Source organism: Corvus kubaryi, unplaced genomic scaffold, assembly GCF_017639235.1.
Source record: "Corvus kubaryi isolate FWS band 111438036 unplaced genomic scaffold, C.kubaryi_AGA036_p1.0 37397, whole genome shotgun sequence".
Taxonomy (NCBI): Eukaryota; Metazoa; Chordata; class Aves; order Passeriformes; family Corvidae; genus Corvus; species Corvus kubaryi.
Genome location: NW_024581136.1, coordinates 7,847,215 through 7,991,393, shown reverse-complemented (window position 1 = coordinate 7,991,393; position 144,179 = coordinate 7,847,215). Strand labels below are relative to the sequence as shown.

Below are 144,179 nucleotides of genomic sequence, written 5' to 3'. Positions count from 1 at the left end.
AAGAAGCTAGACAAATATGATTTGTGTCTGTTTCTGCTCACTTCTAGGTGTGGACTTTCGGATCTAAATTCAATAAAGAGAAAATAGCAATGAGAAGAGAACAAAGTTGTCTGTCAACATGACTTCTATGACAGATTTTTCTTGCTGTTCAGCAACGATTCTAATTCAATTGCTGGCTGCTGTGAAGGAGATGAGATGCCAGAAGCAGAAGCGCTGCAAACCAGAACAAAAAATAATTACTAGTAGAAATGTGCTGCAAATAATTCCCTTGAAAATACAGTTGCATTGTTCTAGTTTCCTATCCCCCAAATATTTTTGTTTTCTAATCACTGAATTGAAACACTTTCCAAGGGTATGAAACCTTGCACCTGACAATACAAGAAATGTCTGAGCAGTTATGCACGACCTGATACCATTATATTCAGGAGATTTGCAAACCTAATTTTCTTGAAAAAACTTCTTCAGACAGGCTTTCTAGAGACAGAGGGGGAGGAGGAAAGCAGGGAAAAGTCTGTCTGCTTTGGCAGGGAGAAGTGTTTGTTTTGTTTCGGCTGTTTAGTTTGTGCTCTAAAATCAACTGACATCTAAGCATGTTCTGAAGGTGTTTGGTTTTTTTTTTCTTTAATCGGTGCCCATCTATTGCAAACTGGAACCTGGATATAGTTTAGACCAACAAAACCAGATGAAACAGGAGTGCCCTGGTTGTATCCCAGTGCTCAGAGAAAGACTGGCTGTGGCTTTGGCTAAGGACTCTGACCAGAGCTTGTCATTAAGGCAGCTGTAGGGACAGAAATGTGCCAAGTTTACATCCAGAAAAACCTTCTGTTGAACACAAAGAACTGTACATCACTCACATCCTGGAGTATGCCCACTGAGAGAAAGATTAATGCTTGAACCTTTGCATAGTTGGAAAATGGAGACATAAGGTGGGGAGGATTGGGTGTTTTCCCATCTTCATGGCCCAATAAGGTTGACTGAGTAGACTGCCAGACAGGAACCAAAATGCACCAATATAAGGGGTAGATTTTATTCTCACCATTTTCCTGATTGGACCAGCAGATGGAAATGGAGATGTGATCATTTATCTTCAAAATTGCCCTAGTAATCTGCAGTGTTAGCACAGATTACGTTATAATTGCTAGAACTGGAATAAAAGAGATTGCAGCATCTGTAAAGCTTGTGGTAAATTTAAAGGATATAAAAATCAGCTCCATGTCAGGGGACATTCTCACTAGTATATTACATTTCATGTACACAAATGTAGCGATGCAAGAGCAGAAGCTTATGACAAACATCATTTGAATTTTATTGCTGATTTTTTCTCTGCAGCTGGTCTAGAGAAGTTACTATAAAATACAGCCCTCACAGCCCACGCTACTGCAGCATGACATTGTGCAGAACCCAGCCCCAGACAACAGGCTCAGGGGCACACTCCTATCAAAACTGCCATGGGACAGGATGTTTTTAAGTGTCCCTCCTTATATTAATTTGGAAATAAAAATTTGTAACTTCAGTCTCTAAATGCTTTAATTTCACAGTAACAGATTTTACTCTCTAACCTAGAGGCAGAAAAAAGAAGACAAGCTGAGACAAAAATGAAAATAAATTTATAGATTTAACATTAATTAAGGGCAGGATTTTAGTATTATGCCTACTGCAGAACCAGGATAAGGTTTTGTCAGACACCTGAATGAAAGAAATACAAGGTTCCTGATTAACTGCGTTTAAAGCCAGAGAGAAATTTTAGTGCAGTGTCAAACTCTTTCGTAACTCCATGTAAACTCTTTGGCCTTTCTATGTATCATGACCTTGCAAAGTTGTCAGGTGTGTTCTCGTATGGGTGAATCACACGGAAACTTCAGAGTATAGATTCAAGTGATAAGGGTTTCCTTTAAACTGCTAATGATAAGCTAGAGCTGTCATGGTTGCTCAGCCTAAGCTACAATATTATAGGTATACAAAGAAACCTTCAATTTTTAAGGTTCACATTGTTTTGTCTGCTAAGAAATCAATCATTCACAGTGGAAAGTAGTAGAGTACGTTATCTTTTTATCTTGCCTTTCACATCTTTGGTATTTTTTAGGAACAGTTAAAAATTTTGGAGAAAAATGGAGGCTAAATTTTGTTCTCTGCTCCACTAGAGACTTCCACAGAAGTTTTCCAGTTTCACTTTGGTTTTGGCAAGGAAAAAAACATTACCTTTATAATAGTAGCAACTGCAGTGTTAAGAATATAAAAGGTCATAGACTACTAAAACTGCAAAAGATATAATAGACTGTAATATAGGTGAATACAAAATCAGCACTGTTGATTACATTCTCAGCTATTTCACCACACATTTATCATCATCAGAAAACAACAAAGGGAGCTGTTGAAAATAATGCAAGCCAATGTTTTTATTTTGTGTGCTGTTCTCAGAGCCATACAGCTCTGGAAGAAATCCAAATAGTAACTGAATTGAATAACATTCTGCAATTCAAAGAGATTGTGATGGGAAATGGCAGGAGTTAATGAAATATGGTGCAAGTTTAACAAACACCATTTCAAGATGGGATGTTATTGCACAAACAGCAGTAAAAACTCTTCATAGAGATGATGAGCAGACTCTGACTGCAGTAATACTCTATTGCATGAGGATGACATTTTAATTTAGCTGACTTGGCAGTCTGGTGGGTTAGATTTCGCCTGTTGCTGAACAGCACTTCTCCGTGGCAGGAGACCTTGTCTGCTGCTTCATCTGAAGAGAGTGGCTCTGAGCTCCACCTTCATGAGTGGTGAGTCTGAGCTGGCACATTGGCTGTAATGGCAGTATTCCCTCTAATTTCCTGCTCTTCTTAGGCAGTTGGATTACAAACTGGCTACAGGCCCTTTCCATTATAACATAACTAGCTGCAGGACTCTGCTGGAGCACATTTCAGCAAAACTGGTTGTTAAAATCACAAGATGATTTCTGAGCTGGCTGTTAGAAACCATCTTTGGCAAGCTCTGCTCCTGGAGGATCCCGTCTCCTCCCTGGAAGCTCTATTTCCATGCTTAAGTAGCAGGAGGCTCTTATTTCCCCTAATCTACTTGGGCATGGACCCAAAAGTATTCACTCTGTCATCTGTCCCCAAGTCCCCACATTCTCTGGCATTCTGGGCTTGCTGCTGTCCAGAATGATTGGCAGGAGCTTTGCAGCTCATCTGGATCATAGATGCCTTTAGCTGGACCTTTAGCTTTACACTCCTAGAGTGAAAAATATAACTTGATGCTTCAGTCTCTGGAGGCTCATGTTGAAACACCTGAAAGGCTCCTAATTTTCAAAGAATGCTATGTGCAGCCAGCTGCAGAAAATTGTTTCTTAAAAGTGTGTGAAGCTGGCAACCGAGAAGAGTGATTTCACTAGTCAGCTGTGAATGCCATATGAAGAACTTTCATACAACAGAAATAAAATCCTCTTGTAGCTCTTAGCAATCTGCTGATATTTTGCTTTATATTATGAAAAGCTCACTTGTGATAACTTGAAAATCATGTGTTTAGAAAGGATAAACTTCAACAGTTTGCTTCCTGTGCGTAAATGGGCAGATCTTGCCATCACCATTTTTGGCAAGATTAGATGGTATAAAATATGGGTGGTCTGTGCTTTGAAGAAAGGGGGAGGACTATTGTTTCATTTTTAGAAGTGTCACAATGAAGTTCACTGCTCAGAGAATTAAACTGGGTTGGTTTTTTTTTTCAACCTTGGAAAATACCTAAAATATATGGGGTGAAACCAGATTGTGCTGCTTGCTGTTGTCTCTGTTGTGCATATGTCTGGTACTCTGATGCACGCTAGAACATCAAAGTAGCATTTCTCTCTTTTTGACACAGAACAAACAGAACCACTTTTACTCTGAGTCATCAGACAGATGTTGCTTTGGTGACAACATGCTACACACACGCTAGCTACAGCACATGTGGGTCGTCTTCTCTGACATCGACACAAAGGCAAAGTACATGCTCCAGTAGTACAGTGAAGGAAGCAGTCACCAGCAGGGAAGACCAGACAAAGCGTGGAGGAAGAATAATGATTTATTCATTATCCTCCCTGTTCACTGTGACCTAAATTGGACACCAATTCAAAGATTGGAAAACTCAGCTTGAAAGAAAAATGGATTTATCTCTGCTTTAGGTGACTAATGGATGGGTGACTACAGGTGGAGGATGATGATCAGATCAAGATTAAAGAAATTAACTGAACAGGAATATATTAGGCATGTAAGTTGGAATTGCAAGTCCAAACATTTTCTTTTTATTTTGGACTGCGTTAAGCAGGTGACCTGATCAGTCATGAAATCTGTGGCTGCAGGAGGGAGAGCTGAAGCACACTTGAGACCTCACTGTCCAAAATCAGTGCAACAGCAGGTCCGAGGGTGGAACTCCGCAATTTCCTTTGTAACTCTCATGGAGAGCTGACATGGAGCTGACACAGAGCTGTTAACAATTATGTATATACAAGGGACTAAAGAGAAAGCTCTGAGACTGCTGTAGGCTCAGTTATCACTGCAACCTCATTTTCAGAAATAGAAAGAAGAAAACAGGTGAGATTGTAAATTCTCTGTGAGTTGTCTATTCCTTTGGGCTCAATCTCATTTACATCAGAGCAAAGTTGTCTCTTACATTAGTTTCAGATGATATTGGCAGTATTTTATTTTTGCTTTGAATTCCTTTTCAGTGTTGTGAAGGGGAGGGAAATTCAAGCTTCAAGGCTTCCTCTCTACAACTGCTAAGCATAAGAATACTGTCTAGCCAGTTTTGTTGGTCTCTATAATTACTTAAAGGAGTACAGCATAAATATGAAGCAGGTGTAAATCTCTAACATTTCACACTCACCATTCACACAGATTATATTTATTTTATACACAATATAAATGAGTCTAAATACTTCCTGAAGCTGGGAACTGGCTTCTGCTACAGTGGCTGACAATGACTGCCTTAACCTCTGCCTGAATTTCTGAACTGTCCTTTGTCCAATAAATAATGCTTTACTGTGCTGTGTCAGTGGGAACCTATTAGTTGCTCAAATACGATTATTTCCCTGCAATTTTATTTTAGATAAGAAAGTAACAAATATACAAAATGGAAAGCCTGTCTAGAATAAATGATGTCATGTCCTAGGACATAGAAACAGAGATGAATTACCAACACTTATTTGTAATTATACATTGGACACCCTAAAGTACTCTGAAACCCCTTGGTATGTTTAGCATTAGCAAAACCTCAGCCTCATTTTTGCACGTAGTTTCTTTTGAGTGTTAGCAAGTATTAGGACAACTATCAGACTGTGTAGACTGGAAGCAGTTGGGGCTGCTTAACCAGTGCTGTCAAATCCCACATCATAAAAATATGGTCAAATCTAAACCAATGAGAGAGAAATGGTGGGTATAACACAAGGTCTTTGCAGAACAGTGGGCACAAGTACAGTCTGGAAGTCTTCTTTGCATGGTGCTCAGCTGCTTTGCTGGTGCTATTTGATAACTTGCCAGTGCCTTGTAGATGTGAAAGCTGCTGGGATGAGCTTCTCTTAGCCCAGTAATCCGGGAGCATGCTAGCTTCCTAATCATTGTATTTTCATATGTGATTTTCTGATGGATGAAATGTTACAGGGAAACACAGTTGGGCTTTCATTTGTTTACCACTGCAGAGCTGTGTGTTGGGCTGCTCTGTCCCCTGTGGATATAGCAATGGTTGAAACACAAGCGTTTGGGCATTTTCCCCCAAATGCTTATACTGTAAAATAGCATTGAAAAGATCATAAATCTATCCCATGCTACATAAATAAAAATAGAGCTGTCAAAGCATTTTGAACATTTATAATCAAAAATAACCTTAATACAATTTTTTTTTCAAATTTTTCTTTCCCCAAACAAAGAAAAACAGTTACTGTTCAGGATTTATTTCCTTTCTAAACTTCTTCAGAAGCAAAGAATATTGGGAGGAGAGGGTGGAGTGAAGAAAAAGTGGGGAAAGTTACCACACAAGAAAAGCAAAAATTCTCATTTAAAAGGATTAGGAAAAAGTCAGCTATTCAAACTCTTTAGAAAATAAAGAGAGCAGAAGCTTTCTTACTATTATTCATGGAATTTTCCTGTTTTTCTAAAGAAGCTGAATAAAACTCTTACACATTACCTTAGCATAGTTTTTCATTGCATATAATGTGATTGCACATTGCACATAAGGTGGTTACTGTTAGTTATACTTTTAACAATATTAATTTTTTTTAATGAGGGGCTTTATCTAAATATATCAAAGACCTTTAAGGCTTTCCCCAGGTCTTTTTCTGAGCCTGCCCTTTAGGAACAACCTGCCCAAAAAGCAAATAGTTTCCTATTAAGCAAGGAGGGCTTGAGATCTGGTGAATGGAGCGCAGAACGGGGCTCAGGGGAGGGCTTTCCTCACGCCCATCAATTGCTCTGCTTCCCTGCCTCAGGAATCTGAAGTCCCCTAATGAAAGAGTGAAGGTCTGAGGTGCCTTGAGTGCTTAGCCTGGTAAAGTGCTCAGCCACCTCCATGCATGGGGAAGGACCAGTAAACCACGTCACTGAGGATTTACTCTTCATGTACATGGCTGGGAAGGTCCAATACTTGTAAAACATCTGTTGCATCTCTCTGGAGATATATGGCACAGTCATTCTGGGTATTAAATTTAGTTTAGCTTAATAATGTATGTCTTACACTGGTGGACAGTGCCTATGTGAAGAAACATGCATGCCTATGCGTATAATCCTTATTTTTCCCAGCAATAGGAATAGATTTCTTTCACTTTTGGTTATGGAGTTGTTGATCAGCTGTTGTATAGGCTACTCATAAATAATGTGAGGAGAAAGAAGCACTCTAAGGGTTGCATCAGCAGCCTCCTATGGAACAGCCTACAGAGCTTTAAAAGAAAGATGCCAACAGAGGACTTTAAGCCTTATTAAGTAGACCTGTAGAATAAAATAGGGAAAAAAAACCCCTGGCATGAATGCAAGATATCCTCTCTCTGAGGGATAAGGATTTATATATTTCTCTACTTCCTCCAGGGGAAAGAGAAGGCTACAAGTTAAATTTGCGTGGAATTTCTTGTGCTCTGGGAAGGTGAGGAAGGAATTGCAGAGCTCAGGGACCCCAGGAATGCCCAAGACTTGCAGTCTTGTAACTGATAAAGCAGCTGCTCCAGTCTATGACCATATTTATGTATGTCTGTTACTAATAAGGACAAAATATAGCAGGAAAAGAAAGGATAATTTCATCAGTGAATATTTTTCTATCTGTTGCTGTCTGAAGCAAATAAAGCAGCGCTGAAATTTAGAGGTCTGTTATACAGATTGGCCGTATAACATTTCTTCTCCTTTTCCCCATATGTGACTCATATATTTTTCTTCTTGCTGGTAATGTGGCATATAATGTAACAAGAAGGTGTGCTACAGAATTTGTTTGTTGGCCACCTCCAGTAGAATATAATAAGCATAACAAAGACAATAGAACATGACACACAGCTTTCAGCATGCCGTTGTGTTGATCCAGCATCTGTCAGTTTCTGAGAAATTAAAGCCAAGCACCAGAACTTGAATTGGGGCTCAGGACTATTGCAAAAGACATGATTTTGGGTCTCATTGTGTTCAGCAGGGGTCACGCTCCATAGCAGATGTACCAGAGGGAAAAGAAAACAGATGTAGGTATGGAGAGACTCAAATCTCTGCAGAGAGAAGCTGCTCCACATTGCTCATGTTATATGGTGTTATATATGGTATTAGAACAACATTATGGTGGGGTGCTGTAGTTCAGTTGTTATTAGTAAGTGTCATTGTGTGTTGATTGCAAGCACTCAAGTGTTCAGAAGGGGGAATCAAGGATACCAAATGGGGAAAAACAATACACAGGAGTCTAATATCCTTAAGAGGATAAATTATCTTTTCCTTGAGAAAGCAGAAAATGTTAATGGCTAAGTCTGCCAAGACATTTTCTAATAGAATTAAATAAAGATGCAAAAGATCATTCCAGTCCTTTTATGTGCAATTATAAAATATCACTTCTTACTGATCTTGGCATGACAAACTGATTGACGCACTGTAGAACATTCCAGTGGGTTTATGGCTGGTGAATCAGGGGAAAAGTTATTTTTGGTTTTTAAAAGAGTAGAAATGAAACAGAAATGAGCTGATAAGCATGTGCCTTTTGGGAGTCTTCTTGGGAGTTGTCATAGGTTAGCAAGCATAGTCCCGGAAGGGACGTCCTTGCTAAGGGGTGCTTACAGTTTCCTCTGGGAACTGATAGAACCTATCAGCTGGCCAGTTTGAATATGGACAATTCTCTTAGCCACTTAAAGTTGTGATCACCTCTGTGATCCACATTTAAGAATAGGCAAACTCCCCCTCCAAGCTCTCTCTCGTTTCCGGCGCTGGGACAGGTGGCTGCAGGCCCCGTGTGGGGGCCAGCGGGCCCGGCCAGGCCCTGCTTGGGCCAGGCCGGGCCGGGCCACGGCCATCCTGAAGCCATGGACCTGTTCCAGCCATGGAACCCCCCCCACTGCCTTGCCGTGGGCAGCCGGAGCGGCTCGGCTCTCCCCCCTCTCCACTGCGATAAGAAAAATTCAACATTCCAGCTGCAAAGCTGCAAGGCCGAGGTGAGATTAACCCTTTTATTGCTGTGAAGAGCTGAAAACCTGAGGGAAGAGAGAGAGGAGATGCTTAAAGCTGAAATTCTGTTGTGAAGCTATGATATATCAGAGTATCCTGTTGTAATTTCATGAAGATATGGGGGGTGGAGTGTTCAACTCGTGAGCAAAAGCACCTGCGCTGAGATAGGCAGATGCTGACGCAGCTGTAATTTCATGAGAAGTTTGGACAGGGAGAGATGAACCAGATGAGGACTTTTGCTCCAAACGGGAAAGGAGAAAACCTCAGTCCGTAGAGATGAACCAGATGAGGACTTTTGCTCCAAATGGGAAAGGAGAAAACCTCAGTTCCTAGAGATGCTCCCAGAGATAGTCCTAACGATGAAGATGATGAAGACCCTTTGCTCCCAGGGAAGGAGAAGGGCCTCTGTTTTTGTTTCTGAACGGCTCAACCTTAAAATTGTACCCCAGAAAACTTCAAGAGTGGACCCTCGAAAGCAGTTGCGGGAAAAGCTGCAAGTCGGGGGAAAGGACTCACACGCAGGCAGAGAGACTCCTCTTCCTAAATGGACTGAACAATATTTGGAAGTGGGCGGCTGTCTCGTTGTGATAATGTTTTCATAGCATGAGCAAGAAGAGACTTCTCTTTCTAAATGGACTGAACAAGGTTATTATGGAAGTGGTAAACAGACTGAACATCTTAAGGGTTGTCTTTTCACATTGTCAGTGGGAGAAGGGAGGAAGGTGGGGGGAGGAGGAGAGTTCTGAAGGTGGTATAATTTTTTTTCTTCTCTTAGGTCTGTTAATAAACTTCTTTATATTCTTTCAAGTTTGGTGCCTGTTTTGCATTTCTCCTAATTCTTATCTCACAGCAGATAAACAGTAATGAGTATTTTGGACCAAACCACTACACTAAATTGGTGTTTCCGCCCGGTTACAAACCGAACCCGCGACAGAGTTACTGGGGCTTGGCTTGTCATTGTATGTGAAACCTTATGTACAACCAGCACAGATTGTTACCCAAGTGTCGCTGAGGACAGAGACCTGTGCTGTGGGACTGCAGCCAAGTCACTGCCAGCCATTTGGAGAACTTTGCATAATAAACACAACTTCTATTGGGGTAGCCTTTCCATATACACCACAGTGGCAGGTCTTTTCATAGGTCTCTCCACACATGAAGTAAAAGATCAACTTTTGAACAACTTTAGCTTATGTGCCTTCCTCTTCAGCTGTTTCAGCAAGGCTGTGGCCAGGCTGGTGAGATGCTCCTGTACTCCACTAGTCCCAGGTAGCTGAAATGGCCTCTAGGATTTTGGGACAAATCTGATGTGCACCTCACAGCAATCTGGTGGCTGTGTAAGCCTCCTCTGGTGGTTGCTTTGAACACACTTTACCATGAGCATGGAAACTCCACTAGCAGGATAAGCACAACCCAGAAGTGTGAAACATTTACTGGCTGGAGAAGACACACAAAAGATAATCAGGATCAACACCCTACCAGGCTGAAAATGAGTTTTCTCAATGCTTGCTATAAGACATAAGAGAGTCTCTGCTAAGAAGGCAGGGAAAGACTCAGCAGCTGGTCTGAACCAGAAAGGGGACGGCAGCAGGGCAGGCACACAGGCCAGGGCGGCCCAAAGGTGGAGCTTGAAATATGGCTGCACATTTTAATCCTGGGCCCAGAGCTCAGACTGACTGTGCTGTATTCATGAGAACACTGAGGTGTGTGCTAAGTTGTACCAGGAGAACCTGCTGGGTCTACCACCTGCTGGGTGGTTGATGCAGCAGGTCAAGATGATTTATTACACGTAAAATAAAGCTCCAGACTTATTACTATTAAAAAAAAAAAAGAAATCTACCTTAAATGGAGCAAAGTGGCAGAGGTTGTGAGGTGTACCATATTCTCACTCCAACAAGAAGATGAATTCCTGTGTCTTCGCTGTAAGGTGTCAGTAATCTATTCCTGACCAGGGAAAATTTGCACAGATTACTGCTGGCAAGATTTACTCAGTAGTTTTTTTCAGTAGCTTAATAAGCCCCTTTCCCATCTTACCCCACTGAAGCTATGTCAAACATGGACTAATGATGGGGTGGAACAAGAAACCCCAAACCACTAATTATGCTATAAGACGTAGATTTTAGTGACGAGAAGTGGGAATTCGACAGTTTCAGCTCAACTGAATAATATTTAGTATGAATTACCAACACTTTCAAATCTGCTGTCACAACCTCTTAGTCCTGTGTCAGGTAATGCAAACCTTGTGACCATCTTAGAACTTTTGAACAAGAGAACAAGGACTCACTAAATGGAAAGAGCTTAAGGGAAGGGGCAGAACTGTGTGAAAAGCATTTATGAAGCAGAAACTCTCCTAAGGAGGTTGCTAATGTTAGAAAACCTCTCTGCAGTCTCAGAGGGATTGTACAAATGTTTGTACTAGTTGCTTGTCTGTTTTGATTCCTAAACGCTATTTAACCACGCAGTCTGGGGACTGGAAGCCTTATGTGTTGCATTTCTTCTCTGGGATGCTTTTCCAAAGTTACATTTCTTGTGGCAAGGAAGAAGATCTCTGGAGCTGCTTTACTCCTAGAACAGGGTGAAGTAGAGGAGATCAGGCTGGAGCACACCTGGTCTCTTCTGGAAATTTGTGGAATGGTCATAACTCAGATAAAAAAATGAAAATAATCCTGTAGCCCCTTTTTCTCTGGAGGAGTCATGTAAGGGACTTTTTGAAGAGTAAGTACAATCCAGATTGCTGCTAAAGTGGACGGTAAGATAGCAGATGATTTCAAAATGGGCCCAGTTTTGCAGAGCTTTTCAGGACTGCGTTTGGTGATCCAGGCTTAATTTGAATTTTATTTTAGTTTACTTAAAACATTCAAATGCAAAGGAAAGAAAAAAGGAAAAGAAAGGTTGTAATGTATTCAGTCTCATGCTGAAAAGCAACATAAATTCCCTTTTCAGCAAACTGAGTGCAATATATTCCTGCACCATCAGAATATAGTTGAGCTATCTGGCTGTAAATATGGTTCTGTATAATCTTCATGCACTGAATGAGGTTTTCCCCACAGCTGTCCAGCTGCTGAACTTTTTGAAGGCAGACTTCCACATCCTGCCATGAAAGAGCCAAGGTAAATGGAGTATGAGGTTAAGCAGATGTCCAAGAAGGATGTTGGTGACAGCGAGGCGAGGCAAGTCATAACTTCTGGATAATACGGGAAGTTTGGTGTCAGAGCAGCATGAAAAAAAAGGAAAAAGGGTAGCACTATTTCATGGTCACGTAGTCTTTTATCCTGAAGGCTGTGTCCAAAAGAGGAATGTGTGGGAGAGGTAAGGAAATGTGAGGAAAATACCAGTACTGCCTTGTGAGCTGAGCTGGCCTGCGGTAATGCTGACAGGGATCCAAGCTACAGTGAGGAGTTCTTCTCTTGTGTGTCACTGAGAAAGCAGTTTGATGTTCCATGGCATGTCCAAGGTACCCCCTCATATAATCTCTTTCATTTTAGAAGCATGTCAGAAATACTGTGTTGGACTGTGCCCAAAATGTTTCATATGTCTTGAATCCAGTATCCCCACTCTGAATCTTCAGTTGGCAGCACAGCCTGAAACCAAGTTTAATGCCTGTCAGATTTTAATATGACCCAAGTAAATAACCTTCTGAATTGTGTAGCGTTTTCTTGTCTCATGGATGCTGTGAACAGTCAGAGGAACTGTAACCCATTTGGAGGTTTCCATGACCACGGATCTGACCATGATGTATTTCCCCTGAGAAATACTAAAACTTGTTTTTTTCAAACTAGGTTCTTACAATAGGACTTTAAATTCACATCTGTGTGCCCTAGATACATATCTTAGTTCTAACTTGCTTTTGTGGAAGTTTTTAATTTGAGAAAAGCTAAAGTTAAGCAAATAAAATGCCTAAATCTGTATTTAGGTGGCAAATTTTAGGCATGCTGAGTAAATAAGCACTTTCAAAACTTGAACTATTACTAACTAAACTAAAACTTGAATTCTTGAAGTATTTAAAAAGATAGTTCCATAAGCACGTGTTTAGACTTATTAGCCAAAGTAGCACCCTTCTAAAGTCTCTTTATGTAACCACCTTGGAAGGGTACTGCTCCTTGCTTGCCCATAACCTCATTGCTAAAATCACTAATGTGACACCACTACTTGAGAATGATATAAGTCTGGATTAATGGTGATCCACATAAAAAACACTGTTAGCAGAAGGGAAGATAATTATGTGTTTCATTGCATTTTATCAACACAAACAAATACTTTTTGGCTACTGAAATGCTATCAAGTGCGGATCATTAGTTTATGCAGTGTTTATGAGATCACCACAAATACCAATTAGTACGGCTGATGAAGAGGACATTATCTGTGGAACAGTGTTTGCCACCCCTATTCACAATCCATAATGGTCTAATCAGTCAGTCTGAAGTGCTGTGAATAAAGGAGCAGATCCTGGTTCTGTTTCAATGGGTTTGTATTGTTTTCAGAGAGTTGCATAGCACTATCACAGTTAATGGAGCTATACCAATTTACACTGGTTGAAGAACTGGTAAATGTAACGTAGAAGAAATCAGTACTTTTAAAGTTCTTCTACTGTTGTCCTGACACTGGCTTAAAGTCTCTTGGTATGAGAATGTCAGCCATGAATATGCAAGTTAAGGTCAGACAATGGCCAGAAGAGCAGATGTACAGTTTTTGGCAATTTCACTGGTTCTTCTGCAAATATGATTTCCAGATGTACTCTCTTTGCTTTAATTCTTCCAAGAGCTATTTGGAGAAGTTTTAAAAATATTTTATTGTCTTAGTTTTTCTGGTTCCAGTAGATAAAAACAGTCCATCTTTACAAAGAGTACATTGTAATCTAACTATGTTGTGGCAAAGTGCTGCGGTTTTATTTTTATTGCATTTTCTAAAATTGGTATAAACCATAGACACTGAAAAGCCTTCTTGGGAGAGGGGGTGATAAAGATAAAAGAAAGCAGCATTTAGTCTTCTCTCCAACCAGTTCCAAATGTGCCACTGTGCCTATTACATCCCATAAACACCAGGGCAAAAGCACCAGCTGCTCATTACTCTCAGAGGAAATGCTATTTCCTCTCATTTTGGCACAAACTACCCCCCAAAAGGAAAACAGGCCTAGTGAGCTGCAGCTAAACATGTAGTCTTTGTAATGGTGTTATATATAAACAATGTGATGTGATATGTCTCTTCTGACAGCCAATCCCTATAAAAATATAAAATACAAAGGTCTGCTAAACCAAAGGGCATAAAAGGTGTTTTCATATGAATCTGTTCCTGAAAGGTATTTCCACAAGCTTAGCCGTAACTGTTACTCTTTGGGTGGCTGGGATGCAGACAGGCAGGGAACTAAGTGCCCTTAATATGTTAATGCCACTCGGAGGTCTCCTGCTAATGCCAGTTAGAGAACAAAATCTATTTTAAAAAATAGAATCAGCTGAAAAGCGCTATGTGCTGCTTTACGTTAAATAGGAGGCACACTGAAACATCATTAATATTTGAGATGCTCTTTGATTTAAAACACTCATTAGTGTTTCCCAAGTATTGGAAAGCAAACCAGAGGGAGAATCAGCACTCTCTTAAGCGAGGACTCCTGAGGATCTTTGAGTTGTTGCTCATCCAAACACCAGCCTAAAGCAGCTAGAATCCATCCCACACCAGTAGCATCCATTTTTATTAGATAAATTAAAAAGGTGAATGTTCTAAGCTTTTTGTTGCTCAAGGACCACAGCTGTTGCCTGCTGCTTTCATAGTTGAATGCAATTCCCCATGACTGTTTTCGCCATCACCTCTTTTCCCAGCTTGGTCTGCCCAGGAAGATCTGAAGCACAGGTTTGGAAAGAAAAAGAGAAAATTTCTCTGGTGCCAGTTGATAAATAGGAGAGGTTGACATCTGCTAATGAAAGACTCGGGGAATAAAAGTTGTAGAGCAGGGAGGATATATCAGTGAAAAGTCTTTTACAGAATAATGTGCTTGTGGGATGGGGAGAAAAGGCAATACGTGGCTAAGGACATGAACACAGACTAGGAAGGAAAGGTGTCAATGCAGGCTAAGATCAAATACAAATGGAATATAACTTAAGAGGTATTACCTCTGTGGCACTTAGATTATATTGTCCTGAGGCATGGGGGCACACTGGAAAGTAAACCTCAAACTAGAAATGTCAAATGAAATGAACAGGATGGACCGATTTGTAGCAGAGTTTCATACATAGTCTGCTGCCTTTCCATATTGGGGGAGGGAAAAGTGGAAAAAAAAAAGTCGAATCACAGTTGTTACTTGCTAATAATCCAAGTAACCCATCTAAAAGATTGTGAAAACAATAGCAGATGCTAGTGGATAGAAATTAAAGCACATTCAACTCAGAATGCAAATAGTTCTGAGACCGTAAGGTTTCCCTAAAGCTCTGGCAAACATTTGGCTGGATTGATATTTTGGGCACTGATCTGCATAGCATCTGATTGTGAGCTGAATATGAGCAATGCATAAAGGCAGATTTTAACTGAAGAAAAAAAGGCTGCCTATTGCCTTCTGTGAGGCTGAGAGACGAGTTATAAAAAGCCTTATGGCACATTGCCTTGATTTCTGTCAGTGTGTGGAGCCTCCAGCCCCACTTTCCATCCCAGAGCGCTTTGCAGCACAGTGCAGTGGGATGAGGGCTGTTCTCCAGCCCCTTAGCCTGTCAAACCCATCCCTTGGAGGACAGTGCCAAAGGCTCTGGGTCAGGCCAGTAGCTGATGTAAACCAGAATAATCCCAATTCCCGTCAGCCGGAAAGTTTTACTCTGCCAAAACACACAATGGCTTTTGGTTCTGGGGTTGCCAGAAAAATAGTGGAAAATTCTGGTATTGTTAGTTTTGCTTTTCTTCATCTCTCTCTCAATTTATTGTAGCACATCAATGAAAGATTGGAATGAGTTCAACACTGAAATTTTGAATAGCAGTAGAAGTAGCTCCAATTTTTGGTAGTCATAAATGCTGTGGGTTGAGAAGTTGTTGGGTCTGTGTTACAGAACTAACACCTCTGTTGTCTAGTGAGTACAGAGAGCATAAGCACATTTTAGTGTCTTGGGTGAATGTGTGCCCTTCTCCCTGGGTCACAGTCCTTCAAATAGCATTTTACAGAAACATCTTGGTGTCAGACTTGATTCTGATTTGCTTGACCTTGTGCTGCTTCTGGTGCCATATTTAGCTTATACCGTATAAAAGTCCCTTTGAAAAGATTTCTGTCCCTTCTAATTAGAAATATGATAGTATAAATAACAATTTTATATTGCCTTGATGTTTATAGTGTGTTGATATCAAATACACAGTTGAATGTTTCTTCACAGAAAATTGCACTTCTAGAGCTTAGAGTCTATTTTTTTTTTGGTTGTTGACTTTAAAAATGTGGTCAATTTTCACAAAATTGGTTCATAAAACAATATTTATTTTTAAACTGTTAAACTAGATTTTAAAATCAAAATAACAATTAAAACAGGTTAAAACCCCAAAATTTCATTAGAAAAAAAATCAAGATTTTATCAGCATTGTAGGAGAGGTTACAGTTTTTGCAAAATGGAAAATATCATGAAATATTTCAAGTAGTCCAAATACTGGGTTTTGAGACTTATATTAAAAGGTTTGGATTAAAAACAGAGCCTGTGTGCACTGCTAATTATCCATGTACTGTGTCTGGTGCAATTTGTGTCAAAAGCCAGTCAAACATCCAGCAACATTATGGTCTTATTGCCTAAGTACATAAGACTGAAGAAGCAGGGAGTTAAATTCTCCTGTCTCATGTAAGAAAGTGTTTCCTAGCACTGAAATCCACTGACATGGAAAGACAGAGAGGCTTTCATTGCAGCTAATGGCAGTGTACCTATCCTGCGAGTAATTACCAGGCTCCAGTCTTTGGTGCTTCTCTGCTCATGAGACTAATGTTTATTCAGAACAATAAATATAAGGTCTATGACACTTTTAAAGTAATGTTCAGATGTGTCTGTGTAACCATGGATGAGTGGTGTTAGTAGTTTTATGCTTTAGTAAACATATTTGACTCTCTGAGTGCTCCAGGGACAGTAGTGGAGTGTGGCAGATGCTGGAGAAGCTGTAACGATTTGCAATTTTGGATGAACTTGTGGTAATAGAGAGTGTAATGACAAGGTAGCAGGATCAGTTTTCATCGACTTCTTTTTTCTGCTTCATACAGAATATTAATGATTCATTTAGCATTGATCTGTACAGATTCACAGCACAGATTTGTATCTATAATCTAGGAGATTGGTTAATTTTTATATCCTCATGCTAAGTAAATCTTACTAGTGCTCACAGCTGTCTCTGTGTAGTTAATGACCCTGAATAAATTCCATTATAATTCCTGGATGATGCAAAGGTTTTTCATGGTGAGGAACTGAAACCCTGTCCACCACCAGCCCAGGTGTAAACGAGAAGTCCTGCCCCTAGACCAAGTAACTGCCACAAGGTGTTGAACATTATCCACTACCAGATACTTGAAATGGGAATTTAATGCATTCATTCTACCAGAAACAGGGCTAGTTTTTCCCCAGTCCTATGCAATGCTCATGAATGTGTGCTTAGCAGGATTTGTAAACATTTGCCAGCTTTATAAGAATCCCTGTCAAAATCAACATTTCTAATCATATACGTAGTTCCTAGCTTGATTTTTAAACTTTTGCCAAATCCAGACTTGTGTTTTCAGTTTCAGCCAAAAGGAATAAAGTAATTTATTCCTCCCAGCGTCTGATGATTTTAGAGACTTTGTTCTTCTGACTTGATAAAAGAAAAAGTACTTTTACTTGAAGTAATCATTTCATCTGGCCTGAGCACCAATGTGCCAAACACAGAGGGCTGGAAGAAATGTTTACTTATTTTCTTCGTCACAGGTGAACAGGAATATTTTTGCAAGGGGTTACTAGGATTGTTTTGCTATTTGAAATTTTAGATACTTAACAATCAGAACTGGTAAGGTAAGGAAATGACTGTGGCTTTTGGGAAACAGGTTTCTAACCACTAAGCATAAACGTAGTATGAGAAAGATCTGTATTTAATCAATTTGATCAAATTTAACCTTTACAAAATTGAGCTTTGCCTGCATAAGTCATGCATACACCTGCTGTGCAAAAGGAGGAAATCTTCTGTATCTAGGAGACTACAGCCAGCTAATCAACTTTAACAATATATTATTTTCATGTTTTAAAAATTTTTTCCTATCTAAATCCTAGGGACTGACTAACAAGAACACAGAGTACCTGTGGTGCCTTTTGATTTACAACCTTCTAGGTTTGGTCCATGACTCAAATTTATCTTGTTCATAACCCCATGAGCAGTGTGGAATTTAGAGTTGCTATCACAAATGTATTATAGAAGAAGTAGCTGAAATTTTCCCTTTAGTGACAACGTTAAAACAAATATAAAGATGGTGACTATCAAACAAAAAAGGAATAATAAATGTGTTTCCTTCTGTTTAATAAAAGAATAGTCTTCCTCAGATGCTAGAACTGTATTTAGGACCAGGTTTAGATCTCAATTTTATATTGTCTAGCACCTGACTCTTCAGCAGGAAGTGCTGATGTCAGTGGCACTGTCTGTAGAGCAAGAAGTTTCTAAGTGTGATCAAAGATGTAGAAACAAGCTCTCCATAATTTCAAAATGTTTTCCCATCTGGAGTCGCTATCATAAGTACCCTAGTGGAAGACTCTGGTTGTTTTTCCTATCCAAAGTGGGGAGTCTTCAAGTCTTGTATAATAGTGAAGCTGGACCAGGGCAGCAGTTCTGTGATGGCTGTTGAAGATAATGCCCAGTGCGTAAAACATTGACTTAAGTCAATGGCATCATCTTATTACACCCAAAACCTATAAATTTCTAGAATAACTTAAATGAGAAACTTAAAAGACAGAGACAATACCCACTTTTAAATTAAATGCTAGATTAAATACTGTGTTCTTTTTTTCAGAATAATTTCAGTGAAAAGGCATGCCAATCTTTAAAGGAAATAGAGAACACAGAAAGAGGAGATTAAATTTTCATTTGGGATGGATTTTTTTCAATAAAAATTGTCTAGACAGCTCCAAGTCACACAGGTAGTTTGGCTAGTATGAATAACCAGTGGTGGGGAGTCAGCAAGCCACTTTAGGAAGCCCAGATATCTTTATTTTATCCTGGGATTGCACAGAGGAGGGACAATAACTCTGGTACTATATCTGGTGTATCTCACTGGTGAATTTCCTTCTACTCTTTGGGCTGGTTTTGCTGGCTGTGTAGACAGATGTCTTTTTTTGTTTACTTCTCTAGGAACAGCCCCCAAGCAAATAAATTAAAGCCATTTAATTTACTATTTCATAATTCACCTGAGTATTATATATACATAAATTATTTATTATTATTATTTTTTATATATTAAATTAGTATTTTTCATGTAGTGAGCATTGTCCTGCAATGGCTCATTAATATATCCTGTAGTGCTTTACAAAAAACAGTGGATACATTCCTCTATTTGATGCATCTAAGTGGGTAAATGATGCATTGACGAGACAGAAACAGAATTCTGATTTATCACTTTACCTAAATTTACTCTTTAATTGTCTGCTGCAGTCATTGCCTCATCCCTGCTTGGGAGGTTCCAAACCATATATTAAAAAAAAGAAAATAAGAAAGTAAGAAGCAGAGTAGACCTTTGACTCAGATGAATTTGCTACTCTTACTAAAAGTCAGAACCCAAATACTTTGATGTGTGAGCACATAATGAACTTTTCTCTCCTGTGCTTTTCATGTTACTTGGACTGGAAAGGACATATTAAATAATGGAGCTCCTCTGATAGTCCAAAAGCACCACCAGTATCTCACAGAAAATCTATTCTTATGTTACTGTAACACGTGTATCAGACAACAAGGCCCATGGAAAAGAAATATATATGGACCAATTCTTGATAGATGTTTCAGAGATGTTTATTTCTCCAGCTGCATGGCCGGGTTCTGCCCAGGAACTGCTCAATCACGGGACCCGAGGGTCCTTCTGCCCGCGCAGGGAAACACAAAACAACCAATGGGGAATGAGGCTGACCAGGGGCAGGGAAACACCGTGCCTCCTCCAGGGCCCCTCTCCCAGGGCTCCATGGCAGGGGGGAAGGGCCGCAACACTCTTACAGGCTTTCAAATAGCCTGATCTAAATACATGTTTAAATAATGAGTATTTATTCAGGATGAAACAATGCTTCCTTGGTCCATTCCATGGGGAGTCTCAGTTTAAAACCAGCTTGAGTCATTAGAAGTTCAATATTGAAGCAAAATTGAATTAACTTGGGGTAGTTTATTTTTCTTTTTGGGGACTTTTCTGTCTAAAAAGTCTTAAAAATGCTTCAGAAGGCTTTGGAGTTCATATACATGCAAATAACAGGATTAGTGTATGGATGAGTTTGGGGGTTTTGCATGGCAATTGCTTCTCCCCTTAACTTTTTCACCTTGACAACATAAATATTTGAAAAATAACAGGTGCTCGAGCATTTTCAGGACTTTGATTTTTAAACCATGAGAAACCAACCACAAGACTTTTTGTTTGTTTGTTCGTTTTTCTCACAAACAGAACCAGCCTTAAAGCCACTCTTTACCATTAACAAATCAAAGAAAGCAGGAAAACTCCTCGGGGCCTACAGCAACCTCCTGTAGCTCATTTCCCTAACACCAATATAGATCTATCATTAATATATTGTCTAACATTAATAGCCTTGATAGAAGCAAAAAGAGCTATGGGTAAGCAATAGAAAAATGAGGTATACTGACAGTCTGATCTAATTACCATCAAAGCCAGGCAGTGAAGAAGCAATTCACAGACTGTGTGGAAAGGTAGGGCTGCTGTATCAGAAGGTATTGTCTTTGAAGGGGGAAAGGTTTGTCAGTGAAGTCTCACTGAAGTGAAAGATCTATAGAGCTCTTACTCCAATTATAAACTATGGCAGAGATGAATCAGGGCTGCCATACTGCCTCTTCCGCAAGTTTCTTTTCGATGATTCTTTTTTTTTTTTTTTTGTACAGGAAATCACGGTAAAGCAAAATTATTTCCTAATTATTAGGTTTTGTTAGTGTTCAGAGTCAGCAAGCAATGTGTGATCCCTGTGCAACAGTTGGAACTTCTCTTGCTGTGCCTTCCCCATGACTGCCAGCAAAACCCACATGCTGGCAAACCCTGCTCACCTGTGTGGTGATGTTGGGCGAGGGTGACCTGCCATAAACAGCAGCTTGCTTAACTTTCCAGCAGAATATTTCTCCATTGAAACTCTGTCTCTCATAACCCAGCGTTTTTAACAGGACAGTTTGGATTTTGCACTTTGGCTTTGTCTGTGAGTGTGCAGGATAACAGGAGCTGGGCAAAGGAACCTCTAGTTCCCTCCAGCCCCTTCCTGGGAAGTCCAGCCCAGAGCTCCTAGTGTGGCTATAGATCTGTTCACTTTTAGCTTGGTGACTTGGTGGAAACACCTCTTTCTCTCATGATTCTATACTATTTAGTTAAAAAAATCAGTATTTCAGAGTTTTCCACAGTGGTCCAATAGTTTCAGAAGTTTGACATTCATCTATCTTCTAAATAAAAGTCAAAGCTGAAGTGCCCAACGGAACAGGAATTCTGGGTGTAAATCAGATCAGCTGTAGAGCTGGTATTGCCTCTACATGCTATTGAGAAAAGTGAGATGTTTTCCATTCACTGTGCTAATTAAAGCTTTTTCATTCATGCATGTAGATTCAGCATGATTGCTATCCTTGCTTGGCACTGTAGTACAGAGTGTGCTATTGCTGATCAGATGACTGGTTTACAATTCATAAAATAATTTATGAAACAGTTCAGATCTCTTGAGCCTGAAGCCTGGCGTTAGAAACAACTTTAACTTAACTAGAAAAACTGGGTGCTTTTGAGGTAGAAAAGCTCTGAAATCCTCATTAAGTTTCATTATAAAAACAAACAGTTATTCAGCTGCCCTATGAGAGTATTTTGTTGGTCTATGACTATTGTGAGGAATGATAGCAATAGCATGACAAAATTCGTAAGACTGGTTTGAGTAAAATTTTAGGCCACGTAAGATATTGCAGAAATGATAGAACGTTAAGCAGACAAAATAAATTAAAGTATCATCTAATGGCTGACTACACATGATATCTGTATACATTTAAATGTCATCTTGGGTACACAGTGGATTGTGGAACAAGCAGATCAAGGCATTCGCAATGGCATTTTTTGAAAAGAAAATTCACTAGAAGAATTTGACAGTGTTTTATACTGGCATTTTTAATTATGTTTTAGCAGTGTCAGTTTGCACTTGAATTTTGAAAATATTATTTATTAATTTAGTGTAATTACTGCATACAGCGAGCCATTTTTACTTTGAAATGAAAATCAAAAACTTCTATTTCAAATATGTTCTTAAAAGATTCCTTAACATAGATTTTTTCTTGTTGTTTTCACTCTGTCTTCACTGATGTGATGAGGTAAAAAGCTCATTTCTTTCCAAATGAATATATAATGATGCTAGTACTAAAACAGTTAACTGGATAGCTGATATTTACAAAAATCTTCAAATGTAATGACTTCAAGTTCTTTGTTGAATATTCATTAAATATCCTTTTCTCATAGGGCTTATAAATCCTCTGGAATGCAATACACACACACTTTAAAATTTGACAGAAAATACTCGTATTTCTAAGATAAAGGGTTTTTTCTTCTTTAAGCACTCTCTCAAATCATATGTAATCAGGAACATTGGCAACACTGCTGCTCAGAGAAGGACAGAGTGAACATCAAGAAATCCAAATGAATTCAATCCCATTAAATGTAATGGTGTGGTAAATCTCACTATACCATCTGCTGTAGAAGGCTGAGACACTATTGGAATTCCACATCTTATTTACATAGCAGATAAGAATGTGTTGGGAGATTTATACGGTGAATGAATACCCAGAGACAAAACTAAGTTTCTAGTCTGTTCACATCTGGGGAACATCTACATCTGCAGAGCATTATACAAAAACTACTGTAAGTTAGCCTTTCTCTGAAAGACCTTGCCACTTCATTCCAACATTACCCATTAAAGAAAAAAAACCCAGCACAAAGTAGTGAGAAAGTTCCTGCAAACACTGGTGGGAGCTGAGCTACTTCATCACAAGAAAACATAACCTTCCCTAATTTAGTACATATTTCCCTAAGAATTAGCATGGAACATCAGAACAAATAGGTTGTATCATAATTAAAACATCTGTGCTGTGAGTTCAGAAATCAACCTGTGGCAAAACATTAAGGAAAATGCGCCACAGATTTATTTTTTCCCTTTTCTTAAGCATTCAGGTTGGCACTCTCCATTTTAACTAGATTCAAAGCTTTCATTTACTTAATACTGAAACAGAGCTGAGCTGTAGCCAAGTTTTAAACCAGATGATATCACAGGTGTGACTTGCACAATATATGAACTATAGAGGAACAAAACATTGCACAGTAGCCTCCACCTGATATGCTCCTCTTTATCATTATATTTAATAAATCTTGAGTTTGCTTGGGAATGGCATGTCCTTTGTGCACATTGATTGTAAAACCCATCACTTGTCAATTCAGTTGAACATTAAAGTTCTAATACATCAAAAGTTCATAGGGGAGCTGACCTGGGCTAAGAAAGCATTTTACACAGGAATACTAATAGAGTTCTTCTGCAGCTGCCTCATGTACTTCAGATTGGAAACCTCTGAACCAAAGCCAATTGACAGTAACATATTTGGAAAGGAAGATGCTTTTAAATTACCTCCTTTCCATTTAATCAGACAAGCAACCTCTGAATCCCAAGCCGTAGGTGAATGTTTAAGAGAACATTCTTTATATAGTTAGCTGAACCATGCCCAAGAGCACCCACTGACAGCTTTCCTATTACCAGAAGGACAATGAATCATATGAACTTTGCTGACACACATGCTATAATAATTGTTACATTTTCTTTTAGAATATATCCTTGGGCTCGCTTTTGGCCTCACCTTAAAGGTGACAGCTTGTAAGCTACATAACCTAGCCTGCCACTAAATCATCAATAACAGTTCATAAAATATCCTGTGATAATTTAGCAGTGCATTGATTCTGATCCTAATGGAATCAGACATCAGTAGTTATGCTATTTCCTCCTTGGATTCTGGATACTTCCATTGAACATTTGTTAAAACAGTTGTTCATCTACAGTGTACATATTCCTGCCAAGCTTTGTGGAAATATTTCTATCCATTATTTTTTAATGTCAGCTCTCAGTAGAAGTTTGTCTTTTCTGTTTGGAACTCACTTTGCTGTTATATAGACATCTTTCTTTCATAAAGCAGGCATAGTTATAAACATTAAAACAGACACATTTGTATTTCCTTCAGGATAACGGCAAGATTTTCCCAACAGCTTTCCAAGTAGGAACACACAAACAAGAACAAATACAGTACTTTTCTATGTCACAACCCTATTAATTAAGTCTTTTGTTTTCAAAAGAATATCTCAGGCAATCCACATTCATATCTACTTAATTTTTCTCCACTGAAGGCTCTAAAAGGGACTTCCAGGCAGTATTAGCATATTTTGTATGCTTAGGCAGTGCTAATATTATGATTTTTATATCTGTGATATATGTATTGTTACAGTGTTACCAAAAATATCTTACTGAAGAAGTAAGTTCATTACTTTTTCCTTAATCATGGTAAACATTTGTCAGCAGAACCAGTGACAAAGCCAGCAGAGCAGAGATTTCAACAGATTTTAAGCAGTATTTGGTATGCGTTACCCTTTTTGTCCTTGGTTCCCTTCTGGGTTTTTTTCCAGTTTGGCAGAGCCTTGGGGTGCTGGTGGTTGGGGGTATTGCCTGCAGAGACCCTCATGTCCCTGCCAAATCTGGCACATCAGGGTGGGAATGCCTCTGCCTCCTTGCAGGCTGTGGCCCCAGAGGCGGGGAGTGCCCTGGGTCCTGCCTGGCTCACTCATCTGGGTGTCCCTGAGGGAGGGCAGATGCTACACAAAGAGCGGCAGGGATGTCACTGACTGTCACCAAACCTAGCAAAGGAGGCGTGACAGCTGACTGAGTTGAGGGTTCGCCAGAGTACTTACCTATGAGTTTATGCAGCTGATTTAACCAGTGAATTTCTAACCCATTTAGCTGGGCTGCTTGTGCAGAAAATAAGCTCCTCCAGAGCTGTAGCAGCTTTCTCAGTAATGTGGTTCTATATCAAAGACTTCTGTGATTAGCCCTAGATGTCTAAAAATGATTAATATTAAATCCCTTCTTCACATTAAGAAATGCTGGGATTTACTTCATAAAATAGTTGTGGTTAAAGACAGTGGTGTTGTCAGATACCAGTTCTATAAATAAAATTTTGGATTTCTTACTGTGCAGATTATTCTGTGAATTAATTTCCGTATAATTTTATTAATTCTTATAATACTTTAATTTTAATTTTTGAAGTAGCTATTTTATTTTACTATAAAATAGTGTTTTTATTACAGACATATATAAACATATATATATTAAAAATAATTTTTTTTGCTGCAAAAAAAAATTACAATAGAATGCACGAGTCATAACAACTTCGTTTGATCCCATTCTGTCCCATTTATATCCTACAACTGCAGCATCATTTCTAGGTCTGCCCAACAAAGAAACGGCTATGGCTTATAAAACAGTGTTTCTCTTGACTATCTCTAAGAACTCTGCAGATACCCTGCATGGGGCTGCAGATGCATGGGTATATGGAATGACTAGAATATGACTCCTTCTGGCTGTTGTGAGGTTTGAGACCTCCACAGTTTCATCCTGAGAAATTATGTTACCTCTTGCTTCTCCATCTCCGCAGAAGGTCTTCCAAGAAAAATCCCCACGCGTTTTTCTTGATCTCTCCAAACCTCAAGTTTCCACAACAGCTTCAGTACTCTTGTTTTACCAACCATTCAGGAGTTTTTGATTTCCTGAGCCTACACCCTGCCTTCTCAGAGAACTTTTCCAGACTGTGACTAAACTCTCTCAGCAACAGCAAACACCTGATTCCTCTGTCCCTTGCCACTAGGTTGATTATCTTCCACTTTCTCCTCCCAGAATTAGTCTCTCTAATTAAAATTAGTTCCTCTAATACAAACTCTGGAAGCAACTGGACCATGTAACAACTTCTCTTTCAAAGACAGGCAGAACTGTTTTACTTGCAAACATTCAATGTCACAGAGGTCTTAAGATATCAAGGTACCTTTTGGCAACTAAGGTGGTATTCATTAAACATTGGCTTTAATTTACTTCATGACACTTGAGTATCTGGTATAACCCACTAATTGAGCTCACAATATTTAAGAAATCCAGTACAGTCATAGAAGTAGCACACAGAGTAAAACTGAGTACACTAGAGAGTCTGTGTAAAGACCTTACAGCAAGGGGGGAAGAGAAGCAGACGGACAACAAGAAGATATGTTTACTCAATCAGGAGACATACCTTCTATGTTTCTTTTTAAAATTTTTATTTAGTTTGCAACTACTTATGCACTGGTTTTTCCAAATGAATTATCAGGCTTTTATCTTAGCTGTCCATTACAACAAAGACATTAACTGTTGTCTGACTTATGACGAATCGCTATAGAAGACATCCTCTAATGAAAATTATTTTGCATCTGTACAGGAAATAATGGTGACTAGTCAAAGTACTGAAGTTCTCATTAAAAGTGGTCAGAAAACTTAGATATATAAATAAAAGTATTTATAAACAGATTTTTGGCCTTGTCTATTCTCAGGACATTGGAAAAATTTACAAAAAGTTCTGTGATGGGACTCTGTGTGAAGCAGTGAACCATAACTCAAACCCAGTGTGAATCAGAATGCATTATGGGTTCAAGTTGTATTCATTCATACGTCTTATTTCTCATTTTTATACTTCTAAGATCCTTCTCTACGTGCAAACTTATATTTTATGCTTTAGGTCAGCTAGAGGATGGCCTGCTTTTTATACTTAACCCCACCTATCCAGAGTCATGGAAATAACACAGAAAATGCTATTTTCTGTCTTAGTGGTTACAAAAATACAACATTGTATGGTCCTGATCCTTCAGAGTTACACTTTCAGAATAAGAGGAGGTTGGTTGTGCAGGGGGCCACAGGCTGCTGCTCAGGACCAGGAGCATTTAAAGCTCCATCCACCCCATATGTTGGGGTGGCTACTTTTTGAAGAGAGAAACAGCATCGCAGTTTTTGTAAGACAGACTGAATACTCTGAAGTGTTCTGCAGCTATTCCAACTCCTAAATGTGGCTAAAGATGCCTGTCAGTCAAGATACTGTCAGACCATGGAACAGCCAATAACCCTATTCTGCTCTGGAATATTTTCAGATAGAAAAACTAATTTTTTTTTTTAATAGAAAACATAAATTCTTCAAAACTGATGCTGAGTGTAATCTTGCTTCTGAAAATAACCAAAAGATAGTTTCTCCTACAGAGCAGAAGGCTACTCTTTTCCTCTTTACAGTCTCTACATCTTAGAGAGGACAGTGATGTTAGCTCAGAAATGCCACCGTTGAGCAATAAAAATGTGTTTGAACATGTGGAATTTTGAAAAAAATATTATTCCACAGACTTTCAAATGTTTTGTACGCCTATGTAAAATACAATGCTCTATTCTACCTAGCCAAGAAGCACAAAACTCCATTTTATTGATTGAGGGACGTCAGCAGTAAGCATATTAATACTTATTCAGAGTGTTTTTCCTATGGCATTCTGACATTAACTATCAAAAAGATAAGATTAACTAAGAAAAAATCTTAGCATATTCCTAGTGAAATAGCACAAAATAAATCAAATTTTTAATGGAAGCTTAGATCTCACCAGAGCCCTTTTTTTAATCCTGAGGTTTTAGCCATGCAGGACGGAGCCCATTAAGCAGAAGAGCAGTGAAACAATATTGCAGAACAGTGCATGTTTACTCATTAATGAGAAGTTCTCATATAAAACTGGACATTTCTTGCAGGGTGGAATCTTTTAATTCCCGGTTTTGGGAGGGAAGAAGACAGCAGAGAGGAGGGGGAGGAATCCTTTAATTGTTAGTGCAGGTTTTAAACTGACAAGCCTCAAAGGCAGAATACTGACTCTTTGATCTTAAAAGGGTTGTAAAAGGATGGTCTCACTTGTGTTTATTCAAATGTTTGCAGGTAAACGCTGATAATCTAAACTGAGCCAAAGCTGCAGAATTTAGCATAAGTGATTTACATATCAAGAGCCTCAAAATAAATACCAATTCAGAGATCTTAACTGTTGTCAAAAACTAATCATGACTTGAAATTAACTTGGGGCTTGTCTAGGTATGAAAGTCTGTGCTCAGGAAACTAAAACATCCATTGGCAAACAGAGGTCTAATAGATGTGTTTAATTCCCACTAAGAGGGCTGTGTGGTGGCTGCAGGTATCTGCAGTCACACACCTGGTGGTTTGGGGCACACTGAGCCAAAGGGCAACCTGGCAGGGCAAAGAGCTGAGCTGTGTGTCCTCCCCACGAGACCTGCTCCACTGGAGACATCTTTTGGAGACAACCTGTAGCTGATTCTAGTAAATAGCTGGGAGAAATGCTTCCAGTGAATGCTCTTATAGACAATTTGCATTTTGCTCTTTCTGGGCAGAGTTGTTGATTCTTGAGCTACTGGATCCTTGACAAGTTTTTTTACTATTTGTAATTAGTTGTATTTCAAGTAAAAGTATCATAGTTTCTAAATTACTTGATTGTCATCAAAATCTATTTTTAGCACCTGGTTCCTGCTACTTGTTTTACAGCTAATGACTTCTTGGCATAATTTTGTGCCTGTTACTTGACTGAAGGAATGTACATCCTGTATGAGCACGGAGCGACCCATTTGGAAGTACAGATCCTTCATACTTCCTCTCTAAAAGTCAACAAAAATTGTCTGCATTTTGGAAGTCTTCTGTGGGAACAAATGTTGCAACTGATGAAATGAGATACTAATAATTAACATTTATCAAGTCAGATCATCTGTACAACCCAACTTAATAATATAAGCTTAAGGTTTCAGCCTCTTGATTCCTTTGGGTGAAAGTTTAGGGTACGAGCAAGTATAAAAGAGACTAGGAAATTATTTCAATTCGTGTAAAATTTTGCAAACTGCTTCAGTCTGACCAGTATCTTGTTATGTTGGAAGAGCAGCTGATTGCAGTGTCACAGAGTTAGGTCAGCACTTCAGTCCTTCTCCTTCTGTACATTTCTGTGCATTCCCAATTTGCATCTTACATAGACAGCAGAGATCTGTAAGACTAAGACCAGCTCTGGGCATTAAAAATATATTAATGACAGACTCCCACATAAGGAAAAATTAGGAGCAAGAAACAGGCTTTGTCAGCTGGACATTGCTTACTCAATTCCCTCTTCAGGCATTTGTCACCTACAAGATCTTTCTATTTTGATGTGCCGGAAGTTTGAGCTGCTGACATTACAGGTTACTCTTCAGGGAATAAAAGTGGTATGTTACCAATCAATATAGCAATTTAGTAAATCATAAAGTGTAGGTTTCAGTTCTCTAGAACTGGGTCTCCATGAAAAGTGAGTAAGTATCTATTGGATCCAGCTATGGGTCTTGGGCTGAGATTTTTGTAGGGAATTACGCATTGCACAGTAAACTTGTTACCTTTTTAAAGACCTAAATCTTAAGAAGGATAACTGAAGTCCTTCCTTTAGATCTAATGTCCTTAGTTGAAGTTTGCTGTTGGTACAGTTATGTTAGGCCATAATTTAATCAGAAATTATTTAGAATAAGAAGGATTTTGAGTAATAAATAGGCTGTTTTTATGGTAGGAAAGGAATTTTTGAGAATTTGTGAACATTCTGATTATTATTCTCCTTTCTCTGGAAGGAAGGTTTGGCAGCACCAGGGAGAAGCTGGAGTGCTAACAGAAGCACTCAGCACCTACCTAACGCCAGCCCTGCCCTCTGATGATGGCACTAAATTCTGGCATTCAGAAAACTTTTCTGCTGGTGTTTTCTGCTCAGCACCTGCATTCCAGCTGCCTCCCCACCGCGATGACTCATTGACATTTCAACACTGCTTCGTCCACCTTATTGACTCTCCAACTTCCTGCCTTACTGCTTTATTCTCTGCCCATTTTCCCCAGTCCCATTCTACCGACCTTATATTAGACAGATATCCACAGCTCATCTGGCTCTGAAACTTTCATTTGCTTTATAGGATGTCTTACTATTGCTTTTCTACTGCTCTCCCAACACCTTTTTTCTTCCCCCCCACCCCTGTCCACAGAACACACAGAGTGGCTTGAATATCTGGACATTACCCCAAGTTCTTATACTTGTAAAACAGAATAATAACTAACCAACAAGCTGTCACACCTGGTCATTAACAAGAGCCAGCTTAAGTCTGTTGCTGTCTGAGCATGAGTCTAATCAGTGTTTCTTGAGTTACTCAAGTCTTTATTTTTAATAAAGATGCTTATATTTTTGAAATTGAAGTATATATGGTATAGTTTTCCACCAAAAAGTTAGCATAGCTCTCAAGTTCAGCACGACTATGCACAGTTGCTCACTGTGTACAAAAAATGACCTTAGAAGTTGTTTTTTCTTAATTTGTGCTGATATATTTTTTTAAAATACACTTGTGCATATCTGGTGATCCCATTTTTGTTTGAAGTTTATAAAGGCACAGATTGAGTAATTTCCTATTGCAAAACCTAAAGCACACTTTCAAAGATTAGGTTATAGCTTCCTGGAATGTTCACACTAACACCATAAGTTTTTTTACATGACAGCAAGTTAGGAGCTAAAAAGAAAAGTAGAATTAGTTTGGTGTATGACCAAAGTAAGGTCAGATTGTGGGTAGCAGTGTCTGCGTGGCAGTAGAAAGGCTTGTCGATATTATATGGACTTCATTTGTCTCCCCAAGAGTGGTTATAGTGCAGTAGTTTGTTTAGTTTCCTGCTAATAAGGAATTGCAGGCTTAATACATGCCTCTAGAAGAATACAATCTTTTGATAGATTTATTTTATGTATCACAGCACTGTAAATTTTATTTCAGCTGCCATCTGATCCTATACTGCACCAAATCCCACTGGGAGATGCCAAAAATCTCAAATTTTGATAGATTAAGAATTCTGAACACCTCAAGAAATTCTGCTTATGAGTCTTAATGACACTTCTTGGGCTAAGTACAAATGTGAGAAGAATATGAACAACCAATTGCTGGCTCTTCAGGCTCACTAAATATAACTGAATTTATAGTGTCTGGACCTCAGAAGATTTAGTCCCAAGCACTAAGTCTCGGGGGATTTCAACAACAAAATCTTACACTTTTGATCCTGCCAGTACATGATTATCTTAAATACTTGAGTAATTCAGTTGACTTAGCTGGTACTGCTCAAACCCCCAAAGTTGATAGTATAGTTGTAGAATCATGGCCTTAACATGGGGGAGAAATATTTCTGTGGGGGATTTCTTATTTCAGTTCAGGAGCATTGTAATTATAAGTCCTCATGAGCGAAACTAAGACTGTATCACCAGGTTTATGGCATTGCTTCACAGTCACTGTCATAAACCCCAGATTAGTGTGGTTCCATTGGGTATATTTTACACATTCTTTCCTAAGAATAAGTTTGTGATAAGCTATTTTCTCTCTTTTTTTTTTCCATATCAGTTTTTGTTAAATGATTTCCAAATTTTAGTGCCTAATATGAGCTTTGAAAAGTTATAAGGTTTTAACAGACTCTAGATATAAAGTGAGTGAATAAATTGCTAGGGAGTCTGTGGTTTGATCCCATGAAATCCTGATTAATAGCCTTTAGGTTTTTTTTAGACCACCCTGACTACATTGTGATAAACAGTTGACTTATTTTATTGCATTTAGACTGTAATTCAAGCTACTAAGTTTATAACAATTTTTAAAAAAACATTAAATGAGAACACGAGCATTTGTATCTTTCATGTGAGACCATATGCTGAACACATTTCTTGCTCTATTTAGTTCAGTCCTGCAAAAATATAATTCTCTATACTTGCTAAACACATAAAATCTATTTTTGGTATTAAAGGGGTCCAATAAAAAGTAGTGTAATTACTGGGATAGTAATTGTATTCATAATATTGCTATTGATTTTCATTGATCAGGACTTGCACATTTTAAAGTGAAATTAATTTGCATGTGAAGCTTCCCAAAATAGGAAGTGGAAAATGAATGTTGCAGGATAATTTGTCTGATAATATTTTTTTTCTCTTTACTTAATGTGCAGTTTATATCAAGAGTATTTTAAGAACAGGGTTAGTTGCACCTTATTCTTTCTTGGTTATAATATAAATTAAGAAAAAAAAAGATGTACTTATTGTTGGTCTAAATCTTGACATTATAGTCAAGGACAAGGCACAGAGCTAAACTGAGTCCTTTTGTTTTAATGACTGCAGAATCTCCAGTGCTGATCACCTTGTAGAAACTTAATTGCTTCATAGACCAGATTTCCAGAAACCTGAATGGTTGTTGATCCTGGTATGGGTCTGAACAAAGGTGGTAAAACATGGCCTGTGATATGAAACCTCTGTACAAAAAGGGTGTTTTCATTACAGGTACTGTGACCATGTGCATACAGAAAGGATGGGTTTTTTCCTTATTAAAAAGGGAACTCTCTTGGTCATAGTATTTGCAGTAATAATGGGTGCAAAAGAAAAGAATTAATCTTCCACAATGCTACCACAGAAGGCTGATTATTTATAAAATAATTTCCATATTGTGTGAAATATAACAAATCTTGTTGGGTAAAAAAGTAAACAATACATATATATATAAACCTCTGATAGCTAAGTAACAATAAACAGAATACATTTGCATTGTCTTTGCAATATGCTCAGATTTTCTTTTCTTTTCAAGAATAAATAAATGATTTTCCACATAATAGGTATTTGAGTTTACTATTTTTAAAATGCTCATAACATGGCAAAAGGAAACATATTTTAATATTAGTGCTTATCACAGCATTTAAGGCATCACCATCCCCCCTCAATCTTTCTACTCTTAAATAAAAAAGGGAAAATCCCATTGTTTTCCTAGGTTCACTTTGCTTCTGGTGATTGATGTAGAATTTTACTGCCATCCAATGGTAAGGACCTATTATAGCCTAAGTAAATGTCTAATGCTTTTTGATCAAATTGCAGTCTAGGGAATTTAACTTATGTAGTACACTTAGAACTTACATCAATACATCTCTGTTCCTTACACAGTGAGAAAGAAATACGACTACAGTTTCAATTTATTCTGTGTTTCCTAATTCAATTTTACTCTGAATTACTAATATTGTGGTACATAATTACCTAAATGAATAAATCAACCTAAGCTACTCACTAAAAAGAACATTAGCGTATAATATTAATTTTTGCCTGTACCTTGTCATGTTAGTTTAAAAGATTCCTTTCACTACAATTAAGAGCATTTTCCTAGTTGTTAAAATGTCCTTTTGCTAAAACGTTCTTCTACACTTTACTTACTGTGTTTGGAGATTTCACAGATGTTATTGTACCCTAAAGAACTGCTTTATGATGCTCAAACGTGTTATAGGGGTTTTTTGTGCATTTTTTCCCCTTTTAGCTCACATACAGAAACCTCTAGGACAGAAAGATAACCACTTAAAACTATAATATGAAATACATGGATTTTGGTTTACTGTTATCCTCTGTGCTTTCCAGATTCACCTTCAACTGTCAGTCCAACACAACAGTCATTCTTTAGGCTCCTAAGGAGAAATCTAAAGTTAACACACTTAATTTTTCAAGTGTTTATTTTACAGAGGAAACTATATAGATACATCTAAAGGAAATAACTTCAGCTCTTGGCCAGAATACAAAGCTGACCCTCCATCTTGTACTCCTAACTAAAACTTACAATAATTAGTGGCTGTTAAAAAAAAAAAGAAGACCTAGCAGGATGAAGGAAAATACAAGTCTAGAACAAAAGATTAAAAAAATATATCCGAGAGAAAGAACAGACTGTTATTTCTGTTGTTTCATTTTAGCTGGAAGACTCCTCATGTACTGTCACTTGGTTAGGATTGCTCTCCAAGTCAAAGGATACACTTCCAGTGACATAAAAGAGACCTAAACCGTGTCCCATTTGTACCTCCTCACACAGAGGGCTGCCTGGTGCGCCACAGGTGTATTTCAATTCAAATTTTTTTAAAACATTTTTGGCTTCTCACAAAGATGCAAACAGTGGATCTCCACTTTCAGAGTCAGAACACATAGGAGCACTTTCAAAGATATGATGTTGATCTCTTGCCATTATTTCAAGTTTTTTTAGCAACTCCATTGCCATAATCTTTGCCTATTACCATTGCTGTGTAGAAAGAATAATCTTTGATTAAATTACATCATTGACCTGCAGCACCCCAAACCATGTAAGATTACAGGAGATGGAGCAAGAAACAGAATAAAGAGCACAGTCCCAAAAGACTCCAACAAGTTCCGTGTCTGGGCCTCAGACAAATTCTACACTTATTAAAACAATTGGAAAATTAAAACTTTCCTTCTCTAGCTGAAGTACATTGACATTAATCAGCACAAAGTCTTTGGGGTGCATGTGCAAGAAAAAGAGTACCATGCTTAAAGATATCAAAATTAAAGTAGGTATGCGTATGTTGTTTGCTACGGTAGTTTTTTAATACTAAAATAATGGGTATAATAGAAAAATACAATACGAAAATTAGGATAATGGGAAGTAAGTTGTTTGTATCATTGTGTTTATTCTGTAATTAATATCAGGACACCACAACTGCACCTGGAAAAGACAGCTTACTCTTCTCAGTATTGCTATATTAGCAGTAGATTGAAAAACAAGGGAAACACTTCTCTACACTTTTAAATTTGAAAATAAAGTTTCATGTTATGTAGATGTTCATAAAATTTATAACTGGTAGAAAACAGGGATTGATTGCCATGACATCATGACACACAAAGTTTTGTGTATATGCTTATGCAAATTTATCAAGTGAAATCTGTTCCAAATGAATTTGTGCAAAAAGCCACACTTTAACTTCAATTTTAATACTCCAAGTAAATATACCTTTCATGAAGCAGATACTTTCTCTTATTCCTCAAAAGTCACTTAATCTGTTTCTATAAATAGGTAGGAGGAAAAATTTAATTTCAACCAATTCTTCTTTCATGTTTTGAATAATAGGTTGTTTTGGTTTTTTTTTCTTTTCTGTGCTTTGAACGAAAGGTCTGTGTGACAGCTAACAAAGCTGCACTGGCTTTGTAGCCCTCATTTTATGAGACGTGAGATAAGCTGCTCTGCATGGGTCTCGAGTTCAGCTGGCCACAGCACATGGGCAGGCCTCAGGAAATGGAGCCTTCCCCCGCCTCTGCTCACAGATGTGTGCAGGGGGAGATATCTGCTGGGGAGGGCCCTGCAGGCCACAGGCACAGCACAAAAAGGGAGTGTGGGAGCTGGGTGACACGTTCTTGGGTGAATTTGCGGCAATACCATCATTCCAGTGCTCCTGCCAATGCTAGCAGAGCTGGTAAAGTGGAGACCATAGAGAATACAGCATGTAGCATTTGTTAACAGGCTAGAGTTTCCTCTACTCAGCTATTTCCCCCACTGCAGGAAATATCATCAGTCTATCCATCCATGATTTCTCGTTGCCTAGAAGAGTGGAGAGCCTGTGCAGCGACAAGAGGAGGCCCTGCCACCAACAAGAGGGAGCACCCAGCCACTAACCTTACCCTGGGAGAACTTTCTGCTCATCACCTCCCTCCTTTCACTCTCTCCACATGTTAATGCATACTCAAACAATTCATCAAAATAACCAGAAGGCAAACCACCACTGAATGGCCAGCCCTCAGTCCTGAATAAGCTGCTCATAGTCAATTGCCTTTTTCCTAGTTTAATTTTCTTTGTGTATTTTAATGCTCTGTGTGCTCAGTGACAATCATTTCTGCAAAGCTGTGTTTCATTTCCTCTGACCACTAAAACTGTGATCTGCTTTACTTGCCTGAAACAAGTATCATGCACAGATTTTAATTATTTAGTCATGATTTAGCATGCATGATATATGGGTATCATTATCAATGGCTGCAATATCTCTTCTTTTGGCTATTTAACATGGGAAAGATGCTCTTTGTTATTAACATCTGTTCATCAGGGACACAGACCTTCTCAGCATTACTAGCACCTTCTGTTTTTGTCAGGAGAAAGGAAAGTGATCAAGAGCCTCATCAGAACCTAATTTGGCACTGATGTGTTTTCCTTTCTCTTAACGTAGCCTAGATCTAAATTGTTCCTTAAAATTACTGTAGCTGTTAAAATACTGCTCAATAACTAGATCTGACTAGGCGTAGACTAAGATGGTACGGATACCACTGTATCATTATTTAAACATTATGGTTGTGTGGGGGGCTACAAGATGAAAAATAAGTTAATAAAAGATGTGGTGGAATTAGAAAATAAGATTAGTGAAGTGCTTTAGCTGTGAAACCATCTTCTAGCTATGAAAAAATGGCTAATCTTATTTTTCCCCCTCTAAGCTCATTCCAGTTTTTCCATAGCCCAATGAAGGCCTCAGAGCAGACATGTCCCCTTCACATTTTCCTTGTCATCATAACAGGCACTTTATTAAGCCTTTTAAGGATGGCTCTGGGGTTCCCAGTAAAACAAGGCTCTGGTCCTTGGCTGCTGCTCTCCAGTGCTGTCCTGGCAGGGGCAGCAGCCATTTGCAAAAGGGTTTCCCTGCTCAGCTGCTTCCCAGGTGGGTTGAACCCAAAGGGATGGGTGTACTTTGAGGACAAACTGAGCTTGAACTTTTTTGCACATCCTTCTTGAATCAAAGGTAAACAGAAAACCGGATTTCTACAAAAGTGTTTGATTCCATGAGCACTGCCAATACTAAGGGAATATAACAATGTTTGTGCTCCAGAGCAGGATCTTATTTCTTCCTGAAAGAAAGCATCAAAATCTGATCATGTAGATAAAAGAGGAAACTTCTCATGAATATACTGTACGTGATTAAAACTCCAGCTCCCTATGGTTTAGACCTGGAAGACATTTTAATTATCTAACATCTTGCTATTTCTGGAATTTTGACTGCAAATGTGTCTGACATAGTGTTTCATGGAATATCCTTTCCTCATATAATGCTTTTTTTATACTCCAGATGTACAGTAAACAACAAAAGCCTGTTTTATCTCTTATCCTTCATCAGATGAAAGTGAAAGATAACTAAAAGAAAAAACCTTTTAAAGAATATATTTTAATATAGATGTCCTGCTTATAATCTAGTCCCATAACAATCTCAAGTATGCTTTACCAAGTAGACCCAGACTACACAGAAGTGAGAAATTCAAATATTAAAATCTACTATAAAAAAAAATTAAAAATCAGCAAAAAGAAAAGCCTTATATTTTTCTCATTTTTCCAGACAAACCAGATTTTTTCACATAATTATTATTTTTAATAAATGTTAACAAATATCAGCACCATCCTGTCACAAATTAGCAGCACAGAGAAAAAAAATTACCATGATGATAATAAGGATGTTTTGGTTCTGAATACATAAGTAAGAGCAACTTAATCACCAGGGTGATTTTCCAAATGTAATCTGACCTATCGGATATAACTGTTGCTAATAGTTTGTGAATGAGAACACAAATGCACCATATGAAGGCAGATAGCAAGCTTACAGTGGAATGTCTTTAAAGTTGATATTATATTGACCACATAAATAGCGTTTTAAAATCAGGGAGTTACTATATATATTGCATGAGAAATATGAAGGAACTCAGAAAGACTCAGCCTGTGCCAAGGGTTTGAGTGGTTTCTAAAATTGCCCTATCCCTTCTTCAGCATTGGACTAATGGTTTAATATAGCTAAAATCTCATCAAACATTTTCTCAGGGAGTTCTATTTCCTAGATTAGTCCCTGAGTTTAATTGATACGAAACAAATGACTGACATCTGTCAGGGCAGGTTTTGACCCACAGAAAAAGTCTGCTGTGGAAGTGGGTGCAGTGACAGACTGAATGAGCTGGTGAAGATGGGAGCTCACAAGGCTGTGGGACTTGTCCAAGCAGGGTTCACCTTTGGTGCCCCAGCAGGATTTGCTGCTGCTCTGGGCAGGCTCTGGCAGGGCGCTCGCTGGAGCGCAGCCGAATGTGGACACGGCTGGCACCTGATCCGGGACCCCATGGCAGCTGGCACCCAGAGCTGTGCCAGCACGGGCTGTGCCCTGGGACTCCTCACTGCTGCCACGGCCATTGTCTTCAGTCAGATCAATAATTAATTCAGGATTTGTAAAAAAGTTTGTAAAAGAAGTCTCTAAACTGCAGGTGGGGGGTTGTAAGGTAGGACTATATTCCAAGAAAAAATAACCAGTGAATTCATGTGTACTTTGTAAAACCAGATGAACAACTTTGATGATAATCCTAGCTTGTCTTTGTGCACACATGTGCATCTACACATTCATCCACTGATTCCATAGCATATCTTTAGTAAGCCTGCTTTTTTAAAAGCAGTCATGTCAGACTCATTTTATATGATGGGCTTCATCTGATATCCTGATGCTCGGCAGCAAACACTTTCAGAAGAAGTTATTAAGTTAAACATTATTAACTTAAAAGTAAGAAATACTATTATTCTATTTGCATTGCCAACCAATAGATGCCTGTTAATAAGTGGAAAGGAGACTTTCAGGAAATTATTCCTTTATCTTTTAGCTGCTGCTTTTTTCTGTTCACATAAGGAGAAAGGGGCTTTTGGACGCTGATGTGGTCAGCTTTCAGTCAGCCAAATTTGAGTTATTTGTGCCATGGGTGTAGGGCCAGCTCTGGACCAACTGCTCAGGTGCAGCAACACTGACACTGCTCTCAGGAGCAGGCAAGTACAGCTGGTCTCCTGTCACACAGGGCCGGAGCCAATAAACCATCCAGATCTATGATGGCTGTGTGTGTGCTCACCTCCTGGCTTGTCTGGCTGTGTTTCCATGGAAGGAGGTAAAGGAGAGATAAGTTATCTCAAAGCCAGTCAGATCCAGCTGGGGTTTTGTAAGTCCACTCAGGTTGTGCCCATTGAACTGAACATGTGGAAATACTTTTTTGGTAGCAGTCAGATTTCCAAAGGGCTATTTTGGACCTTAATATAATAAAGTCCATGAAACCAGGTGTTTAGAGCATAATGCAAGTATACCAAGTAGCTCTGCAGGAGACAGCTTTGACACAGCAAAACTCATCCTGTTTTGGAGCTAATTGGTGAGTCTCAGTGAGCCAAGCCTGATTTCTCACAGAGGTGCTGTGAGATACATGTGTACTGTGCTGGGTTTGAATTCTGTAACACTCCTCTGCTTCTCTGAGAATTTGCATCAAATGAAAATTTGCATCAATAAGACCACATTCTTAGTGAGGAGTGGACTGTGGAGAGTTGCTGGCACGCACACACATGACATGCAACCCACTGGGGGCCGCTGCTGAACTGCTCTAACCAACACTGTGGCAGCAGTGCCTCCAAGATGAGTAAAAGCAGAGGGTCTGGAGTAGATTTTGCAAGCACCATGTTCCATACAAATACTGATCTACTTCTTCTTACCAAAAGCACCATCCAAAACTTTTACTCCTTGGAGAACAGGAATGTTTAAAACATGCATCTGGGGCAAAGAGAGCTTTCAAAAATGTCTTGCCATGCTAAACTCTGATTCTGATCCATGAATTTCCCTACACTTATGCAAGTTCTGCTAATTCGTGCAATGTTGTAAGAATTTTCTGAGAGACCACTTCTGCTCAGCATCTCTGCACATCAGTCCACATACAAAAATCATTCACACAAAGTTTTGACCATAATGTTCTGATGAAGTAACAAGTCATTGGGCTATGAAAACTTGCGGCTACTTCTCAGCAAGGTATCCTTTTGTTGACAAAAATAAATGCAGGGCATTGAATTTACAATAGGGTTCTTTCCAATAAACTTTAAGTTAATAGACTAATGACAGTTAGCTATGGCAGTGCCTGAAAAATTCTGGGATGACCCACACCACATTTAATGTCCAGAATAAAACCTATTTACTTCTGAGCCTGGGTGGAGAAGGTTTTGGGCTGTAACTGTGCCATCCACGAAGGGTTAACAGCAGCACTGACCCTTTGCAGCTGAGGTACCAACCCCACCCTGGGTGGGGCTACCAAACTGTGCAGGCTGGGCTTGCCTGACTAGTTGAAGGAGGTAATTCTAGGTAGTGGCCAAAAAACGGCTGGTTTGGAGGTTTTCTTTGCATTCCTTTGGCTTGGAAACTGGAGATGTTGGCTGGAAGAGGTAAGTGGTTTACACGGATGTTATGATCACAAACTCATGCTGGGTAAAGGAAAATGGTGCTGTTTTAAAGAGGGTTGGAAATAAGGAAGAGATGTTTGTGAAGAGGAGAGTTCCCATTATCAGGTTAGCCTGTTGGAAGTAGTTATCCCTGTGGCTCCCAACTTCTCTCACCTCAGGAATTCTGAGGAGTTTTGAGCGGGTTTGGTGAGAAGGGCTGTTTGGCAGAGTGGAGGGTATTCATTCGCAGTCATCATGAATAAGAACAGGCAAGTGTGGACCTTCAAAAGCTTGCTGGCTGATTCCCTGAAAACCAGTTTTCCAAAAGAAAGCAGTCTTATGTTTTTAAAGACAAACACTCAGCCAGTCAAGAAAAAACTAATTGCTATAAAATGTTTTATGTGGACACTGTAGATGTAGTGGAGATGTGGAAATGTAGGCTTACAGTTTGGCAAGGATAGGAGTGGTGAATACATCAGTTCCTGCATTTTGACAGAGCTTTGGATAAATGCTGCACAGTGTTTCAAATCAAGCGGAGTTACCATGATGGGAGGCTAGTTTTCTGGTGTTGGATGATGGAGCTGGGTTGATTTTCTTCATGCTTTCATTCAAAACCAAGTTGTGACGGATGACAAAATAACATCAAGACAACAAAGTTTGTGAAATGCAAGCAGTAGTAAGGTCGTGTGTTTAGATACTGTCTTCTGTGTGTTTTCTCTCTGCTCTGGAAGCAGCTTTAGAGCTCAAAAGGCAGTGCAGTCTACTTAATCATTGTTAGTCCAAGAATTCAAAACACAGAAAACTGTTACTTATGCCATGAAATTGCTCCAAAGGTTCAAGTGTCATATGTGCCAGCACAGCAAGTTCCCCTTGAGGTTCTGTCAAGACTGAATTTAAATGGCTTTGAGTCCAGGTAATTCCAGGCAAATTAGCTTCAACCACACTGAACCTGGAACATTGCCTTGTTCAGGAAGTGGTGAGATTCATGCCTAGAAAGCCCCACTTGTATTCTGCTCCAGGGGCTGCGTATAAATCTTTAGTGTTCTCATTAATCTTTTAAGCTGGGGAACATAAACATCTGGAAGCTTGCACTTTCAGAGTTCTGTAACAACATCTCCAACTGGTTATTTCACTTCTTTTGTCTATAATAATGCCCCATTTTATTCCCTATGTATTATTCATATATACCTTAAATTTAATCACCAAACCACAAAAGTTAAACTCACACTACACCTGAGATATAAACACCATCACACTGGAGTTGAGAACACATTATGGCTTATCCATAATTACTCTCATGCTGAGGTAAGGTTCACACCTTTATTTTGTGATACCACCAAAGCTTTTCTGGTTAGCAGAGCTTTTTCATACCTGTACAAAAAATGCAAAATGTTCTTTTTCTCCTGGGTCCTCTCCTTTCCATACAGGGAAATTTTTTTTTCGTTTCTTTTTCGGCATCTTAGCTGTTCTCTGCCACGTGTGAAAGTGGAGTTTACCAATTAGGGATGTGCTGCCTTTGACTGCTGGAAGCATTTAGGGTGTGTCCTCTGTGTTTCCCATGCAAAAGCGCTACTGGAGGCTCCTCATGTTCCACAGGGAACATCCTTTGCCTGAGCCAGCAGTTCGTGCCCACTGCTCATCCCACCTGGCTGTCCCTGTCTTCATTGGCTCCCTGGACAATTTGGTGATTTCAGAAGTGAGAAAAGATACCATTATAGACTTGGCAGAGTATTTTTAGTGATGCCTCTTTGCTATTGTGCTCTGTACAGCAGGACACTGTGCTGGACTGGCACTGTGCTTTTGCTTGCAGGGCAGAGGGGTTCTGCTAGAGCCCTGAACATCCCATGGCACCATGGAATCCAGCTGACCTTGTAGTTTGGATATTCTGTTTAATTACTGAAATTTACATGAAAGTCTTTGGAGCTGCTGGCTGCTCACCTATTCAGAGTCACAGGTTCACACAGGTATTTGCTGTTGGTTACCTGTCTCTTCTGTAGTTTTCCAAGAAGCATACTTTTTGGGGTTTTTTTGTTCTTGGTTCTCTAGTCTGTTGAAGTCACCGTGTGTTACCCAGCTATCTTGAGTTTTGCCTCCCTGTAATAAATAAATATACATTTGTGTGCATGTGGTGATTAGGGACAGGGTTTAGTGGTGGATTTGGCAATGCTGGCTCAGTTGTTGGACTCAATCTTAGAGGTCTTTTCCAACCTAAATGATGTGTAAGTCTGTGTAAAACATATATATAATATAATTATAGAATTACAGAATTCTAGAATGGTCTGGGTTGAATGGGACCTTAAAAATCAACACGTTACCATGTCAGGGAACCTTCCACTAGACCAGGTTGCTCAAATCCCTGGCCTTGAACACTTCCAAGGATGGGGCATCCACAGCTTCTCTGGGCAACCTGTGCCAGTGCCTCACCGCCCTCACAGTAAAGAATGTCTTCTTGATATCTAATCTAAATCTATTTAATTTAAAACCATCCCCCCTTGTCCTATCACTATCTACTTGTGGAAAAAGTAGTTCTCCCTCATTTTTGTAAGTCCCCTTTAAGTACTGGAAGGCTGCAGCAATATAGAATAATAAGAAATAAATCTTGGGTGGACAATTATTGCAGAACTGCACTTTTATCTTTTTTTCAGCTTTTATTTTTGTTAGGCCACCTAACAAAACCCTGATTTTGAGAAGGAAACAAATGACACAAAACTTCAGGCATGAAGTAATCACATTTAAATGGTCTAAAAGCTGCTTAGGCCCAACAGTTTTCAGTGTTTAATTAGTAAGTTTCATATTTAACTTACTATATATTAACTTACTATATATTTAACTAAAAAGTCCTGGAAGTTTGAACATTCTTTACCTTTTTTTTTTTTTTTTTTTTTTATGGAAAGCAAAACCAGGTTAAATGTGGAAAAAATCAAAATTGGCATGTGTCAGTGTTAAACCTGAAAATGCTGGTTCTTTGTTCAGTTCCTCTGTATTTTCATGTGCTTTATATAGAGGTAATAAATGTACTTGCTGCTTTATACAGAGATCTGAACTTTTCTCCAATCTTTTGTGATACCTGGGGTCAGTAGTGCATAAATCGAGTGAGAAAATTTATTTGAGTTTGTTGTCTGGCCATAATTAAATCCACTAATACTGTTCTAATGCTGCCTTTTTTACAGAAATCACCATGGTGAGTGCTACATCTCACCTTTTGTGATCTTCAAGAAAATCCTTTCATGCTTATGTATTTAATTATCTGGCATTATTTTAATGTATTTGTCAAGCAATCTGAAATATATTATTCCAGTACCGTATCTGCAGTAGTATCTCCACATAAACAAATGTGCTTCTTAACTACAGCATTGAGAGCTCCCTCTGGTAGGATTCCCAAACTGCTCTGCAGGTTGCTGGCTACAGCAGACTACCAAAACAAATCTCTTACCATGATCAAGGTCAGAGCCAGGTCAGTCATTCACAGAATATTACATCTCTTCTTGGAAGCAGGAAGCATTTGATATTTGATTTCCCCATGCACCATTCTTTGATGGATTTTCCTTTTCTTTCCTGCAGAGGGAAGAAACTGTTATGTTAAAACTGTTATATGTATTTACATGTAATGACTGATATTTATTTAATATTGGTAGTGTCCTGGAAAACCATTAAGGAAATGCATCTTCTGGCTCTGCAAAAGTATGTAGTGTGCTATTCTCCTGGAGTCTAAGGTAATCCTTTGTGGGAAAAGCGCGTTCACGTGAGGACGCTGCTCGAGGTGGTTTGTAATCACATCAGTTATTTCAGCAAATGTTTAATCCCCAAGCAGACTTCGGCAATGATTTATGAAGGATCTAGGAGAGGAGTGCTGCTACCACTTTAGATGGCCAGTTTACCTGGGTAGTTGTGCTAGGCTCATTTGCCAGGATAAGACCAAGGTTTAATTTTCTGTATTTGTATGTATCTACGGCTATGGAAAACTAGCTGACTGATAATGTGGCTGAAAACTGAGCATTCTGTGTCTATGCTTCAAAATCCGTTAAATCCTGCGTTTCTGGTATCAAAAATAACAAAGAGATTATTTAATCTATGGAAGGAATCCTGTTTTTCATTTCACTGTCTTCTCCCTTTTAAATTTAGAGTTGATAAAATGTTTATTTTGCATTGTTTTGTGATGTGTGGACTCTATTGTGGTTTACTTTCTTTATTTTTTTCCTTTTTTTTTGTCTCGAGTTCTGCCTGCTTTGCCTTTCACTCCCCTTGCTCTTAAAATCTGGGGCTACCAATGTCTTCGGATAAAAGGAATAACTAAAAATCTGGACAGGTTGTTTCCTCTCTTTCATCTTCATTAAGAAAGTGGTCTCTTGTTAGCATGTTGTAAGTGTTATGGCTTTGGAGTGGAGGAAAAATACTGAGTTTATGAGGTCAGAAATGATTAAAAACCCAGTTAACCGAAGTCATATTCCTGTCTGTGACAAGACTGGGCAGCTGTGTGTTACAGAAAAGTCCAAGGTGATGTGCTTGATGGCAAAGTGTTTTACTGACTTAGCAGCAATGATAAACATGATTCCCTGGTAGACTGTACTTGTACTGCAAGTTGCATGCAGTCTGAGTAGTAAAAGTATTGCAGGTATAAGGCAATTTGAGCTTATTGTGATATAAGTAGAAGGAAACTTGGGAGGTCAGATGATGACTGAACTGGTGTGAGTCATGTCATACTGGATGTATTAGAGAGGAGCCAAATACCTCACTGTTGCTGGTCATCCTAATCTTGCTGTGTGGAAATCCTGGGTCATGCAAATAGAAATACCAAAGATTCTTCTCCTAGCTTGACAAATCAATGATAAATTGTACTTATTTTGGCATTTGTGTCTTGTTATTCATGAGAGATGAAGACTGAAATATGAGGTAAATCCCAATACAGAGCGCCTGTGATGGATGGTTGGCTTTCTCTTATTGTTGCTTATAGTCCTTTAACTGCTTGTCATTAAAGACTAAGATGGTAGAAGAGGGAAACTGCCTTGGAAGTTTTTATGGCTCATTACCTTCCTATTTATTCTCTTAGCCTCCAGTGTCCTGGGCAAGATATTAAAAATCTTTGTTGTTCTTGGAAAAAAAGGCTAAAAACAATCTTCACTAATTTCTTTGCAATCAGTTTTATAGTTTAACTGACTAGGAAGCTGAGGCTGAGTTCAGGGATGCCAGTCACTTCCCATAGTTACTTTTGGATAGGGACCCTAATATTAGAGACAGGCACTTGTACCAGTCTTTCATGAGGATGGTGACTGTCGCTCACAAAACTATGTGTGTGATTTTCACCACTTGCATTAAATCAAAACTTGAAAAGGTAGAGACTTTCGTCTGTCAAGGGAACCTGTAGGTGCTGAATTAGTGCAATAAATACAGTGGTCTTTCATCCAAACAGCCTCCCCCACTGAAACAGAAACACATAGATGCACATAATGTACCTTTTTGGTTTCTTCTCTCCAATTATGCTAACAAGTTTCATGCTGAGAAAGGATTAGGGATGATGGACAATCAAAGACAATGCTTCCTTCTTGGTAAAAAGGTGTGAAAAGATATAGGCACTGGGGCTGGAGTTATTAGGCATACCTGCAGGAGGCCATATGACTAAGTTAGGCCTTGAGAGACTGAAGTATAGAAATTGCTTAGTCACTATTCTAAGCTCTTCAATGACATCCTTAACACCTTTTGATTCAAAAGGCAAAGCCACAATGCAAACATTCCCCTGGCAGGTTCTGCTCAGTGTTTGTGGCTCAGTGGGGCAGCAGGACACCTGGCTGAGTAAAATTCCCAGTGGGAAACCTGCACTCGCCCTGCCAGCAGGGCACAGGCACCTGCAGGTGCTCGGAAAGCAAAGCTGCAGATTAAAGAGGCAGGAAGGTTCTGTGGAATAAGCCCTCTACCAATTTCATTCTGTATTCCATAGAAGGAGAGGAGCAAATTAAAAGGTAGAATCAAAGGAAATGTTAGGTAAGTTCCTCTCATACTTTTTATTAACTGTACTATTGCTTCTTTGGAGCACTTCAAAAGGCCAAAGCAAGATGGGCAGGGAGAGACAAAATTTATTGTTCAATTGCATTACTAAGCAATTACTACTTTTAAAAAATAAAATGCCTCTGCAATTTCAGCCACTTTATCTTTACTCAGGCTTTCCTGAAGATATTTTACTTTAATTTCAATAAGAAAGAGATTGAATCAATTTTATCTCTTCTTTGTAGCTGGCTGTTTATTATCCCTTTAAAATGTATTCCTGACTTTTTGTGTGTAGTTCTTTTGGAACTCCGTAATTATATTTTGCCTGCTTTCTGCCTTTGTTACTAACCTGTGAAACCCAGTGGTCTCCAACTGAACTAATCATAAAATACTATGTAAACATCTCTCTGCATCAAGGATATATATTAAGTTACATTCCACACAGACAATGAGAAATAAAAATATTGTAACTGAGAAATGTGTATCTAATACAAATGTTATTAATGTACCGCCCAAAGACTGCTCAGAGGCAGAGGTGACCACAGGGGCGGAGGTGGATGGTTACAGGCTGCCTTCTCTAACATCTGTGTAAATACTGGGGTGGTGGCCCCTCTAAGTTACAAGGGCTGCAGTTTCAAATATTAAACTACAAAAAAGTCTGTCCGTGACTGTACTAAAGTAATTGCCTTTAGTATCTTTTCTTTTTTCTTTTTGGCTGCTGGTATTAAGAAAAATACCGGAAGACCACCAAGGAAGTAAGAGGCAGGAAAAGGACATAGGCATAATAAATGAATGCCAAGATTTAATTGACACGGTAGTGGCTCTTACTGTCTGTTCTCTTTGTGGAGATGTTACCCTTTGGATGTTGATAACAATAATCTTCCAAAGAACCCTATTCAATGGACTTGTAACCCCTCCAATTATTATTAAAAGGAAAAAATGGTACCTTCTTTAAATCATATTCTTTTCCCCAAAAGCCAAATATCCTGAATATTAAAACTGCTAAGCAGAGTGTTTAGAATAAGTTTTGATATCAAGGAGAGACAGTTAACCGTTAAAAATAGCCTTAAAATGATCATTGCTGTAGAGGCACCAACAGCCTACGGGAAGGGATAGGTAGGTTTAAAACTGAAAACTGGGACACTAAAGACTTGTGTTTCATTCTATCTCTTCCAATTTTCCTGGCAGACTTCTCTGAAAGACTTTTTAAAATTCACATAAGTCTGATTTTTTTTCACCCCCAGCTTCAGGCTCAGTTTGCAAACAGGTGTCAAGATACCTGTGTAAAAATGCAAATATGAGTGTGTGTTACAATTTATAAATTGCTCCTTTGTGTTGTTTTAAGAGTGTATGGAAGGAAGATGTAGTTGAATATCGGTGCAGCCTGCTATATATATAGGAAGATATAATAGGCTGGAAGCCGCCAATTCTAAATTTCATTATTTCTGTTTTCTCTTCAGTGGAAGGAAATGTTGACACAGGGAGGTCTTATGACCAGTCCAAATGAACTAATATCAGTAACAAAATTAGAGAAGATTTGAAGTATTACACTGCAAGCTCTCACATGAGCTCAATATCAATTACAATTTCTGATTACACTTAGACTAGGGGAAAACTGCTTTTTAAAGCAGAATTCTTAATAAATTTGGGTAGAGTGTAAGAAAAACATTAGATTGGATCAGAACTCTTTTGCTGAGCATGGGAAGCATTGTGGCAATTCTTTAGAAGTTCCCTTAAATGAGGTGGCTCCATGATGCATGTGGATTTTTTTTTAAGGAAATTGTGAGGTCTAGTATTGATCTAGAGAGATTTTCCATGGACACTTAATCATCTCTAAGACCTGAATCCACTGTGATTTTATCCATAAACACCACTTATTTTGACTATTTCCATTTCACCCTCCTTGTGTTTTTATATTTACCTGACAAGCGTATATATCACAGCAGTATAGGTTTAAGTTTCAGTCTAAACTGAAGCTCTTATCTTGTGGTTTCTGTTGGAGGTGGGAGGGAAGGAACACAGGACAGGGGAAGACATATGGTACAGAATTGCTCATACCTCAGTGGTAAGGTAATTTACCTGGTTAGCGCAGAGGTTAAGTTGTTTTTTAACAATTGGAGGTAAAAGGCAAAAAATCAGAAAGTTCACAACCATGTAGATAAAACCAATTTATGCACAGCATGTGGGTCTTCTGTATAGAACTCCTAAGTTGTATTGATCATGGTCTTCCCTGTGACAGTGTCAATGGAATAATTTATGTAAAAACACCAAACAAACAAAAGAAAACTCAACCTTAGGACACTAAAAGAACCCCCAAACCTTAATTTTTGTGATGATTGTATTTGTGTTTTGGCAAATGAAGATCAGTGAGTTTGACTATTTAATTTTAAGAACTTGTCTCCAAAAGAAACCAAATAGTCTTCAATTTAAATAAAAAGATCTCCAACCACCTCTTCTTTCTGTATCGTCGTCTCTCAGAGGAGCCCTGAGTGGCACAGTGCAGTTCAGTGATGATGTACATGAACCAACTGTGTCAGACATGCAGGATATCCTGGTAAGTGCATCTCTTGTGCAGTGATGCTGCCTCCAGATCCCCAAACAGATCATCTGGTGCTGTACCACATACAACTGACCTGTTATTGCCTCAGAAAAAGACATTTTAATCACGCCTCATTGTAATATTTGAAACAGCTGGGTCCAGAAAGGTACAAAATTACATATGCAACTGCAGTAGTGCCAATGCTGTGTATGTACTTGAAGATTTTGATTGCCACACTGACAGAATACTGTACTGAATTTCAGTGCAATATCTCTAAGTCCATATACAGTACAGCTATGGACTTGATGTTGGAGATGAGGCTCATAGCTTAGCATTAGCATCACAATTCTTTTCCTTCCACTGTTTGCTAGCTCTGATTTCAGTGAAGCAGATCCTGACTATTCATGGTGTTATTCAGATGAAAGTTTTTAGGCAACTCAGCTGGTATCCAACTCAGCCATTGCCACTGAAGGGAGGTAGAGAAAGATTTGAGATTAATCACCTTGTATTTTGGAATAAGTCAATCTAGCCACTGGGCTATAGGATAAAAAAGTGGCTGGCTTTTTGCAGGATGCTTTTATTGGAAAGGTAATTGTTCTGGCATATTCTGTGCTCAGCAATCTGTGCCAGCCTGGTCTGGAATGTGGGATGAGAGGCATTGGAGTGAATGGCACAGAAGTGCTGTGCTGCCGTTGGATGCCTCTTCCCTCTTCCCAATGACTTTCAGACATGTTAAGAGGATCTCTTCTTCCTTGCTCATGAAATAGCTGGAGAAACCTGGTACAGGATGAACATCCTGCTTTCAGCTGAAATGAAAGCAATATTTTTACAGCAGTATACTGCTTTATTGACAAGGAGATTAGCATATTTTTTATTGTATCAGCATTTACTATTTCCCAAATTTTTAATTGGAAGTTAATGATGTATGGCTTTTCTAGTAACTAAATGAATATTTGAACCTCTGCAAGTTGCTTTAATAATTGTTCAACTAATCGTTTAAATTGTCTTTACTTGTGCAAAGTCATATAAATGGGAAAAATTAAAAATTAATCAGCTTGATTTACGTAACTAAAAGCTGCCATCTAATGGATATTTTTCAATAGAAGACAGCAGTAATTATGCCGAAAAAAATTTGTTCCTGTAGTTTGAACGATTATAGCAATTTCCACTGGGGGATTTCGCAGTCAGGTTCCAGTTCTGGGCAACAGTGATTAATATAATGGTTATTAATGAGAATTCATTTCTGTATATCGAGGGGTGTTTGGGTGTCAGTGTTCCAAAAGCAATGTGGTTAGCATATTAATTATAAAAGATAGCATTGGACTGGTGACTAAGTAACTGTATTGATTTTTTTCTCGTTTTCTGTGATGTGAAAGGTCAATTAGACTTATAGAAACAATGGAGCCTTCACAGCAGGTACCATCGTTTTGCTGTGCTGACATCTTTTTAGCCATGTACAAAGTTCATTAAATGTGCAAAGGTAGTAATGTTAAAAGGAAGCAAGTGATTGGGTCAGAGGTCACCAGCCATGGCAAGCTGACAGCCGCTTGTGGATTACGCCACGGGAGCTAAGTAATAGTGAGAATTGCCTTTCAGGTTGCCCACTGGGACCGAGGGGAATAAAGTCATAAGCAGCTAATACTATTGGGTTAATTAAAAGGAATATTGACAGCAGCTTTGTTTGTCTTGCCCTGAATGGGATGTGGTTAGCCAAGTATTTTATTGGGTTACATAACATTTAGTGAGGTTTTGTCTTAACTAACAGATTGCCAAATTTTAACATCCACAGTGTTCCAGGAAACAGGTATTGAACCAAACATGTCTGACACTTGTATGGTCTTCTATTTCACTGTCTCTGTTCACACCGTCACGTTGTCAGATGTGACCCATTCAGGTTATTTTCCTTTCCACTGGAGTCAGCTCTCCCAGGTGTTAATGTGTAGGCCTTCTCACAGGAAGCTTACAAGCAGCTGAAGGTCTCCCCTTTCCCGAGATATCGCGGCTTACTAAATATAACCGTGGTGTTTGTTGTTCCAGTCATTTGGTCAATCATCTATAGAGCTTTTAACTCTTCAGCTTCAGTCACATTTAACAAAGTAAGTTTCAGAGCATGCTAAGCAAAACCAAAATCCCTGCACGAAGGACAAGTAGTACTGTAATTTAGGACTTGGTTTGGTTTGTATTGTTCTAATGTTTGTGGAACAGCTGAGTAAAGCATTCATAATCATCCTGGTGAAATTAATAACTTTAAGAGCACATTTGTGAAGATTTCAAAATTGATTACCATCGCTGCCCAAAAATGACAGATTTTTCCTACTAAATGTTCAGGAGAATAAACCTACACTTTAATAAGTTTTCAAAGTGTTTTTCTTCACTGTTATGCTGAAAACATTATTTATATGCTAGATGTAACTAATTTGCTTGTAGTCTTCATCTCAGAACGTCAGGGTTTTTACTTTTCCATGCTAAAAAGAAAGAACTTGATGTGAAGTCTCCATGTAGCAATATATGTCTGATTGCTTCAAGTTTTTGTGATCGTTCTTTGATTTCAAAATGAGCTCAGAGCTGGCAGTGCAGAGATGTACACGTAGACTTCAAAGCTGACTTTCTTCTTCCATTTTCCATTCTGACATTAGTGTCCCTTTGGTTTGTTTTGCAGAAGCCTAAAGTAATACATACTTCATTATTTGACAGTCTTAGCAAAAAATGGAAGTAGAAATATAATTACTCTCTTTATTAACTGAGATGTGAAAGAACAGTGAAGATGGATTCACTCCTGGCATGTACAAGAGGCATATTATCAACTGTATTATATTAGAAAAATGTAAAAGCGTGCACTATTGTGTTATAACCAGATTGTTATGGAATAGTAATTTCTACCTTTTGAAAACTGTTCTTACTGCAAATCAGAAGTGCTGGGAGTGGTAGGAGACTCAAAAGGAATTGTACATGCAGATTATTAGAGCATCTTTATGTTTCAAGGGTTGGATGACTTAAACTGTGAAAAGGACAAATTTGACATCTGACAGAAGCTTGCCTTCTGATAAACAAAATGATCTTGCCTTTCTGCATTGCATCAATAATGCAGGTGTACAGCTGCAGTCAGCTGTGTGTTGGTAGTGAGACAGAGAGTGTGCACTCTGCACGTTGAGCTCAGGTCATTAATGGCAGTCATCTCATTATTTCTTTCAGTGATTCTTCTCCAATACCTTTCTGTGGCAATGTATGAATTAAACTCGCACTCTGGGCTGTAATCATTGTCTTGTAAAAATCTGTACAGTCAAAGCATACAGGGATGCCCTATAATAATAATTTTGAGGGATATGTTATGTTAGGAAGTAAAACCTCTCATCTTAAAGGAAGTGTCCAAGCTCTTAAGAGTTGTTAAAGCTCCGTAGTCCTGTAAAATACAGAAATTTCACACACAGAGTCTTTGAGCAGAGTCTTACCCAACATCTCACAGCTGCACAGTACAACAGGTGTCTTAGGGCAGGGCCCTCAAGTCCCAGCTTAGTGTCCAAATCGTAAATTCACCTGCTCTTTTCTTAGGATTGAGTGCTGTTTTGGTTGAGGCAGGGTTCACCAAGCAGTAAAACTCCCTGCTTCTATAAATACTGCATAGCAATTGCTCAATGGAAGCCTCAGCAGACATCGAGAAGGTGAGATGTGAAAGCAGCTTCTGTTCGCAAATATTGGGTCTCTGAGGTAAAGCAATGTATGCACGTTCAGTGGATGAGCACTGTGCTCCAGAGAGACAACTTGACACTTGTGTTCACATCTTTCACAGTTCTCATCTGCAAGTGATAACTTTTGACACCACTGCCTGTGCGTGAAGGGTACTGATGGCCAGAGTAATGCATAGTTCCTGTCCTTGTAGTGTAAGGCTGGGACTTGAAACCAGTGCAGCCCTTCTAATGAAATACCTCTGTGGGTTTGCACTCCAAGCTTACGTGATCTAATTTGAAGGCAAGTAAGTGGGTCATATCTAGTACCTAAGCATGAGCCCTCATCATTAGTGTGCCTGTTATCCAGTGTTGTGTAGCGTATCTGCAGGGGTGCAATATTGCCTCTGGGTGTCCCTTATACTTGTGGTTACTGATTAGTTGCTGCCACTGGCTCTTCTTGATAAATTCCACATGTGGAGGCGAAGACTTGCAGTAGCCTGATGTTGTGATGCTCTGAAAGCGTGTAATGAGTAGCTTCTTCAGGAGCACTGATTTGTATTTTTTTATAGATGCTTTTTAAGGATCTGCGTCTGACTTGTTGACCGAGATTTATGTACAAAAGCAGCATTACCCAAACTCCACCTGCAGCATGGTTTGTACTTCAAAGCTGATGCTGCTTGCAAAGCATTCTTTTGTCTCCACAGTGGATTTATACCTGAGTGTCAAGTTGGCTGAAAAAAGCAATGGTGTGAGAAGGATTTTAAAATGAATCAGGTTAATTCATCTCCCTTTGTAGTGACCACAAACGAAGTATATTCTCCAAGTGATGATTTTTTAATTTGAAGTGATCAGAAAGGGTTTGCCCTATTGTGTGTAAATTAATTAAAAAGCAAAAAAAGGGTGGACGTGTGAGCTCAGTTGAGTGCAGACCACTGAACGCTAGCAGCATGCGTGTCCCCATGGCTGGGTGTCAGCCAGCTCCAGAACGTGTGCTGGAGCCGCCTGCCGGATGTCCCCTTGTGCCAGTGGGTCACTATGGCTTCCAGATAAACACTGGCTCCTGCGCTGCCCTCCTGGGCCACGGCTGGCTCTGCGCTGGCTCTTCAGCCAAGGGATGAAATAGTTCATGTTCAGTTAAGTCTGATAAATGCCTGATGTCTGACAGGGAGACCACTTTGACATCCCATGGCAGCCTGCCTTTTGACCAGTCGGTAGATTTACAGCCTTCACCAGACACATTTCTGTGAGGGAATGTGGAGCTCTTCTGCACTGAATCTTTTACTCTTTTTTTTTTTTTTTTCTCTCTTGCAGCAAAGAATTTTTTGATCATGTAAGCTGAAGTCATCACTTAATTTTTCTGGACATTTTCTGGTCTAGGGGTCACAGACTTTTTCCACCCATATTTTATAGAGTATTTTTGGAGAAAGCGCTCCTTAAGTAGAAAGCTTTGTTACTAAGATTACAGCTTAGCTGTAAGGTGCAAAAGTTAGACAAAAATTATTTGGCTTTTTCAGACGTGATTGCTTCTCTGTGTACCTTTCTGATGCCCTTCAGGGTGATGTCGCAGTTTTTTCACCTACAAGTAACTGCCTTATTTCAGTGTTATATTAGAAATGAAGAAATTATGCAAATTACCTCCCCACTCGATTAAAATGTCATGCACTTGAGGAGAAGTGAACTTGTTTATTTGGGAGAAATATGCTATCCCAACAGAAGTGCATGGCTGCCTGTTACTTTTCCATGAAAAGATAATGGTGTAAGAAGAAAAGGGAAAATTTAGTAAGTATCTTTTTCGTTAAGCTTCTGTTTCAGGAATGCTGTCTTAGTGCAGAATGGCATTTTCTCACATCCACAAGCTTTCTTATTGAATCTGTAAAAACCAATAAGATTAAAGCATGTGATTTAAGCTGTTTGTGTGTCTGGTGGTCCCAGGCCTCTTCACCTTCGTCATAGAGCTGTTTGGTGCCAACTCTTGATTTGCTATTCAATTATGCCTAGTGGCTTGCATAACTCTTGAGCCAGATCCTCAGATTTATAATGGTTTCTAAATTGTTCAGTGGAATATGACCCAGTGTTATGTGTTAGATTTTTGAAAAGCAAACTCAATCTGGTTATCATCATGCTCCATGGGGAAAAAAAAAGGTTGTGCTATTCATGTATGTTACGAATCTATTCAATTAAAAAAATAATTGTGAACCTCTGCGATGGTGAAACACAGTCCTAGCCTATTTAACCTGAGAGAAAATGGCCTGCTGGGTATCTGTTTTCAGGTTTACTCCACTAATCTGTACCACTGTTTGTGAGAATAGAGTGGTAAAAGCTGCAAACTCCAAAAGTAAAAAAAGTGTATGCGTTGGTAATCAAAAATCAACAGAAGCATAGGTCTTCCCCTTGTCTTTATGAAAAGTGATACCAGAAAACAGAGATTCTGGCATTCTAAAATACCACATTTAAACCCTAAAAAAGCTAAAATTTGCATTTCTATTTTTCTTTAAATATGAAAATTGAACTACTTTGAATTACTTCCAGACACTTAGACCTACATACAAATGCAAAGTATCATACCATTCCCCTTGACTCAGTATCCTGGCTGTAATCAAGGCTGGTATTTAAAAGAAATGGCTGAGTTATGGAGTTAACTGTCCACAGGGACAATTTTTCTCTAGTCCTCGTTATTTAGATTTGGCTTTTATTCCACAGCATGATGTTAAGCAACTAAGATACATCATCAATGGAGGGGACATCTCAGTTCTGAAAAGCAAGTTATTTAGGTATGTTTTTCAAAACTTAGTGTAAATCAATCTGCATTTCTTAAATGGAAAAACCATGAAATTCTGGAACAAGTTTCTTTCAAATATGTATAGTACTGCAGCATAAAAATTCTATGGGAAACAAACTTACTCTGATTAAAGTCAGGTTTAATGTAATAGCTTCCACATATTTCAGGGTGGAAAAAAGTTATATACAAATGTCCTCAGTCTTTTGGAAAGGCTGTGACCTGCATGATATTTGAAAGTCCACAGGAGTATATAGGAATGAACACAGCAGTTGTTCCCTCATAGTATGTTATTACAAAGAGAACTGGGGGTCAAATTGCATGAATGATAAATGGAAGGTGCTTGAAATGAGTTGGTTCTTTTTTGAACATTATACATTGACCTTGGCAGTTTTGACAATTACATCCATCATTTCTAAGAATCCATTCCAGAACACCCGTCTGTTCTCTAATGTGGCCAAGTAAACAGGATTTGTGAATACACGAATCAAAGATTGATCTCCTGTACCTATACACTGATTAACAGTTGGTTGCTTGGTGCAACTTTTTCATTCTATGAATTATGCGAAGATCATAATTCACCATGGCACACCTGTAGACAAGCATGTTGGAATGCTTTAATCTTCACTCACAAGGTCTTGGTAGAATCAATAGTTGGCTTCTGAGTTTCATAAGCAAAATGGAATAAAACCATTAAAAAGCACATTGTACACAGCAAAAATGATGTTTCACTGCCTTAGTGTTCCCCCTGGCAACAGAACTTGCTGAAGACAAAGGTGGAACAAACCAGGGTGGAACAGCATAGCTGCCCTCAAAAATCAGCCTTCTCAGGCACAAAAAAGCAAAAATCAGCATTTCTGTTTGGAATTTACAGCTTATCCATCTCAGGCTGACCATGTGAACAGGCCTTGTAATCCCCAAAGGGATGCACGCTTAGAGCAACAGTGTTTAACAGGGGCGTATTCTTGAGTAATACCTTTCTCTTCACCAGAACATCTCTATTCATTGGAAAGGTGCTGAGCTGAATCAGTGTTGGTCTGTAACTCAGCAGAGCAGTACCACTCCCAGAATCACCTGGGCACACTTGATGTGTGCCTTCCAGTGCCCTTCTGCACATTCTTTAACAAGAAACATGGAAAGCAGTGTGAGCCTGCGCTGAAGACATGAGGGGTGAGATGACCGAAAACTTGCTCAAACTATAAATGGATGCAAACTGATTCTGAAGTCCCAGAGAGGGGACACCCAAAGTTTTGCTGCCTTGGAATGGAGCCAAGTAGGGACCATCTGATCATAGTTATGTAAATGGCAAAATCTGAGTTCATGGAATTAATGTAAAGGCATCAGCTATGGAGGCAACCCTAAAGCAGAGCTTTATCTCACTTTCTTTTAGTTTTTCTCAGGAGACAGTCTCGCTTTTGCTGTAACAAGAGCTCTAAGAGATAAGTAGGTGGCTGCTGACAGGGTGCAGGCTTTGTGGAGATGGGCTTAGTGCAAGAGGTAGACACAAGGAAGTATAATATTCTATCTCCTTAGCTATGATGAAAAGGTTTAGTAACTTCTGTATTCTGACAGGTAATTGTAATACTGGTAATACTTTTTTTTTTTTTTTTTTTTTTTACGAAATTACTCAGAATTGGAATAGATTAGTAAAATCAAAGGGAATTTTCACTCTTCAAACCCTCACTCATTCTTAATTTTACATGCCATTCTTTCACAGGAATCTTTCTTACACTTACATAAAGCATTTTAGTGTCTTAAAATGTCTGCTGAACATGGTCTGACAGGAGAGTCAAACCCTAGAAAGAATATGAAGCACTATAATGTCTGTAAGCTACCTTTTGGCTACTGACCTTGTGTTGGTCCAGAATAAATGTAAACTTATATTACATTTGAAAATGGAAAACTTCTCCTTTTTTTTTGTAAGCAAAGCATTTTTTTCAGCCAATTTTCCTCCTTAATAGAAACATACCATTCCCTTTGCCTACAATTTAGGCTGGATAATGCAGAGATAAAATTCTATTAAAAATACTTTCTCCTGTTTTTTGACTCCTATCTGTCTTTGCATATTCTAATACCCTTACATTTTCACAATTTTATGACGTGCCTTTAGAAGAACTTGCACAAAATCCATCCACTGTAACTAGATCTATTACTAATTCTGTTACTAATTTCCCATACTGTGTCCCAGGAATTGAAAATCTGTTACATTTATAGTAAATGCCAATCCTCCCCTCTTCCTCCTCTTTCACTGAATGAACTATAAAAAGACCAAAATGGTTTTGTGACAAAAAATTAAATAGATTGCAGCAGGTGGTATCACAGGTGCCTGCTTAATTCCTGTTGACACAGTCTGTAGCTCAGGGATGGGGAAGGATGGAGATTCCCTGACTGCTGGTCAGAATTAGGGTAGGGAGAGGGGAGTCAGATTAATGGCTCTAGCTCAAGCCATGAGCCTATTACAGGGGATTATTATTTTAGTGGAATTAAATGTACTGGGAAACACCACAGGTCCATCCAGTCGAGAATCCTGTGACTGTAAGAGGTCTGTGCTGATGCTTTAAACGAGGGTCTGTGGCATTCCCTTTCACTCCCCTTGATAAAGGCAAACTGGTCAAATCAGTGTTGTCTCTCTCTTGCTGGGACAGACAGAGGCATAACTTCAGCAGTCTGCTTACAGGTCCTAAAGCAGGCACAGAAAAGTTCAGGTTGAGACAAGCTTAGTGCAGCCCCTGCCTTCGGTCAGGGGGCGAGTCCCTCTGCAGCCCTCTGGCAGCACTGCAGAGTTTGAGCCATAAGGCTCCCGCTTGGGAGCATCAGATGTTGGTGCATGAAGGATATGCATGGAGCCCTCCTACCAGATGGGGTGTTTTGATAATCAGTTAAATCTGCTTTAGCTGATCTTCTCATGGCATGGATGGAAACCAGATTTTTGAGTTCATTTGAGCGGGATGGGAATATCTAGCAGCCAAGTACAAAGACTTCCTTTTAGACTATAGTGCTGAAACAGGAAATACAGATAAATTAATTTCCCAAATCAAGGCAAAGGGATGCATTTAATGTAGGTGCATCTTTTTGTGAGGATTGTTTTCATTCATATCTAGGCTAGCGATAGCCAATTAAAGTGTCTGGTGTAAACAGGTTTGTTTGTTAATCTCTGATAGTGATGGCTTCCAGGAAAACTGATTAATCTTTGCTGAAAGGCTGCAATAATCGTCCTTGCAGCCAAAATCATGTGTGATGGGCAGGGTAGCTCCCTTGGTGAAAATGTCTAAATGTGCAGGTGGTTCTGGCTGACGACTGGTGAAGGCTTCTTGTTCTCTGCAGTCACCTGCAGGCACTGCCCTGCCCGTGCCCTGCACTCTGCCTGGACAGGAGCCTGTGCGCGGCTGACCTTGGCTGTGTGGGGTGGGATGAGCTGCAGCACGGCTCAGCCTCTCCAGCAGGCACAGCTGGGCTCGGGTTCGCTGCTGCAGCTGAGTGACTGCTCCAGGTAGGACACAGGAAACCACCACTCTCCTGTGAGTAGGGGAGGCAGTCCTTGCCTCCTCTGTGTTCCTGTGTGCCCTGCACAGTGGATGTGAAAATCGAGAAAAGGCACCAAACCACAGATTTGAGGATGTCTGGAGATCAAAATTTAAGTATAATAGGTCCATCTGAATCTCTAGGTCTGAGTCTGTGTGCCTTGTCACAAAGACTAAGCTATACCTAGATCCTAATTTATGTATCTAATGGAAATATGCTTAAGATATATAAGCAGTCTGTTTTGAAGGGATTGCCCTTTATTGAGTGATGAAGTTGTAATCCATGGAGAAAAGAAACAGTAATAAATAAACCCACTATGCACTTTAATCCATTCTGTTCAAATTATGTCACACATGGCTACGCAAGGAGATTATTCAAGTAAAAATCTGAGAAAATCTTTTTTTTTTTGTAATTCACTTGATTATAAATTATCGACTTATACTTTTGTATTAATATTCTGTAATGAATGAATGGGCCTGGGTTTGTGTTACAACCAGTAGTCCAACTTTAAAGTGTTCTGAATGTTTTCCCTATGCTTAGTTATTAAGGCCAAATTTTACTATGCTTCATTTTCCTGCTTTGTACATTGCAAATTGTGAGGAAATGCACTAAGGAGGAAATGTGAATACTGGCTAAATACTAATTTTATTGTTTTTCTGCATTGTGGGAAAACCTATCTCCTTCAAGAGACTATTTAAGTAGTTATTAATGTGTAGCTGTCTTTCTTACTAATTAAAAATCTTTAGTTTGCTCCCTAGTAATTGGGAGTTGGGTTTAGAGGAGAGAAAAGTTTTCAGTAGAGCTATCTTGGCCTTCTTGCCTTAATTTAACACTGCTAATTAAGTTAAAATCATGCCTGCAATGAAGTAATTTTATATACATGACTGAGGTACTAATAGATAAATTCCTTGGTGTTACTAGCTGAGTATCTTTGGTGTTAAGCTCAATATGGATCAACAGTTTAGGGATTTGACATCACAGGCTGAGTTTGCTGATGGCTGTCACCATCCAGGTAGTGTCAGCTGCACAACTACGAACAGCTTGGCCCTGCCTCTGTGAGCTGCAGCTATGATAGCCAGAGGACCTGGAAAACACTTGCTGGATTTTATGAAAGCATTTGCCTGTGTGGGCTTCAGCCCCAAGCCAGTTGCTGAGCAGACATCTGAATTAAGCTAAATCATGTGTAACGTGAAAAAGCCGCAGTGATTTTGTGTAAAAGGTGAAGGCCTGACTTCTCACTTAATATGTGCATTTCCAGTTTGCTCTGTGGTGTCTGTTGTCTTGGTGTTGCCAATGTGATAATGGCTCCATGCAAGATATGGATGCTCCTTTTTGCTTGGGTGTATGTTATGTTGCGTATGCACAGGGGTGAATTATGCTAAAGCCTATTCACTTCAGAACTTTCACCTTTCGTGGTGTAAGAGGCATCAAGAGGAATGTGGAGTGTGGTGGTTTGGTTCTGTTTAACAGAAATGTCTAGAGGCTTAATGTGTGGAGACAATTTACTGTCATATGTACAGCTGTTGCACCATACAGAAAATTCTTTGCCTAGTAGATGGCACACCTTACATGAAAAAAAGTTGTTTCCATACTTTTATGATGATACCTATTAACACAATGTGAAAGAGAGCATAAACTGTTACCTTTTTTTTTTTTTTTTCCCCCCTCTGCCAACTCAGTGTGATAGAGTAGCTGTATCATAAAAATACAGCAGGGGCATCTCACTGCACTAGAATTTTCTAAAATTTGTGGTGTTAGTTGGATTTTTATGTATGTGCTTGTCCGGATTTGGTAAATGCTGCACAGAGTTTTCTGTGTTACCTGAAGCACTGTGATAGGGACAGAAATATTTTTTGATTGAGTTGAATTTTAGGTGTAGCATCTGGTGAAAAATGAGTTTAAAGCATCAGTTCTAAGACCATGCAGAGCCACTGGGCCGAGATTAGTATTTTGATGATGAGTTTAAAGAGTTCCCATGCCAATGTAGCCCTGATAATTTGACTTTTATCATCTTTCCCTTTGAAAATAACAGCTCTTGGTCACCTTATACTTTACAGACTTACAAGGAAATGCTGTATGTTTTGTCTTCACTTAGCACTTATATATGATCTAACTGTTTATTTACAACTACAAAGCAAATCTGGAGTCTGTGTTCAGGTATATAATATATTATAATACATAACATATTTGGAGAATATATTGGAAGCAAAGAAAGCAATGATTGCAAAGCCATAACAATGTTTTTTGACAAGCTGTAGATTTAAACTTTAAATAGCAATTTTCGGGTCTATCTAGTTGGTAGATAACAGCACAAGATAGAAAATCCATGGAAAGTTTCTCTAGATTAATACATACTATTTTATTGTGATGTTTGAAACAATGGCTTGCTTTCAACCTGTACCTAGTGCAAAAATATTTTTCAGGGGTTCACTCGTCAGCTGCTGCAAGTTTGTGTAGTTTACCTAAACTTGATGATGACATGAGATTAATAATTTAGTCAGAAACCATCGTTGTAACAGTACATGCATGACTCTCAAAAACAAATTCCAAGCAGGTTTCTTCTTTCACAAAAGCAGGCAGTTACCATGGTGATGGGAAGTGTGCAAGAGCTGGAAGAGACAGAACAATGCGTGACTTCAAAGTGCTCTCCTCTCCACCAAAAATGTCATTGCTCCCCATTCCCCAGCAATTCCTATACATCAAACAGTATGCTCCATAACACCAAGGAGTTCCAGAAAAGCAGGAAGAATAGCCCTACCTTCTGATAAGATAAGCCTTGCAATCCTCCATGTGCCTTCTAAACCTACCAGAGCCTTGGAAAGTCTTCTGCCAAAACCAACCATCTTTATTCAGAGATCAGAATTAATGTAACCCACTGCTCTCTGCATTTCAATTTTAAATTAATCAGAACAATAGAATAATTAATATAAAGACAACAAAGCACAAACGGCAAGGAACTATTTTTTGGTTTGGAACTTGATCCTTGTGACTCTGATTTAAACACTAATTAAGGGATAGAGGTAATGATAAAATTGTGAAGAAATAATACTTGATCTCAAAGGAATATATCTTTACTATAAGATTTAAGACTAACCTTTTTCCTGACTCTTGCCTACAATGACGTCAAAGAGGAAGCAACATGATGGGAGCTAGGGTAGAGATTGCCCTGAGAGAGAAGCTTTGAACAAAGAGAGGAGGCCTGGAGCCTTGCAACAAAGAAAGAAATGCCTGTGAATAAATGTGGAACCCTGTGGGCAGTGGTAGGCATGGAATTTCATTAAAATGTGGAAAATAAGCAGTGAGCTCTTGGAAAGGTGGTGTGAGTGTACAGTGGTTGTGCTCTCTTCCACTTTTGATTCCTACCAGCAGTGGGAACAGATGGTGCATTACACCTCCTCCCCAAAATGAGCCATCCTCTGCTCTCCCACTCACCAATCCCAGCACTGCAGAAGAGGCAGGGACCTGAGAACAGAGCTCCTTCATGCTGATTTTGTCTTGGTTTGTTTCCACTGAAATGATTTGCATAACACTAATGCAAAAGGGCTAAAAAATGATGATGTTGTCTTTAGGAGAGGGAAGAAAGAGTCTTGGGGGAAGTATGGGAGGGCACATTGAAGATGTACCCAGTTTCAGAAGCTGAGCTAGTCAAGAAGGTTAACTTCGAAACTGTCAGAAAGTCTTGCTGTAGTAGATATCACCAAATAAGTTAACCTAGGGGGAAATACATATTTGAAAATCAAGCAATTTCTCTTGAGGATGTATGTTTTAAGGCATGCATACCAGAAGACTACAGAAGTCAAAACCATTCACCCAGCTCCTCCATATAAAATATCAATTAAATAGGTGTACGCTCCTGTCAGTGTCGTGAAATTATCCTGGCCACAAACACACTGGCTAGGCTGGAAGTGAGCTGGATCAATGCCCATTAATGTGAATATACTGAGACTTTGATTTGAATGTAAGTGAACATCTAGACAGAATTTTTTGGTTCAAAAGCCTTTATTGTCCAGAACCTTCCTTTAGAGAGAATTCAAGAGATTATCAGGCTCTTTTGCCTGATAGAGCCTTTTGCCATGGTTATACTGGTGTTCTCTGGTCAGCTTGTTCTCCCTGTCTCTGTTCTGGTATGTGTTTGTGTGATACCAGGTCACAAGAAATGCAATAGCAAATGGTTAATGCCTAGCAAATAACTAGCAAGTTGTTGGGTTGGTTTTTTTTTTTTCCTTTTCCTTTTTGGTGGTTTTGGTTTTTTTTTTTAGACTTTGTACAGCTGCATAGTGGAAATAAACATCAGAGAAACACTTGCCCTGTGTATGACAATGAAGTGCAGATTAGCAACTGGCTATTTATCAAGAGGAAAGCAAACTGATCATCCTCTTTCTTGTTGCTTTCACATGGTTTTGTTTTGTGAGCTGGCGTAGCTGCATGTAATGGATAACTGAGTTGCACTGCACGATTTTGGGTTGTACAATGGGTGTAGAGCACCCTCTACTTTCTTTTGATCAAATAACACTCCTGGGCTTGAAGAGAAGGGTGTGTAGGAGGAACATTGAGGCTGTTTTCCTGTAGATTTTTGTACTGAAATCAGAAGAAAGAATTTGTCTATAGGGTTCATTAACTGTTGGCCTCTGCTGGCAGTAACCCATGTTATATAGGCCACCATTGTGCCATCCTCAAAAGAACTCCCTGAAGGAGGCAAAGTCTAGAAGGAGAATATCGACTCTGAAGTTTCCCACCTTCCCTGAACTGTATCTGCAGAGCCACCCCAGGAGGGGAGACTGTGGCTTTGAAAAATAACACCTTTGTTATTCCAAGTGTTAGAGATGAAGCAGAGTTTTCAGATGGCCCCAAGGTTTTTGCACCCTTCACCAAACACAGATGGAAACTGGACTCTTTGAACTGCTTTGAAAATCTGTTAGCATGCATTGCTGTGGGGCCTGTGAAGCAGCCACTGCTAACTTATGTCTGCCTGCAATTTTTATGACCATGTGATGACAAGGGATTAAATAGCTTCATTTTAGAAGCAGACAGCTTTTAAATATAAAAATGAAAAACAAAATAAAACAAAAAGCCCAATAATTCCTTGCTCAAGGCAAAACCTTAATAGATGCTGAGGTAACATTTCAATGAATGAGGTGAATTCTGAAGTAAAAATGTGAGCAGTTTAGAATTTAAAATTGTATCTTAGGCAATAGTTGCAAAACCTTTATAACATTATGATCTTAGTAGATTGGAATCCAGAAAATATAGATTATCCTTTGTTTCCCAATTTAGGAGCTGTTGGAATTATGGTATATGATACCATCACTGTTGCTTGTAGTGTTTTCTATTTAGTGCCTGTAATTTACATGGCATTATTATACAGGTGCTGAAAAAATTGTCAATTTATTCATATAATGAAAACTTCTTCGACTTATCTAAATTAACTGTGTAGTTGATGGCAAATAGTGTAGAGCTTTCTGTAGAAAAACAAATTCTTTAAAATTTTTATTGCATTTTATTCATTCAGATTATCAGAAATATTTGTGCTTATTACAGCTACTCTTGGTTTATTAAATAAGTGATAGCCTTTATTCCAATATAATTTTATATATTGGGTTTAACTAGCAAAATTGTTTTTTCATATTTTTCTTTATTCAAGAGGCATTTAGTTTATCTATTATGCAATAAAAAAGTTTTTTATAGATGCAGAGCAATCATTCAGGTTTTGTTTTTGTAGTTCACTTGGTAGGACTGATCTCAGTTGCATGAGGCAGGAGATGTAACGTGCTACAGATTTCATCTACTTTTCATAAGCGTGACTGCTTTGGGTGGATTCAGTAGTGTGCTAAACAGCTGAATTATGTGGGCAAACACAGACCTTGGACAAGGTACTCCACACTCTGCTCTATCCTCATCCTTTAAGGATACAAAACTCCTGTGCAGCAGCTTTTCTAGTGGAACAACTTCAGCGGAGACCAAGTGGGACCTTTTCTGCTGGCTCTGTCCCTGCTGCCAGGGCAGAGGGTCGGAGTGGGGCAGTGCTGCTGCATCCTCCAGGCTGGAGCTTCCCTGAAGTGTCTCGACTCCAGATCCTCACCTTTTCCTCTCTATATGGTACGAGGATTGGCTTTCCCTCAGCTGAGATCCTCTTCAGAAGTTGATTTGATGACCTGATTTTCTCTCCAGGAGGTGAAAATTGGGGCATTCTGTGTTGGCAGAGTGTTTTGTTGTAAGAGCTTCAAACACTGTAAGATGTCTTCGTTAGTGGAATGCTTGGAGGTGAAGCAGCTCATTGTGCTCTTATCGGCAAAAGTAATGTGTTTTTATACCATGTAAATATCTTTTGTAATGAATAATTTTTCTTGAGGCACTCTTGAGTTTTAGGTTACTGGAATATACCAGCAGTTTGAGAAATCTTTGTCTAAAAGTTGTGGAAGTTTGAATTAGATTTGCTGAGGAAACTGTGCATTTCCTCATGTCACTTCAGCAGCTCTGGCTCTGTCAAATGTTGATTTTTAGTTCAAAGTGCCTTACTGCATAAAATACAATATGACATTTGCAACTGCAGACTATAAATTAGTTAAAACTATAAATAAATATTTTAGTCTGTCATCTGTTATGAACTGTTGTGGTGACTTTGGAGGAGGTAGAGGAGTGGCCTAGAACATGAACTGCCCAGAGAGAGGAAGGGAGTACTGCTCTGCAACTTCTCTGCACATTCCTCATCCCAAAGATGACAAAGGGCTTTTACTCCACTGAAGGTTTCCTTTCCGCAGGAACTGGTCCTAAGAATTACCAGTATGAGAAGCCAGTTTGGGTCTACTGTCTTTCTAGATGGCATCGTTCATTTTGAAATGAGGCAGTAGTGAGGGCAAGTGCTGAAGGCATATGGAAATATAATGCAGCCTTCAGGACCTGAGGTTGGCGCAGCAGTCCTGTGGGTAATTTCCAGCTCAGTGCTGAAGTGGCAGAATTTATCTATTCATTACTACAGTGAGCCTGTAAGGTTCACTGTATCTTTCCTCTGTGTTTAGTGCAACTTAGGCATGAACATGTTTAGGACAAAAGAAGCGCCCACTGCGTTGAATTGCATCACATGAAGTGTCAGTAATGACAGGAATTTTTATTACAATTCGAGGAACCTCACTGTCATAGTTGCAGCTTACATATAAAAGTTAGCTTACAACAGCTGTATCATATGTAGTAGAATTTTCCCTCTGGAAATAATTTTTCGGCCTTATTTTAAGTGATGCTATGCAAACAACAAGGCAAATACAGAGTCTTGCACCTTATCCTTTTCAGGTTAACATGAGTGCAAAATGTGTGCACATGTATGTAGAGTAAGGTTAGCTTCAGTAATTACGAAAGAAGATAATGACAGAAAAATTTTTACCATGCAAGTGTCTTTTTTAACTTACTGAAAAAGGCAGGGACAGTTTAAGATGCAAACTGGACAGTCAGTGACATGAGTGACACAGGCACTATGAGCAGTGATAAGCTGATGACAAATCTTTAGTACTTGCTTGCCATTAATCTTGCTGACATTTCTTTGTACGCTAATTGAAATATTTCTTCTAATTGAGTGAGGTTTGAACTTCAACACAAGTAATTTTAACTCTGAGGAGAGATCAGGAATATTTACATGTTTGATCACAAATTTAAGCAAATACTGGAAACACAAGGGCTTATATTTTCTTTAATAGACGTCCTTTTGTAATAGGGATATACTTTCTATACAGAATTTGATCACTAATTTTAAAAGCTCTCAGATGAATCTTCAGTGACAGTTTTCTAGATCATTATTAATTTACTTTTTATCTCCTTATAGAGTAAGGGTTACTAAATCGTATGTCACTAAAATCTATAAAATTGTCTAAGTGTTTGGAACAAGACCAAATATGCAGGCAATGGCATAAACCCAGTTTTTTTTTCTGTGGAATAAGTAATATTTGTACATTTTAAATCTTACAGGAAATGTTTTTAAGAGCTTATTTTGCAAGTGTGAAATATTCCACATGGAGCCTTTACTATATCTCTGCTGAGATATAGACAAATACTACACTGCAGGTACTCAGTTTTCTTTACATGGCCAGAAGCTTTTGTAGCACTTGAAGGTTGGTTCATAAGCTTTTCCCTCCATGAACTTCACGCACACGTATTCCTTTTGCCTTTGCAGTATAACTACATTGATCACATCAAAATACTAGATCAGTTGGTTTTTAGCAGATTATGCTCCTATCCCTTAAGGAGGAGGCGAGAGCTGGCATTTTGCAGCTTGGGTCTGTAAACAGTGGATTTATTAAATACATCACATACTTTGGGGAAGTGGCAGATCCACCATTCTCCTTGTTTAGCCCTGCTTGGCAGCCAGTGTGTTTCTCTCGTAGTGTATTTGTGATACTTTGAAAGAGATTTTAAACTAGTAAAAGGTCATATTAAGGCAACTCAGTTGGTATTAAGTGCAAGAGCTGGGTGGCTTGACTACAAAGGGACAATTGGGGGAGGCTTAGTTTAATAAGATACTTGTGGCTTATTAATGCACATTACTGCAATCCCTTCTCCCTTGTGAATGCCCCACTCAGAGTAAATTGATCTTGGTTACTGTAGCTTTGTTCTCCTCTTTGGCCCCAGCATAGAAACTGATTCTTGCAGAGTGTAATATATTTTAGACTCTCTGCGTTGACCCTCAGTTGACTCCTGAACTTTGAGTGCCTTTCTGTGGCTGGGACCCATGCTGCCTGCCTCGAGCCACTCTGCGTGCAGAACCCAGTGCCCTCCACCTCCTCCTCCATCCTGTGAGCAGGGACAGATTCTTCCCTTTGTGCTCTTGGGAAAGGGATCCCACTTCTTGGCTGCATCAAGAAGGCCAAGACTAGCATTGTGCATTGTGTCCTTACCAGGCTGGAACTGTCAGCTCTTGGGTGAGAGAAGGCACCAGCAATCATCTTTCTAGAACAGGAGAAGCATTTATGGGGATGCACTGGTTCCTGCTGATTACACAGATAAATGCTGCTGGCGTAAGGCATTACTGGCCTGTAGGTAGGTAATGTGCTTATGTAGGTACGAAATATGACACACACCTTGTCATATGCCCAAAGAGAGACAGAAAACAACTGGAAAGCAGCAGATACTATTTTTGAGGCTCTCAGTTTTAAATGTAGGAAGGGAACGGAAATGAGCATCTTTTCAGCCAGCACTGACATATTAATCCTCTGAGCAATAATGGTACTTTTGCCACTATACTGTGAGCAAGCATTGTCTAATCTACAGATACAGAAGCCTCCAGTGAAACAGTGTTGATTCAGCCCTGCCTCTTCACAATCAGAGACCCTCTCATAAGTCTTGGAAGAGATTATATATCTTAGCCAGAATGAAATGCTTAATTTTTGGAGACAGTGCAATCAGAATCACTCCTACAGCTATAGTTACACTATACCTTTCAATTCCAACACCCTTTTAAATAAAATGAGATTGAGCTAGGCAAGTCTTTCCTACTGTTCACATTCCAGGACTATGAATGCCCTTTTCTCCAAGGAAGCAATGAAATGTGTTCTATATTGTTATAGTCCTGGAGAAACATTCATTTTTCATAAACAACTAATGAATTCTGACACTTGTATCTTGGAGGTTAGCAGACATGCAAGAGACAGTAAAATTGGTCATTGTGATTCAACTAGTGGGACGTGATTATTTTCAATTTTTTTCTTTAACCCTCTTTCTAATTAATTTGCAATATTCACTGCTGTAAATGACAAGCAATGCAGCATCTGAGGTAAAATTCCCTGGTGTGGCTCTGCAAGGTTTAGACATTGTCAAACAATACCTTTCAGTACATGAACGAAAACAGCTCCATGTTTTGTTCTTTCTCCTTAATGCTGAAAATGTCACAGAAATTTGTATGTAAAACACTTTCTGTTCTGGTAGGTGTCTTTGCTTTGGCCTCTCACCAGTGAGTTAGGCCAGATTTCTAAATTGTTAATAACTGAATAACTTTTAGATCCTGATGTCTTGTATAATCAGTCACATAAATATAAATTATGAGGGAATTTGCACTCTGCAGCGATGGGACGGACATGAGAGCCTTGGCAACTGTGAAATAGTTCACTGGCTCCTTTATAATCTCTTGTGAAATGTATACAAAATGTAGAAGCAAGTGAAAATAGTATTTGTTGGATAGAATTTAAGAGAACACAGTGTATCTTAAATTTCTAAAGAAACTGGCTATACTATTCTGAAAGGAGGTATTTTTGAAACAAGCTTTAAAAATTAACTTTTTGGTATTGAGAAAAGTCTATGCTAAACTATTAAGAAGATTTAAGTAAACTGAAAAAACTTAGATTAATTAAATTTAGTCAGCACATTTATCAATAGAGGTTATCAGGGAAGAGCAGTAAGACAGTTCTTGGGAGCAACTGTAATCAATCTGATCACTTCAGTCTGAATGTGAGTGGGAAAATATTCAGAAATTGCTTATATGGAAGAAGTTAAGATTTAATTGACATTCCTTAAAATGAAGAAAATCTGCCTGCTCTTAAGGTTTTCTGATGGGGAGATGTTTCTGGTGTTAATGTTGTGTGTATAGAAGCTGAATCTGTTGTGTATCTTTTCATGGTCTTACAATATTTACGTACTACTTTTTCCACATTTTTGCGTAGTGCAATTGTAGTTCAGTGTCTCATTTTTAACTTTTATTATATTAAATACTTAGTTATTCCTTTGAGGCACTTTTCTCTTGAAGCATTTGGAGTGCTCCATTCTCGGCTGGTTGAAGCTTCTGAACTCCCTGTTGTTTCAATGTATTCAGGTTTATTTATTCACATCAGCTTAGGATCAGAGCTTGGAGTAATAGAGGGTTGTTTTCTTTTTTTAAATATGAACTTAATATGTAAATGTTCTGGCATCTCTTAATGCTAAAGGTCACCTGGCTGATTTTATTCTTTGGATTGCAGCAACACTTTGAAGAGTGTTAATTGATTGTAATTGTTTTAGTTAATCAGTTTCAGAGGATCAGGAACCTATTTATATGCTGGAGTTGTTTGCTTCCAGGCAGTTCACAGAAGTGATGATAACTACCTTAGGTCAATTGTTCCTTTATTTTAGGAGATTAAGGGGTTTATATGCCCTGGGTGACACTGCATTTGGAATATGTTAGAGCTGAGCTATGAGGAGAGTATAGCTCCTTCATGTAAAAGTTGGAGAAAAGTATCTAAACCCTGCTTATCCCCCACCATTTTTTTTTAATTGAAGAGAAATAAAAGTGTAAAGGAGAGGAACTGTCTCCGGGCTTGATACTTCCAGCAGCATTGAAAGCTGCTTTTTGATAAAGGCATCAGTGTCTTGCCACTGGATTTCCGTGCAGGAACTCTCATTTATCTACATAGGGTTGTTTATTTTTTTTAGGACAGTACTTCAAAGTGTTTGTGGGAAGAGTTTGTGAAGTATGCCATGTAGTAAACTGGAAGGGCAACTTAGGGAGTTCTTGATAAGCGGACTTCATCTACTCAAAAATTTTTGGGATAAAGTCTGTCCTCTCCTACTTCTTTTCCATTGCAATTTCGTTTTCTCTGTCTGGCAGTCAAATAAGTTGCATTGTCTGAGAACTGGCCAGTTAATGCATTGGATGTATCTTAGTGTGTATGGAATGAAAGCAGAACTTCATTATAATTGGAACATAATGTAGGTTTTAGGGATCTTTGACAGGTAAGTATTTAAATCCAGCAAAATGGCATGTCCCATTAAAAAGAAGAAGGACCTTATGGTTTAATCACTGAGTTCCTAACACAACCCATAATATAATTTCATGGTCTACATGTCTTAAGCAAGCACTGTGCACATTAGAGCATCAAGTGGGCTATTCTTTCCTTAAATGTGAAGCTGACCTTTGTCTCATAAACTTCAAATAAGCTGTAAGGCTGTCCTTTTTCTCTCCCAAATGTGTATTTTTCTGGATTTCAGGAACTTGGTGGATTTTCCTATGACTCTTGCTATCTATGAAGTAACACTCAAAATTAGCAGATGTTCAGATGAATCAAATAGCAGAATTCTGAGAGGAAATGGAAAAGGCTCCTGACCAAGAAGTATGGGTGGCTTACTGAGGGAAATGCTATTAGCAGAAAATGGCAAGGAAGGTAACTTAATGTGAATCCCAGATTTCTGCTAGGAAGAGAAAAACAGAACTATCAATGAAATGAAATTACCTAAATGAGGAAATCTGTATTTTTGGGATAAATAGTACAAAGATCAAGAGGAACTAGGAATTAAAGGCAATTGAGCATAAATTTTACCACATAATTGGAAACTCTGCAGATGGAAGTGGAGGAAGAGAAAGAAAGAAGTAACATTCACTTTAAAATAATGAGTGAAAATTTAAAGTATACATTATCGATGAAGGAGCAACTGCAGCATGGGTGCTTTTTCCTGGGCTCTTGGATTTCTTCATCCTGCCCTTTCTGTCTCTCTTAGAGCCCTGTTTAGCATTTGACCTGTCTGCTCACATGAACCCATGGACAAATGTTTCCTCCTATGCTCCACTGGGAATGAATGATGTTGCTGTTGGACCCACAAAACTGGGCAGAAATCAAGCATGGATACCTGTTCTGCCTATGTGCTTAAGCTTTAAGGCAAGGATGATGATTTTACATCTAATTGAAAATTAACTAAATTTAGGAGTCATACTAGTTGAGTTTCTAACCAGAGAAACTCAACAGTGAAAACCTTTTGCTCAAATAAAATATGATGGCGGGGGGCTTACAGCCAGAGAGAAGCAAAAGTAGTAGCAATTAGGCTGGTGGATGAAGATTTTGTGTCAGGCCCTAAGTGTTGTCCTTTACTGTGTATTTTGAAGGTGAGTTTTGTGGGGACACATCCTGATCCCTTTGCTCTTTGGTGAAGTACAACTACAAGCCCTAGGTCTGTTAGGGGATACACATGGAACAGAATTTTTCAAGAGAGGATAAAAACCCACCCAAATTCACTTTTTAAAAAAATTATTTTAAAATATATTTGTGGAAAAAAAGAAGTTAGACTTGTTCCAGGCTGCTAACTTCCAGAAAGAAACAGGAGTTGAACTACAGAACATTCCTTCTGATTTCATCTGCCTCAAAAAAATCACAGATGCCTGACTCATTTTATATACCTTTCTGTTGTTAAGACAGGCAGGAAATTCGAGAACAATATAATTGTCAGTATGATAAACGAGAAGGCAAAATACTGTTGAACAGTAGAGGACACCGGGTGTTATTATGGCCTATTGTTGCTATGAATAGAACCACCCAGACACCAATTAACATCTCATTGCTATGATTACTTGCTACAGTATCTGTTCCACTAATCAAACTTGCACCTTTTTAGTCCATATTTTGATTTCAAAAAGTTATACCAAGAAGAGATTACATTTATCTCAAATGCAAATAAATGTGAAGCTTAAGAAGCTAATTAAGTTTATAACCACTGAGAATAACATTAAAAAGAAAATTAAATTGCTTGGTTTGGAGGAAAACCTTTTAGGAAACATTTGTTGAATAAACATAAAAGAAATTCTCCTAATATACTCTTATGCAAATAGTGTTCTGTTTATATTTTCCATATGCCAATCATATATAACTCTTATGATTTTCCTTCACTAAACATTCCTTCTCACAGGAATATTTACTATCAAGCACACAATATGTAGTAAGTACGACATTTATATTACAGCAGCCTGCTACACCTTCCCAAACTTTTTGAGAACAGTTTGTTTCATGAAAATGACATTGCCATTACAAATATTTAGTAAATAATTGCTTTTGGCAAAGAGATGGAACTGATGGATAAAGCCCGTAAGATATTACTTCCCTCATTTTTCTTTCTCTATTTTTTTTTTTTTAATGGTCATAAAAGGTACCAGATTGAAAACTCCGAAGAAAGGAAATTTCTGCTTATGTGTCAGGCAGCAGCACTGCAGAATTTCTTTGGCTGGGCTCCATCTTCCAAAGCACTGTGGTGTTGTCCTTCATCTAAAAGACTGCTGAGACATGTTTGCTGTCTGTCTGAAGTCAACAAGAAAACAAGGTTAGCTGAGCAGACCCTCAAGTGTTTTGCTGGATCACGTTGCTCAGCTCCTTGACAGGCTGAGCCTGTGCCCCAGCAGCACATCAGCAAAGGGTGCCCATGCTGCCTTCTGCCAGGAGCAGTCCTGGCAGGCAGAGGTTGTGCAGCAGCTTGCTACCCAGCCCAGAGCTCCTCTCTCATCCCAAATGGATTAGCTGTGCTAGTGAAAGATAAGATTGATGGCTATGAATCATTCCTCTGCTTGGTTTAAGGAAAGACAACTTTTGAAGGAGAAATGGAAATTCATAGTCCACAAGACAAAAGCAGGGGTGACATGATTTGCTGCTGGAAGAGTCCTGTGAACAGCACTGACTTCACTTCTGCTGCTCCTGGGTTTCTGTCCTGCTCTCCCCTCTGGAGCCCAGGCTCTGAGTGCATCCTGCACCACCTCTCCTTGCAGCCAGCTCTGGTTCTGCCAGGGTGTGGAGGAGACAAGCACGGTCTCTTTGTCCTCGTGCAAGTAAATCTGGAGAGGAGGCTGAAGCAGACTTTTGTTCTTGACTCCTATGTGTGTTTAAGATGTGACTGTAGCAAAGTCAAGGGGACTCCCAGGGGCTGATTTCAATAAATCCTGGCTGGGCTTGGATACTCTGGCTGGGCTGAGCAGTGGTTCTACACTCTGCTGGCAACAGCTTCGTTCCTGTGAGCTGGACTCAACAAATATGGGGAGGAAGTTGTTCTGATAGAAATGGTGGATATGATGTCATTTCTGAGGCCTTAAAATTGTTGTTTTAGTTAATCTTTAATACATGCCTTTATCTTGCTAGTGCTCAGAGAACATCACTTTCTCTGCAAGGGTTTCAGTTATGGCTGGAATGTTTTGAAATGTGCCCCTGATGATCCATCACAATTTTTTTAAAGGCTTTGGACATGGAAGAGCAGTATTGAACTTGGAGCTTGAATTTAGATATAATTTTTTATAAAGCAGCTGACAGGTTTGCTGGATTAGTGTTTATAATACTTATTGACATCCCATGATACCTTTCTGTAGCTGAGCAGAGTTTAGAGTGACTCTGGAGTATTAGTACTTGATGAAGGTAATCTGTTTTCTTGGCTGAAGCTCACAAACAAAGCAGTTAAATCCCCATTACAAATGGCTAAACAGGGACCCATTAAACTTCTTATAGGCCTGTCTCATTTCTATAGCCCTGAAACATTTATAAAGGGCACTGTTAAAAATTTACAGAACATTGAGACAGCGTCTTAAGCAAAGCTACTCTGTGTACACTACCTGAAATACTCAGTCTTCCTTTAAAGAGTAAAATAAAAGTATAAAAGAACTTTTTTTCATACACTTTGACTTACAGTGACTATTTTGGCTTTTCTTGATTTATTTTCAAAGTTTCACAGAAAAATAGATGTTACAGGTAGAAAATCAATTCATGCTTAAACTACCATAGGAAGGTGCCTGGGCTGCTTATTAATAATCAAACTGTCTTTGTTAATGTCTGTTTCAATTATTAGTTCTCCAATCACCCTTTTTATATGGAAAGTCACTCTGGAAATTGTTGGCACTGAATTTGAGATGAATATGGTAATAGTGGATGTATCATGTTAATGAGAATTCTCATATTAAGAAATATAAGAGACATTATTTTAATGATTCTACTGGCATCAAACCATGGAAGCCACAAAGTTATTTTTTAATGAATCAATCCCCACAGGCCTAAAGTAATTGTGTGAAAACTGTTGGTCTTTTTTTTTATTCCAGTAAAAGGCAGCCCCAAACTGAAATTATACTTTTCACTGGCATAGCTGATGTTTTGCAATAGTACCAGGCATTTTGTGAACATCACAAGAAAGAAAAAATGTTTAGGAGAATGCTGGAGCGGGGAGGTTCAATCATTCCTCCCAATGCATGTCAATGAAGATGTGATAATTAGAAGGAGAAAAAGCAGGGCCTTCATTAGGCCACAGATTGCTTGAGTAACATGGGCAAAGTGTCAAGACTGAGCTCACCAGGGACGATGGTGTCTTGTGAGAGTGCCTGGACCTCAGTGCATGGGGACAGTGGCATTTGGGAGAGAGCCTGTACCCAGTGCATAAGGATGGTGGCATTTTTTTGTGTAATTGGGACATGGTACTTGAAGGGGGAGGAGATAGCCAAGAGTAGAAAAGCCCTATTGTCTGGTTTGGTTCATGGTATTCTTCTTCTGGTCATCTTCTCTAAGAGTTTAATCTGCTCAAGAATTTTAAAAACAAATAAATTAGCAGTTCTGTCTTTCTAAATATGGGATGTGGTAGTTGATGTGGGAGTGTGGGTAATAATGAAACCACACTGTGTATATATTTCTAGTCCTGTGAATTTTGATAATTTCCAGATGGTCACTTTTAAGAGTATGCATCAAATGTGAAGAATGGTTTTATAGTTTCCAGTATATATTTTAGGACACCCCTAAAATGTCTGGAAAAGTTGAATCTTTAGGTCTTGTTTTTCTCCCTAACCAGCCACTGATGCCACAAGGAGTAATAATAAAGAAGTTCATATGATAGTCTGCTTTTCATTTTCATGGATCCTGGAAATACATGCTAAGCCATCTACACCATCTGCTCCACTAAGGTCAAAGTCCCAGCTGTACAAGCTTAGGAGAAGTGCTGAAGAGCTGATATTTTATATGGGCTGAAGTTGATATTTTAAGTAGTTTTAAGCGAGCCTTTCACAAAGTCCACTGGTGCAACTGGCACTTGTAAGCATGCACCTTCTTTTGAGTTTTTAGCTGAAAAAATAACAGACTTCTTTACTTGGTGTCTTAAGCAAGGTACAAAACTGTCTCTCAGCTGGGTTCAGAGAAGCAGGAAGGGACCTGTCCCCTCTGTGGTAGATGGGAAGAGAAAAATCCTTCAAAGAGCCAATTCAATGCCCATCATAATTTTCCTGAGCAGTCTTCCAATTTAACAGTTTCTGCCTGCCTGGTTCCAAAATACAGCCCCACTATAAAATGCCACCCTGTGTTGGTTTCCCTTCTCTTCCTTTTTGTGCTGTTCTTTGCCAGTTATTTCTCATCTGAAAACAAGACACTAAGGAATCATACAAACCCTCATGGTGCTTATTTGTGGTCCAGATACTTGTTTTAGCCCTGTGTCCTTTTTAAGCAGGAAAGTGAATCATTAGGCACAAGACAAGAAGTGGAGGAAATTACAAGTAGCATCCTTACCCTAGGATGGTCAAATATCCTAGGATTTCCTGTAGGATAGTCCTGGTTGCTAAGAAGCTTGTAGTATCTTGACTCTTTTGAACCTTTTTAGATCAGTATAACAGAATAAAAGGATTGCAGAGCTTCACACCAGAATTTGGTCTTCACTTCTACTGTCTCAGTTGGCTGTCTTCCTAGAAAATCCCATTCCCTTGTTACACTTGCTTTTTAATCCTTACTGATCTAAAATATGTTTTTATTTGCAGAGTGAAGTAGTTTTAAATATAAAAATATTTCCAGCCGTGTGCTTTCTAGCCATACAGTAAATCTATAATAATTTAAAACATAGGAAGTACATCTGTGGAATATGACTGAGTTGAGCTTACAAATACAAGGGCTAATCTACTGCTTTGATACAGCCTTTGTTGCCTCTCACTTTATTCTTCTCAAACATTAGTTCTTAATTCCAGAATTTGAAAGAAAACCAGAAATTCCCACCCATTTTTGTTCATCTCCTTAAGTGCACACTCCTAGATATCATCACGTATTTCAGCGGTTTCATCTAGCAGCCTATGCTTAAGGCAATGATGAAAATAGGACTGAAAATACATAATATTTAGAAATATTGCTGAAGGAGATGGAAAAGGAGTCTTCACATACCAAATTGCTGCTGCTCTGTTGTTTAGCAGTTACACCAGTGTGACATACCAGAATGTTTCAAACATCAAATTATTGTTATTTTTTATTACCAAATAAAGAATTTTGAACCCATGGCTTGATTAACTTCTTCAAATTCCATCTTACGCACCTCAGGTGAAGTGCTATTTGCTTGATCCTTGCAGGATCACACAAACCCTTCTGGGAGCTGAGGTTGCCCATTGAAGTGTTATTTTGTTACTGCCAGTAGCTTGGAATTAGCCACTTAAGGAGTCCTCTGTGCGTTTTTCTGCAAATCAAATTATCTGTTGGGTAACTGGGAGAGCAGTAAGATGCAAAAGACAGTTTGTATGAAGAAAGCAAGGCAAAGAGAAGGGAAGCAGTAACAACTCCAGTTACTTCACTTGATATATCCCTGGAAGAAAGGGATGCAAATCTTGAGTCTGCCCACAAACACCGACCCAAGTGCAGTGGTACAGGTCTGTTGTCTGTCTTGCTCCATTCCCATTTGCTGAAAGTCTTTCTCTGCAATAGTGCTCCAGAGCAGCCTTGGTATCAGTTATTCAAGGGCCATAGAGAAGGTCTGCTATAAGGTCCCTCAGTTACGGAAAGGTGATTTTATTTTTCCTCCAAAAAAGGTGTGTCTGTCTCTACTTTGGAACCAAGACCGGGTACTGAAGTAGGGTGGGTGAATTTAGGCAGTAACAACTGAGGATGTTCTGTAGTCTGCAGTGCTCTTTCTGGATAGATTTTTAGTAACTTTATGATCTCAATTTATTGAAGTGTTTAGATTAGGAAACAACTGTTGTAACCCTTGGTGCTTTTTTGCCAATAGAAGTTTTTAATTTGTGGTATTTTGGTCAAATTTAGCTACAAACTAGACTATGTCTTATATGAGTTTTAACTACGCATGTGATGTCATGAGAAAGCTGCCACTTTATTCTCTGACTCAGGTCAACCTTTATGTGGACAGAATAAATTGCTTTGGTAGGAAGGACCTCATATTGAGCAGTGTCCTTCCTGTTAGAATTAAGGGTGACCATGACAAACTTTTTTAGTTTCTGTTTCATGTGGAAGGCAGTTCTATTTCAGAGTTTTTGATCCTTTTAAAAATTTCATGCCATGGGTAACTTTTCAAACGCTGAGCATTCATAGGAACATGGTATAGTTGGAAAGGTATAAATTATGATATATATTATGATTATTATTATATAATATATATATTAAAAGGTACCTCTAGGTACCTTTTTGGAACATCTTCATACCTCTAGGATGGAATTTAATGAGACTTGACAGTGCTCTCCTAAAAGGTCACAACAGGTGGTTGTGTCATCCTGCAGAGGAGGAGAACTCACCATCTTAAATTCTTCTGTTCCTGTTCAGGTTGGGGATTAGATTGAGAGTTTTTAATGTCTCTCCTGTTGTACCCTCTGAGCTGTCATAAATGGCTGTAACCATGTAGGACACTGAACTCCTTGTCCTGATCCAGATTAGGAATAGCTCTGGGCTGTCACAGCCGTGGATACGACCACGGGAGCTCATTTGGAAAAGGGTTTGGTCCTTACCTCCTTACAAGACAAGAGGATTATTTCCTACCTGTTCTCATTTCTTTGACACGGTTATTTTTCAATAGGAGATAATATATTCACAAAGGAATTTGTACAAAATCGTTCTGCCTGGGCTGCTTCTCTCTGTGTGGAGTTACAGAGTGAACACCTTGTTTAAGTTGTTACTGGAAAATGCATCAAGATAGTGTTGTAGGAGCGCTTCTGTAAAGTGTTGTGTGTGTTATCCTACATTTCCTGGGCACACCTGCAGCCCACCAGAACACATCCCAAGCTTCCCAGGCTGTGAATTTGCACCTCTGTACCTCAATGCATACTGTTACCATAGGAGTTTTGTCTGGGCTGTGGATTAATCTTCCTGTGAATTCAGAGAAGCCACACAGAGCCTGGGCTGGGCACTGGACTGGCAGTTCACTGCCCCCCTGAGTGGTGCTGAGGGCCAGCACAGCTGAGCAGGGGTTAGTGCAGCCACTGCCCAGTCTGGAGTGTCTGGCTGGGATGTCTTGAGGAGGTTAACCAAGTTTTTTGGTTATTCAGAGTAACCTCCCTTTGCCATCACCCTAAATAATGGGCAAGTGATTCGTTTTTGTGGATGTAATTAACATTCCATTGAGTTCTCTGAGTTTTAGAAGTAGGAGTAGTCTTTCCTTTACAAATCACGACTGCAGGTGCTGTGAAGTAGTGGCTCTTTCAGATTATAAGAGATCTATTTTGTATGAGAAATGTGTATCTTTGGCAGACTGCTAAATATTACTGCTTAAATCCATTACAAGGAAGCACAATTTTCTGTAACTTAATTTCCTAAGCCTAATGAACCCAGTAAATTTCCTCTGATGTCTTCCCAAGTTAATATATTAAATCTAATTTATTTGGCAAAAAAATTGGACAAATTTCCTCTTAATTCAATTAACCTAGGAGAAAAAAATGTATTGTTATGGAAAGCTGGGACTAATAATTCAAAGATGTGAAAGTCGTGGGTTTGGTTCCATTCATTTACTAGCTTACAATTGCTATTTTTGTTTCCTATAATTTAACTCAAAAAAGTCCATTGTACCATGTATGTATTTGAAAAGCTTGATAAATGATACCAAATTAATTTCTTGTCAGTTAATGTTGCAGAAGATTTTTCTGTCCTAAGTGATTATTTGCATACTTATTATTATATTCGCCACTTGGTTTCCTTGATATGTTACTGATATTTTGTGGGCACTGCTAATTGAGTGGATGATGCATTTTCCTCAGCAATAATATTTCCCTGGCAATTTTGCTAGAACTCAAAGTGGTAAAAAAAGAGTTCTCATTGTTCACGTCTTAATGCTGGGAAAACCAAAGCTCTAAGTCCCCACAAAAGCCAAAGCAAAGCTGTGGCTGGGAGCAGGTTCAGCAGCACCACACAAACATAAGCTCGTCTATGCTGCTATTTTGATTTTATATGGACAGGATATGGATGAGAGGGATATAGTTGCATGTGCTCCGGGAAGGTAATTCATATTCTTCATGCCAACAGCTATAGTCCTGCTTTCCTGCTACTTCCTTAATATATGTGGAGAGGTCTTATGTAAACAATGGAGCCAAACCTCTGACAAATAAATTACAAGGGCCACTAATGAGTGCAAATCCATGTATGACCTTTAGAGCATTCGTGCAGCTGTCTCCATGCTCTGATGTGGCTGGTGCTGGAAGAAACCTACGAATATCTAGGATTTCAAAATGCCTGTGTATGTCAGCATAATAGAGTTGGTTGCTTTCTGTTTGTATGCCTCGACCAATTTCAGAATTGCTCAGGACAGGATTTGGCTTTAAATCTGTAGGGCAAAGATCTTTAACATTCCTGCATTTAAAGTGACTATTAGTGATATCCAAGATTATTTTACAAATGGTCCAGGAGTTTTCCTGCTATAAATTTTTATGCAGACATTTACATCTTTTCCAGCACAACAGCAATCTTACGAAAAATAGTCAATAAGCTGTAATACTAAGGTCGACATTTTTAGTATTAAAATCAGTTTACAGTATGTTTGCTTGAAGTGCACATAAATTCAAGGAGGCAAGAAGTATAAACAGAATAGCTGGTTTCTTGGATGCACTCCAATATAATTATAGCTATTCACCCTTGTGACTATTTGTGTGTGTAGCTTAAAGCTATTTGCCTGCCCTAAGGTACGGTAGCAGTATTTTTATACATCTTTGTATCTGATTGAAATGCAAAACTCAGTAAACCTGGAAAGGATGCTAACAAGCTTAAAGAAATGTATGAGTAAAATTAACCAGCAGATTGAATGTGCCTTTTGACATTTGTTAGCAGCACCACCCCATTCCTAGCACAGGTACTTCTCATTCTCTTCAGTTTTGAAACTGAGATATCCCTTAAGGATTTGTCACCAAAATAGTGTATTTCTAATAGGCAATTATGAAAAAAAAATTATCATCAATCACATTTATTGCAAACATCTCATAAAACAGTAAAACATTTATGTGGCTATGGAAGGCAAGTATGTTGCCATGTAATATATTAAGATTTGCATATAAAGAACAGCAGGCAGCAAACAAGTCTCTTTCCCTTTCTTATGCCATTTATACAAATGCCTTTAATGCAATGTATCTATTTAATTTCCATCAAAATGTTATTGCCCCAACACCTGAGTGATATTGGCTGTTGTTAGGTCTCAGAAGCATGCCCTGGGAAGGGAGTGGGTGATGCTGCTTCCTCCAGGTAGGGTCCATCAGCCGTGTCACACCTTGTCACAACCTATCTGTCGCCCAGGAGGCAGGGTTTGCCTCAAGCTGATGTGCACCTGTCACTGAGATATATATATATATATATATATATATATATTTTTTTTTATTTTTTCCCCCCCCCCAGTATCAGTTTTTCACCAGGATCAGTCATGCCAGTATTTAGCATTCAGACAAATTGCAGGGATATTGGGACTCCATATTGTTTCAGTGTGAATAAGAATAAAATGCAGTTGCTTGTAAAGAAGCACAGCTCTTTTTGTGGGGGACGTGGCAACTGACTTTCAATACCAACATCTGATAATCTTCTCCATAATCATCTGTACCTTATGCTCAGCAAACACTCAGGAATCATTTCCTTGAAACTTTTTTTAATAGCTCAGAGTGCATCTACTGTGAGGCTGTAGGTTATAAAATGACTAATAAAGTGTAGGGTTATTTCCATGTCAGAATTGGTAACAACTGTCTTTATCTGGGTTTTTCCACAAGCCTCAAGGTAAAATAAAGCAGGCAGCATTGCAGAGAAGAGAGAAATGAATGACAACACATTGTACAAATCTGTGGGATTTTTTGACACTTGACTTTGTACTATCATTTTAAAAAATTCTGCCTTCTATTTACTTGTCAGAACTGGATTTAATTCTTATATGCTGCAAGGAATTCACCATGTTAAGATATTGATATAACAAATTGCCAAATGTTTTAGGGATTGATTCTTGCTGACCAAAATGGGCTTTCAGATTGGAAGTCTTTTTTTCCAGAAAACACCTGCTGAGATAGAAGTCTGACAGCTGCACAAAAGAAATATACAGTTTGTTTAGTCTGCTCCTATCTAGCAATTGGCAGATGCTATCAAAAATTGCATTTTTAAAATGAAAATTACCTAAGAATTTGGCAAAGGACCGTGGTTAAAATGGACTGAGTGGCCACTGTCAGGTGAGTATTACCAGACTGACTGGTTGTTACTTCTGTCAGTCTTTCTTCAAAATTATGACAGGCCACACAGCAGGGAGCAAATGATCATTAATACTTCATCCCCTGGGACACAATAAACTGCCATTCACTTGCATACAAATAAAATACATAAAGCTTGTCAGACAAGGTGACAGAAAAAGGTGCCTTTTCAAAATTATTTTATGCTGCAGTGGGATGTGATCAGTTAAGACACATTTCTGTATTGTGTAGTGCATGATCTTGACAGCAGCACCTTTGAATTAATTCCGGTTTAAAAATATATTTTAATGCTTTTTCCTGATGCTTATTTTATTTCATTAGAAGAACATAAGATTTTGAGCACTCCTCAGCTGTGCAGTGGAAACTTAAGAATAGATTTTGCAGGAGAATACTCCCCTGGAGCCAGTGCAGTTTCTGCCGTCTAACCCAACACCAGAACAATCCAGGCTCTCCATGCGTGCCGCTGTGCACTCAGCACAGGTGAACGCTGAGCCCCAGATCAAGAGATGACCACTGCACAAAGACTCCCAAGCTAAAATACAAGCTTTTCTAAACTTCAATAAGCTATTTTCACATTTTTGTAAGCAAAAAATCTAAAAAAAAAAAAAAAAAAAAGAAATATTGTTACACTGTATTATACTCATGGTAAGGTCAGAAAGAGGCTGGAATGTGAGGTATTTGCTTAGCTACTGCTTCCAGTAATGCTTTTCTGTGCTGGGAAGTGCACTGAAAAAGATAATTACTGATTTATGAGGAGATTTTACATATTCTGCCTATAGGGGTGTTTTGTTTTGGGTTTGTTTGTTTTTTGACACATCTACCAATGAATTATTAGGTGGTTACTGCACTGCAAGTTTTGTGTAGGCAAGGCACATAGGGTTGCCTAACAAGTCAGTGTGGAGCTTCATAATATCACTGTGTTGACAATGAATTCCTTTGGTTTTTACTGGAAAAACAAATTTTCTGACATGCTCTTTATGCTTCAAGCCCCTTTAATATTTCCCATGGAAATATATGGGATGTACTGCATAGTGCTTTGTGCAAGCTTTTGTTTGAAATATTTAAATTTCAGTAAAATGATACTTTTTTAGGAAGCAGAAGATACGTTATCAAATATTTTGTCTGCTTTGTGCAGCTACAGCAGTTTCTATCATACTAACAGATCTTATTTACAGAACTTTGATGTCATACTTTGGTGCTTATTTCATTTTCAGGGCAGGTGAAGATATTTGCCCTTTTCCTTTGCCAGAATTGATTCTTAATTACTGTTTTCACAGTTTGGTTGTGCTTGGTTTTTTCCTTCTCCTGGTCTTGATGGCAAAGAGAGAACTGACTAATGAATACTGTCTCATGACTGAGATAAAGAAGTTGGATGTTTCACATGAAAGCTTGGTAGATCTGCCAGTGTTCTCTCCTTGGGTTTCTGCCCCCTCTTTGTCCCAGTGTCACTGTTGGTATTGTAAAGTGACCTACTTTAAAGATCTATCAATGACAATGACATTTAGTACCTGAGAATCAGTTGATGGTAAAGTTTTGGTGAGGAATTTGCCAATATTGTGTAAGAAGAGAAAGTTAAATGATGGTGAATCTGCAGCACCGCTATCCATGTGTATGGCTGAGCAGAGAGGAAAGTAAAAATGCTAACAGGAAATACTTCTTATATTGCTCCTGCCACATCTCTCATTTCTGTTCTTCCTTTGTACACTGAATTACCCTGATTCTAGACAACCACTACACAATTTGAGAATAGAGCAACAAAATCAAATAAAATTAAATAGCAGCCTGGAAAAAAATATGAGGAGGAGACTGAAGCGAGGTGTTTTTTCCCTTTTATTCACATGCATTAAAGCAGTTGTGGGTTATTGTTTTTTGTTCATTGAGGAAATGGAAAAACACCTGCTGATTTCAGGCCTAAACAGAAGAGTAAATAGCGTCTTTAATAAATAAATTGTCTTTTGGCAGAAGTTTAATATAAAGATGGACTTTTTAATAGAATTTCAAAATAGATCTTTTATATTAAAGCCTATATTAAGGAAACACTCCACAGAGCAAGCCTGGAGACAGAGAGCAGACTTTTTAAGGTAATGACTGTCTTGAATTCAGTGTGAGATGTTGTTAAGTATCATGGTTCACGTTGCTTGGGGATTGTGAATTTCAGTGATGAAATCAGGTTGGGATTTTTTTTTGCATAGTAATTTCACTTCACCTTCCTTAAGTCCTATTCCTTCTGCTTTGTGCATGCAGAAGCATGAAAGCTAGGACTGATTAGGTGACACTGGCATTGCAAAATCCCCAGAAAAATACTACTGTTAATGAGAATTGTATGTATAACCCCCTGCTTACTGCAGTGACAGTTCACTCCTATGATTCTGTCAAACATTGCAAAAACCAAATAAACCTGATATCCCAATAATAAATAACTGCTCAAGCTGCCTTTTTTTAGCTTTAAAATGCAATAGCTAAATCCTCAGCCAGATTGAATTCACCTCTCTCCATTGAGTTCAGTGCTGCTAAACTGATTTACAGTGGTTGGGGAATTTGGCAGTTGTGAGTCAAGCTGAAAAGTATGCAAAAGTATTGTCAAATCTGTTTGGAACAGGGATAGAAATGAATATGGGGTTTCAGATGTTAAAAAGCAGTACTGGTTAAAAAAAACCTCCCAACAACTTAAACCCCTGCTTGAAAATCCTAAACTACCATTGCATATGTTCCAGTAATTTGCTCAGCCATGCACTATGCTGTATTCACTGAATGAAGAAAACTTCTCGTGAGAATGTTTAAAATGTCACTGAGGTTCAGTCCGGATCAGGGTGCAGGTGGCTCTACAAAGGCTTTGCTGAGGGGATGTGTTTATACAGTTGCTGCTGACGGATGGTATTGATTGGCCAGGCGACTCATAAAACAAGCGACTTCACTTTCATCTTTGTGCTTTCTGTTCCTCCAGTAGATAGAAAAGTGGTTTTAATTATTCACATCATCCATTTTAATATTTTTTTTACTCTTATCTACCCACTCTCTTACAACCAAGTAATATTCTTGTCTTCTCACTGTAGAAAGCTTGCAAAGGGGGCAAGAGTGGGCAAATGGATAAGAAGTTTTTGACAATTAAACGTTGGTGCTGCCTCACTGGTAAGATTAGAAGAAGTCAAAATATGCTGAAATCTCCGCCCTATGAGATTCCCTGAGTCACCTTCAGGATGACAGAGCACTTGACAGCAGCTGAGATTTGGGTATTGCCACAGTGTCTCTGGTGTTCATTCACATATCTCATCTCCTGCATCAGCCCTTGGATCCCTGGAATACCTCCTGCATGGGCACAGATATGTGCTTTCAACACTGCAGTGTTACAGGCTGCACTTCTTTCCACCAGAGAATATATTTTTCTCCCATGACAAATTTTTCAGCTTTTGTATAGCTTGGGAGTTGTGATAAGAGCTTGAGGTCATTTAATGCTTCTGGGTTTTGCAGTTTGGTCATCCTTAGAACAGAGAAATGATACCCATACCATAATGGGAATTTTGGTGATTTTAGTTATAATTGTCCGTTTTTAAATGTATCAATGGCTAATGAGGAGAAAGTGATAGAACGTGGGTATGTGCAAATCAGAAGACAACACCCAAGCTGACAAAAATTGAAGGAAAATTCTTGGTTTTGGGAACAAAATATTCTTTGGCTGATTTCCAGTTGCCAGCTTTAGTTAAAATGTGAGCTAGTTAGTAGATGCATGTTGTCATCCAAATATGTATGTTCTACTCATCATCTTCACAGACAGACTTATGAAGGAGTACTGCATGGGCTTCCTGCTAGTTCTGTCGCACCATGGGCTTGAGTCAGGCTTTCTGATGAAAGAGACCTTGAAATTTGAGATTTTTGTACTTTGGGCATGCATGCTTCCCTGGAACTGCTCTTTCAAAAAATTTGCCCTTGGAGCTGTGAGTTACTACACAGTTGTATTTTCTAAATGCTTACTTTTAACAAGCATATGTAAAAAATATGAAAGCTACAAAATCTTCGCTGTTTTCTGGATTCATAAAAAAAAATGCATGAAGTAAAGAAATTAGTTATGCAAGAGACAAGAGTTTCTAGGTGGACTGGTTGACAGCTCCAAGCAGCAGGTAGAGAAAGAGCATTGCTCCTGTCCCTGGAATGGACTTACACTGAGCTCTAAAGCAATAGCAGTTCCAGCTACAGTAAATAAAAATGCACAGGTGTGTTGTCATTCAGAAATAGCTTCATATATATTGCACAGCAGTAAAACGAGATGGAAGAGTTCCTTAGTCAACTCGTGGAAGGGATTGTTCAGACAAAGCTGTAGGGAGCATGACATTTCTGTGGTTTTTCTTTTTTTCTTTTGAGATGTTCCATTTTCCTTCAAGCTAATTTTAACTCTAAACCAGCTGTGATTATTTTCTTTCTAAATCAAGTTGAGCCTTAAGGAGAAGGGGGGCAGGGAAACAAGAACCAAAAGCTGCAAAGTAGGAGCCCTCTCTCCTGCATGGGGTCTGCTGGAAAGCACAATTCCAGAATCCTGGTGAATGGTGGGAAAAGCTGCCTTGCTCTCCTGTGACAAATATACAAGTAAAAGGATTAAAAAACCCCAGAACAAACAGATCTGGGGGGGCGCCCCCCCGCAAATGAACAGCTTTTCAAAACCTTATTTTATGCCGCCTTCATATTTAGCATCCAATCCTGAGTACAGTACTGCTTTAGAGTACGTATATGTTCTTTTTCTGCTTCTTTGGTTCCCCTGTCACTTCAGACTGTCTCTCAGAAGTAATAATTTGTGTGTGGAAGAAAAAAAAGTTGAGCTGCTAACAGGATGCATATTCCCCATCCCCCGTAAAATAACCTAGGAACCCATGTAAATGAAGCATAAGGTTTGTAATGAATTGGGCTGATGGCGATGATGTGTTCAAGTGTATCTCCCAGAGTTCATTAACTTAATGTAATATACAGTGGCAAGAATGATACCTATGATTACTCCAATTAAAATTATAGTTTTGTGCTTTTCTGTGATGCAAGTTAGTGCTGTGAGAACATGAAACACACCTCATAAATGCCACCCAGCTGCAAAAGTGACAAAGTGAGCCTGCCAGCTTTTCCTAGGGGCAGCAAGAATAATAAGAATGGCTGCAACTGGCTTTTGTTACTGCTGGAAGCTGTGGAAGCTCACCAAGCATGGTAAGACCAAGGCAGTCAGACTGCAATAGCATTGCTCAACAAGTGATTAAAATACACTAGGGAAAACGTGGAAAAATATACTCTTAAATGGAAATGAAAATTAAGTAAATATCATTGTAAGTATATGGTGTGTGGATACCACTAAGAGAAGGCTGTAAGCGAGTGAGGATAGCACACCATCCTGCTCAAAAAAAGTATAGGATTAAAGCTTTGTTCTGTTTTGAGCTCACTGCTTATTAATAAAGAGTGGATGGTAACTGAGGAGATGAAGAGACTGTATTGTGAGATACCACAGAGCACGGCATGTGTGATGTTCCTTCTGAAGCCATAATAACCATTTGATTTCTGACCCTGAGGTGAATTTTGTGTACTCATATGCATGAAGGAGGTGAAAGGATGTGCACTGAGCTATGCCCTTCTTTCCAAACTGTGTTTTCAGAAGAGATATAATTGAGGCATAAATAAAATAACAAAGAAGGCTTTTGTAGACATATATTATTATTTCAAACTACCAACAGTTGTCTTTGCACTAGCTGGTATTTTAGAGTCCTGAATTTTAAATGGCACAGCTCTCCTTTACCACCTCCTGTAAAAAACACTCAATAGGGAATACATCTTAAGGGAAAATTCTAGAAACCAGATCTGTTCCAGGACTGTTCCAGAAACAGTCCTAGGAGCTTTGAGTTCCTTGCTCATCTCCTATTTGTCCCATGACATCTCTGAAAATAAAGAATACAGCTCTAAACCTGACATTTAGCAGTAGGTGAGTCCCCAGAACTGAGGGCCTAGGGCACGGCAGTTGCTTGAACTCTCCGCTGTTACGTGGGATGCCAAAAGGCCGCCCGCCCCCTGCTGCTTTCCGTTCAGAGGAATGGGAAACCTGTGGATAAATCACCACCTGCAGCGCGTGCTACGGACACCGTAAGCAGCTCTCACGGGCGCTCTGTAATTACACAGGTGTTCCTCTAACATTACACGATCAGATGGCTCCATCATGTCCCTTTCTTTCTCTGGATAATGCTTCTGTAGGTGTCGGGAGCACTGAACTCTCCCCGTGTTCAATCAGTTGTGCCTTCGTGCAGTACAACCATCACTTCCTGATGCTCCTGGAGCTGGCATTCTTCTCATACGAGAGGTTGTCTTCTGCTGCTTCTTCAGTGCTATAATAACGTTTTGTGTTGTGAGCTATCCAAACCCATGGTGATTGCTGTCAGTAAGCATCTACACCTTCCTTCTGTTAGAGATTTCAGGCACTGCTGTTAGAAAGGTGCAGCTGGCTTTGTTCTCTTCAACAGAAGCTTTCTTGCTAGCATTTGGTGTAGCTGAGGTGTGATGTGAGACCAAGTATCAATGCATCCTTTCTGCATCTGAGGGATCTCTGTACTGAAAAGGAGAGCAGCTGGGTGGTATGATGCAATGCCAACTCTTTCAAAATTAAACGGAGAGCACAGTTATCAGGTGGGAGAACCACCGTAGTAGCAAATTGTTAGTTTGTTCCTAGATGTGGTTCAGAAAAATATATTTTACCAGAAAATGTTTCTGCCTTTCTCATTGTACTCTCCTTCTTCTCAGGATCACAGTCTATAATAAGCAGTGAATTTATGAATACTAAAAACTTGAAATTTCCTAAAGATTCTTAATAAAAATGGCTGATTTTTTTTTTTCCCTTTGCAAAAACCAAGCCTCTGTGCCATTTTACAATCTAATACTTTAGATTTTCTCCATTTCTCCTGGTTTTGTTTTGGCAAGCCTTTATTCAAACAAGAAACTGGTGAGGTCTCTTGATGACATAGAGGGTATCAAATCTCACCCTGAGAAGCTGGTGTTTATTCTGAAGTGGTCTAAATATTGTTCGTTAAAAAAATCTACAAAATCTGCCTTTTTTTTTTTTTTCTATATTTCTTAATAAAGGAAACAAGATTGAGGATCTGTTCTTCAGTTAACCTTTTCCTGTCAAAGTTTAAAATAAGTTTAGATTCAACAACAAGGCTGCTAATTAATGCCTGCTTTTTTTACCTAAATTTGGACTAAATCAAGGTGACTTTTATGCTTTAAAGGCTTCCTTCTTTGTGCCTGAAAGATCATTCCTGTAAACAAAAATTGTGAGCCAATTTTGAAATTACCTTTACTTCTGCTGTTTACGGGATCCTCAAACCTTCTTTACTTCAGAAAGCATGCAAAGGTTATAAAACTGTGCTTTGGGAGCACCTGTAGCCATGAGCACTTAACCCTCCCTCCACAGTCACCTAGCAGTGGCTGTGGGAGCTGTACTGGGGCCTAGACGGGGAAGGAAGGGTTTGTGGAAGCCACTGCTTTAGATACCTGTTAGTTTGTGCAACCTGCAGTTGTATTTCTTTTCAAGTTAACAATGAGGGAATATCTCCTGCTGTGCAGAGCCCAGGACTCTTAAATGGCCTTTCACATCTCTTCCTGAAGGTTAGTCCCTTGCTTTCTTTGTACATCACTCAGCAACAGATTTTTGGCCCTTTGCAGATTAATCTGCATATTTCAGAGCATGTAAATGGATCTAAATTAAGTTGCAGATAATAACATGCATATCCCATGCTTTGAATGTCCTGGAAAGGACTTTAGAAACATCAGACTATGTAGAACATATTTTTCTGCATTTATTTCTTGCATTGGTGTAAAAAGACAGGGATTTTGAGAGCTGGATGAATATGACAATAGCAGAGCATAATTTTAAATTGATAAATGAGAAGAACAAACCATGGTAACATAATGCCCCCTATGGTTTGTAAGGCAGTATGTACAACAGCTTTAAGGGCAATGCTTCCCTACATACCTTCTCTTAGAATCAGAATTATATGTTGTGCTCCTCAGCTAGAGAGGAAAAAATACCTGATTGGATTTTATTAATAAATAGGTCAGATACTGTTAATTCAGACGCTTTAAATCTCCTCCTTCTTTTTGGAGATTCAAAGCAATTGGATCAAAAGTGGTTTTGAATGATGTAGAAGCAGCTGAACTTACTGCACTCATTCGGCAGCCAGCCAGGGTGGGAAAGCATCCCGGGGGAAGGCAGGACCGGCCCGGAGTGAAGCTCTCTGTAATTGAGGGAACGGCCGCTTGATGGCAACATCCTACCGCACATGGGGACCGGTGCCAGGGGGACCGCGGAGCCGGGGACACGCACGGTCACAGGACACGGCATGGCTTCTCCAGAACGGCTGCACGTAAGGCTCTCATCCGCCGGGTGCTGTGTGTGTCTGGACGGAATGTCCGCTCACGAATTCCCTCGTTGGACGGTTTCCTTTAGCATGTTGGGGGTCCTTCAGGAAGCCGGCCCTTTCCAACAGGGTGGGCAGAACATGTTTGCAGAGTGGGGAGTCACCCCAGCAGTAAGTTGTGCAGGAGGTAACGTTTAAATAATGATAGGACATTTTGCTGATAAATTAGTGCTCGTTTTTTGTCCTGCTACCCCATGTCCCATTTAAAGGCAAGCCTTCCCTCTTGTTCCCTCCTTCCCTTTATGGTCTCATGGTGCCAGTGAGGGCAGAAGCAGCATCTCAGACCTGGGAGAGAAGCAAACCTGCCCGTTCGAGCACTGTGGGGGGAGAGCAGTGCCCGGCCAGGCAGCCCTGCCCTGCACCTGCCGGGGATGCCCAGGGAGCTCCATGCAGGGCAGTGAAGTGATCCAAGACCGAAACTGGATTAAATTAATTATGCCCACCTCTGAGCTGTGGATTGGGAAACACCCTAGGACTGGTTCTCTTTCAGTTCCCACAGAGCTCACAAATTCACTTTTAAGCCTTCCCAGTGAGAAAAGAAACGGCTGATCCTTGTATGGTGGTGGGCTCAGGGGAGACCCACAGGTGCCTAGCAGTGCACATGTAAAGTGAGAAGAAAATCCGTGAGGGCTGTTGCACGTCTCCAAGGAGCCCTGAAGAAAATGTGTACAAGCTAGATATTCAAACAAGTTGGCTTTGTGTCACATGGTGGAGGAGATATCTCCCAGGCCCAATGTTTGAAGATCGTGTCTTGGATCGTTTTGTGTTTCAAGCCTTAATAACCTCAATTACGCATTTCTATTTCAGTAATTACTGAAAAAGTCATAGTTATCATATATTTATGTCTTTGCAATCTGGGTGCTGGGTGGGAGGGGAAAATACAGAGGCAAAGTGAGAGTCACCGGCAATAACTGTTGCATGTTGTCAGAACATAATGAAAATTACTTTGGTCTTCTGCTTTTAAGATGGACTTCTGCTAGTAAAGTGTAGGCAGACTGATTAAAGAGTAAGTACAATTAGAACTCTGGAAAACCCCAGACATTTCATTTCACTGACATTTTAGGATAATATGATGATAGTAATATATAATAATATAATGATTATTATTATAATAAGCCTCTTGCTACCTTTCAGGTGCTGCCAAGTGCATACCTGGAGCAGGGAATGCCTCTTCCTCACTTCTGCAACAGTCATTTATGTGTTGGGGCTGGGACTGAAAATACATGTCACAGGTAAAATTGCCACAGCTAAGGTTGGACAAATGGTTGGTATTTCAGCTACTGGTCCATGGGCATATATACAGTTAAAATTTAAAATCCATGAAAAGACATAATCACAAGGTTTGTGAAAAATGAGGCAGTTTTCCTTCTCTTAATGATGGGGATCTCAAATGAGTTGAGTTGTCAATGGGAGAGCAAGAGGTTATACACTTTTCCATAATCTATAAAGCTTCTTCAGAATCATGTCATTAGCTTTCCTGGGGCAGAGCACAGCAGAGCTAATAATGCAATTATGGTTCATGTAGTTAAAGTATGCTATTGATATTTTTTTTTTCCCAGGAGGCCTTAATTTCTGGCAGTTCTAATCATCTTCATTGTACAGCTGTATGGATTCCGTGTTTCACTCTGAGGGAAATAAAATTGCAAATAAATACCATCTTTCCTGATGTCTCTGTAAATGCCAGATTTAGTAACCATTAACCAAATGTTGGAGTCTATAAAATGTAATGTATAGTTCTGTGTGTGTATATATATGTATAGAGAGAGAGAGGCCACATTCACATACCAGTCACCAAAACATAACCAGAGCAAACTATTATGCTGGAATAAACAAGAGTAGAATTTCCTCTAATATTTCATTATTCTCATTTCTTGCTGCTGTAATTAATTACATTTTCTGGTTTTGGCATGCTAGGTCTCTCTCTGTCTTTCTACTGTATTCACGCTGTAAGTATTAGAGTAAAATAGTATAATTACCACATAAAAATGGTGTGTGTGTGTTTAGCAGGAGGGAGATTCTTCTTTTAACTTCCCATTCTTTTGAAAAAATCTGGAACTTGGAGTTCTGTATCTTTACCTGATACACAATGAGAGCTGGCAAGCGTAGGTTAATTAAGATGTTATTTATTCTATTATTAAGCATTAATTTAGTACTCCCATTAATGAAAAATCACTTAAAAAATTCTATCTGTGCCAATCCCCACTACAGCAAAAATACCAATCCTGAGATGTTGAAACCCTAATTAAAAAACATAAAATATGAAATAAGGATGTTGCCTGCTTCTGTGGTCTCAGTCTTCCATGATGAAGGTTCTTCTGAGAGGATAGATTATTAGAGCAATGAATCTCTGAAGGGACTGCCCTGTTTTCTTTTGTGGGGGGGAAAGTTTCTCTGAACTTCTGTATTTCTTCTGAGTAAACTACCAAAGACATTACAAAGCCTTTAGAAAAGACACATGATAAAGCGATGATAAGGCTTGTTAATAATTTTGCTGACATTCATCCTTCTTTAACATGCCTGGGACATAAACAGTAGGAAATAAACACAGAGAATAATTGCTATTAGGTGCACGAAGAAAAAACAAAGGTATGAGAGGGACATGCTAATTAGGCTTCCTTGATGGACCACATGGAGATGAAAAGGAGATGAAAATAAAAGCAGACAAAGCTGAAGTATTTAGACAGCATTGCAAGAAATTGTTGTCTGTGACAATGAACTCTCCATGATCTTAGTCTTTAGAGACGATATCCATCATTTTCCTGCATACATCAGAGGCAGGGTAGCACCAGGGTTTCACTTTGGGGTCCCATGGGATATCCAACAGTACTGATCAATCCTAAGAGAGCTGGGACAGGGAGACAGCTGGACCAACTTCCCACCAGACTGTCTTACTATGGAAATAGAGCAGCTCCTGCCATTCCCCTCTCTGTGCTGGCTGGAGGAGAGAGGAACTGTGCAGCCATCAGCTGGCAGACGTGTTAGGGAAGTTCACATGGCTTTTCCACGTCAATGCATATTTTTAAGTTGTTCAACTCTTTCTAAAAACTCTATTCTTGGTAATTGTTTTTCTGTTACGTAATAACTGTTTTGGCTTCTATGCTTCAGTAAAGCATTGAAAATACTCAGCCTGGGAGTTTGAAATACGTAAGCAAAATGCTGTCAAGACATACTAATTAGAAAAATTGTGCACACACAACCTCCTAGTGTTCACTTTTGCTCTCATTTGTTTTACAGATGGTGTTAGGTCAAAGAAGCAGCCTGTCTTTGCAGGACAAGCAGTTCTGAAGTTCCGAGCATCTCTACATTTTCATCTATGCAGAAGTTTTCTCCTTAGCCTTTTTTGCTTACCTAAGCCATTGGTGATTTGCTTACGGTTTCCTCTCCTCTTTTACTTCGTATAACAGGAAACATGCAAAGTGCTTTGCTGGAATCAAAAGTACAAATTTGTTGCTTTTGGAATCAAGAACAAATGGAAAAACTTGTGGGTTTTTTTTTTTCTTTTTGTTCTTTGCCAGTAACTGACCTGTGATACAGGAAGAGAGGAATATAAAATAAACTTGGAAAAAAGAATTAGGTTTCCACATCTGCTTTAAGCAGACTAATGCATGAACATGTCTATAAAAATGAGTGATGGGACCAGTAGGACCAGTAGGAAAGTGGCCACTCAGTGACCACTGAATGGTCCAGGCAAACTGAGGCACAAAATGCCTGCTGTGCAGCTTAGTGTCCTGGATGAGTTCCTAGGATTTTATTTGACCCAGTTGGGATGCTAATGGATAACTCTTATTATATGGTTTTTCTGGAAAACCACAGAGGGTAAGGATTGTAATAAATTCCATGAGTTACCCCTATTGGTTATCAGTAGAAAATAATACGAAAAATAAAATTACCTGGAATTCTGCAAGAACTACTTTTTTTAGTGGGCCACTAACACCCCTTCAGTAGGTAGAATGTCCTAAATGCAGTAAATGAAAAACCAAAAAATTTTCAAATTAAAAGAAAACACTAATAGTTGTGCTGTACTATTGGGTAGAATTTCAAACCATTGATACTAAATGTAGAAAACAAATTGGATTGAGATTCTTAATTCCTTTTATTATTTTTTTAGGGGATGAAAAGCTTTATCAGAACTAAGCTCATCTAAAACTTATTATTCTTTCAGTATGCTAATTAATAGAGCAGGATCATGGATTTGTTAATTAAAATAAGATACCTCAGGGAAACTGAAATTAATTTTGCTGTCCTGATAGAGTTACCATTACGCCATTAAATCTTATGGATGTCTTACCCATTTCTCTTCTTTTCCTTTTCTCAACAAGTAAAAAAATGTTTTATTTAGTTTGAATTTAGAATCAGAATATTGAATGGTGACTTTCTGAAAAAAGTGGAGAAGATCAACCAATAATCTTGGAATAGCTTGGTTTTCCAAAAATGCTAGAATGCAGCCTTCATGTGAGTGTCAGGACTGATCACCTCGTGCTCTGAATGAGCACAAAACTGTTCATCTTTGGATCACCAGGTCTGAGCTGCTCTGTGTAACTTGTTAACAGTCACTTCAGCAGCCTGCTAGAATAACCTGGTAGTGTTGGCTTATATTCTCCAGAGCTAGAACTAGCAAAACTCAGCTGCTGGGCAGGCATTGTAATGATTGCTAAAGATATATTGCACCTTAAATGGAATGTCTTCCACAGATGGAAGGTGGTATCTGACAGCAGATCCTGTGGTGCACTGGGTATGTCCGTGTTGGTGATTTAGTTCATACAGAGTATTTTAGGGGAATCTCCTGGTCATCCCTACCTGCAGTGCTTGAGAGTAGTTTTGGCTCAGTCCTGCAATGTGCAGACTGATTCCTGCTAGTGGGACCAAATTGGAAGATAAGCTCCAGGAGCACACCAAAAGGTGTTCAGCTGAAGAGCCACCCAAGAGCCGAAGCAAAGCCCAGAGGCACCAAGCACGGTGACCCCTGGGTGTCTCCTCTTTGTGCAGGGTTGCTGCTGCTGTGCTGTGCTCTTGGTTAACAAGGGTAGAGTTTGGGTTGACCAGATCTCACCTGGACCTGCCTTGGCAGGAGCTCATACTGCTGGCCTGAGAGTTGATGCCAACCTTGATTTCAAAGTTAGTCATTTTTCCAGAAGGAAAAGCACCTGGAATATCCTCAGTGTTTTCTGATACTCTGACTTTTCAGTACTCTTGCTTCCAATTTAGTTTCAGAGGAGAGAAAGGGAGAAGGAGGGGTAAATGTCAGAGAAGTACTAGTTTTTCTTCTACAGCAAAGCACAATTCTTCTAATTTTGCTTGATGAATTTTCAAGGCCATCAAAGAAATTCTCCGTAATCACCAAGAGTGTTAATTGCAATTTGTATCCAAGACTTCTGTCATTCAATGTACTAGAAGACAAAAATAATCTTACTAATATACCAGTGTATACTGTCTACTTTATTATTTTATTATAGGCTTAAATGTGTGAAATTTAGTTAGAGACAAGCACTAAATCTAATTTTTAGGGACTGCTGAGCACTTGCAGTTTGGTTAGTCCTGTAAAAGCTTCTGACTTCCCAGGAAGAATGTCTGTTGTTTGCTTTCAGCCTGTGAAGCGTTCAGAGGCATTGGTTACATGTAAGGACAGGCAGGATGCAGTTCTGTTACTGTTCAGTCTGTGTTTAATCAGCAAACAGAATTTGGGGTGTTTTGTGAATTTCAGTTGAACTCAGCAGATGGTTTCAAGTAAAAATAACAACAGGTGAAATTAATTTCAACCTCTCAAAATAGATTAATGACAGTTTACTAAACTAAGCAGAAAAGTATCCTAAAATATCTTTGTTTCCAATACACACTTAAATCAAGTAAACTCTGTGCCTCTAGTGTGCTCTTGCTACAGAGCTATAAAGTTATTCTTTCTCACACTCAAACTCAATTAATATTAAAGGATATTTATCTGGACCAGAATAGATCTTCAGGATAGATTCACCTTCAGGATAAATGTAAAAAGATTCCCTGAGAGTGTTCATTATTTACAACAAAATCACTCGGAAGTGAGAGACCAGTTTGAAAATTTCGCCATGACCAGTGACGAGTTTTGGTACAGGTTTTGGCGCAAGACATACTCAGGTCTTCTATGCTGCTCCTTCCTGGCCTTATTTTTTGCTTAAATCGCATGGTCTGCTTACATAAATCAGTCTCTTGATGGCCACACCTCCTCTACTTGCATTCTAAAACCGCTTAATGTGATTAAAGTCTAAATATTTGGTTCTGGTGTTGAATTCAGATTTTGGACTGATTGCTTTGTGCAGCTGTTTCAGAACTGGTAGGAAACCAGAACATGCATGAGCTTAGTGACAGTGCCACAGCCCCTTGAAGGTTGTGTTTTCATAAGAACAAGATTTTAGAGAGTATTAAAAAAACCAAAATCTCAATGCAACAGAAACCCACCTCCAAAAAAAACCCCTGACAAAACCAAAAACCAAACACATCTGTTCCCCCAAAACCTCCCAAACAGACAAACCCCATGCCAAGACTTTCTTTTTTTCCCTGTGTCACGATTTGGTATGGAACCTGCTTTATGAATTTCCAGTGGATGGTTGTATTTTGCTGACATCTATATTTAGTTTCTGATCCACATCAATACTTGCTGGGGGTAGCACTAAAACTTTTGATACATATTCAGTACCATGTGCCACCTCTAAACACAAATGCTTGAAAGGTTTCTTTCCTTACACAATCGCTTTAAGATTGCTATTTTGATCCCATTTCTCCCAGTTGAGTTAAATGCAAAATAAAGATCAGGTTGCTGGAGAGTTGTTCTGTTAAAGATTGCGTTTTGCTGTTAATTGGTGCACGACAGACGCCTTGTGTAACAGCTACCTGACAGTGCTACCTCAGGAGGCAGATCCGCAGCGTGTGCGCTCCGTGCGCTGCCGGCGCCGGGACCTGCCTGCGGAATTCCAGCGTGATTGCAGATGTCCTTGGAGGGGAGGAGTTCCTGGAGGCACTAGCTGAAGCAAGACGCCTCACAAACAAAAGTTCAAGGTGAGAACCCTACTAGATGCGGCTGATTTAAGAAATTGGTTATTTTTTTTTCTCTCCAGTGCAGAAAGCAGTACTGGGTAAAATAATGTAACTTGGGGCTTGTAATTGCACGGGGTCACACTCTGATAGTTACGATCATGCTCAGCATTTCTCCCTGTGCTAAAGGGAAGATAAGGGAAGAAAGAAGGCTATAATATTTCCTATTTTTTTAAAAAAAAATTTGCAATAACAATGTGTTTTAATGCTGGTCACAATTGATATTTTGAGGAAAGGAAATTTAGAATGGAAACTGATTGGTGATGACCCCTCTCAGCAGCAGGGAAGCTCAGGCTTTGCCTAGTGATGTTCAGGTGCATTTCCTGATGCTTGTGTACTGCTCTTAGGCTGCTGCTGGATGGCACAGGGTGCCCCCTGGCTGCCTGTAGCTCATGAAGGGCCGGTGGGGAGGAGCTGAGCTCTCTTGCCTGAACTTGTGGAGATTGTGGAGACAAGGGGAGGGGCAGTTTCTTCTTACCTAGAGGAGTCCGTAGTGATACAGTGGGGAAAGGGGAGTGTCATCTTCTCCCTGCTGAGTACAAGGACAAATACCTCACACCGGGTTTGTGGACCAGTTTTCTGAGCAGCAGGGAGCAGGACGAGAAATCAAACAGCTTTTCCTAATACTTTGAAATTTGTTACTGTCTCCTGTTTTTCTCTGAAGCTGTTTTTTGTGAAACCATTGCCATATTCCTGCTGTGCTGCCTGTAGAAAATGGAAGAGTGATTAGGCTCCAGAGAAACAGCATCTATTCTGAGCCATATGACATTTTTACTCTCTTGATCCACCTGGTTGACTATTACTACAAGCTTTCTGGAGGAAAATCTGTGTTCTGTTTCTGTGCTGGGGACAAGGGTGTCTTAGTCCATGGATAAGTTTCCTACAGGCTGCAGTAATTTATGTAATAACCATTAACTGCAGTGGTGTTTGTACATCAGCTCAGCAGGGATGGATCTCTGGGCTTTTGTGGAAACGGTAGTTATAGAAAAGATGCAATTTTTCTTTGAGGATAAAAGGAAGGTGTTAGATGTGTAAGCTCCTCCAGCCAAGTGCTGCTTGCCCTGATCTGAATAGGCTCATTGATTTTGATGGATCCATGCTAACTTGTGCCTTCTAAGGATTTGCCCATCAATTTTTATCAGCTTTACAGCATAGGATGGAGCAAGAATATTTTAGAGGTAGCAGGAATATATGTATGTAGACTCAATTTCTTTTTCCCTTTTTCCCCTTTTTCTTGTTTTGCTTTTCTTTTTAATAGCTGTGAATATGTTTCAGATGCCCAGCATATTCATGCTGAGGAAGGCAGTGTGCTCTATTTTAGTGCTCAGACTCTGACTGGTAGAGTCAGTGTAGGCAATGATATCCCTCCCCTGAGCCTTCTTCAAGGGGCAGAGGCAGCGAATTCAGTGTCTTGGTGAAATTCTCCTTTGGGTGCTGCTGCTCTGCTTCCTGGAGGCCCTAAAATAGGGTTAGAAGTAGCAGCACACACTTCTTTAAATGTTTGTCCTCCTTTCTTGAGTATTCTTCCTGTGCTTATTTAAAGGGCACCAAAGAATGGCCGTCTTTGTGCCTGAATAAATATGATTAAGTCTTCTGTACCTGATGTCCTAGTGAGAATGCTTTTAATCATGGCAGGAGCCAATTTAGACCAATATATGAGTATTTATTTAAAAAAAAAAAAAAAGCAGCACACCAAAAATTCAGATTAAAGAAATTATTAAATACGTGATTTTACTTGTAAGGACTTGTGCCAGTGCAAGACTGTTGTTTGCAAATCCTTCAGAAATCTACTGATATAATCTACTCAAATTATTGCTTTGGAATAAAACAATAGGAATGGGGTAAAAGGAGACATTGTAAAAGATGTGGAAATTTGTGGAAAAAAAAGAAAAGAACATAAAATGTACTTAAAGCCAAGTTGTATATCTTTCTGTTACTTATTTACTGCAATTGTGCAAATAATGTCAGAAAAATTACTTCTTTGGGGCAGAACTATTTCAGGGAAATGTTTATTTCATGAGTGGCAGGAAAATGAAACCTGGCTCCTGCAGAGAGGGGAACCTTCCCATGCTGCCAGGACAGCTCTTGGCTGGAGCCTGTGCCAGGGCAGCAGCAGCAGCTCCCAGCACAGCCATGGCTGCAGGAGGGACTGGCCCCTGCTAGAGGCACAAGTGCAGCACAGGCTCTGCCTGCGTCCTCCTCTGAGTCAGCAAATGAACCACTTGGACTTCTCAAAAAATGCTTTTTAAATGTTTGAAATGTCTTCTTTCAGCATTTAATTTTTTAGTGTGTTTTGTCTGTTTGAGGCACTTTTCTTAATGTATTATGATTGTTTTATTCATTGACAGAATTATTGGGACTTTTTTTTCCCCTTTAATTTTCTGGGAGGTAAAATAAGCCTTTATTCATTTTCAGAGGTAAACGAGTGCCATCTCATCTGAACTTTCATCTGTAATTTTTAAAGATAGGTTTATTATATTTATCCAGAGCTTTCCCTGTATTTTTTCTTCTTTTTTAGGCTTTGTGCCTGCTCTTGGGGTTATAACCTGTGCTCCAAAGAAGCCCATCCTTGACAGGAAGAAAGGAAGCAAAAACTTGTGGTCATTCTTAATTGTTATTTCCAGTTATGTCAAACTTCCTCCTAATCCAGAGGGGTTTGTTCAGTACCCATTGTTCAGTTACCAAAATTTTTGCCTCTCTCACTTCTCTGGTTGTTTCCAGGTGTGAGCACAGCAGGGTCTGGCTCCTAGGTTGGCCTGTGCTTGCCACTGCACCCAAGGAGTTCTCAGGTAGGCAATGATAAAGTCCTGGGAAATTTCACATAGCCAAATCCATAAGTAGAGCTGAAGCTCTTGCATTTGCTACTATAGTCTCTGAAAATCAGTTTCCATATAATTTGGGCGTTTTTTTGGGATGGGTTTTCTGTATTCTTCCTTCTGAGAATCCTCATCAGCATCTTCCTGAGCTGTAAATTCTGGAATTTAATCTGCTCCACCATGCTTCTGCAGACAGATTCAAACCAGTGGAACTTGCAGTAGCAGAGAGGACAGAAAATGGTGCCCAGCACCTCCTTCTGCTCTGCTGGGTTCTGTGCATAGGCTTTGCCATTCTTGCAGCCATGCATCACAGCTGCCTGCAGATCACATCTGCCTGATGATCTCCGCAGCAACTTGGGCACTCAAGGCGGGAGTATGAGCTGGTAAGTCAAGGTTACTCTCCTTGCTTCTCCTTGTCTTTTCCTCCCAGTGCAGTGGGGATAATTATATGTGTCACGGTTTTGGACAGTGCTTGTCTAGAGCAAAGCACTGCCAGACTGTTTTAATTCTCCAAATCCAGTTCAAACACCTCTCGTGGTTCAGCAGGACCCTGCGTGGATGTGAGTGTTGGGGGGGCATAGTGGTGGGGGAATGTACAGGATGATTTTCTGGGGTTAGGTATAGGCATGACATCCCTTGGAGGACATCCCTTGCCTGATGTTACATGGATGGAATACAGTGAGAAATCCAAGGCAGCTTTTTCTGCTTTGTGCACAGAAAATGTTGTTTGGGGTCAGCAGTAGGGAAATCATAGAGTCATAGAGCAGCCTGGGTTGGAAGGGGCCTTAAAGATGATCTATTTCCAACCCCCCTGACTTGGACAGGGACACCTTTTCCTAGACTGGGTGCTCCATCCACCCTGGCTTTAAACACTTCTAGGGACGGGCCATCCACATCTCCATTAGCTCCTCTGTCTTTACTGGATACCCTGAAGAAGTGGCAACTCAAACACTGAACTGAAAAGACAGAACCTTTGTACTCCCAGAATAAATACATACCTTATAAAGCAGGATTTTAGGTTTAATGAGTTCATTTAGCCAGTGGGTACATTTCAGCTTTGTCTCTCCACGCTGGCAAAACTCTTTTCCCTCTTTCCATTGGTGCACACTCTGGCCCTGGATCGGCGTTGCCCGGGTCTGCGGCAGCCTCTCCCCCTGTGGCCCGGCTCAGCCAGTGCAGCGCTCCGCGCCGTGAGGACCGCGCCGCACCTCCCGTGCTCTGGGAGCTGATCGCGAGTAGACAGACACCTTCTGAAGTTCTGTGCATGCTGTGCGCTTTTTTTATTTGCTGCAACAAGAAAAGCCTTTTCTTTTAACCTGGCTTCCTTTGAAGAAGTAACTCAGGAAGCTTCATGGCCTCTCAAGGTAAGTGCATCTCTAGTCTGTGTTTTTAGATCATGTTTACAGAAAACTAGAGTCTTGCGCATTTCCAGCAATCAGCAGTTGGCTGGAATGAGTGTTTCAGGCTAAAACCACATCAGTCAAAGCACAGTAGTTTTGTCTCCCTTTAATTTTTCAGCATCCAAGAGGCTCCTAAGGAGACTAAAATCTATACTAGGATGAATATTTGAAGAAAATATGTTATAAAATGTTAGCCTCTGCATTCAGTCAGAAAATTTAATGCTTGTATCTTTGTGTTTAAACCTGTCTCTACAGAATGCCTGGGAAGGGTGGATACTGAGCCAAGGGTACCACTATTTTTGGACACTTCTTCCCTATTCCACTTTGAAAATACTACATCAGCAAATTTTGCTTTTCACATTCAAAACTGGCCAGAGACCTGATAACCGCATATGAAAAATAATACTTGAAGAATAACTGAATTCAATCAGATTAGTCCTGTCTGGGTGCATCTTTGTCATGTACTGACTTTAGCAGTAGCCAGTTGAGTACTCAGAGCTATGGGCAAGCATGCAACATGTAGTCTAATCAGCCAGTTAATTTTGTCCAGGTTTTCAAATACTTAAACTGAGCAGAAGGATACAACTAGCTTTTTCTCTTTAACATGAGTGCAACTCCACAGAGGTCATTCTGTTGGCATGTGCAGAGGCAGGTGTTGGCCCAGGCAGTTTCAGCAACGTCTGTCTAGGTTTGCCAAATGTTTATCCCTCTTTTTTGCCCTCAAAATACTCAAGGAATTCTGCATTTAGAGCACTAAAAGGTACACAGGAGCAAGCAGGTTTTAGAGCATTTTTGTACTCTGACAATATAGGGGTTTTAAAAAAAATTTTGCTTAGCTTTAGCCATATAAAAGAAATCTAGTTTTGCCTATTTTTGATGTATATCAGTAGGAGAAACAGTTAAATAGTAATGGTATGGAATATGGGTTTTAGTGTGAAGAAACGAGACAGTACACCTCTTTTAGGAACATGTAACTCTACAAATTATGTTTGTACAGAATACTCACTGTATCATATGGTAACTTTTAAGATTTTCCATACTAGTAATGAAATGGGAATCATCCACAAAAATAGACAAAGTGTCAGACTAGCTCAAATTGTCATTAATATTTAATGTATTTGCTGTTTGATTTTTGTATAGCTTAAAATTTGACAGGTAGAACTGCAATTTGTTGTCTTTTTTTTCTCTTTATTATTCAAGAATAACGCTAACACTTGGCTACTTCGTGGCATTTCATGTAACAACAAGAGTTACGGCAGGAACAGAACCCTGTGAGGTAAAATGATGCAGAAGAGCAGATAAAATATTTATTACCCAGTTATACATTTTTAAAAGCCAGCAACAAATTCAAAGGGGTTGCTTCTTCCTGTGGTCTCAGACTTTGAAAGAAAGCAGTGGCTGCAAAGATAAATTAAGATGAAAATGTGATTGAGTGATGAATCTTTCACAGTGAGTTCAAATAATACTAAAAGATCTCATTTAAACCCACAACAGTAAAAGAGAGAGTCAGACTTAGAGCCAAAATTCCTTCTGGACCTCAAACCCCATTGTGCCTAAGTATTGTCACACATGAGATAAAAACAATCAGTTTGGGGACTGCTTTCCTGCTGAATCACAGGGGCTCAGCTCAGTACAAGGATTTGCCATTTATATGGGGAGAGCTTCAGTTTGCTCCTCCTTGTTCCTGCAGAACCAGTGTTGCTGAAGGCTGAGGAACAATGTGCCTGGAAAAACCAGTAGGAGCTTTTTGGAAAACCGATGGTTAAGGTGGTCAGTGTGCTCTGGGAGACAGTGCCTGTGCCTGTGGAGGGGTGTGGATGTACAGGTGCCTGTGGTAGTAAATGCTCTTGTTACCTTCACAGCACCGGCCAGGGTGCTGATTACCATCACTGTGTGCTAAAGGACTTGTTTGTGACAGCAAACCAGAAAACACAGCACAATGATATCTGATCTATTCACTAAGATAATAATAAGCCACTATAAGAGGCTGTGTAGACTTTGATATCAGGGTTGTAACATCCATCTTGGGGAATCTGAGCTCCCTGGAAAAGTTATCTCTAATTAGAGAAATTATGGGTGCCCTCAGGATGCTGGAAAGCATCTTGCTGTGAGCCAGCCCTCAGCAGCTCAGGGCACACAGGGCAGGTCACAGGGAGCAGGGCTGGGCAACCTGTGCTGAGGGGCTTCTGGCCACCCTGTGTGTGAGTCCAGGCCAGCTCCAACCTTGTCACACAGGCTCTGTGCTCACCAGCTGTCAGAGCAGATCAGGTGCCCTCCAAGACCACATCTCCTCATTTAGCTTCATCTGCGGTGATTCCTCTTTGCGTATTCTGAGGCAGCTTTATAATCAGCGTGCTCCACGTGTGGGACCATCAGGAGATTCCTTTTGGGTCCTCACTCCTGACCTGAACCGAAGTACTGATACAGTCACATGAAGAATGATGTTATTCCAGCTTTGATCCAAGAAGCTTGCTGCTCTTTTGTCCTGATATTTCTGGCGTTTTTTCTGTTTTTTTCTTCTGCAGAATCTCAGGGACAAGCCAAGCCAATCTTGAAGGATTACCTGCCTGGTTCTTCTGACATTCCTCAACAGAATATGCCTGTTGAACCAACAAGTCTCTGGAAGCAAACGTCACACACTCATAACTTGCCACCTGGTCTGGAGTACCTGAACCAGGTCCTGAGCCTTTCTGAATGTTAGAATTGTTATGTTTTCCTTTTACATTGCTTTGATACCCTGGAGGATGAGGTTTGGATTTTTCTCCTTGGGGGAGGGGTAGTTTGAGGTGGGGAGGCTTTTTTTGTTGTTTGATATTACTATGAAATAAGGAACATAAGAGAAACAAGCTTTTTCTGCATTGCTACCATTCACTTTATAGAAATTAGATTAACCTAAGTCCAAGTGGCTACAAACTTGAGTTAACTCTGTGTGGGGAAGAAAGTGCTAATGCCTGAGAGAGGAAGGTGCTTGGAAATGGAAGCAGAGAAGTAGGTCATAGGTGGGGAAGAAAAATGAACTCTTAAGTCATCTCCAGCCTACTGCTAAAGATGTGGCTGTTCTTTTTGCTCTGTGAAACCTCTCAGCTCCTGGAGCTCAGAGCACTGCTTGTCTGCAACTCTGCTCCAGAAGTTTCATCTTTCCCTGAACATTTTTAGCAGGGGGTCTCTCCCTGCTGTTGCTTTGACACTGACTGAGGTTTGCATTTCACATGTGGCTGGATTGTGCCACTCTTGCATGCTGAGTAAGGTGTCGCACATTCTGCCTGGTATGGGTGGGGACAGAATCAGGCCCCCAGCGTAGTCAGATCATGGTTCTGATACATCTCTGCTGTGTTTGCATTTTGGTGATGCTGGGCAATGTTTACTTCACTCAAGATGGGTATTTTAGGCATACATTATTTCTGGTAGTTTTGTACAGAAGCAGAAATGGAGCGTATTTTATATTTGGAGCTAAGTTACCTAGATACCTAATGAAATGGGGAGACTGTTGAGAAACAGTCTTTCATGTGGAGTGATGATTTTCATTTCAAGATGCTCAAACACAAAATTATAGGTGTTGTCAATTACATGAGCGTTCGCTTACAGACTGTGGAAGCTACATTTTTTAGTCTAAAAGTGATTGTGATAGTAAGTACTTGGCAGGTTACGTATTCAGGCTCCTGTATGAACGTGAATTACACCTCAGATTTATGCAGACTATGTGGGCAAGCAAATACTATCACTCCATTTTATGGAAGCTTTGCATCTGACATTAAGACAAAAGAGCAGGTCACTCTCAGAGCTGTAAGTGGAACTGAAGACCTCATTCATGCGTGTTCTTGGCCTGTGCTGCAGCCTTGCTAATTATTCTCAATTTTCTCTGCTCTGAAAAGTGGGAAGCATGTGTGCAGTGCTGATTGTTGGCGTGTACCCACAGCTCGAGTTTCTGTGCATTGCAGAACGTTTTGGTGTGTGATGCTGAAGCCACACTGGCTGTGTGACTAATGAAACAGGCCCCTACAGGATAGGTGGGAACGTAAAGGAGATCCCACCAGCAGGGAGAGGGCTGCCTGCAGAATGTATGTGGGATTCACAGCTGCTGGGGTAATCCCTTGGGATTTATCCTCATGGACTAAGAGATTTTCATGTAATTAAATGCTCAAGTGAAGATGTTTCTAGCAGAGCTTGGAATTATTTATGCCACTGGGAAGACTTCTGGAAGATTGTGCGTCATTCTAGTGCTGTGTGTAATGGAGGAAGGTGGGTCCAAACTGGAACAGGCACAGAGAGGTGCTACTGGAAGGGTATGGGGAATAGAGAACCTCCTTTAAAACAGGACTCCATCTGTTTCGTCTGTAGACTAAAAACAATACAATTGGAGAGGAAACCATGGCTGAGTGCCTAGGAGAGTAAACTGTGGGAAAGAGATATATTTAATTTATAGAATGACATTACTGGAAGAAAGATTATATAGAGAATGGTTGTGAATAAATACAGAATAACAAATAGAAATTACATTCTCCAGCAGGAGTGGGCAAGATAACTGGATAGATTTGAGAAAGCTGATTATATTTCTCAGTAAGACCATGATATGTTTGAAATAAGGATCCAAATTTAGTCAGTCTCAGAGACATCCCTACAATTTTACTCTAAATAGAAACCCAGGGATTGGATAAGAGGAAAGGAAAATATGTTTGCTGTAGGTAAAGGCTAGGTAGAAATATTTCACTCTGCAGACCCACACCCAGAGTCAGTTCAGGTGAAGGAATGATTCCAATCAGCTGCTTGAGGTGCACCAGAGAAGGGCAGAAAACTGCTTCTGCCTCAGCAAGCACAAGCCATGTTTTCTGTCTATCACTCTTTAAATAACTTTCTATGAAAAAAGTTACCTAAACCTCATTATTATCTTCTAGATTACAGCCATAACTCAAAGAATTGTTCAGCATCCATAACAAAAATTGAAGGAACCTTTTCCCACAGCAAGAATAGACAGGTGAAACCTTGGAGAAGAATTGTCTGAGTAGCTCAGCTGCATGTTGTGCCACCATTCAGGTTTAACCACTTTTGTAAAAAACTTCTGCATTTAGAATTGGTTAGACTGATCAGATATAAATTTGATGCCAACAGAACTGAATACTGAGAATTAGCTGTGTATAAGGAATTTTAACATATCTGAGCTCAAGAGGACCAGACCCTTGTTAAACCAAAGGGCTTTGGGTGCTTTCAAATCCAAGTGCAGAATTCCCTCAATCCACAAATGCCCCAGTAAAAATGCATCAGAATAACTGCCTTGCAGAAACCAGTGAAAGGCAAAACAAGGATAACAAGTGGTACTGCTGTGTTGTCTCTACATTGTTTACATATTGTGCACAGCAAACCAAGACACAGACCAAAATCACTCAAAGCTTTTAACAATTCGGGCCCATTAATTTTCTTTTCCCTGTGAAAGTCTACATGAGGCAAAGAAATCCATATTAAAATCAATACTAAAATATTAAAATAGCCCTACCATCTTTAACTTGTTTATTCTCTTTCCATCAGCAGAGCCCTCCCCATGAGCTCCAAGAGCTCTCTCACGAGACCCCAACAACAAACAGCAAAGAGTTTTGGGAGAATATTTTTACATCTAAATATTTATTATTATTTCAATTACTGGCATACACATTTCAGAGATTAATGAAAGGGATGAAGAAGTTCCTCTTTTTACCAGCTTTTCTTTGCAGCCTGAACTAGCTGCAGGAGCTGACTAGAAGTGACAAATGGCTGCAACAGTTTGAATACATACCAGGCGAGATTTATCAATTTTAAAATATCCAGGCACTGGAGAGCTGTGACATGCTGGTCTCAGAAGGTCGCTGTGTGCTTTGTGTCTGCAGCTGTGAGTAATGGCCACACTCTGTGCCAGGCATTTGCCCATCAGGAAAAGAGATTGGTAAAGCCTAAAACTGTCACATAAAACAAGCATAAAAAGTCACATAAAACTGAAAGGTAGTCTGAAATTAAGTCTTGCTGGTTTTATAATGCTAACAACTGTTCTCCAAGAAAGAATAATGTCAGAGGGATGATAAGCACAGCAAAGCTGGGTATCATGGCAAGCAGTTTTTCTCCTGCATTTTTAACCAGCTCATGGGAGAAGATAGTTTCAGCCATCTGAAGGTTTTGCTCTTGCTTTGCTCATTCTGGTACCCTGGCATGACCATTTGCCAGATTTAGGGTGAAGGGGTCTTGTTCCTGAGATCAGAGTGTTAAAGCTGGTGTGTGCTGTCGTTGGCATCCCCTTACTGCCTTGCTGGGCTGCTCCAGCAGGGCCCTTTGGGATGTGGCCACTGTACATTTTGAGCTTGAGCCAAGGCTCACTCACTCCTGCACTGCCATGGTGCCCAGCACCAACCTTGTATCTGGGGTAAGGGGCTTCCCCTCTGCCAAAGAGGAGCAACAGGAGCAAGAAGTGAATTCTGCTGCTTGCACACAGCTTTCTGTTGCTGTTGTCTTCTTACTCCCCCAGTGAAGATTATTTTTCATTAAACATGTGGGTGAATTACATGGCCACAGCACAGTAATGTCACATTCCTCAGCCATAATTTCAGAGAGAAGTCTGAAGTGTGACTTGAGCAAGCCTTCAGGCACCCAGCCTGTGCACCTCTGGAAGGAAAGAAATCTTAATAACAGGAAGGTGAGCAATAAAAATAGACAGATGACCACTGGCAGCCCCAGACCTATCCAAGACCCACCATCTTGTTTATTTTTTTTTTTAAACAGCTGGACCAGATAATTATTCATCAGCAAGTGGAGCTTCTGGAAGGTATGATGCAATCCTTGTCACCCTTTAACAGTGCTGGTACATGGGTGTCTCCAAAAGGCATCCAAGTCTTGCCCCCAGCTCACTGAAGTCACTGTGAACCCTCCTGCTGCCCTTGTGTCAGGCTGTTCTGTAGTGATAGTGTGGGGAAGACTCACTTTATTGTTTGCCAGTTCTACAGCAAACCACTGCGGGGTGAGTAATCTCTACAACAGTCTTAAATTCTCTCCCTCAGACAACTCCCTCTCATCTTTACAATCCATGGAAAAATTTTTTGCCTTTAACAATAACTAACATACTATGAGAAACAAAGCAAATAGAGAAAGGAAGGTCAGAAAACAGAAAATGAAGCAAAAGGTTTTCTAATTACTTAAGTTTCTCAGAATTGCAAAGTACTGAACAGTTATTAAGTTCTGCCAGTTAAACATTGTCAAATGTATTTCTCCCATTCAAAATGGTTTTGGCCTGATTCTCAAATGATCTGCTGGGTGAAAGCTTTCTCATTGAAGTGGGTCAGTCTCAGGATGTTACTTTTCACAGATGAGGAAGTAAGAAAAGCCCCAAACAAAAACTCAGGATCTGAATTCTCTTTTGTGATATGTACTTTAGTGTACAGCAAATCAAAGTGTGAATTAATTCCTTCAAGATAAAGACCTTGCACTATTATTTCCTTATACTTGTATATTTTCTTTGTGTTGCTACTTCAAAACAATTTTTTAAACAATCTTTCTCATAGACATTTAGAATAAATGCTCATATATGTATATATCCACTAACATTATACTAAGGTAGTAAAAAACATTATATAAGTTAATGTTCTACTTGTTTTGCTTTATTAGCCATACTCGGCACAGAGACCTCCAGCAAATATGAGATAAAAAACCATTTGGGACAAAGAGTTTACTTTGCAGTAGAAGAGAACGGCTGCTTTGACCGCCAGCTGTGCTCCCCTATAAGGTCTTTCACCATAAGGATTGCGGATAACACGGGACGGGAGGTGATCCGAGTCATCAGACCCTTGAGGTGCAACAGCTGCTGGTTCCCCTGCTTCCTGCAGGAGGTGAGGGAATCCCAAATGCCTTTTGTCCCAGCATCTCGATGTGCAGCTCCTCGAGGGTGGCAGGAAGGAGTTCAGTTCATAAATGAGTTCTGTTCCCAGTGTACCTCCTCCCTTCCATGGGACCTGGCTTTGCTGACATCCCACACAAAGCTTTGGTGTCTGATGATGTCTCTCCAGTCTAACACCCAAAACACTGCCTGCCCTGACACAGAGAGAGATCACGCACTGGGCTTCAGGAGGGTGAAGGATGGAAACTCCCTGGAGGCCACTGGGGTGAGTGGGTGTGGCTGGGAAGCCGCTCTCCAAGGAAGCTGAGGCTTCACTCTGTGGATCTGCCTCTTCAGGGCCATGTATCTCTGGGAAATTGCAGAACACGGATGTAAGCTGCTTGGAGTGAAAAATGCAGATCCCATATAGCATCAGGTCTTACCCTCCATGTTTTTTGACTCTCCTTCACTCAGATATCTTTCTTGTGTTACAAAAACGTTTTACAGGTTAGCTCATCCACTTACCTTCCTAGCCCTGCATCAGGATTTTTAAAGAGAAGGTCCTTTGGTAGTACAGCTACTTAAAAAAGCTTATAGGATACTCTCTGAATACAGTAACAGTTTTTTTCCCAGTTTAGAGATTTTATAGTCTTATATCGTATGTAAGATTTTGGCTTCTGGTGCGGCTTTTGAGCTTCATATTGTCCACTATATTTAAAAACACCATTAGACAGTTTTGCAATATCCAGTTCCATGTTTGGTAACATGGTATGTTACTGTATTTGGTAAAGAAATATTTTGTCATTATATAAACAATACTCTATCATGGAAAAATAAGTTAATATAAAATCAGCTAAACACATTTTTTGTTGTTGTTTTCTTTTGTTTGCTAGTTAGAAGTTCAGTCCCCACCAGGTACAATAGCTGGGTACGTTGTACAGAACTGGGACCCTTTTCTGCCAAAGTTTACTATACAGAATCAAAGTAAAGAAGATGTACTAAAAGTAATTGGCCCATGTGCAACCTGTGGCTGTTTTGATGATGTTGACTTTGAGGTATGTTTTGTACAAGTGTTAACAATTTAAAGGTTTTACTACTTGGAATAAATTTCTCAGATGAGAGGGAGAGTGGGAGATACTTGAAGAAACCCTGAACAGAGTTTCTGATGTGAACAAAGTGCTTTGCCTTAGTCAAGAATCATAAAGGAATTTTTGGGTTTATCAACTCATTATCCAAATCAGAAGACTCCAGTGCATACTGTCTGAAATTTCAGTATACTCTGAAAAACAATGCAGGTGGCTATCCTCTCTCTGCATAATGGAGAGGATATCTGTCCCCTGAGGGGACAGTGGTCCACAGCAGTGTGGCTAGGAGAGTATAAAAAACATGAGACAGGAAAAAACCCACAGCACTGTGAAAGAAAGACAAAACTGGCATAAACTTTCACAGTTGCTTTCTCCCACTTTTTGTCAGCTCTAAAGATGCTGATGTTTCCAAACTTGAGACCCTTTCTTGTGTGCCACTCGTAAAGGGTTTTGACACTAATAGAACATTGCAGCAATAAGAATAAAAGGAGAACCTGACAACTATAGCATACTCTGCATGTCAGGACAGAGTCATTAATTCTGTGGAGATGTCATCAGTGTGCACTTGATTTGTTTACATCTATGTCTGTTCCTGTTTTTTCTTTGTGCAGGTAAAAGCTCTCAATGAGATGACAACGATTGGCAAAATTTCCAAGTATTGGTCTGGATTTGTCAACAACATCTTTACCAACACTGCCAACTTTGGGATCCAGGTTCCTGTAGATCTTGATGTGAGGATCAAGGCAGTAATGATTGGTGCTTGTTTCCTCATTGTAAGTGTGCAAGGTGGAGAGGCAGACCCATAGAGACCTGCAGACCAGGGCCAAAGGGGCTCTTGCTGTCAGCTGAGAGCTACAAAATGCAAGTGCAGTGGAAAGCCAAACCCAATATCTAAAAGATAAATTAACTGAAAAACTTTTAATTTTTATGTTTTTGATTTTAAAAAAAGTGTTTAAATTTTTGTTTATTAAACAGTTTAGGTAATATTACACATGCAGTTCAGTATTTTGTATGTCAGGATCAAACCTCAACATATTTGTCAAACCTTCCAAACTCCCCCAAACCCCTTATCACGTTTGAACAAGTGTATGAACCAAAAAAAAAGTTATGTTGTTTCTAATGGTAATTTCATACCAATTCAATAGTTCTGTTGAGTATTGCATGTAAGACCTTCAGGTCATATAAAAATTCCTACAAAAATTCTCTCATGAAGGTAATCGTAAGAATTATATGAGAAGGAGAATAGTCAGTGCTAGGGGTTAAGTTGCGTGTTTTCTAGAATTAGAAATTGATATTTGCTGTGTAGTTCTTTTGCCAATGTAACTGTGTTAACATGAAGTGGTTTCAAAATAATCTGTGATACTTACATCAGAGAATATAAACCAAAATTACAATACTGTTTAAATTATTCACTGGAAAGTGTTTGCTTCAAAATTCCATCAACAATTCAGAAATTTTGCTTTTAGTAGAATAGAAATGTCAGTTAAGATTTTTGGATTGTCCCCTCCAAAATCCTGTTTCTCAGAGGCAGTGATAAAAAGTGATTGACTAATATAATTACTTAATGTAACAAAAGCCTACAAGTAAGACTTTTGATAGTAATTGTTGCATTTTTGTGCCTTCCATATCTAATTCACAGTTTGTTTATTTGTAGGACTTAATGTTCTTTGAAAACTCTTTGGATGGATTATAACAAGATAAGAGAAACAATGAAATATGCAGAATGTGTTTCAGTAGGTAAAAATGAACATAAATTGATCTTCTTGCTTTGAAGACTTACACATTTCTAATTCTTTTTCATTTTCTTCCAGAAATCACTTGGGCTTTGGACATGATTTTGAACTGCAAAAATCCTTGTTCCTTATAGGAAAAGACAGGGAGCTAATGATTATGTTTATTAAAATATGTCTCATGTAAATAATAATTTCCCACTTACATTTTATATGTGCTGTAGCTTAACACATAATTTTCACACAGAGCACCATTGCTTTGGAACAGTGCTATTCTCTTCTTTCTCTTTTGATGTTCCTGCATGGGAAATCATGAAAGATTAGATGAAGGCTTGCAGCATCACTGATGAAAGTCTATGTTTAGAGAAGCCTTTGATGTTTTGCAAGTGCTGGTACCAGCTACTAACCACATGAGGGTGTGTTCTGGGGGTTTTGCTTTTTTATAATTTTAGAAGTAATTTTCTGATTTGTTATTTAATTAACAGTAGCAAACTGATACTGAAAGTAGCAAATATAAAGACATACCCAATGGGAAGATCAAGATGTTACCTGTTTCACTGAGTGGAAGAAGGGAAGTTACATTTGCTAGTAAATTAATTTTGTGACAAAGATTGTTTTAATGAGTGGCAGCCAGAAATTCAGCTTCCAGCCCTAGACTTGGGAAGGTAAGCTTTATTCAGAAAATCTGGTATTCCACTATTTCCACTAAAGGCAGGCCATAGATAAAGTTTGAGAAATTGTCCTCTGTACGCTAGGGGCTCACAAATCACTTCCCTTTGTACTATGCAGTGTTAAGGATCTTTGCTGCCATCTACTCAAGGCTTTCCTTGAAAGGTTTGTTCCTCTTTGTAATATCTGGTGGCTGATAATTTTTCATTCAGACTTGCTAATGGCCATCCTAGAACAGAATTACTCTTTTCCTTTGGCAAGCTCAAGTATTTTCTATGATGACTGCGCAGAAGGAGCTTTTTGTAGTTCAGCAGTTTTACACAGCTGTTCATTCCTGCAGTCACACGTCATCATACTGTTCCCAAACATTCCCACAAACAGGCTTTCGCTAATACAAACTTCCTTGGTAGGAACTGTATATATGCAGGACAAAACCAGGTTTTTTTGCTGTTTTTGCAAAGTGTTTGCTCTATGAACTTGCTTATGCCTCTCAAAAACTTCAGCAGGTCCTTCAAGAAGCAAACCAGTACCATAAAATATTGGTGGCAAACCAAATTGCTCTCATAGTTGCCAGTCAAGTTTCTAAGGGGAACATTTTTCAAATCACTAAAAATGCTGGAGATTTTTTTTTTTTTTTACTGTCAACCAGTAATTCAGTTCTTGCAAACAACCAACACATCAACGGAAAGAGAGGAGATAATGAATAATTCATAAAAATGAAAAAGAGCTAAATTTATCAGGTGATTAATTCTCAACAAATATTTAGACTAATTTTAAATTAATGTTCGTGGATATGAATTCAAACACAGTGAAGTCAGGAAGTTGCAACTAACGTTCCCATAGTGAAATTAACTCAGGAATGCTTGTAGATTTAAACAGTATGTTTTAGATTATATACCACACTTAGGTATTTATACAGATTTACATATGTCTTGAAAATAATTGTGGTTAACAAGCTCTGACAATCATCATTATCTGTTAACCATTTCACTACTGGCTCTCGCTGTGACTCGCAGCAGTGCAATCAGGCTGCACGAGTTGGGAGCTCACAGAGAGCCACTGCTGCCACCTTTCCCAGGAGGAAGCACCCTGCGAGCTTCGTGGGCAAGAAGCTCCCTCGTGTGGAAATTCAGGAATTTGCAGAGGAATACAGGATACTTTTTGCTATTCTCGCTGATCTCACACTGGTGTCGTTCTGTTAAACTCAGCTCCTGTACTCCTGACTGTAGACTCAGTAAAAGAACCAGACTTTTTTTTTTTTCTCTTTAAATCCCTTTGCCATCTTAGACAGCAGTCACTGTTATTGTAGCCCATTATCTTGGCTCTTGTGCACTGTTGTTGAGCTGTGTGTGTCTGAATGCTTGACTGTATTCAGTGCCTGTAAGATCAGCAGGATCCCCACCTATCTCCCACTTCTCTTCTGCAATTTCCAGTCTTCTTGTGGCCCTTTAAAAGCCAAAGACATCTCTGAAGCAAATGCGTCCAACCTCATTGAAGTCAACACAAAATAAGGTTTTATTTACCTGCAGGGCTGAATTTGGCTGTGAGTGTCTATGTATATACCTTGTAGGTAAGCAATATGTGCATATTTTTTTTAATGAATTGCAGCCAGATGATAATACTGGATTCCTCACACTTAGTGTCTTTGTTGCTGTTTTGTGTGTTAATACAATGTTTTTTGCTGTAAAATGTGTATGTATATGAGTATGTTTGAATGCCTCTGTTTACACTGAGGGGCAGCTTCTGGGACATACAAGAACAGGGTTATCCCTTGGATAAAACAAGGAGTGGAGCTGGGATGACTCTTGCTGCTTAGAACTCCCTCGGCAGCGTGCTTACCTCTGTTCCACCCTTCAGCATCCTGGTAGAAATTCAGTGCTGTGCTAGTTTGGGCAAATTTGGAAATTAATTTCTGGGCAGGGAGCAGCGATAGGGGATACACATCATAAAGTCACCCCAAGACCAGTGCCAGCATTTTTCCAGCTGGGAGGTTCTTCATCTAAACCACGGCTGCCACACAAGGGCAAGTATCCATTCTCAGCAGAGTTCATGGAGTTCTGGATGATATTGCTATAGAAGAGCCAGTGTGTTCCAAGATCTTAACAACCTGCAGCTCTAATTTAACCCTTTCTTGTTAATAGCAATGTGTTTCATGTTATGGGAGCTATATATGCTCACCTGTCACGGTTCCCCCATGGGCTAGGAGTGGCTCTCCAAAGAAGAATTCAGAATCCCCCAAAGGGTTGCAGGTATTTTCTGAAGCAAATTCATGTCCTGGATATCATCTAGAAAGAAACATGATTGCTCTAATGAAACAGAAATTTTACTTAATGCGGCCAAGCAAATATTTTTGATCAGTAGCCAAACTGTAAATCTGTGTAGTTCACACTCCTTGTGTTCAGTAGATGGCAGCAACAGCTCATTATATTTACCTTTGCACACATCATAAGCTATACCCAGGACGCTGATTAAAGTTCAACATACCTTTAACCTCTAATTAAATTCTACTCTTAACTGAAGGACTTTATTTTCTGTGTCTGATATTAAACCTCTGCCATATGATACTGGGTTATGTTTATTGCCTGTATTCACAGCTGAATTACTGGTTGTTTCATGAGATCCGGTCAGAGCATGGGCAGAATACAATCTACCACAAAGTGAGCTCCTCTGGTCATCACCCAGCCTATTTTTTGCACCTGGAGCATCTCTCCAGCTTCTGCAGGTGGACAAAGGAGTAGCCCCAGCTCCAGGACACTTCTCACCTTCTGCAGAAACATAAAGTGCCATGTGTAAAGGAGATTGCTGTGTACTGGTGTCCGTAGAAATGTAGGTTTCTGTGGGAAAAAGGTCATGTAATGATGGTCTATCACTATGTGCTGTACTGGGGCAGAGAGACGGAAATCCCCTGTAGTGCCACAAACCCAGGTGACACCAGCATGTGGGGAGGAGCTGGTTTGTCCGTGGGAAGATCAGACACTTCCTGTAAGAGTGAAGACACAGTCTCTGTAAGTTCTGAGATTGTTTGGTTGTCTGATAATTTGGTGAATGAAAAAGGGTATTTCTCTTTGTAGACTTTGCTGTGTGTATTGAAAAACTCTTTTTGTGTCAATTTGGTTATTTGTTTTAGGATTAGGAAATGATCCAAAATGCACATTTTCTAATAGAGTTGTCTGAGTGAAACTGTTTAGAAAAAAAAAGATGAAATTTCCTCCTCCTGATGCTCATCTTAGTTGTATTGGTTTCTTTTCAATTAGAATGGTATGTTCTATGTTAGAATCATAAATCCTAGTTTAATTCAAAGATCAACTTCAGGTGTTTTGATGTGCTTTTTTCTTGACTTAAAATGTCTCCCTTAGGAGGCAAAACCCACTTCAGCTCGTTAGGGAAAATTACCCCATATACTCTGAAAGGAGATTTGGGTTTCTTTGTGGGCTATGTGTTTTTTTTTTTTCTAAAATCCTAGATCTTTTTCTAGACTTCATCTCACTTAGGAATAGCTTACTTAACGTGAAATCATAATTCAAAAATTCTCTTAGTCCTTGCCACAAGACAACATCTTATCCATGATTTGTCAGCATTTTACTACTTCAGTCCTCTGAAGTGAAGTGAACAAAATAATCTTGAAGGTAATAATAATTACTTTTTGAATGAGACAACCCAGGACAGTTACAGCTTTCTGCTTTCTTATGTATTTCTTAGTATTCTTGCAAAAGCACAAAAGATCAATGTTGAAAATTGATCTCAGTTCGCAATTAGGTCTTATCCCGGTCTCTCTTTGCAAAAACAGTACAGAGACTTCTCATCTCTCTTCTCACTTTAATTTTCTTCTGGAAAGGAAGCGTAAACATAGTTACTACAGCATTGCAGTAGGACTCAGAGGCCTGACCTCTTGTGCTCATACCCGGCAGACCTACCTGAAAGTTTACTGTATTAATGTACAGGGGAGTACACAATACACCCAACATCAGGTCTCATAGACCATGGAGACACACACTGAGGTCCATGTTGGTGGGCTCTGTTTCCAGTGTGGAGTCCTGCAACTGGGTACAAAACTGCAGCACAGCTACTCACAAAGCTGCTTTGTCAGTCTTGATTTTGGCATAAGTTTATTTGCTGTGTTACATGGAGTAAATCTATCCTTCATTTAGTATCATGCTTCATGAGGAATAAATAAGTGGAGCAATCTTATATAGATCTAACTTTAATGCTTTCTGAGGCTGCAGGTTCAGTTTTGTGTATTTATTATTATGTGGTCTCTGGCCAGAATATCCTTAAATCTGGATATTGGCAAGCAGATAAGCATGCAGACTGCAGAAGTGCTTAAAGCTAAGTGAGCACTTCGTGGGCTCTTATTTCTAAACAGCCCAGCACCTTGCAGGTTTAATCCTTGAAAAACTGTGTAGTAAAAGAAGTTGGTAAGACATACAAGTTCTCACATAAAATTGTAATTGGGAGGAAAATCCCCACTTACTTGAGCAACCTTAATAATTCTGCTGCTTGTTTATCTAAAGTCAGAGTAAATGCTGACAGATTAGTGCTCTTCTCCGTCCCCTACAAGGGAAGTTGCACTTTAGATATGTTAGACTGGAAAACACAGAAGCTCACGTGACAAATTTTCCATGTTTAAGTTTCTGTAGGCCATTCATAGTATGTGTAAAAATGTTTTTATTCTGACATCTGGGTGAGTATTGAAGGGAAAATTACCTGAAAGTTATTTCATCAGGACTGATTAACTTGATGTGCTTTTGCACTTTAAGATACTCATTTGAAGGACTTGTTCTTGTCTGTTCCAGTCGCATTAGGTAAGTGCTCTATTTACATTGGTGATGTTTTGTATTAGAAAAACCTATACAAAACAACAACAAAATCACAAAAAGTCCTGCAAGCTTCTGTTGCAGACATTGCTCTATTGAGAAATACCTGTTTCTATCTAGAAATGACCCTGGGCATTTTCTCTTTCTGCCTCCTCCCCCCGCGGGCCCCCCCCCCCCCCACCTTTTCACCTTTTCAGATCACAGAATGGTCTGGATTGGAAGAGACCTTAAATATCACTTAGTTCCACCTCCCTGCCATGGACAGGGACACTTTTCACTAGAACATGTTACCCAAAGCCCTAAAGGAAATATCACAGTCCACATGTCAAGATCCAGTATTGCTTCATAAGTCTTTTCTTAGTCATTTATGGTTTGCTTGTGGAATCTTGGGTGAATTTTGGACCAGGCTAATGGTTGGTTGCATTTACTTTGTGCTTTGCTCAATAACTGCAAACAGTGAGTGAGATGATGTGAAAGTTTCAGGGCAATATAATAAGGATGGGACACTAAATCTAGGCAGGACTGTAGAGAGAAGCCCTTGTGCAAACAGGCAGCACGCCTTTGGCAAATACTTTGCTTAGTAAGAACACAGAAACACCAATTGATACGCCAAGATCATCTGTGCCAGCAGGTGTAGCACCTAAATAAAGCACGTGCATGTGAGCCACAAAAACTTCAGTAAGGTGAAACTGCTTTTAGCTGCAGTGATTGGAACCAGTGGGACCAGGTGTTTTGTTCATGGTTTGTGTTTTTTCAACAGATGAACTTACCTCCTCCAATAAGTTTATGCTTTGGACTTCCATACAACCTGCTGTTGTCTTAGAGAAGTGTGGTTATACGGCTGGGGCATAAAAAAGATACATGCATGACCTGACTGACATGCTCATTTGAAACAGTCCCATAAAATGGTCTATTTCAACTACTGTGGTCTTCTGCAGTTCTCTCTTGCCAGTACGGTGTTTGAGTGGTATCATTGAACATGAGGTTTTAGTTGAACTGTCACACGCTGGGTCAGACCCTTGCCCCTGTCAAAAGGGAAGGGATAAATGGTTATGGAGCTTGGGAAGAGTCTGATGGAAACAAATCCCTGCAAAATCAGGGTAACATGAGCTAAGGAAAGAGTATAGGAACAAAATTAGCATGGGATGGAGGAGGACACAGAGAGAATAAGATATTTCTAAGAGTAAATGAATGTTTTCAATCAGATGTGAAGTCTAATATGGTCTTTAAAAATATATTCTCAGTGGAAAAGAGCAATGGATCTTTGCTACAAAATAAGCACCTGCTTGGTGAAGTCATAATTCTTTACTGCATTGCTGATCTGTTCAAGCTTTAATGTTCTTTTTTCTTGTACTTCAGGAATATCACTGATAAGAGATGATTGAGAGAAAAAAAAGTGTAAGAAAATCTGCAGAGATGCAAAATGCCTCATGCAGCATTGATGTACTTAGCCCCATATATATTTATTACTACAAGTATGTGTTAGCTTTCTTGGTGAACTTTTTAATCTCAAACAATTACAAAAAAAAAAGATGTAGAAGTCTTTCCTGAAGCACATATATCATTGCAGATGTAGTAAAAAAAAAAATTCTAAAAGTGTCAGATTCCTCTCTCTTCCCATACCATCCCCAGATATTAAATTTTGTAAATAGTTTTGTTCAGTGTCTCATTTATGAAGCAATGTCATCTTAAGTGCACTCTTGGCTGATGTAGTAGGGTTTAGAGTTCCAGCACCTCAGTGAAGCACTAAAACCCCAGGGCTTCATTGAAAGCCTGATAAAACAAACCTTAGGTTTTGGATCTGGTCATAAGGCCTTCTGTCAGATGAGTCCAGTGTAATTGTAGGCAACTTTAACAGCAAGTATTTTATATTATTAGTTCACAGAGAATAACTAGAAATGTTGTAAAACATGTGTTCTGAAGCCATAGAAAACTGAATAATGCTAATATAGATCTAATTGGGCAGAAATCACATGCCCTGAAATTCTGGGAAAGATCACTGAAAGAGAATCACATAGAATAATTGTAAATACCAGTGTGAAAAAGACTTTTACTTCAGTTTTGAAAACCTGCTTCAGGAACATACTGGTTCCAGAAACTTGTGGAGCATCCCTGCATAGACGTTGTCAGCCACCTTATCCCATCCAACTTGGAGAAGCTGCAAGTGCAGGGTGTTGGACCTCTCAGGATCAGGGGGCCATGGTCACAAAACTTGGTCCTGCAGCAGTGCAGGAGTATCTGAGCAGGGCTGGCTCCTGGAGTGTGTCCATGGGACGGTGTCCTCTGGCAGCACATGGCAAACCTGTCACAGCTGGAAGGGAAACTGCAGCCTGGCCGGGAGTTGCCATCAGCACAGGCAGCGTGGATGCATCCTGCTGCTGCTGTGCCAGCAGAGACATGGTTAAGGGGAGAGGGGAAGAGAGGAGAGGGCATCTGTAACAACCTTATCAGTAACAACCAGCAGCTCAATTACGCTAAAAAATTGACTCAGATGGGAAATACAATTTATAATACCACATGATACAGCAACCAGGGAGAAAAACCTTCTGGGCTGGGAGTAACAAATCTGTAAAACTTGATTTAGGAAATAATAGGACTAAATGTGAACCTCCTGAAAGCTGTGCTAAGGATTTCTGGGAAATGGCCCTGGCCTGAGCGTGAGGCCATTGCTTTGATGAGCAATTTCTTCATATGTGATTATTCCACATCCCAGGTGATCAGTATTAGGTAAGAGTTTACAGTACCTGACATTGGTGACTAGGTCTTAATAGAGAACAGGGTTTATATCTGATGAAAATACTTTCCTTTTCCAATGTTTTCTCCTCTCCAACTTCCAAACCTCCCCAAATCCCCCAGCTGTCTTTGTGAGAAGCAGTGCCTGGTGTTGGGCTTCCTAAGTTTTCATTCTTAATTGAGCTATAAATTCACCTCATAAACTCTTGCAGATCTAGTAGTCCTTCTACATTTACAAGTTTTTAATTATCTTCTTAATTAACGGAAGCCTCAAGGTCCCAGTTCATTTTTATCAGACGAGTCTGTTATGAAATGCATTAACTTGGACTTCATTGGTTTTAATAACATCCTCTCCTCAGCCTGGTTCTGTGTATCGGTATTGCTCTATTTGTCCTAATGTTGATAAAAGAAGTGCCAGTGTATATCACAGCACAATGAAACCCAGCTTCTCCTTTATCAGCAGCTCCCAGACAAACCAAGGGTGCCTAATCAAGAACATAAGTTTAAGAGGCATTTTTTCATGCTGCTGAATTCAAATGCAATGCTAGTGTCCAAAAGATTACGATACCCTAAATGAAAGCAGGTGTGGGCCTGGGTGCTGCGTTACATTCTTTGCTGTGCTCAGAGAGGTGTGTCTGGTGAGGAGGGGCTACAGACAGTGGGCAAAGGGAGCAGAGGGAGACTCCTGCCCTGGAGTCAGAGGTACCCTGTGCACCACGGCAAAGGGCTGCTGCTTCCAGGCTTCCTTGTTTTATGTACGTTTTCAAAGGGGAATGTCACCTCGAGGCCCGTGGTGTCCTGATACAACTGCTTCATATGATTCCAGGTCTACAGTGGTGCAGCAATATTGGCTCTAGAGAAGTTTGGCCAGTGAACCCCACCCACACACGGAATGTGCTTGTGAGAAGAGGCACTGGAGAAAGGGAGGCAGGGAGAGTTCAAGGACCACTAGCACATCACTGCTGCTGTATGATTCAGTGTCACCTGCAACAGTGCTTAAATGAAAAAACTTGGCTTTGCAAAAACCTTCAAACCCCTCCTTCCCCCCCAAAAAAAACCCAAACACAGATAACTGAGCAGCCTGGGAATTCAGAGTGCCAGCCTTGACATACAGAGCTGGATGTCTGGCTGGGGTGGAATTGTCCTGACTTGATTTTTTGGTGTATTTCATTAATTATGCCGGTATTATTTATACGTTTTAGGAACAAGTCATGCCTAGGAAAATATTCCCTGTAAGTATCTATTTGGAGTAGCAATATCCCTTTAGCAGAAAACAGGATTTGCACAAGCTGCATTTTAAACTGTTGGTACCACTGTTAATCCTAAATTCTGGAAACTGTAATGGGCTGTTTCTTTATGTCAACTTGTTCTTTTCCTCCCAATATCCCATTTTCTGACTGCAAAGTGGCTTATGGCAGTTCATCTACAGTGCTGACATTCAAAACCTTGTATGACTGGCAGCCGTAAAACTTTATTTAGCCTCCTCAGTCTGAGAAAGAAACTCCTTTGGCACAAAGACATTTAGTAGCAAAACCAAATGTGGGGTATGGCTTCCATTGTTGTTCAGTTGTTTTCCCCTTGTGTTCTTGAGGAAAGACTGATGGTGATGGCTGACAGCTCTCTGCATGAATTGCTTTTCTTCTGTAAGTGATTATCATGATTGTTAGTGACAGCCCAGGGGGACATGTTGCTCCTCAGGATATGTAAAAATATAAGGAATGCTACTTTATGTGGTTTGGAACTCTTAACTGTCCACTGCTGCTATCTGGATGCTGAATTAGCTAGGACATTACAACACTAAACCCATGTTCACCTGGTTTCCCTCTCAAAGGAGAACCTAAACCTCATTTGTTAGACTGCAGGCTTGATGACTGATTTAATATTGTTAAATGAAATCAAATATGTGAACAGTACTGTTTACAATTTACAATTTTACAATTACAAAATTACAAATCTTTAATACAGAGATGATGTGTTAGCTGCTTCTTCTGGCTTCATGAATACATATTTTATTAAATTAGTGAAGGCCTAACTACCACAACAAAATGAGAGCTACACTGAGGCTCAGGGTGCCTGTCAAATGCTAGCAGGATGGAATCCATTTGCCCTAGTTCCACATCAAAGAAATAATGCTAATACTAAGAATAGCAATTTATCTACTTTTTAAAATGTTTGGATTTAAACTGCCTTTTACTGCATGTACATTATGTCTGTCACACTGGTGGTGGGCTCATACTAGACTCATCATGCTGTATTAAAATGTAGATTTTGCGTATTGGAACATTAGGTTATTTGCCTATCTGCTTTCAAAACCACTACTAGTTTGGGTATGACGTAGTATAAATGCAAAAAAAAGGAAATTATTCTGGATAAGATTCCTTAAATTTGAATAGTTAGGTTGGGGGCAGTCTTTTAAAATCTCAACTCTCCAAGCAAGTTCTAAATATTGTTAAAATTGTATCAGGTAATTATCACTTTGTCATCAAAAGTCCGGAGTAAAACAAATGCTGTAATTTCAGTATTAGAAAGTGGAATCACTTTTATTTGCAGCATAGGGCATGAGGGATCTCTCTGCCTAGTGCATGCACTGCAGCTAGAGAACAGATGAGTTTAAATCTATGTAACTACTTCAGACTCGTTACCTTTCCCCAAACTCATACATACATGCTAAATGTTCTGCTGAATCTTCTGTGTATTTAAATCACCTCAGCAGCATTGCTGAGGCCCACAGTCTTTAAGGCTAGGATAACCACTTGCACACATCAATACAGGACTAAGTACTATCAGCTAAAGGAATTCCCAAGACTTGAGCACTATTTGTTACAATTAAAGTTTTTCCCAAAATGTGCACAAGTGAAGGATGGGAAACACCAGATAAAAACCCCCCATGGCTGGGGCTCCAGCTGGTGCAGCTGAGGAGTTTTTCCTGCCCTGCCACAGGAGGAGTCTTCTTTTCCTTTGTTCCTTCTTTCTTTCTCTGTTCCTCCTTTTTCTTTTGTTCTTTCTTTTAATTTATTTCCTGGTAGCCCCCTCAAGTTTGTGCCTCAAACCTCACATCCTATGTCTTTTCTATTAAGACAACAACTACTCTCAGCTTATCTTTCTCTGCATCTCCCATGTCTGCTTGCTGTTCCAGGTTTGCTTTCCAGATCACAAACACTGGAGAAGAGAGTCTTTTGTCGGATTGTGTCCACAGGCACAGAAAGCAACCCCCCCAGTAACCACTTTTATTTCCTTTAGTAGTGCAAACAGTGCCGTTCCTGAGGTTAAATGCGGTTAAACAGAGTTTGAGGTGCACAAAGGCTGTTTGCTCTCATGTACAGCCCTGAGTGAACTTCCTCCCATGTCCCCTCACACAGATGTACTGCCTGAGCACTGAGGGAAAAGGAGCTGGTTAGGTGATGTTAGCAAGGAAGATGAGAGCTGCTTTTGTCAGCTCCAGGTTACTGGACACCTCTGTGTGAGAAGCTGGTGGAGGAACTGGTCCCACTTCTGGTATTGGGCACCACAGGATCAGATGAGGAGTCAATGTCAGGAGCATGAGAAGTTAAAGCAGTGGAAAGTAATGTTCTGAATATACAGACCATAAGCAACATACCTAGAAAATGGGGTCAAGAATCTACAATTAATGTTTCTTTTCAGGTAAATGGGCTTAAAAGAATAAATTCTAAGAGCATGATCATTTTCTTATTTCTCTTGAAACAATTCCAACTTCTTTTCTAAATGTTTTAGGCATTCCCCTGCTGGTTAAATCTGCTCACTGGAGAAAATAAAAAGGTATTGACCATTTCAACCCCCTGATCTAACAGAAAAGCACTGACTGTCAGTTACAACATCAGTGATCCTAGCTGGACAAGAAAAGAACTGGAACATTATTTGATATGGGCAAGACTGATAAATTACTTAGTATTTTGTGAATCACAGCATCTTTTTTTTCTACCACTGCAGGTGAATTGAGTTTTTTTTTTCTACTGATAGATGCCTGAAAGGAAGAGATATGCTGCTATCTTTGTTCTCTTTGATAGGACAATGATATTCTCATCTAAGAACTAACATGCGTCCCTATGTCAAAAAGTCATGTTTTCTGGGCAATACAATTTGAATTTCAGTGTATGAGTCTGAACCAAGCTAAATATAACTATGCTATATTGCTTTAAAAAAGAAGGGTGGTATCAAAAACTGCCATGTATTTCTAATTTCCCAACCATGTCAAAAAATTCTATACCTGTTTCTTAAGAGATGTTTAAAACCTGTTTCTTGGTGTCTGTTACTAATCCTCTTAGTGGATTCAGTGCAGATGTGTGGGAAAATGCTAGTCAGCTTTAGATTAGATTCTTCTGTACCTGAGGAAACAAGCAAAATAAAATCCCCAAATCCCTGTCCTATCTGGTGTTTAGGTGAAATCCAGTGCAGGGCTAGAATAATAGTTTGGGGTTTTTTTGGTTTGGTTTTGTTTATGGAAAATTCAGTATTGAAATGGAGAGCTTATTTTGGGAGGTAGAAGACAAAGACTACAAAGTATGTAAAGCTACAAGGTGACCTGCGCTTAATTTGTTCTCTTTGTTAAGGATTCAGATTGAGTCCCCAGTCTTGGTTTTCGTGCATGCACCCAGTTACTGTGATCAGATTTGTGTGATTTACATGAAATACAGTTTCCTTTGAAGAGGCATACGTGGACACCAGCAGCTCGAGTCTGATGTATGTGAATGTACAGAAGAGGGTGCAGAAGATCAGTTCATGAGAGCTGTTAATCAGGGAGTGAGCCAACTGGCTCCAAGTCTTTTGTTTCCCAAACAATTCAGTATCGTATTTTCTTGTTCCTGTAACTACGGAGTCCATGTAAATATATTACTTCCCCTGAGGTCCTGCCTTTACAAGCAAGGTAAAATTGTTCCAAATACATTTATTCTCCTTTCAGGGTGGACATAGAACTTGGCGTTATCATCTGAGTGGAACCTGATGGCCTGTAACTAAAAAGTAGAAATTAATTAATTAATTAATTAATTTAAAAAGAACTGAATGGGCATGGATGAAATGGAAAAGGTAAATGTCACGAAGAGCAAAGCTTTGGAAATGCCGGTGTTTCTCGGCAGGGCTGGCAGCAGCAGTTTCCTGCCCGCAGCCCCGCCCTGCTCTCGCTCCGCGCCCCGCAGCGCTGGGTGTTCCCGAAGGGCACGGCGGGGGCACGGGTACGGCGGGGCACGGGTACGGCGGGGCACGGGCACGGGCACGGCGGGGCACGGGCACGGCGGGGCACGGGCACGGCGGGGCACGGGCACGGGCACGGCGGGGCACGGGTACGGCGGGGCACGGGCACGGCGGGGCACGGGCACGGCGGGGGCACGGCGGACAGCGGAGCCGCGGCTTGGGAACGGCACATGCGGCTGCTGGGGCTTTAAGCGTCCTTAACGACCAGGATTCCTTCCAGGCGGTGCTGTCAGGTATCCCGGCGTTTTCCTCACAGGGGTGCCTAATGACCGGCGGGGCTGTGGCAGGGGCCTGACGAGGAGAAGCCCCACGTTTTCCGGGTGGGGAGTGCGGGTTAAGTTAGAATATATCTCTTTAGAGAAATAACTCGCTTGCAGAGAGTGGATTAAGGGGAGGTGCTGATGGCCGGGCTGTCCCGGGAGAGCCCCGCTGGAGGAGGGAGGCGGCAGCCGCCGCAGGTTGGTTCTGGCAGCCGCGGTCCTGTCGCCAGCAGAGCAGAGCGGCGTTAGCGCTGATGTCCCCTCGTCTGAGCGAGGCTGATACTCTGCGTGTGACCTGGCTGTGCGGCTGCCAGGTGCTGGCACTCCCAGGTCTCAGGAGAAAAGGCAGTATAAGGGGACAGGGTACCCTACTGCATCACAACAACAACAACAACAACAACAACAACAACAAAAAAAAAAAAAATTCCTTCTCTGAATAATGTTTTGTTAACATTAGACAATAACAAACTGTTTAATTAGATCAACTAGTTGATCTTTAAGCATACTGTTTCTCCAGCAGTCAAGGTTAAAATCCAGTGGCTGAATAGTCTAATATAATGCAACGTCAAAAAAGAAAAAGCCACAAAGGGGAAATAATGCATGCCTCCTGGCTATTTGGTTTCTTGTTTTTTTAATATTACAATGTCTTGGAAAGGGCCTGGCTTGTTGTTTATATGGCACTAAGCATGTTTGTACTGGGGGGCTTACATTAATATGCTCTTGGCACTTTAGTGAGATGGATAAGAAATGAAACTACTTGTCACGCTAGTATTCTGTTTTTCTGATAAAAAGCAGAAGCTCTATAGTTAACATAATTATGACATGTCTGACTTACTTGCAGGATATCTAGTGACATGCATCAGGGTGAGGGACATGTAGCTGTGTTACGTAGTTCTGAAAATGAGAAAGTGACTGAAAAGAAACATGGACATTCATAAAAAAAGGAACTATCTAGGGATGAAATGAGGGCTGAACTTTGTAAAATCTTTATTGCTTTTTTACTATAGAGCATATCAACCCTTTCTAAATCCTAGACTGTACAGGCTTGTATGTGTGGTTCTAGGGACAATGGAAGATTCTGGACTACTACAAAGCCTTTCTTTTAAATAAATCATATCGTTCTGTCTCTACTCTCCCTTTATTAAAGGGCTTAGTTGTAATTCTCAGTATTTTGCTTAAGTTCACGTAGCTGGAACATCTCACAGTATAAGCTGATCTTTTGCTAGTTTAATTAACATTTTTTATTCTTCTATAGTTTGTGGTAATTCCTGCATACAGGGACTACATTTTACCCTACTACATTCTACATACTACCCTATGACCAGAATCCAATTAAAGTATGTGAAAAAGGATGGTGATTTTATTAGTAGAGTTAGTAAAGCAGAAGAAAATGTATATTAAAAAAGGAATGTTTAAGAGCAACTGAACCAGCTGCTCTTAAAGAGGATGTTCTGTAGGATTTGGAGAGTGAGTTAGTTCCATGACAGCCCAGAAACATAGACATCACCCTGTGAGACCTGCTTTTACTCAAAGAGTGAAAAACAGGAAGGGATTGCTTTCAGTTTCATTTCCCTTCCCAGTTTTGAATAACCATCTTCACTGAACTGAAGTAGTTAGAAGAATCATAAAAGACAAAATCTATTGGTAATTTAACTTGAACTGGATTATTTTTAAAGAACAACTAGGTTTATTTTTTATTTTAAAGCTTTCAATACTCTTAAAAAGGAGAGCCTACACCATTCTTTTTTACACTTTCACTCTTGGATCTCCTGACTGTTTTGGATCTGTTGCTGTTGTCTTGCTTCACTCCTTACCCCAGAGAAAGAAATAACTCTCAAGGTTTATGCTGGTATCAGTAAGTTGGGGTTTTTTTGGTTTTGTGGTGGGTGGTTGTTTTTTGGGTTTTGGGGGGGGGGGGGGTTCCTGTATTTTTTTTTTTTTTTTTGTGGGCTGTGTTGTTTGAGGTTTGTTTTCTTTCTTTTTCTTTTTTTTTTTTTAATTCCTTTCAGCAACCACCCTTTGTTATCCTGTGAAGGCAAAAACTGGATATGTGATATTTAATAGTAGCACTAGAGAAGTGGAATAGCTTAAAGAACTGAGTAGGTGGTAGCATGGCTACATGGCTGCTCCAGGGTTTACCCGAGCAGGTTTTGTGGTCAACATCAACACACTGAACCAGCTGCCCTTAAATTACTGCAGTAAACTGTTAATCTGAATTACAGGATGTTTCCGAATGGCTGTGCAGTGGAGTCTTGCACATTCCAATGCTTTCCTCTGAGTTGAGGATGATTTCAGGATACTTAAAGCATGAATGCAGGCATAGAAAATTCAGACTTATGTGGTGGTGGAGACGTAGCCTAGATGGAAGCTGAGATATTTAAGGTTATTTTACCTTGTATTTGTAATTTAGCTTTCTCCTACAGTTTAGAGAGGCAAATATCTTTTATCAATAATAGAGAACTGAATAGCTCTTGTGTGAAATTATATATTTAAAAAATCATGAGATAAAAATGTTCTTTTGCAGAAAAACTACAAGCAGATTTACGACAATGCAAGGTGAGTGAAATATAACCAAAATGTCAACTTTTGCTAACATCAAAGACAGCATATTCAAGCAATATTAGCTTAGCTATTAGCTTACCTTCTAATTATATGAAATATGTATGAATGTTTTAAGCTGAAATTATTTACATTTTAAAATTGAATATTTTACAAAACATAGAGCTTACATTTTCAGATCTTGATTTCTGAAGTTCAGTAAAAAAATTAAATTAGTAACCTTGAAATTCATGTTATTTCTGCTTACAAACTGAAGCTGGTAAATGTTTTTAAATCCATAACCCTCTCCATCTGCTGGTGTGGCATTAGTCAAAGAAGTTGGGAGAAAAGGTGGGGAATGGCTCGTTGCCATGTTCTGGAGGGCAGACTGTCAGTTCCTGGCAATGCTTTGAATTCAAGCCTCTTCCTACATAGCAATGAACAAAGACGTCTTTGGTCCAGGCAGAGTGAACTGACCCTGTTAGAGCAGGGCTTGGACTAGATGATCTCAGGACGTCCTTTCCAAGCTGAATGATTCTGTGACCTCTTCATGACATCCTGTGCAGTACCTGCCTTTTTTCTGTGCTTTAAGGACCAGAACTCCATTAAGTTTTACTGATGTTTAATACATACATTGTTCATAAATACGATCTTGATGTATATTTTTGCTGTACAGAAAACAGCTCTCTAGTTTCGTTCTGTGTGTACTCTGGAAAAGGAGGCAGTGCTGGGGATCTTCCACGCAGGGTAGGAGGAAATGATCCATACTCAGTGTGTATGTCCCATTCTTCCAGGACCTCAACCTGCCACAGCACCTGGAATGCCCTATGGCTCCCCACAGCAGGTCCCTGGGACATACCAAGGTAGGTGGGAAGGTAGGTTACAGATCTGTGACACCATTAGGAAATAAGCACAGGGAATATGTGGTACAAGGGGGATCATCTCTGATTTACTTTTCTGCTATTAATTCTATAGAGTTCCTTTTAATGTCTGTTTTGCTGAAAAGTAATTTCTTTCCTTTTGGGTGCTCCATGTTGAGCAGTACCAATAGTGGTAGGAGTTAAAAATATCAGGTGTTCCTTGGTGGTCACTGTGGGGAGTTTGCTAGGAGGTGTTACTGATTGCAAGTAATGTGTGGCAGGTTTTTACGGATGATCAGATTTTTTAATTATCATGTTATTTCAGTATTTCACTTTATTTTTCTTTAGAAATCCAGAACTGAAGAAAGAATTGTTTTCCTCTTGCAGTTCTGTGTGTATTCTCTTCCTGTTTCATGCTCTGTTGCTTTACTTTGCAGGTGGTCATACCTTACATTTTCCCTCACTTGCTCTGTCCTGTCTCATTTCCTGCTCCACTTCAAAGTGCAGCACTCCTGAACAGCATCTCTCATTCTGGCAGTGACTGCTTTCTGAAGATCCAAATCACAATAAATATCTAAAAATCAGGCTCAAAGCATAAGTCAGAGGTAAAAAGCAAAATGTTTGGCCTAAGTTACTGCGCTGTTCATAAGTTAAGGCCTGTGCATCTTGACACAAGGCACTCTGAGGTTTGTAAAGTAAACTTGCAAACTTGTAAGTAAAGTGAGCAATGAGCACTCATTGCTTGTGCCATGGAGGTCGCAGGAGCATTGTTACTTTGAGTAATTGTATGTGCATGCACTTGCACACAATAGCAGTAGGTAGATTGAGTGCAAAGCCCGTGCTCAGACATAAAAGTGATTTTGAATTCCCAAAGGGTGGATTCTTCTCTGGGGTGGGCGATGTGGCCACCTATGAGTTTTAAGCCACAGCTGTTTACAGGACCTGAGGTACAGGCCTGCTTATGGTTACAGCCTGATCTTTCATGTGCAGTGGTCCATTTGTTGTAATGTGATGTGAAATTTGGTGCTGAGCTGGTATGGTCTGTAGGTCCACAAGTCATCTGGTTTGAAAACTATAGATGACTTTTGCTAAAAGGACATTTCCTTTCACAAAAGTAGAAGGTATAATTCCAGGAAAACTTTATCTTAAAATTCCTCATTTACTCAACTGACAGCTTGTGTAAATTGTAATGCTTTTCATGTAATTTAAAGTATTCTGTCTTCTCTAGTTAGAAATACACTTTATTTATTTATTTCTGTTTTTTGAATTGACTCTCTTGTGTGAATGAAATTTCTTCTGTATTCAAGAATGATGCATTTATTTATTTATTTGGTTTGGTTTTGTCTGAGGCATCAGAACCTCTCATGGCAGTGTAACTCCCTTCCTGAAAGTTATTGTATTCATAACTGAAATATATAAGGGATAAGGATGTCCATAGTTCAAACAGTGAATAAATTACTCTTTTGAAGATTTGTGGGACAATTCTTTTCCAATATCTAACTTTCATAACTATATCTCTCTTACCGTACTAAATGTCACAGGTGCAGGGAACTATGGATTCCAGGCACAGCCCATGGGAGTCCCAGGTGGATTTGTTGTTCCACCTGTCCAGAATCAGCCCACCATGGACAGGGCATTTTGGATGCCTATTCCTCCTTCTATTCCCAACTGCCCTCCTGGCTTGGAATACCTCACACAGGTACCTGCACCCTTCCTCCTTCCCCAGAGATCAGGTATTCTGCTCTGGGAAGCGGCCTGCATCCATGAAATAGCTAAATAAAGCATCTGGCTGTGTTGCAGCTGCAAGGGTTGCTGCTTGTGGGCTGCTAAGTGAAGCCTTTTGTAACATCTGAATGCAGAGATACCTGTTACAGGTGTAGCACTTGTTCATGAGTACTTTCCTGCCAAATAGGATGCTAAAGGATGAGGGACACAGGGCTATCATACATCCTTCCCATTTCTGAAAGTACTGTTTGTGAGATGTAATGCCATTTGTCAAGGTGTGTAGAATAAATACCTATAATATTGTCAACTGTAGTACATTAGAGGCACTTAATTTTCCACATGATGCTTTCTTTACACCTCAATATTGTTAGTAGAGGTGCAAGTAAGACTTTTACAGCATAGAGAATGCTAATAGCAAAATAAGAATTGTTTCCACGTTACTGAATATGTCTTTGTACCATAAAATACGGTTCATCTCAGCACTGGAAAGATTAATACTGATGCATTGCTTCCAGTTTTTCAAACTGCTGGAAAAAAAAAAAAGCAAAAGAAAAAAAGAAGTACTGGTGAGGAGAGGCTGATTTCCCCCTGAATTTCCCTCAGAGCTGAGAAGTAACTGAGCTTCTGCTCTAAAATGTCTCCATTTCGTGCTTTTGTCTGTATGGAGGCTCTGGGACATGATGTCAGAGCTCTGTCAGGCTCTGAGTCCTGAAAGGAACATGTGAACATTAGCCCTGTGCACTTGTAACCAGACCAGTTTGGGTTCAGCTCCCCCCATCAGCTCCAGTGCTCTGGAACACTCTTCTGCTAAACTGGCAGAGGACAGGAGGGGAGTGACCTATTTTCATAGCTTAACTGGTAGATAATCTGCCTCTGGACAGTGTATTGATCAATACATTTTTATCCTAAAATGAAACAGCAGCAGTTCTTAAAAGTACATTTTGTCTTGCGACTTGTTAACTGTTTATTCTGTTTAATTCTTCAACCATGAGCAGATTGACCAGGTTTTAATTCATCAGCAACTTGAACTTCTTGAGAGTAAGTACAAAGTATTTAACTCTAATAATCCCAAGAACAATAAAGTTTAGACTTTCTTTGATGCTGTGTTTTTAAGGTGGTCACCACCTTTGTCCTTCTTTCCTCTGTTACCTGTCTCAATTCCTGCAGAAGTCATGGAAGAGAGGAAGGAGAAAATAGAAGGGAAGATTTTCAATGGGTTCTATATACCAAAAGATACACAGCAATGCAACTGAATAATCTTGGTTATAGGTGCTATAGTTGATACGTAGCTAATTATGGATGAAGTCACACATTTCCAATGTTACCTGTTAACTATGATTCCTACTCTCCTCTCTTCCTTATTAAAGTTCTTATTTTCTGTCCTGTCATATCCCACCTAATTCCATGGACTGGCACGTGGCTTTGATCCCGTTTACAGGCAATCCTGCTGTTTTAGCACACTGAATAGCTTTTCTTCTGCTCCCCTCATCCTGTGCTTTAAGAATATCCAAGTTTATATTATCAGTGTCTTTCAAATAGAAGAAATAAAATGGACCATACATCCCAGCTGACCCCTAATGTTGCTGCTGCATTTTTCTTTTCAGTTCTTTCTAAAATGTAAAAGAGCGCTTTCATTTGTTATAGAAACCAATTAAAATTTCTGTCCTGGCTGTTGTTGCTTTTGATGTGTGCTGCTGTAAATCTTGCCTGAGAAGGTTTTTCATGGCTTTCTTATTCTGAATGTATTTGTGCCCTTTTCTGTCTTCACCCCCAAATTCACAACTCTCTTTAACATCCATTCAGTTCTTCCCTGAGAATGTTCCCTGCTGTGTTATTGGTAATGGTGGTGCTTGCTCAGGCAGCACACTGGGGACTAATGGGAATCTCTGTGCTCTTTCTGCATGTCCTTGTTCGTCATGGATTCTTCTCTCTGAACTTCTCCATCAGTCTTCACTGCTTGAGAGTCCTTTCCTGTCATTTCCCCTTGCCAGCAGCTGCCTCTGACAGACTTTGAGCAAGGCTTGTCTTCCCAAAGGACAGCTGCAGAGTTAGCAGGGAGTGTCTGATCAAACACTCCTAGGAATTTAGAAGGTTTTTTCCTGTTTTTCAGTTGTGACTGGCCTTGAAGTAAACAACAAATATGAACTCAAGAATGCACTGGGGCAAAGGGTGTACTTTGCAGCAGAGGACACAGACTGCCTTACCAGGAATTGCTGTGGGCCATCACGGCCCTTCACCATCCGGATTACAGACAACCTGGGCCACGAGGTGATAACGCTGCAGAGACCTCTCCGCTGTTCCATGTGCTGCTGCCCCTGCTGTTTACAGGAGGTGAGTTGCTGCCTCTCACTGCCTTCCTTCTCGTGGGACAGGGACCTCCTGTGCAGTTTTAAGGTGGGGTTGTCTTGAATCAGGAGGTGAGGTGAAGCGAGTCAAGTTTTTCCAGTAAGGTGTGGGAAGAGAGATCTGTGGGATTTGTGGGTGAGGTCCTTGGTCTAGGAAGAAGCAAGTGTGCTGCAACACTTGGACTCACTGGCCAATTCTGACTGCAGTAATGAAAAAGCTGATTGAACAGCCTGTGAGAGAGCTTGTGGCTGGTGCTGAAATCTGCACTGGAGATGGACTTGGTATGGAAGAGTAAGGCAACGGTTTTCATAAAATAACAGCTAGAGTTTTCATTTTACAGCTCTGAAAGCTATAGTGACATTCAACACAGGAGATCATGAGGTTTTTTTCATATTAACCTAATTCTGGAATGATGCAACTTCTGAGACTACTCATAGCTCCTGCTGAGGCATTTGCAGTAGCAGCACTCCATAATGCCTTCACCGAATGCTTTTGGGATGCTCACTGCCTTTCTTTCACTGAATTTTGAGCTTTATATTGTAGATGCATAGTTTGTGTGCTCCACAGCCTGAGGAGTCTCTTACTGTTTTCTTGAAGGCAAAAGTTGAATAAGAGGTCTGCAATCTGAGTGTAGTCTTCTGAAAACACTCACAGAAAAATGCACTGAAAGGCCAAACTGTTGCAGAAAAATAAGCTGTGTTTCATTTGTATGGTGTGAGTTTTGTTTCAAAAGCATACGGAAGAATGAACATTCACTTGAAGATTTTCTTTTTCCCATGAAGCTGGAAGTCCAGGCACCTCCAGGAAAAACAATTGGTTATGTTGTCCAGAACTGGCATGTCTGCCTGCCAAAGTTTACCATTCAAGATGAGAAAAGAATGGATATACTGAAAATTACTGGCCCATGTGTTGTGTGCAGGTGTTGTGAGGATGTTAATTTTGAGGTAGGCAATGTAAAAATTGTTTGCATGTATCTGTTTTCAGATAGTGATTTGATATTAGCTTGTTTCTTGACTTACTACCTGTCAGCTGAACTATAGTATATATTAAGTAATGTTAAGTATATTAGGTAATTGCTACATCATCTTTTAATGCTGGTATAATCAAATCACTTCTCTAGATACCTAAATTACTCTAGATAAACCAGACAAACTTCCAGAAATGATGTGTTAAAGCCACTCCTCAGTGATCACTGAGAATAATTCCCTGTTAATTTAAATCAATTAAAATATTTAGCAGCAAAATCTTTTTGAATCTGTTACGCCAGGCTCTAAGAAAAATATAGTCAGCTATATCAGGTATTTATTAAAATGACTTCCTACAGCCAGTTCTTTAATCATTTAACAATCATTAGATGAACTAGTAAATTAACATAATTTAGACCTGAAATACCGAGTTGAATGACTGAAGAGTTACAACTTTCCTTTTAAAATAATATTGATTAATGCAACAGTGTTTTTGTGGACATTATGTAGAAGATATCCTAGGCACAATTTAATGTTTAAAATGATGTTGCAAATAGTTACTACAGCAAATTTGTATCATTTATTTTGGAAACTAGTCTTTCACATGACCCGGAAGACTGGATCTAACTTTAGAAAACATAATGTTGCCACAGGGCTAATCTCTGCTTTTGACCAGAAGAATGTAATTTGTTTAATTTTCACTTGAGCAGCTCCTGATACATGGCAGGAGAAACTAATTCACTCTCTTGCCCAAAAGACAGCACTTTCAGCAGACTGTGTGCATGTGGGTGCTGTATCCCAGCACCATCAAGGAATTGAACTTCCCAGTCAGTTCAGAATCAAGTTCATGGCTCTAATACTTAAGACCGACTTTCTGATAGTCTGATTGCCTTTTGGTACAAACCCTTGCAGTCAATAACTGTATTAATTCAAATAACAGTCTGAAGCTTTTTAATGGATTTGGGAATATTATGAATGCCAGGTTTGATGATGCTTTTTAAAAATTTTATGTTAACCTATAGGTGAAGTCTGTGGATGAGACTTGTACTGTTGGGAAGATTTCTAAGCAGTGGACTGGGCTTGTGCAGGAAATGTTTACAGACACAGATAACTTTGGAATCTCATTCCCAATGGACCTTGATGTGAAAATGAAAGCTGTCATGATTGGTGCTTGCTTCCTTATTGTAAGTCACTTATCCACTAATACATGAATATAAACTAACTTCTTCATCTATGTGTTTAAATTGTGCTGGTAAAGGAGTCGGTTTTGAGTTCCTTCAAGTGGGTGACAGCTTGTGAACTTCTGTGTGTAAAAATGACCACAAAAGGCAACACAGAATTATTTTAGACAGTAAGCTTATTCTAGACTATATAAAGCGCTAATTGTATTTAAGAAGTTTCATATTTGGTGGGACTGAAAAAGGGAAAAGGGAAGACCTCTTACAGACTCATTAGCAGATGAAAGCAAGTTTATGGATGTGAAACCAGAAAAATACAGCTCAGCAATAGTCAAGAGACCCATCCAAAGCCTAAGCAGCCCGCTGGACTGGTGGACAGCTGAATGCTGCAGCCACTGCCTCCCGGCTGTCCTTGGAAGCATGAGAAGCACTGAGTGAGCAGGATCAATGCTCTCAGAGCAGTAATTTCCAAATAGAGGGACTACTGTGGAGGCTAAGAACTTGTCAGAGCACTTCTCAGCGGCACTCAGGCTGTCAGCAGTGCAGTGCAGCTCACTTTCCTCTTTAACAGCAGTGTGCAACACTGTTTCCACCTACCTGTGCAATTCTGCATCAAGGTACCTGTTCAAAACATGCTCTGCTTCTGTGCTTGCTGGGCTGCAGAGGGGCAGGGAAGGGGCATGTGAAGCACCTTGAGTTTGGAAAGGTCTCACCAGCCTCTGACAGCCCTGTGCCTGGACAAGGTTTTGTTTAGCTGCGTGTGTGTTCCCGTGCTACCAAGCGTATCAAGTGCAGCATTAGCAAGTGTGAGCAACCCAGGCTTTCAGGCACAGAAATGGAGCTCCCGCCTGTAAACTAAAAATAATCATTATTGTGATGGACTCCAGTCTGAGGTAAAATGAGAGGGAATGAGTCAGATTGAACAAAGGGCAGAAATCCTCAGTAAAGGAAGCACAGCTTTGGCTAGTAATAAATTAAAAGTTTCCATGTTGGTCTTTCACCATCTTTCTGTCTCTGTGGGTGTCCCATTCTGAGAGATCCAGGTGGTGAGGGCATGGCAAATGTGCCTGTACCTTATTCTCACCCTCTGAGGTTTCTTAGAGGAAGGTGTACATCTTGCAGTGCAGCCAGGGGATCTCTGAACTAAGAACCACATTTAAGAATTATTTGTTTTGTTTGCTTTTTTTTTATCTCCTTAGGACTTCATGTTTTTTGAGCATTATAATTAAGCATCAGTGAGCAGGAGTTTGGTCATGGAATCTAGAGGTTCTATATAGAAGGAAGAAGAACATGGATCTCCCAACTTTCCAATGAATTGCAGAGCTCCAGTAAGAATAAGAGAAATGTGCATGTTATAGTTACATTTCTATAAGCTAAAAGCTTTATGGTCTTTTTTAGATTTTTTTAATCTGGTGAAATAATTTGTAGTATTCAAATAAGGACTCTTTATCTGTATAAATCAATAGTGTGATTGAGAGAAATATATAACAACCTTTTTTTCCCCAAGAACTCTGTAATTTTAAAGTAACTAATGGTAGTAGTTATTTGTAGCTACTATAATAATACTTTGATTCCTAAAAAAGAGGACTACTTCTATATTCATTATTAGTAATAACCTAAGCATAATAAAGAGATACTGATGTTTTCCTGGGTATTCTTCTTTGGTAGTTTTGCCTTGGTGTTCACATTCTGTTGTTTCCATCTTCCTATCAAATACATCAAATATATACATTCAGTGCAAAGTAATGCATTTGAACAGAACCATCTGAAATCACTGTAAAATTGTATTACTCTGGTGTATTGGGTTTGTCTGAGCTGGAGTTCATTTCCCCGCAGCAGCCCTCACAGAGCTGTGCTTTGCACTGGGAGCTGGAAAGGTGTTGATAACTCAGCAGTGTTTTGGCTGCAGCTGAGCAGTGCTGTCTCTGTAGCATTCCCTCCTGCCTTGAGTAGGCTGGGGGTGGGCAAGGTCCTGGGAGGGGACACAACCAGGCCAGCCGACACAAATTGACCAAAGGGACATTCCATACCATATGACATCAGCTCGGATATAAAAGGTAAGAAAAGGAGGAGGAAGGTGGTGCATTCATTTTTTACAGTGTTTGGCTTCCCAAGCAATCACTTCCATGCTGAAGCCCTGCTTCCCGGGAAATGACTGGACATCACCTGGTGATGGGAAGTAGAGAATAAAATTTTTCTTTTTTTCACTCTTTGTGCACACCCAAACTTTGCTTTCATTTTAGTAAACTGCATTATCTCAACCTACAAGTGGTTTTCCATCTCATAATATTGTATCTCCTCTGTCCATCTGGGAAGGGGAGGGATAGAGCAGCTTGGTGGGCACCTGGCACCCAGCCAAGGTCAACCTGCCATGTCTAGTGATGAATATATTGTCAAATATGATTCCTCCTAAGTGTGATCTAATTTCCTTATTTGGGCTATTTTGAAACTTAAGGCTTGTATGTTCACCAACAGAAGTGTAGAGGTGACAGGAAATACAACTGTCTGCCTGCTTCTATTTAATAATCCTTTAGTAATTGCTTTGTGCATGAGTGTGACCTGAGGCAAGGAAAAACTGGTTAGTTACTTTTCCATTTCTCCAGTCCTCTGTGCTTCTCATTTAGTCCATGGTTTTCACAGATTGTGAGTCTGTCTGTTGTTTTGAGGGCATAGAGTAAACAGAACAAGTGTTCTGAGTAAACAGAACAGTTTCATTTCAAAAGCAGACACATGAAATGGCAGGTCAATTTCTTAGCATTTATAGCTTTATATAGATATTTTATTTAAATGTCTAAGTAATGGATAAGTTGCAATTGCTTACCCCAGCACACAAGCACATGCACAGAATGGTTCTTGGGATCCAGGTTTGGGAAGAAGTCCTTGCCAATATTTTCAGTTGCATTCTAGTCCTGCTTAAGAGTCCTTTAGTTCAGTGTTTTCAATTTGTTGGTTGTTCCTGGCCAGTCAAAAAGCAGAAGAAAAGAGAAATGCCATTACTGCTGTGTACCTGGATACTCTTTGGTGTTTGAAGAATTGTGCAAACTTGGGACAACAGTCCAGACTGTTCTGAAAGTCTTTTAATTGTATATTATTCCTTGTTAAATTAGCTTCTGCTGCTAACGTTCCTTGTATATGGACTGTATATGGTGCATTTTTGATTCATCAACACTACTCTTAGGGAATTAATTTAATATTATTTTAAAAATATTTTGTGCTTTATTGACCAGCTATTAATGAGATATCAGAAATCCAATCTTGCTAAAATCTGCTTAAAGTTTCTGATTACTTGATTTAGGAGTAGAAGCTAGATGTATTAGAAACCAGACCTGTCCTCTAGGGATTCACGAGGCTAAGTCCATCATCATTATTTTTCCTGCAAGAGATGACACACAGCTTCAGTTCTGCCTCTAGCTCTGAAGTCCCAGGCTCAAGCACATTAGATAACTGCACTTCACAGTTACTCAAATATTCCATAAACATTGTTTGGGAGGTATTTGAAAATGCCTATTTACCTCCATGGAAGGTGCTGCATAGAATTTAAATTTACAGTTTGCATTAGAGTGAGGTCTGTGGCTGTTTGAGGAATGGATGGAATAATATTTTGCAAGTAGACAAAACAGGGATACCTTTGCCTTTGGTGAAAGGGATCTTGTATCATAAATTCATCCGCTGACGATAAACTGGGGAGTGTACCCAAATGTGAGGTATTAGGAGGTTGGGCTAAAAGGACATAACCAGGTGTTACGATACGGTTTAAACCCAGAAAAGCAAAGCAAGCTCAGTCTCTGAGCATAAACCGGAAAGAACTTAGAAGGTTCAAAATATCCCCAGAAACGAGATTAAAACCAAACAAGGTTAGATGTGGATGCCAAAAAATGGATGTATTTTATTTAATAGTAGAGAGGCAAACAGAAGGGAAGAGAAAAGAAAGAGAGAAAGAAATGGAAAAAAGAAGTGTGTGTGGGGGGTGGGGGAACAGGGAGAGGTGCCAGGGGTTAGATGGAAGCACATCACCCGTCTGAGGGTCCCAATGACGTCTCGTTGCTCCCCTCCATCTGGTCTGCTGGTGGTGAGGGTCCCCCGTCGCCGCCGTGGCCACGCTGCCACACGCTGCCACACGCCATGCACCGCCACACGCCACCACAGCACACGCCAAAGAGTGCAGAATCTCGTGGATTAATGCACACTTCGGGCCAGGTGGTAATGCCCACGTGTCTCCCTTGCAGGGGCTGGCTTGACACTGTCCCTTGCAACACTGAGGGTCTGCTGCACCATCTCTGGTGCTCTGGTGCAGGGTCTGGGGACCCCTTTGAGGGGGGTCCCTGTGATGGGCCATGTCATCCCTTTCTGCTGTGGATGAGCTTCCCCCCCCAGTGAGGGCCCCTCAGCTGGGCTCCTCTGCGCAGTGGAGGATGGGCAGTCACTGCACCTCTGACCAGAGGCTTTTCCAAGATACCCAAAGCCTCTCCTCCCTCCATCCCTTGGTGCGAGGGTCTGTTCGAGCCTGGCAGCTGATAGCCCTGGGGCTGTGGTCTCCACCTTGGAGGTGTTAAGTGCTCAGTGAATGTCCCCAGCCCGGAGTTGCTACTTTATCTTATCTTCATTAGCAAGCAGTGTCAGGCCTCAGGGGCCCCATTCGGGGTGTGGTAGTCTTCTCTGCAGCTTTTGTAATACAGTTTTAAAAGTCTTTTAAGAAAATGTTTGTCATAAAATGCAATATTTCAGTTTCTGACACCAGGAGACTTTGTTTTCATTCCTCCAAGTAATTAAAATTTTTTTGTTCAAATATTGTTCTTAGGCATTCACCCTAAGTCCTGGAAGCACCATTCTTCCAATAACTTTGCATACAAAATTACATAGAAAAATTAATGTACATCTCTGTAGAGCAGTAAGGGAAGAATGGGAGAATGTAAATGGTTAAGAATGATCAACTTTACATCAAGATGCGTAGGAAAACAATGTTGCAACTCTTATATCTCAAGGAGTATTTCAGTTGCAAGCAGTAACAATTGTGTGACGCTTAATCAAAGCAAAGATATCTGTGCTTACACACAGGTTTCTCAAATACACTGAAACCCAGCAGTGAAGTTGTGTAAGTTGTGCTATTGCCCATTTAGATTTTTTGATTTTGTGCTGTTCAAGTTTAGTGGTCAAGTTGCTGCAGTTTATTCCTTTACCACATATTTAGCAAAATTAGTAAATAAGGTGAAAATTTAGATAACCCAAGAGAATACGTGAATGCAGCTAAGGAGTAAAAAGTGGCAGCTAAGCATCTTAGATTTGCCAGAACTGTGGTAAGAACTGGAAAGAAGTTCTACAACCTCAGATCATAAACAACAGAGAGAGCATTGGACGGGAGGAACTTTCCATCAGTTGGGTAACGGATAACTCTGATACTGGTTACACAGCTCATAAACTTTTGTCTTGTGAAACAGTTCACACTCTCTCATGAAGGTAAAAATATTGCATGGGAAGTCCTAACTGAAGCTGTCAAGGAGTAACTCTTTAGTTAACCAAACAATGTCTTATTGCCTTTGTAATCTCATGTTTTTTCTAATGCTATTTAATTGAAAAATGGTTAGTCCTTAAATTTTTCAAGAACTTTGGGAGACTTGCTCATTTCTGAAACTGTGTTAAATGCAGAAAAGAATCGTTCTTTGAGCTGTCTTTTTTCATTTTGAAAGAATCCATAACAGCATCCATATTTAATGAATCACCAGAGTCTAGAACTCTCCACTCTTCATCCTTCAGACAATAAGCAATACAATGATGTAACCCCCTCTCCATAAATCCAGGCTTTGTAAAGCATGAGAAGATTTCCAGCATGCCTGTTATTCAATAGCATCTCAGTGAGATTGAGCTGTTACATAAAACCTTTACAGAGTGAGATTTTCAGATGGATTTCTTGAGTTCTGTTAATGACCTTTCCATCTGTGCCATCCTGGTAAGTTTTTCATCTCTAGCTGTACAGGAGATGCAATCACTTAATATAACCCTAGGGTCTATATAGCACACAAAACCATAATTTATATGATGTTTCTTAATACAAAAGCATAATTAATTCCTCTTTCCAGAAAACGAAGTTATAAGTGTAAAAAAAAAAAAGAAAAAAAGTGGTTTACTCCTTTTGTCATAAGCAAGATTGGCTTTTTGCTAATTAAAGAGAGACTGACCTTGCTATTTGGAAAAGAGATGGAGCATTGCTTTAAAGTACATTGTATAACCACTGGCCTTTTAAATACATTTAGTTCATATTTACAAAGTTCATAAAAAGGTTTCCTTGGGTCTTTTGTTGACCCAAGGACAGCTCTTACATCCCTCATGCACCTCATGTTAGTTTCACTAACAAAGAATAACTTTGACCGAAAGCTGGCAGTGGGAGCAGCACTGCACAGCAAAAGGTGGGTCAGGAAAGGAGAAAACAGCCGTTTTTCCTGAACTAAATTTAACTCCATTTACTGTAGGTGCAGGGGTAACTCTTGGGAAATGCGAGGGATAATAAAGAAAATCAAATATTTGTTCAAGGGAATTTATTATAAAATTTCGTGGTTCAAGTGTTTCACTGCTAATGGCCATTGTATGATATGGATGTCGATAATTTGTGAGAGGAAATGGTAAAGGTAAAAGCATCATTCAGGGAAGAAGTTGTGAAACCAGAGAAACTTGAAGATAAGGGAACCTCTCACAACCAGGGCACGGAAACAGCTATGGGTTGCATGGAGGGGAAAACCACCACCACAAGATGAAGAAGCCATGTCAAGCAAAAAGCAATCATGTGCTTTGATCTTAACATTAGTGAGGTAGGTGATAAAATAGGTATAAGAACCCCAGAGAAAATAGCAAGAGGTCAGATGGAGATTCCCTTTCTAACAAAGGAAAAGTGCAGCTCTCCCGGGGTGGAGGGAAGAGCCCAGCTGGTGGGAATTCTGTTGGGTTGGATAAGGGCTCTACATGTGCTTTCATGATATGTATTTATACGTGCTATGTTTATGCGCTGGGGGTTTAGTAGCTCCCTGTCACCATTCACAGGGAGAATTCTATACATTACTGATTTTGTTCTGGTTTATAGCTATATTTGACCTACCACTTTCATTTAGTTTATTTACAATTTTTACCTGATAACATTATATTATTAAAGACAACAGTGAGGAGAAAATATACATGAAAGCATTACAGCATATCAAAGAGGAAGAAGAGATGAAAACAGGGACATACAATGGCTGTGCCTCCTATTTCTCGATGGGTGGCAGTATTAGCACAGAAATTATCTTTTCACTGCTTAAACCTGGCTCTAAGATCCACAGGCAGTTTCCTTAGATGTCATTCTGATTTTTTCAGTGGAGGAATTTCAGATTACACTATCTCCAAAGTATGTATTATTCCCTACATGAGTGTGGAAAGCTAGATGTGTCTTTCCCACCAAAGTGGCAAAAGCCTAAGCTTCAAATGCAATTACACACCACTAGGAAAATTAAAAAATGTGCATGTGCATGTTAAACCATGATTGATTTAAAATACTTAGACAAAATACTGTGTAATGTCCTTAAAGTTTCATTAGGCTTGGTAAATGGTATAATTTGGAACTGGACTATGATTTATGACAGAACTTACTACATAATGCAAAAAGTTATTAATATATCACAATAAGGTACATCAAAGCAAACAAGGCTTATTTAATTGCTGTTTTAATGTCACTGATTTATGTCTAAGGTGCATTTAGCCCCCTAGACGTGAGATGGCTTCAGTGTGAATGGCTGTGACATGGACTGCCAGCATTGCAGGGCAGTGGAGGACAGGGTGAGGGGCAGGAGAACTGTGCCAGGCCAGCCTGGGAATCTGCTCCAGGCTTCCCCCCAGGCTTGGTTGGGGGTTTTTGGTGTTTTTGTTTTGGTTTTTTTTTGGTTTTTTGTTTGGTTGTTTTTTTTTTTGGGGGGGGGGGGTTGTTTGTTGTTTGTTTGTTGTTGTGGTTTTTTTGTTGTTGTTGTTGAATTTAAAGTTGCTGCGTATGCCTCAGCTGGTTTAACCTTTAGCTGACCTAGTTATTGAACCAGGGCAGCTGGTAGCATCTGAGGCGGTCGATATCTCTCCTGTGTCGCTGGCCTTTTCCAAAGAGCAAACAGACACTGGTGGGAGGCAGAGCGGCAAGCACAGAGCTGTGTGCACTGGGGCCTCGCAGCTCCTGCTGTCCCCGCCCCTGATGCACAACCACCCTCCGTCCCGGAGGGCAAATGCATGCCAAAAAAAATGGGGGAGTGGGCTAGTGCAGCGCAGGTACCACTGGTTAGGAGCCTCCAGTTCCTTGATTCATGTGCTGCAGAGAGGGAGTGACATGGAGATGTTCAGCTACAGGAAAATTCCCATGCAGCTCCACATCACAACCTCAAGGAGCATGGACAAAGGTGTATTTCAAACGTAAGTGCTCAAACACTGCAGTGCTAACATGGCACCGCCTGTGGAGCTGGGAGTCAGTGCTGGCACCATGGTGATACAGTGAGCTGGCAGGAGCCCCAGGAGCCGGCTGTGGGCAGCAAAAGCTGCGTGGAAACTCCCAGGCTAACTGAGGTTTCTGCTGAAGGCTATAATTAAAGCTATTCATAAGAAGAGAAGTATAAACAAAAGGTAACTTGCTAATTTAAATGACCCAGTCATATGTTTTGACCCTGAAGATACTGAAGACTTGGGGCTGCCTTGACTTTGTGGTTTACAGCAGCATTTTGCTGTATTATGTATGACCACCAGTACAATAGTATTTTCTAATTGAGGTCCTAGCTGCACATCCCTGCTCTGAAGTCTAGACCCTCTTGTGTAAGTGTACAGTTCCCCCTGAATGTGGGGACTTTTTTTGGCAGAATTTGAACAGCACAACCTCCCAAGGTATCTGACCTTGCACAAACATTTCTTTGTGCTGGTCTGCTTTCTGTTTAGTTATACCCTGCTGTACAATGGAGCTGTCATGTACATCATTGAGGAGCTCCCTTCAGCAGTCTTTACATGCTGTA

The 144,179-nt window shown here is 39.7% G+C and overlaps 2 protein-coding genes across 14 annotated transcripts; both read left to right on the top strand.

Annotated features, from left to right (window-relative positions):
- The first annotated feature begins 39,841 nt into the window (after nucleotides 1-39,841).
- Nucleotides 39,842-115,379, top strand: LOC121671019 (phospholipid scramblase family member 5-like). Of its 7 annotated transcripts, none has more exons than XM_042042151.1 (12): nucleotides 39,842-39,943; nucleotides 91,101-91,198; nucleotides 93,201-96,992; nucleotides 99,750-99,817; nucleotides 100,037-101,208; nucleotides 103,770-103,921; nucleotides 107,983-108,025; nucleotides 108,862-109,082; nucleotides 109,963-110,124; nucleotides 110,766-110,927; nucleotides 111,809-111,887; nucleotides 111,966-115,379. In XM_042042151.1, the coding sequence occupies exons 5-11, from the start codon at nucleotides 101,196-101,198 to the stop codon at nucleotides 111,845-111,847; spliced, it is 792 nt and encodes a 263-aa protein (XP_041898085.1). In that variant the 5' UTR covers nucleotides 39,842-39,943; nucleotides 91,101-91,198; nucleotides 93,201-96,992; nucleotides 99,750-99,817; nucleotides 100,037-101,195; the 3' UTR covers nucleotides 111,848-111,887; nucleotides 111,966-115,379. The 7 variants fall into 7 exon arrangements, with proteins under 7 accessions (XP_041898085.1, XP_041898086.1, XP_041898083.1 ...); XM_042042152.1 differs by having other exon boundaries at nucleotides 111,809-111,891; nucleotides 112,370-115,379; XM_042042149.1 differs by lacking the exon at nucleotides 111,966-115,379 and having other exon boundaries at nucleotides 93,201-94,922; nucleotides 96,808-96,992; nucleotides 111,809-111,891.
- On the top strand, nucleotides 111,809-136,834 carry PLSCR1 (phospholipid scramblase 1). 7 transcript variants are annotated; one of them, XM_042042141.1, is made up of 10 exons: nucleotides 125,414-125,541; nucleotides 127,274-127,423; nucleotides 128,093-128,124; nucleotides 128,901-128,981; nucleotides 130,508-130,665; nucleotides 131,687-131,729; nucleotides 132,802-133,022; nucleotides 133,820-133,981; nucleotides 135,025-135,186; nucleotides 136,380-136,834. In XM_042042141.1, exons 3-10 carry the CDS (start codon nucleotides 128,118-128,120, stop codon nucleotides 136,407-136,409), a joined length of 864 nt encoding a protein of 287 aa, XP_041898075.1. In that variant the 5' UTR covers nucleotides 125,414-125,541; nucleotides 127,274-127,423; nucleotides 128,093-128,117; the 3' UTR covers nucleotides 136,410-136,834. The 7 variants fall into 7 exon arrangements, with proteins under 7 accessions (XP_041898080.1, XP_041898074.1, XP_041898075.1 ...); XM_042042140.1 differs by lacking the exons at nucleotides 125,414-125,541; nucleotides 127,274-127,423 and adding an exon at nucleotides 111,846-111,891; XM_042042142.1 differs by lacking the exon at nucleotides 127,274-127,423.
- The last annotated feature ends 7,345 nt before the right edge of the window (nucleotides 136,835-144,179 follow it).

Coding starts and splice junctions, on each gene's coding strand:
- LOC121671019 (XM_042042151.1), top strand. Junction 103,922..107,982: donor GTCTGGAGTACCTGAACCAG/GTCCTGAGCCTT, acceptor TTTTTTAAACAG/CTGGACCAGATAATTATTCA. Junction 109,083..109,962: donor TCCCCTGCTTCCTGCAGGAG/GTGAGGGAATCC, acceptor TTTGTTTGCTAG/TTAGAAGTTCAGTCCCCACC.
- PLSCR1 (XM_042042140.1), top strand. Junction 131,730..132,801: donor GCAACTTGAACTTCTTGAGA/GTAAGTACAAAG, acceptor CCTGTTTTTCAG/TTGTGACTGGCCTTGAAGTA. Junction 135,187..136,379: donor TTGGTGCTTGCTTCCTTATT/GTAAGTCACTTA, acceptor TTATCTCCTTAG/GACTTCATGTTTTTTGAGCA.